Below are 144179 nucleotides of genomic sequence, written 5' to 3' on the forward strand. Positions count from 1 at the left end.
TAGCCTTATTAGGAACTTTGCATTCTACGGGCTCGTTGGCACTGTACGGCGACGCGAGCTGTGATAACTAAAAATTGTATTATAACTCGTCCACCGCCCGGCGTACTCTCACCACATGTGTATTGTTCATTCCCTCTTTATACCTTACTGTGCTGTAGAAGATATACACGTTGATAAAATTATGAATGAAAGAAGTTTGAGCTGAACATAATAATGTGCAATAATTGTGTTTTTGCCTTTTCCTGTTTTTCCAAGCAACTCCGAGGGTGGTCCAAAGGAAGGAGTGGGTGTTAAGTTTCCGTAGGCTGCGCGGTACTATGGGAAACTACTTTTGTAGTGGAGCTGATACTTCAGCGTGCAAGTGAGAGCGGGAATGTGGAGCTCGCCTTCCCCTCTGGCCCTGTGCTACAGGAGAGCACGAGTCTGCCTCGTCTTTGGGCCTTTGATTCCGAGAGCTGTTCCACGCACTTTCTCGCTCTTTCTAAATGTGTCACACTCCCAGGACCGCTTCATCGTGAAAAAACCCGAACCAGGGAAATCATGCTTGCGTGAAGCATGTCATTTATCCCACTGGATCTCGGAAGTCACACGATACCTCGAAAAGTGGCCTCCATTAATGCCGGAGTGCCCAGATTTGAAGCGGCGCACATCCTGTAAGTAAATGAGTTAATGCCTCAGTGTGTGGGTGTTTAAGTTTATACGTCTGGATGTGTGTGAACCGCACATGGACAGGATGCTACAGAAAGGAGTGTGTCTGTTTAAGGCTGTTGGAGAGTCACGCGGGTGTAAAAATACAAACAACCATTTTTTTAAGTGCCCTGGGATATACATCTGAGAAAAGGATTTCCTGCATTCCCTCTACTGGTTAATGGGAAACACACATTTTACACAATGATCAGAGGGACCAGAAGGGTGACTTTCCGTGGCATTAAATACATCCAAGAAACATGGACCTGTCAAAGCATCACCATGATCACCAGTATTTTCCAATAAACAATTTTTAATCTCCGCTTTTTGTGAGAACAGCAGAAAAGATCAGCGGCATCTCCCTACCCACCGTCGACACCTCATACAACAACCGCTGCATCCGCAAAGCCACCGGTATTGCGAACGACCCATCTCATGGACTCTTCGCCCTCTTGCCATCTGGCAGAAGGTACAGGAGCATCCGTGCAGCCACCAGCAGACTCCGCAACAGTTTCTTCCCTGAGGCAGTCAGATTACTCAACACCCTGCTTCCTCCCAACACTCACCTGGCAAAGTCAAACAGCTAATCCAGCACGACTCCATACGCTACAAACTGTCTACAGTTCGCAGCCCATGTCCTGTGTATTTATCGTCCTGTACTCCTGTTCTGTGTCGCACCGTGGTCTCTGAGAAATGACATTTCCTTCCACTATATACAAGCTATATAGAGGAATGACAATAAAAACAACCTTAACTTGAACTTGAACTTGAGCTTACTATGCTTTGCACTCATTGGATGACCTCTGCAATACTGCTACACGTAAAAAAAAACTATTTTGTTTAAAAACCAGAATTTGTTTGTTTCCCAGAGTTTTCCATTTTCATCAGCCGCTTGTCCTGTGCAGGCTTGCAGTGTTCCAGAGGTTATCCTGAGTCACATATTGACCTGAATCACACCTTTTTATTGTGGGAGGAAACCAGAGCACCCAGAGGAAAGCCAGAAGGGGAACATAAAACTACATATAGACTTGGCCATATTCAAACACACTGTGTCTTGGCCCATGAGTTCTGGTGCACGCAGGTCTGGAAGTGGAACAATGTGCGTGTGCTCATGCCTCTGGATGGATGTCATTCGATGGCCCTGTGCCAGGGGGGGTCAATCCCAAATGCAGCCAGGACACCTGGGACACACTGCTCTGCTGCTGGGCTTCCTTGTCATCTGCGTAGGCAGAGCTGTCATCTACCATTATCATCTTGTCCAGGGTTTTTCCTCCCTTCTGGAATGACTCAGGGGGGGGTTGGTGGCACGTCCTGCTCTCTGGCAGGTCTGGAGTTCGAGTCCCGCTTGGAGTGCATTGTGACAGACTGGCGTCCTGTCCTGGGTGTGTCCCCTCCCCCTCCAGCCTTACACCCTGTGTTGCCAGGTTAGGCTCAGGTTTGCCGTGACCCCACTTGGGACAAATGGTTTCAGACTGTGTGTGTGTGTATGTATTTGAGAAGAGTCCTGAGTTGTGAAGAGCACTGGTACCTCACTGCTTGGGCTCCAGATTCAAATATAGTTAATATACACCTGTGTATGGAACTTGGGTTTCCTCCTATAGTACAAACATGGTGAACTGGAGGTGAAGTGCCATCATATCTACAGTGGGTTCTGGACCACCATAACCCTTAGTTGGAAAAGTGCTTCATGAAAATTATTGAACAAGAAAAAAGAGAGAAATATAAACATAACCCAGACAGAATTAACATCTCACACACACACACACACTCACACACACATTGGCTGAAACCACTTGTCCCATGTGGGGTCGTGGCGAGTCGGAGCCTAACCCGGCAACACAGGGCGCAAGGCTGGAGGGGGAGGGGACACACCCAGGATGGGGCGCCAGTCCACCACAAGGCCAGACACATTAAGCATACTTCAAAACATAAACCAATGAAAGCTGCTGTTCTGCAGACCATTTCATCTTTACATTATTTACCAACAGACAGAGAGATGCAGATACAGACACACAGCTCTGGAAGTACAGTCAATTACTCCAGTGTCACCATTTTTGCCAGCATAAATTACATGAATATCTGTGCATTGTTAGGAAGTTGATATTATTATTTCTTTAAACAGGTAGTGTAGTGTAAGTTCATGAAGAAGAAAGGAGATCAGGGCAGAAGTTGAAATGTGCTTTGATGTTCTGTATTTAATGCAGAATTTCAATATCAATAAGACACTAAATGACATGCTATATGCAGCATATGTTATTTTCAGCGCTTACAACCAAGACAACACTACATTTATTTATTTATTATTTATTTATTTATGGGGGGGGGGGAACCGGAGCCTGAAAATGAAAAATATTTATTTATGTTTTGCTATTGCGTAAGGCAGCATGAAGCTGAATTGTCTAGTCTGTCTTTACGATTGCTCAGGTGCTGTGCTTCAGCCGTGGTGGTTTGACTTTGTGTCTGAATGTTTCGACACGTCAGTGTCCGACAGCCTGTTGCCAACTTAATTTGTATCTTGGTTTACTGAGTGTGTGCACGTTCTTACCGTATCACGCTAACAGGGATTTTGCTGCATTTTTAATACACTCTCCACTAAGAGCAGCGCTGCAGTTTGATACTTTGTCTTCCATTTACCCGATTGGCAGGGTGATCAATAGTTTGATCTGGAGAGTGAGTGACTGTCAGGTTGTAGATGGATGAGAGGTTAGGGAGGGTAGGGAGGAATGCAAGAAGATACTAGAGCGGCTAAAGTTTATTCCGGAGACCTTGATTTTCGTTTTACCGTGGTAGCAGGTGATTCAAGTTTACTTTCTACAAAGTCCATGAAATGGTACCTTGGACTGGAGGTGAATGCAGATGTGGGCAGAGAGGGTGACAGTCGCCACGAGCTGTTGTAAAGGTGCTGCATTCCGAGCAAAGCGCCTTTATTACGGAGCCGTTATTACCGGTGGCACTTTCCCATGTGGCCCACAGGGGGCACTGTTTGTTTAGCCCACATTCCCACTCTCTCACTCACCAGTCAGCTGTAAGGTTCACAGGTACCCTACCCCGTCCTGCCGTGGTACCCCTGACAGGACTCTTGCCCTGGGTACTTGCTCCAGCACAAATTCCTTTCTGCATATTTAGATAAATAATTCACAAAGGTGCCTTTTAAATACAAGTTAATCCTAGTGTATGATCCATCACAACTTTGAATTATTTCATTGTGTGATAAATATCCCAGCATGTGATTTACTGCAGAATGAAGCATGATGATTAATTCATTGAAGATCTGTCTTTGATCATACGATAAATTAAGAAATAATAATTAATTTTTGAGTGAAAACGCGACCGGTGGATTGGTTGTCATACCTACAGTGTATATCGGAGTTACTGTGGGTTGTATATGGCTTGTTTTCGAGTTAGCGGCCTTCAGCAAGCCTCACAAGGCGAGTGTATGGAAACAGAAACACACCTGTGTTTGCAGGGTTCCCCCTTGGCGAGCAGCAGCGGTCGACATCGGCCTTATCCTTTCTCACCAGCAACTGCGGTTCAGCTCTTCTTTCACACCCTTGCCAGCCTGCTGCAGCGAGGCCAAAGATGAGGGCCAACAAGAGAACAGAAGAGAGATTTTTGGGCACTTTAGGTACCAAGTCCCAGCACAATTACTTCATACATTTCTATGTATAGTATATTACTTTTTATACTTCAATAATTTACTGTCTCACGTTATCTTTTCATGCAATTAAATATCTGTTTTGGTAAATGAAAAGAAGGTGGCTTGACATAAAACAACTACTGACAAAGTAATACTATAGCATTTTGGTCACATTTTTTAACTATAAGGACATGGATTCCTGCAAAAATGACACATATTAGATCAACATTTCTTGTGCTTTCTGTAAACCCGAAGTACTGTTTTCTATTACATGTTGTTTGCTTGTGTTTTACCTAAATAAAATTTATTTGAAGCTTGATTTTTAACACTTGCTTAGTGATTGCTTAATATTTTTTAATTTTTTTAAACTTTTGAATCAGTCAAAGGTAAATTAATTTGCACAAAGTGTATTCCTCCGTGGGGGGTGCGGTGGTGCAGTGGGTTGGACAAGGTCCTGCTTTCTGGTGGGCCTGGGGTTCGAGTCCCACTTGGGGTACCTTGTGACAGACTGGCGTCCTGTCCTGGGTGTGTCCCCCTCCCCCTCCAGCCTTACGCCCTGACTTGCCGGGTTAGGCTCCGGTTCCCTGCGACCCCGTATGGGACAAGCGGTTCAGAAAGTGTGTGTGTGTGTGTGTGTGTGTATTCCTCCGTGACTGGCAAAAGTAATGCCCACAAAACAATCCCTCAGAGATGCCTGTGGTGTGTGCAGCCAAAGTTATTAGGTTTCATTTAACCTTCTAGAAAAGGCAGAATACACTCCTTTTTTGGGGGGATGCAAGAAGTTAAACTGACACACACACATCGTCTGACCCACTTGTCCCGTATGGGGTCGCGGGGAGCTGGAGCCTAACCCAGCAACTCAGGGTGTAAGGCTGGAGGGGGAGGGGACACACCCAGGATGGGACGCCAGTCCATTGCAAGGCACCCCAAGCGGGACTTGAACCCCAGACCCACCGGAGAGCAGGACAAGGTCCAACCCACTGCACCACCGCACCCCCCTCTGGTTAAACTGACACAAAACATTTATTTAAGTGACTTATATAGCTTTTTTTATTTTCATTCCTGATAGGATTAATGTCAAAACAATTTAAATAAAGTTGTCCCAAAGTTGTGCTGAAACACTGAGCCACGACTGGACTATTAAGTCACGCTGATTCTTCCATTCTGCAACCGTGACCTTAAACGTTGAACACTGAACATTCAGGCAACATTCAGGCAACATTAAGGGAACATTGTTCACGTATGAGCGCCCCTCTCTCTATCTATCTTCTTTGAGAAGATCCTCCCACGCAGGCCTTGACTAAGAGTCCAGACAGTGACTCACAAAAAGACAGACAAGAGGACAGACAGATACACAGTACATCATGGTTTACATTAAATTTTCCAGTGTGACCTGCCTCAGTGTGACATTTATTGGCACCAGGGGTGCAATGAAGTTGCAAGGTTTGTGTGCTTTTTTTCGGCCTACATTGTAGATGAATTCTTGCCATCTGTAGCGTAGCAGGGTCATGGGGTCAGGGCACATTGAGCAGCCCTACATATGAGCTGTCTGTGTGTGCTCTGGAGTCACTTCTCTTACTGTTTTAAGGGTCCTCTGTGAGCATAAATACTGTATATACAGCACATATTGCTAACATTTTTTTAAACCTTTCAGCTATTTACTAACAGCACATGAACACCGAAGAGCTGACTATGCAGTTGTGGAAAACAAAACATGACTCTACTGGGAACCTGTCACGTCAGACCGAGAGAACCGGGTCGGAAAGACCCAAGTGCAGAGTCGTTCGTCTGGAGTCAGAGGACCGGGCAAGTTCTCGGTATCGGGGAGAGGCGGAGGGTCGGTCGATCGGCGGTCGGGGTCAGAGCGGGAATCCATGGGTGAGGTCAGGAGACGAAGCGAAGAGTCGGTCGAACGGCGATCGGAGTTGAAACGAAGATCCGTGGACGTGGTCGAGAAACAAAGCTAGAGGTCAAAACGGGAGAACGTGAACTGAGAAGCGGAGATGCTTATGAGCGAGGAGTCACAAGGAAGGGCGGTTGTCCCTGGCAAGATTCTACAAAAGTATGGCTGCTGAGGAGGGTCTTTTAAAGGGTGAGCGGTTAATCAGGTGCTGGAGCAGAGTCAGGTGTTGTCGGCTGAGTTGTGGGCGTGGAAGTGACAGAACCAGAAGACAGCTCATATACTGTATACCTGAACTGTGTTAAGCATCTCCCACAACATCAATATGTTTTTTCTTTCTTTTTTCCTGGAAAAGTTAATACTTAGATGGAGTGATGAATATATAATTGAATGGTCTCCCCTCCCCTCCAGGGTGTACCCTGTTTCACACCCTGTGCCTCCACAATAGTGACCCAGGTACTGATAATTGATGGATGGGCAGAGGGGTCTTTCATGGGTCTAACAGCAGTCTTCTCCCTTGGGTAGCTTGTGTTTGAATCTGTGTAAAGCTGAATCTGAACTGAGTTCACCCAGGGGACATCTGAAAGGGGTTCTAGAGCTATGCCCCTGTAAGATGTGACTCCATCCACCATCTGCTCACAGGTTCAATTCCTTATCCATTCAGTAGTTGAGACAAACCGATGTACACAACTGAACATTAAGTTATCCCTTACTATAAATACATCATGTTAAAAGCTCAGCAACTTATGCGCTGCTATAGTACATAGCTGGATTTGAGCCCTTGACCTTAAGACATCCAGAGCTCCTGGCACACCTGGAGGTTCTGCCGTCTGCTGCCCTGAATTGTTACCTGAGTGGGGGAGCAGGGCGGGGAGGGAATGGGGGGGGGGGGTCCTGGGCGTGGGGACTGTACGTTGCGCTGGGGCGTGATGGACTTGTGGTGCGGTGTGTTGAGGGACACTCCCTCCCTGCACCTGCTTGTTCACGCGGAGGCAGATTACAGAGTGGAGCGAGAAGAAATAGGCGGCATCACTGACTCAGCGGGGACGCTAATTACAGTACGCTCCTCCAACACCAACACACCGACGAGGGGAGATTGTCAGTGACACACGATCACGACGCCGCCAGCACGGTAATTACAGCACGCCCTCCAACGCCAGCCCGGCTTCCATCCGAGCAGCCGGTAACAAGAGATAATCCCTGAATTAGCAGGTGCTTAGTATCATGTCGAGAGCGAAGGCACATCAACGGCCTTTTCGAAAGGGATCAATACACATCAGAGCGAGGGGAAACACCTATGCTGAAAGGCCGAGCCATTGAGCGAGACATTGAAAGAGCGTGTGTGTGTGTGTGTGCATGTGCATCTGTGAGTGTGTCTGAGAGAAAGAGCGAGAGAGCGAGAGCGAAAGGGGCCGGGGGGTTGCAGAAGCAGGAAGGCAAAACAAGAAATTCAGCCTAAAGAACTTTTTTTCCCCAACTTTGTTCCATCAAAAGAGAAAGCATAATTCGGAACGACAAACCGAGATTAAACGATCCTTTTTACTTTCCCCCCATCACCTTCAGTCTCAGTGCTGTTTTTAACAGACCCCCTTTCATTTTTCATGAAGTTCGGATTTGTTCAACAGATATATTAATCTAAGGTGAGAGCAGCGGGGAAGAAGGAGGTGAAGGCAAAGAGCCTGAAGAACGGAAGAAGATGAACATATTGAGAGGGAGGAAGGTGAAATCGGGCAGTTAGTGACCTGACCTCTTTTCTAGGGATTCCTCGGTTGTCTCACTAAAATCTTGAAATAAGTGTCATATTCTGAATAAGGTCACACATACCCCAAAACTACACAGTTTTCAAGACACACAAAATTTTCTGCAAAATGCCTCAAGACATTTAAACCAGGTTTTTATGTTTTTTTCATGCAATTCTAGAAACAGTGCTTTCTAAGCATTAAATCCGATCCTTCGAGCAGTATTTCAATGTTCAACAGATATAATTTTAAGCACTGAACGCCCCGGACATTAAATATCTAACTGGATCAGCGCATCAAACGGTTTCACAATGTAAAAGCTGTGAAATTAAAATATATCATTACTATATAGTCAACCCATAATGTGTCTGTCTTCTTTGAGGCCTAATTAATACTGCAGATGCTGAAACCAACATGGCGCTATGATTTTGGAGAGGAATCCAATGTTACTGTATGCTGTCAAAGCAGTGTTGGAATATCTCCTGTGCCTTAAACCCACTGATTATATCTTGTTTTGCTGGGTTTTATCATCCATTCCTTCATTACTGTTAACAGTCATTCTCATGCTTGGTCACAGTAGCCCAGAGCCTAACCCAGAAGTATAGGGTGTGGGGCAGGGTGCATCCTGGGGGCCCCACAATCCATTGCAGGGAAGTCCCACAATTGCAAATTAACACATTATGGGCATTTTAGAGTAACCAGTTCACCCGAACCACATGTCTGTGGACTACGGCAGGAAAACCCAGGTGAACATGGAGGAGAACAAAGTCCCCACAGACTGAGCCACATTTGAACCCACATCTAAATATCCAGTGAAAATGACATCACTGCTAAGTGTTTACTCCCTTTGCATTAAAACTTTAAACTGATCCACACATTTTTCCTTCTCTTGACATTTGACAGCACAGCACCAGCGAGATGAAACTGCATTCATTTGGAATCTACCTTTAGATAACAGAGGTATATGTACAGTATCTTTTGAGGTCTTGGGGGTGCAGTGGCACAGCGGGTTTGGCCTGTGCCTGCTCTCTGTTGGTCTGGGGTTCAAGTCCTGCTTGAGGTGCCATGTGGTGGACTGGTGTTCTGCCCTGGGTGTGTTACCTCCCCCCTCCAACCTTGCACCCTGTGCTGCATGTCCAAAGATCAAAACTTTCTTCAGCACAACCAGACCTGGTCTTTTTTGCCAAGTGGCCGTTGTGAGAACAACTAACATTAAGTCACACCTACACTTTGCCAGGTGGGAAAGTGACACTGCAGCACCAGGTACAATACAACCGTTTTTGGCTAAGGATGCCCCCCACCCCCCTGGGTGCATCTGGTTCTGCTGTTTCAGAAGCCTTGCTGTGCAGCTGGAAACCACTGACTTGATGAAGCTGTAGCTGTCTGCAAACTAACACAAATAGGAAGGCTATGTTTTTTCCTCATAAAAAATCTAACGTGCTTTTTTCTAAAAGCACTCATTTTTTCCCCTTTCTTCTTCTTCACTAATTCACTGCTGTCTTGTTACATCAGCATGGCCCTGACACATCTGAGAGGAGACAAAACGAAAAACAGAAGAGATTTAGAGAAAAGGACTGGTCAAAACAATTTTGCCTGTTAAATGTTGGGGTGCAGCAGCAGGGAGCATGGGACAAGGTAGGGACAGGCAATGGAATGCAAGGTCTCTTGGGAAGAGTTTACGAGAACAGTTTCAGCGTATCAAGTTCTTCATCCAGGAAGTGTATGACGTGCTTCCAAATTCTTCTATGACCTGATCAGCTGGGGAGAAGTTGACTGTGCTCATGCTCATTATGCCAAAAGAGAGGGACATTGGAACACATCCTGAGCAGCTGAAGAAGAGTGCTAAGCGAGGGCCGCTATCACTGGCACTATGACCGGGTGCTCAAGGCTGTGGCAGAATCTATCATTGTGGAGACAGCAGAAAGTAGGTCCTGCCAGCTGGCAAGGCAGGCTACGCTTCTTGTCAGAGAGGGTGGAAGAGTACAGCCACCACTCGGAACCAGTCCTGGGCTTCTGGTGCCTGCAGGAGATTGACAGCTGGTGGTCAATCTAGGAAGATAACTGAGATTTCCAGCCTCCGTCACAGAGACATTGTTAAGACCGGACATCGTTCTGCTGTCTGAAGCTTCCAGACAGGTTGTCTCGTTGGAGCTTAGAATCGCATGTGAAGAACAAGGTGTGTGTCAAAGTACATTTACATTTATTCATTTAGCAGATACTTTTCTCCAAAGCGACATACATCTCAAAGTAGGTTGCAAAAGCTTTGTAGAAAGGTTGATGTGCAGGGTTTCAAATACAGTATATGTATTCAAGCAATCTTTAAAGATGGATAAATCAATGCAACTGATAGAAAAATTTCTGTATGCTATATTACATTGAAGTGGGGGGGTGGGCTGGGGGGTGCAGTGGCATGGTGGGTTTGGCCGGTGCCTGCTGTGTGGCTGCTCTGGGGCTCGAGCCCTGCTTGGGGTGCCTTGTGACAGACTGGCGTCCCGTCCTGGGTGTGTCCCCTCCCCTCTTGGCCCTGCGTCCTGTGTTGCCAGGTTAGGCTCCAGCTTGCCGCGACCCCATGCGGGACAAGCACTTGTAGATGTTGGTTGGCTATATTACACTGAATGGCATCTTTAGCTGAAAATTGCTTACAACCCTTTATCACAGATCAGATTTTATCAAATTGTTTAATGGACCAACCATTGTAAACGTTCACAGATACATAAAGTACATGTATCACTTGATGTATGATGTTCTAAACTTGGAGCAGAAACAGACAAAAACACAGGAGCAGCTGGTAAGGATCAAACAGCCACTACAACATGACCGTGACTTCCTTGTTACCTTTGGGCAGCATCACTTTATTGTTGACACTGGATTTACTGTAATTTACAATAAACATTTAATATTAATTGTAATATTTTATAATCACTATTTAAATTTGAAACTATATGTCATATATAGTGTTAAATAAAGTTTATTCAATTATCTTAATTTCTATTATTTTAAATGAATCAGTAAATAGCCTAAAACTGGTTTTCTGTGAGACTTCAATATTTCAGTGAAATCCACACAATTTTTATACATCTGCAACTTGATTCTTTTTCCTTCTGTGTCTTTCCAGTTTTCCACGTGATCTTCAAGTGTCTTTTAGTATTGTGTGCGACTTTGAAAGACTATCGCTCAGATTATTTTGGTAGGATTACCCAGACACCAGACACATGCTCATACAGCATTGCATTACTGGGTACTTGATCAGTTAAAAGATGATGTGTTCAATCAGTGCACTTCACTCTGTGTGTGTGTGTGTGTGTGTGTGTGTGTGTGTGTGTGTGTGTGTGTGTGTGTGTGTGTGTGTGTGTGTGTGTGTGTGTGTGTGTGTGTGTGCGCGCGCAATACAATGAGTCATTAAGCAGATCTGCTTGGAGGCAGTGACAGGGGGCGGCATTGGCATGCCTTTGATGTGGGTTCTAATCCAGTGGTGCGGGACAACCGCTGTCTACAGGTGTATGTAAGGGTTATGTGTGAGGGTATATACATATATGAACACTTTCATTTTCTGAAAGTGTTTTTTTTTTTTGTCTCGGTGGGCTATTAAATGCAGAAAACAAGTTTTAATGTGGTAAATTAGAAAAGAAAAAACTGAATAATTATTCATATTCATGTTTAAATTAATACCAGTTCTGGGTGCCAGCTGAACTTTAGTCATGCTATTTAATTCTATCTAAAAATCTGTTTTATTTTAAATAGATTTATTTGATATTTGTTTGAAATAATAGCACTGAAAAAGCAAATTATTACTCAGCAGCCTTTTGACAATGCCTATAACTGTAGCAGTTTACCAAGAGGAAGGACTCCAGAAAATCGATGAGTTATTGCAAGTTATTGCACTAGCATGGCTGCATTTGCAGGGAAAATTTTGCTGTACATGTATTGCACATTGTGACCTCAGAAGTTATAGATGAACATATCCATAATGTTGGTGGAGTGTAACGGTGATGTACAAGACTCTCAGTATTTGCTGGTGCACCTGCCTCCTTTACCCTTCTAGCTATATTTGGAAAACTGTCCTTATAGTCAAAACAATATTGAATTTCTTGCCAGCCTGTCAAAAAAGTTGGCAAGAGAGCTGTCTTAATAAAAATTTATTTTTACATCCACGTACGGAATCAATACCCAATTTCTTTACTAACCTCATTGATTGCCCAGCACTGCTGTTGTCTGGTGCAGAACTGTTAAATATTCACATGCATGAAAATTTTTGACAGAATATAGTCAACAAACACTGAAAAGACGCACTGTCACACAGATGCAGCCTATTTGTTAACTGAAAAAAAACTGAAAACAAAAATGTACTTTGCCTCCACCACAGTCATTATGTTGCAAGCTTTTATTACTTGCTCAGTATTACTTTTACTTATTATGAAAAAAAAGCACTGTTTTCTATGGAATATTTTGTTTTAGAACAGACTTGGAAGACTTATGCTTGCACTACAGAGACAGAAGCAACCAGTTCTATTCTTTGGAATTCTTTCAATTCTATTCTCTGTGATACTTGCGTAAAACAGGAGTTCAAGTTATTTTGTAATATACCGGGAAAAAATTAGAGTTTACATTTATATTTTAAATAGATGTATTAGTCTGATGTGAAAAGCCTACAGATATAGTGAGTGCATAAAGGTTATTTTAGATTAGATAGATAGATAGATAGATAGATAGATAGATAGATAGATAGATAGATCCCATTCATTTTAAGAATGTGCAGTCAGCTTTAAAATGGCACACCTTGTATTCTTATATTTACACAACAAACTCACATCTTGACAGAATTAACTATTGATTTCATATTAGTTAAGTTATTTTCCATACTAGCTCTTACATTACAAGTGAAGTTCTCACGCCCTAAACACACTACTGCGAGGGAGGTCTCCGGAGAGCTCGTTGAGTGTATTGCTGCACGATGTGAGTTTTCAAGTCTTCTCTTGAATAATGGAAGAAATTCCAAAGCTGTGACTTGAATTGGGGGAACTGATAGACCAAGGTGCTTGTTATGTGGAAAAAGTAAACTGCCAGTGTAAAGTCTTAATATTGTCATTTGATATTCCAATCTCAGACATGTTATTGCTTTTTCATTGCTTTTTTTTTCAAGCTTTCTAAATCTATCCGAATGACCCTTTTCCCCAGCGAACAGGCCAGCAGTGAACGCATGTCTGTGTTGAATCCCTGCTGACGAATCACCATCAACAGCTGCTGGAAGTGTCGGCCACTGAATCATGGCGGTAAAGCTTTCTGTCAGCGCCGAGAGTGGGAAATCACCCATCCCCCAGGTCTTCAGCAGTATGCTTTGTGAACTGGAGAGGTTGACAGTAGACCAACGTGTGGTCTGAGTCACCACAAGAGCAGGGAAAGGAAAAAGCCCCAACATCAGCACTGACTTGGCAGGACAATTTCTCTCTTTGTGTAAATGCAGTTTCATGTTTTCTTTACTAAACATTTCTTCAAACTACTGCTAGCACAAATACTGACTTGTCAAAACTAGGAACTGCTGCTGCAAACACATCCGATTGGTTCACTTTTTCTCCAGTGCATATACCGTAGTATGAAATGTATACCTGTTGGGTTACCTAAGAACACCTACAGTGCTGTGCAAAAGTTTTAGGCACTTGGTTGGGGAAAAAAATCTGTAAAGTGAGAATGCTTCCAAAAAATAATGCTCCTAATTAGTAAACTTCCTGCAAAGCTTAGTAACCATCCATCGTCAACAACCGCTTGTCCGGGCTTGGCCGGGTCCTGCTCTCTGAAGGGTTTGGGGTTCGAGTCCTGCTTGGGGTGCCTTGCGATGGACTGGCGTCCCGTCCTGGGTGCATCCCTCCCCCTCTAGCCTTGTGCCCCGTGTTGCCAGGTTAGGCTCTGGTTCGCCTTGACCGTTCTTGGGATAAATGGTTTCAGACTCTGTGTGTGTGTGGTTCAGGGAGCACGAGACATCATTTTCACACATGGATTGGCCACCTCAGAGTCCAGACCTTAACCCCATCGCGAATCTTTGGGATGTGCTGGAGAAGACTTAACGCAGCGGTCCGACTCTCCCATCATCAATACAAGATCTTGGCGAGAAATTAATGCAACTCTGGACGGAAATAAATGCTGTGACATTGCATAAGCTTATCAAAACGATGCCACGGCAAATGCGTGCCGTAATGAAAGCAAAAGGCGGTCCAACAAAATATTAGAGTGTTTGACTTCTTTTTTTGGCCGGGCAGTGTAGATTTACAAGCCTTATGAGTTAAGACAAGTTTCTAATAAATCTGAACATGTAAAGTCAACTACATAGTCAACTTAGCAATCGATTTCAACTTAGCTGGGAAGTTGGAAGTACCAAGACCTGTTCAGTCTGACACCTCTAAAGGGCTTTTAGGGTCTGTTACAAATATGTCCTTAACCTAATTACTGTGATTGCCTTCGCTGTCTAATTCTTGTACCTGTACTAATGGCAGTCCTCAGCTAATTAAAGCAGCTCTGCTAATGATGTTGTCTGTATTTAAAGACCTCACTTCATCTACCCTACAGTGTTTTGGTGTGGTGTTATTAGCTGGTAGCTGGATGATGCTGGTGCCTCACAGCACCGGGACTGTGCAATTAATTGTATGTGGCTTCGAATTCTGCTCACTCACTGTGGACTTTACGTGTTCTCACTGTGTTTGTGTTTTCCTTCCAGTTTCTTTGTTTTCATCCCCCAGTGCAAAGAGTTTCAGGTGAGTTTGCGACTTTAGGTTGCCCACAGTGTGTGTGAATGCGTATGCGAGTGTTACACTGCTCTGATTTATAAATGGGCGAATGATTGTAGGGAGTTTATTGTCACCTTGTATAAAAGCAACAGCTGAAGACTAGTTAATAATCATAGTGTGTTGCTCTGTAGAAAAGCATCTGCTATATGAATAAATGTATATGTAAGATGATTAATGACAGACACAAAGTCCCTGACCTCCTGACCACCTTTCAGTCACAATGTGACAGCAGCGCTGGAGCAAAGACGGCAGGCGGGGACTGTGGTCCTCTTTGGAAGCCCATCATGTTTTGTTGCGTATTAGCAGCATCCTGATTATAGACACATCGTTGCATAAAATGGAAAGAAACAAACTAGGTTTCCTTAAGAATCACATGTCTGCAGCTATGTCTCTCCGTCTCATAATGTAATGCACAAATTGTATTTTCTCTGAGATGTACGTCGCCTTGGAGATAAGCATCTGCTAAATGAATAAATTAATAAATGTAAATGTATAGAGAACCTCATCAGGCAACGAATGTGTGTGTCTTTGAACGTGTGTTCATATGTACACCTTCTGTGTCTGTCTCATATTTGACAGTTAATCAGTAACATCAAACCTCTGATTTGAGAAACACATATTGATGACGTACGTCTGCATGCTTTTCTGCATGGCAGAGAGGAGACGTCTGCGGTGTTTCTGTCTTTGTGATCTATTTGTAGATAGGCAGGGTGGCATCAGTGTAGGTAATGATGTCTGATGGTATAGAATGCGGTATTACCAAACAATAACAGAATGACTACACAAGTCACATCTCATTGTGGTATGTCAGGTTCTGAAAGTAGATTATTCATGGTTATATAGGGGTGCTTGAAAATATGCAAACCCTAGAGGGATGGTCATTATTCTTGTACAAAGTATTAAAATAAACATGTAAAATCTAAATCTTAAATCTTAAAAATTCATGAAACAAATGAATTATTTTGATTTGCACACCTGATTCCACTTACCTACTTGGTTTAACCAATGCAACTTGAGTTTCACTTTCTGTCACCTGCACTACTTCTGTTTTTCTGCTACACACATGATTTCCTCTAAGGCAACGTATGGAATCGGTCATTACGTACCTATCGTGTCCGATGAGAAACTGCTTCTGATTTACAATTTTCTAGTGAAACTAAGGGACGCAAGGGGTTTGCATACTTCCAAGCAGCACCGTGGATGCTGAATTTAGACCACCACTGCTCGCCACATAAGTCGGACAAGCTGGCAATGATGAGCAATATTTTATACGCACTCAATCACACTCACACTCTCTCACACACACACCGCATACACTGGAGAACAGATCACTGAGACACCGCTTAATTCCTCAGAGTGCAGGCTGCCAGCCCTCCAGGCTCCTCTTCATCCCCTTGCAGGCCCACAGGGGCTCAATTATCCCTTTTTGCCACGCTTGGTAAATTCCCACCCCTCTGCACTTCTCCCATAGCCAAAAGGAAAGAGAGATAGAGAAGATAGGAAAGAGCTAGAAAGGGAGGGTCATCAGGCATCAGGGGATAAACACCCCCATATCCAGCATGAAACAAGTTTGCTAAAAGGATCTTTACCTTATTTGCATGCAGAGACCACAAAGGGCTAGCAGGAGTGTGTGTGTCCTCATGTACAAAATACAGAAAGTATTGCACAGTCATTTTTACACAATTGTTTGCACAAAGATAGGCTGAAAGCTCTAATGTGGCTGAAAACGTTTTTGATTCAAGAGCCAATGTGGTTTCCCAAAAGTGTCAACTCTCGCTTTCTGTGAGGTCCTTCTCTTCTATGTGGTATTCAGCCCTAATTTGTACTGTGGTTACCATGGTCATGTAACCTGTCTCGGGTTATAGGTCAAACCCCAGTCATTTGTGTCAAACAACTAAAGGGAATTCACTCGTCATTGTTATTTTTACTGTATTTCCTTTTTCTTTAATAAACATTTGGCTAATTTTTTATTATGTTTTTTTGTAACCTGTGCCCAGTTTTTCCTGTGGTATCATAAATCACTACGGAGTGTGACAGTAATGCCCGGATGCAGAAATTTCTGGCATCGTCTGAATGGAGGTTGAACATACACCCTGCAGCAGATATTCACCGTATTGCACTACATCACTCAAACAGGGCATGAATTTAGAGGAAACAATGTGGAATTATGAGTGAAATACAGTCTTAATAACCACATCCTTTAACAGCAAACTACACAAGAATGGATACACAATTCTTTTCAAGCTATTAACAGTTGATTCATTCAAATCTAGCAATAAGCTAATGTAGCATGCCAGTGAAAGGCCGTATAGCCTGTGCTATTTTTTGAGCCCTTTTCGAATACTTGTCTGCATCAGAAAGATACATTTGACATGGAAGCTTTTTTCCTTAAGGGTATATCCTCACTTGATACCAGTCTACCTTTTTTTGTTTCAGTTTCATTCTACAGAACTGAAGTTTTGTGCTTCAACCTTTGTTTATGCTCTATTTTTTGTCAATTGTCATAGAAATTACTTTTTTTTTTTCTTTTTTTGTTACCAGAAAATCTGGTTCTGATTGTTTCCCAAGCAACAAAGGATTTATGAGAATCATTTACTTCCTTCAGTTGATTTATGGCATTTTACAGAAAATTTTCACAGATGAGAAGCATGATTCAGAATTAGAAGTCATTTTCAATTAAACTAATGATATGTTTGTTGTAATTTCGGGGAAAAAGCAGCTATGCATTGAGTACAACTTAGTCATGCTGAGAGCTGTTCCAAGCAAATATTGTCCAAGTTCTGGTACAGGTCGCAGTGATGACATGGATATTAGTCAAAGGTGCTATGTACAGTTCTGGCATGTTTATTCTTTGCCTCTGCTTCTAATAACTGAGCACTTGTAACTATAAGAAGATAATGTGGATATATGCCCTCTCAACAAAACAATGCTGATATCAGAAAGTTGTGTAGCAGTTAGTGCAGATGCCTTGGGATCAAAAGACTGAGGTTCAGATCTCCTCACCTGCTACAATACCAACCCTGAACTTACAGACACACACACACACACACACACACACACACACACACATTGTCTGAAGCCACTTGTTCTGAACGGGGTCACAGTGAGCCAGAGCCCAACCCAGCAGTGCAGGGTGCAGGGACACACCCAGGACAGGACACCAGTTTGTCGCAGGGCACCCCAAGCGGAACTCTAACCCCAGATCCACCAGAGAGCAGGACCCGGCCAAACCCGCTGCGCCACCGCGCTCCCCTTTAACCCTGAACTTGTTCATTAAAAAATAGTGAGAAAAAAATGCAAGTACTGTAGTAGGTGGCACAGCAAGTAGTGCTGCTGTCTCACAGTGCCTGGGTGGTGTGAGAGGACATGGGTTTGATCCCCTCTTAGTCTGTGTGGAGTTTGCATGTTCTCCCTGTTTATTCTGGGTGCTCTGGTTTCCTCCCACAGTCCAAAGACATGCTCTTCAGGTTCACCCATAGTGTGTGAGTGACACAGAGAGAGTGTGTTTCACTGATGTATGGATGAATGACCCAGTGTAAGTAGTGTATCTAGCAGTGTAAGTCACCTTGGTGAATAAGGTGTGTGGGCTCATAACACTACACAGTATCCATTGTAAGCTGCCTTGGTAAAAAGAAGCTGCTAAGTAAATAAATGTAAGTCTGTAATCACCTTTGTCTCTCATGACAGAGCCCTGGGGAGCCAAAGAATGTCAGTTCTAAAGGTCCAGGGTGTTCTGTAATTAACCACTTTCACTGCTAATTGTTTAGCTCAGATCTTTGTATATTAATTAGAATCAGAATCAGAACGAGCTTTATTGCCAAGTATGTTCACACATACAAGGAATTTGTCTTGGTGACAGAAACTTCCACAGCACAGACAGAATGACAGTGACAAGACAGATGATAGATAAGAGTATGTGAATGAAGGATAAAAAAAATATAAAGAAATATAAAGTACCCAATTTACAAAAATAATCACTAGACATTGTATGTATGTACAGGTATGTTCTATACAAATGCAAGGGAGTGTGAGTAAGAGATATGATGTGATAAATAGTTCTAAATATAAATATAAATAGCGTTGTGTATTGCACTGCTTTACTCTCTAGGCGGGATTTTATATTAAGACACTATATCTGCTATACAGGCAAGAAGTTGGACCAGCAGTTCGCCTACTTGTAAAAACTGAGATGACTAAGCAATGTACCTGTACGTTTTGCTAATTAATTGCTTACCTGACACTTTTACCCAGAGTGATGACAAAGAGAAGTACTGCCATACCCTGAGTTATGGCCATGTGGGTTACAAGAACTCATCGTTTATGAATACTTTTGATTAATAACCATACTTTGGCTCACAAGGGTTTTCTTCACATTTACAAGGACCGGGTTTAAATTTTGACCATCTCCCAACAATCTGAGCTCTGCAAGACCAGAGCGGTCATGCTGTGCTCTTTACAGCTATAGTTCAACTCTTGCTGCATTAAGTTCCCAACCCCTATTACCCTTTATTTTTCAATTTCACCAGTTACAATCTTGGCAGTCATGGTTCCTGATAGGTAATCATGGCAATTTGTTTGGTGAGGTTCAAATCATATGCACTGATTTCATTAATTTTTCTGTCTCTTCTGTTCCGTTTTGATTTTGATTAAAGGTTTAATTAATACATAGACCCTGAGTAATGTATGAATTCTTGTTTGTTAAAAGTACAGTACGTAATAACTATGAAAGAGCTGAATGATTGCAGGTACACAGACATACAGTATTACAGAGTAATAAAAGGAAACTGCCGGGTTATGTGGCTGTTAGCCACCGTGTCCTGTGCAGAGCCACGGCACAACCGGGTCAGCCTTACATTTCAACCGTAATGAATGTCATGACCAGCACCTCATATAGCAAAACATGTAGACTATAGATTCATTTTACAATTTAATTTAGCTATTTTCACAAATCTCTTTTAGAGTGAAGACTTTATGTAAGCATATAAGATGATCTCACGAAAAGCAAAAAGTCATTCAATGAAATAATATGCACAGCAACATTAGTCTTCACATAGCACACGTCCGTGGTGCGATGAAACTATGAAAGTGCATTAAATTAATGCCAAAACTTTATTTAGAAATCAATTGTAAGAGTTTAATCAAACACCTAAACATAACAAATGAAGATGTATCAAAACAACAAATGTCTGATAGTCTGGTTATCTTACATCACTGTTTTAGGTCTTCATTGACAACAATGGACAAACAACTTTAACTATAATGAAAGACCAACTGCATTCTATGAGCCAAGACAAACAGATGATTGACTTTACATTACATTTATATTTACATTTATTCATTTACCAGACGCTTTTTTCCAAAGCAACGCACATCTTATAGAAAATACAATGCGTGCATTACGTAAGGAGAAAGAGACATAGCTGCAGACGTGTGATTCTTAAGTACAGTTAGTTTGTTTCCTTCACCCTATGCACCGACATTCACCACACAAGTAGCTGCATAAAACTTTACCAGAAATTACAGAGTGCAGAGTAAAAATAACTTGGTGAAAATTCCAAGACTGGTTACACTGATGATTTTTCTTGGTTAGGTTCTAATGAAAGGTTCTTCGCACTGAGCACCATTTGATCAAAGTGCATCTATGGCCATTGTTCCAACTTTCACCAGATCATTTTTTTCCATGACCTCATCTCGTTTCATGTTACATCTCTGACGGGCTAGGTCTTGAAAAGTGACAGTGATTAGCATTCATGCCTTCAACGTAGCTCAGATCACAACATTACCAAAAATGAAGGTCCCATCCACCTCCGCCCCATTACAGTTGTGTGTTACAAGTGTCATAAAGCCTTCCAGTAGGTCCTTTCACCCCCTGCATTTTAAAGACATTGAACTTTTACACAAAGGCCCCCCATGGCGTCTTTGAAGATGGTTCATACATCAAAGCAGCAGTGTGCAAATGTGGGTATAGGTGTGTGCATCCATGTGTCTATGTTTGCTTGCACATATACATTTCTGTGATCTCGGGCCACTTCATTTTAGTATTTAACGCAGTTGCTGGATTGTTGTTACTTTGTTGTTTATCCAAAGTAACTTACAATATTTCACTGAATGTGTTTTGGCCCTGCAATGCACCGGCGTTCTCTCCGGGGTGTACATCGCCTCATACCCTATTATTCTGCAATAGGATCCAGACCAAGATTACTGTGCTTTGATCCTGCATTGTACAGTCACTGATAGTGGGTGGATTGGTGTTTTAACTGGGGCAATTCATTTTAAATATCTTGCTCAAAAGGTGGCGAGGAGTGGGGTTTGAACTGGAAACCTTCATGATACCATTGTTAACTGCTATAGTGCTCGTTGCCCCCACGGATTACCTATGTGTGTTTCTGACCTTCAGCTCCACACACAAATGATTTCTTACAGATGCTGGAGTTGTAAGAAGAAGCAGCATAGATCATGGCATTTAGAGATAACTACACATGTGTTGTGAGGGGTGGAGTAAGATGCCAGTGCTAAGAGAAAGTTATATGTACCTCAGGGCAGTGCCAGCATTGACAGTGGCAAAATGTGCAGTCACGGGGGGGCGCTAGGAGGTCACTAGGGAGCAATGGGGAGAGTTGAGTCTGCTAGGAGAAAAAGACCATGTGAGAATGGTTGACACATGCAGCGGGGCAGGAGGAAATGACTCAATGAGAGCAGCTGTCTTTATCACTTTTGCTCATGTACAACTTCTTTCTCTCTCTGACTGAAGAAGGCTCCATCATGTCCCTGTCCTTTTGTTTCTGCATCTGTTAGGATTCCAGTAACGTCTTTGCAGAGCATCGCTGTAATATGGTGCTGCCAAGTTCATCAGAAAACATTACTGAGAACTGAGCTCCTCAGCTCCTCTGAAGAGGAAACTTTTGCCTAAGAAGTCAATCCTTGTTTTTAAAATTTGCATTTTTAAATCTAGCAAGACATGGTGCACATTGTTCTGTGGTGCGCAAATCACAAAACACTCCTGCACTTTAAAATGCGATGTCTGGTGTGCAGTGCTCTAACAATACTTTGCTTAAGGACATTTTTCTGGGCTTTCTCTTTTGTGTACCCTACTTCCTGAACTCATTTTGAGAAGGTTAAAGACCCAGTGTTATCTCACCTCTTTTTATTGAAAAAACTTGTAATTGCTAGAAGTGAGATGAACTAAAGGACAGAAAAAGATCTGAGAAATGAACTGTGGATTGACAAGGACAGAAAGGGTTTCAACTCATTGTTTTCTGCCTAATCTTTCTCCTGACTCATCCGCCTCCACATGGAGGAATCTCAGCAGGTGTCCCTTCCACTCCCTGCTTCCCTCACTGGCCACTGATCCTCAGGCTCTGACTAAGCTCATAGCTATGGGGGGTAGGCAAGGGGCACGGGGCTAGATGCCTAGCCACACCTGGAGGGGCACAAAACGGGTCTCAATAGGAAAGTCCCCAACACTTCCCTGCTGAGCTTGCCAATACTACAGGGCCGTGAAGGAATGTCCTTCATTACCCATTAACGAAGGCTCCAGACGTGTTCACAGCTCTCCCTTTCTTTTCAGTTACATAACAGACAAGTCTGGATTGCTTCATGGCGAGGTCTGAATTTTCAAGATTCCTTATCTCATGCATGACTGGTCGCAACAGTAATACGGTGATTATTACAGTGAACTTATGAAGAGCGCGAGTTCTATTTAACACTTTATCGCTCACGTTGAATCCCATCTCAAACCATATGGTTGAACATCTTGACCTGTTCTGTAGGTGCCACGGTGTAGGTTAAATCCACTTGGGGAGAAGCACAGTGGCACTTCTTGTAGATAATTGGTGCCACAGTGAGTCCTCCTTCAGTTTGTAGGGGGTCTCAGTGAATTTTTCCCCAGTAACATGTGTATGGAGGAGGAAGCAGAGCCACACAGCCGCAGAGATGACTCGTGTGACATTACACAGAAGGCAGCTTTATGATCTCAGTGGGGAGGGGATGTCATAGACAGCTGTGTTTGGTGCCTTCTGAAGCCGAACGCCTAAGAAATAGTCTTTCTTTTTCTGTATCCTTCCTTTGTTATAAGGCCTTATCCTATCCCATTCTACTTCTTCTTTGCAGCTCCTCTTTCGGGATGATGTTAACACCTGGTTCAAGAAAGCAGGCAACTTTCAATACATTCAAGTACCGAAAATTCCCCAACACAGCACACACACCAGCTGCACCCAAAAAAACTGGTGAAGCATGGACTGTGGATTGACAGGGACAGAAAGGGTTAAAATTAAAGTAACTGTTAATTATAAAAGGGGGAGCGGTGGTACAGCGGGTTTTGCTCCCTGGTGTGTCCTACGGTGCCTTGTGACGGACTGGCGTCCCGTCCTGGGTGTTTCCCCTCCCTCTCCAGCCCTGCACCCTGTGCTGCCGGGTTTGGCTCCGGTTCGCTACGACCCCGCTTGGGACATGCGGTTTGAGACAAAGTGTGCGCGTGTGTGTGTTAATCATAAAAGCAAATGTAGAGTTGTGCTTAATAAATACAATTTAGGCAATTGTGAACTGGAGGGCATGGGTGGAGACTGAAGTAGCTCAGTTTTTGTTGTATGTATGACTGTAAATTGTGTTCCACTCATAGATGGAAAGCCCACTTCCTGTGTGCTTCACAACCATGACAGGAGTACAATTATTTTGAACTCAGAAAAGTGAGCCCCCGGCAATAGCCCCCAGCTTCACTCTCACATCCCCCGGCTCGACGCAGACAGACGGCTGTTCTCTCTGACTCTGATCTCTCACCTCGTCTGACCACTGAGTCCCCTGTGCTTGAACTTGCAGCTGGGATCACACAGAATTTTGTTTTGTGGGGTTAAAGTGCAGTCTGGTCTAAACTGTATTCTCATATCTGTCTCCATTTCCTCATTCTTGAGCAAAAGTTACACTGATCATTATTCGGACATCGGAGTGCCGCCGTAGGAACGACGAAAACGCTTTACCCCATGAAAACAAGTAACTACCTAGATCATTCATATTAAATTTTTTATCGGGGATTTTTTTTTTTTTTTAGCTGCTTGCCAGTCATACTTTCCAAAATGAATCAATGCTATTTTTAGAGTCTGGAACTTACACACAGGAGTGACATAGAAGCGTTTGATGCGTTTGTTTGTGCGCACTTGTCTCATACACAGGTCTGACAGGTGTATCACTGATGCTTGAGGTCCAGGAAACCTGAGTCAGAGCGTTTGAGAGCAGCAGCTGCCCAGCGCCACGCGAACAGTTCCCGGAGGACGGAATACAGGTGCGAGGTGGGGCCGACTGGGAAAACGGTGGGGAGGAGTGGCCCTGTTTCGGGTTTAACAGCCACAGGGCCGCACTCTGTAATCACTGCATTAGTGTGATTTCTGCCGACATCTGAGCGCTTCCCCGGCAAACCGAACCCCATTATTTATTGTTGTCCCTGAGCAGCTGAGTTGCTGCCGAGGCCTGCAATTATCCTGGGCCTCAAAACACCACTTCTCACACATACACAGATACACACTCGCACACACACACACACACACACACACACACACACACACACACACTTTTGCTCTCGTTTTTGGGATTTCAAATTGACTTTCATTTTATATCAGAAGTTCATAAACCTGATCCAAAAATTGAAACCTTAATGGTTTATCACTTTTTTAAAAATTTTGCAGTTTGCATTTTGTTTCATATGGAAAGTGCATTAATCCTTTTGATGAAAAGGAAGGAAGAGTTTTTTATTTGCCAAAAAGAGGAACTTATTTTTTTTAAAACTTTATTTGGAGGGATGTTGTTACATCATGGGTAAACTATTTGTTTTTCTGATTGCCTTGACCTTTACTATGTCTTTGTGTTTTTTGGCACACTTTCTTGCAAGTGCACACACAAAAAACACGGGTGCACATAAACAGTTTCTCTTTAATGCATACATCTAGCACTATGTTTCAGTGAGGGTTTCTGTTCCCCCCATGTCATCTTGGCCTTCTCCTGATGGACCCTGGCTACCTGCACACACTCCAGTTACCTGAACAATGGGATGGCAGAGCTTATTCTTATCAAGCTGAAAGGGAGCGGCAAGTAGACACCACCACTGAAACAAAAGAAGGATAATGTAATTTCAGTGTTTTCAAGATTACGACCTCCAAAACCTTGCAAATACATACTCAAACATCTTGAAAAATTTCGAAATGCGTTTATGTATGTCTGAATGTATATAAGTGCCTCATCATGGAACAGCCAGTGAAGAGAGCACTAAAGGGTTAAACTGACCCGAGGATGCATTAACTCAGAAACCTGACTAGCGCTTAAGACTAGGGCTTCACTAGGGTTTTAGTAATTTATACATTTCCAAAAAATATTGCATCACAGTTTATAAACTGGGAATCACATAGCTTTGCTCAGAGTGATTCCATCATGTTAATAAAACAAGCGACTTCAACTCAACTGACATCCTGCCTCACATACAGAATGAAAACTGCAGTGGGAACCATGCTAAACAGTGCAGTTGCTGTCCTTTCTCAAACAACCTGGCTAGATATGTAAAGATGATATGTAAATTTTCCTTTGTTTGAACACCTAAACAGCCAGCAAGAAACACAGAGCTAACTGTCTGCTCCTGGAGAGAGATTTGCATAGTGATTTTTTTGGGTTGCGACTCTTCTCTGTCTCTGCTCTGACTCTCCATCTCCTTCCCGCTCCTGTTTTGCAAAACTCTAGCCACGACTATTTCCTCACTTATACCAAAAGGGAGGAGGGCAGGTGGGGTGGGAGAGACAAGCCACAATACTAGATTAAAAAAAAAAAAAATCTGCATCAGCATATCATGTGACCGGTGTTCATCCAATGGTGGTGAAGTTTTTAGGAAAGGAATAGTTAAATATGCAATTGGGGTTATGAGAAGCTTTCTGTGGGCCACCACACAACCACAAACCAAGGCAACAAGCACTTATGGCTCTGTTAGCATGGGAAAGGGAACTGCAGAAGGATAGATAGAAGAAGAGAAAAAGAGAAAGAAACAGAGAGAGGAAGGGGGGGGGGGGAGCGTGCGTGTCGATTTCAGTGTGAATCACCCGGATTGACGAAACCACAGTGACTCTTTTCAGCTGTTTCAGCCAGGGTAAGCACCAGTTAATCATAGTGTGCCCAGCTCCATCTGTGGCATCTTCTCTGCTTTCTTCTCATGTCCTTCGTCATGCCCCGAACCCAGGAACGGGACCGAAGTCAAATTCGCAGGGGAGCATCCCCACACTGTGCGTGCCTTTAGGTTTTCAGGTAGTGGTGGTGGAGATGGGGGAGAAAAGTGGCTCAACTGACAAATCGTGGATCAGAAGACCTTCTGAGCACCACCAATGTATGTATACGTCATTCAAGTAATGATTCACTGATACATATCTACTTTATTGCAGTGCGGGAGAAGCACAAGGAAGGTTTTAAAACCGAGGCTCCCCTTCCAAAAAGAAAGAGCGCTGCTTGCGAGAAGGACCCCATGGCTTCCAATAGCATTTTTGAGACCTTCTCTGCCTACCAGCCATGCTTTGCAAGAGGTAAGTTGTGGGATGCAGCACTGACTTGGGGGGTTTCATGTCTGGTGTAGAGGTCAGTGGGTATGGCCGGTAATACCTGGAAATGACTGTGTTTGAAAGCCCCATCAGTGGTTTGCATTTACTTGTCAGAAACAAATTTGCCACCACTGGGTCTTGCGGCTTTAGCGTTCTAGCATTCTGAAATCTTGTGGTTGAGTTTGTCCATGTGTACAACCACAGGGCTTTGACATAGGACTTCTAGCGAAGCACCTCTCACCGCTGGTTGCTCCGGGATCCCACAAAACTCCCACGCGGACCAACACAACCTCATGGGGTTGGCAGCCTCTCAGTGCAGAGTGCTTCTGTTGGTGGATAAAACTCATTTGCAGTGACCTATTGAAAATGCTGTATTGTATATGCTGGTTGGCAGAATATGTTTTTCCATGACTATATCGCTAAATTCTATGTTTTTTGGAAAGCATTGATGGCATACTGAAACAATTAACATTCTCTACATGAGCAGAGGATAAGCAGCTTTGGGCAGAGAATAGTGTTGAATAGTTCATATGCTACAAGTTTTGTTGCTTAACTATATATTCAGTGCGTGAAAGGAGGCGGCTCTCAACCGTATTTCGGATGAGCTTTGGTGCTTTATGTGAAAGGTAGAGATAGAGCTCAAAATGTCCTGGTCTTTTGAGGAAACAAGGATGTCCTGAACTTTGTGGCAAATTCATTTGCACTGCCTTTGGTTGGTTTTACAAATTTGTTTTTATTCCTTTTTTTTATTTCTATGAGGAGAGTGTGCTCAACAAGCTTTGTACTGCATGCTTCCGCTTCAGACTTCCTGAGCGGGGAATGCAAAACTGAAAGTTTTATTACTGTTCCACAGAAAGGTTTCACTGAACTTGTACAAGATAATGAGTTTAAAACGCATTAGAGCTGTTAGACTTGAAAGACATTATTTAATTGCTCTTTGCTTTGTGCCTTATTATTTGCTGTTTAAAGAAACATGTTGTACTCACAGCATGTAGTGTGATGCATCATATGAGCATTTTGCTTCTTCTTCGCAGCAGCACAACAACAGAGTTAGGGGCCCTTAAAAAGAAAAGCAACTTTAACTGTTTTGTGCAGATTTTGCAAATACGATAAATATACGTGAGAAACTGAAGGTGGCTGACAGCGAGTGTGCAGAAGAAAGTATGGGAGATGGTAGGCAGATAAAGTACCTTGCCTTGACTCTTTATTGTGGCTTTTCAGCTCTTGCTGTGGTTCCATTTAGTTGAGCGATGTACAAGTTTAATGCTTCCACTGCTAAGTGAACTCTGGACATTTATGCAAACCGTACAAACAGAGCAACACATGCCCTCTCATTATCATTAATTGTTTGTCCAAGTCAGGGTCGCATTCAAAGAGTATTTGTTAAAATTCTTCACTTTTTTCATTGTATTTTGTGAAGAATATTTCATGTAATTTTTTTTTTTTTTTAATCTTATAGTTACTGGCATGATTTTTTTCTTTTTTTTTTTTTAAGTGAGATGTGCAGACCAGCTTGTGATGTGTAAGTGGTTGCATGAGAAAAAGGCTCCTAACATCATTTGGCTCACTTTTTTGACTTCCTGTCGTGTTTGTGACTTCTACCGCGAGCGTTGACAGTTAGCACAGGAAGTTTATCAGCATTGCCTGATGCGTGTGTGTGAGAACAGCAGTAACGGCGTGACATTTATATCGCCTGTGTGGTTATGTTCCATGCATCTACCTACATTCCACATCACCTTATTTTTACTAATATCTAAAGTTCCTCATGACTCTGCTGTTACTACCAGTTCATTTGACCCATGATTCAGTCAACCTTCCAATACGCTGTTTTTTCTCATCGTATACAGAGTTTCTGAAGGGCATTTGATTAATATGGATATTGCAGATGTTGTTGGAAAGCCCCTTCCAAGTTCTTTATACTTCTTCCTTACAATGAAACTGATTCAAACTGAGCCAGGCACAATAAAATGGACATAGAAAGATGTAACAGTATATATGCCAATCAGGCTGTCCCCCATGCTCGTAACATGTTGAAAACATGATGCTTTCCCTGTGCTTTCTCATATTTATCTATGCTATGTGAAATTCATCGCATCAAAGCTAACCTTTAATAACGTTTTTTTTTTTTCCCCACTTTTTTTAATTGTTTTTAAATTTATGGGCTGCACCACGCAATCAGTAATTAATAAAAGGTAGTACAATTTTCACTATGGATGCCAAAATAGGCCAGGACTCCCAGAGTGCCAGTACCAGGGGGAAATATTTCCACTTTCACTATCTTTTCCCTTCCATTTTCATCCCAACATTATTTTACAATGATCCTTGTGCATCTGGAGTCTTTGTGCTCCTGATTTCAGTCAGTTGTGTTTTCACTTCTCATTGGGCTTATTCCGTATTCACCTCAAAGGTGGAAGTGTGTCAGAGTTGTGTTTCTGCTCCACTGCAGATAATGTCTGGGAGGATTTACGGTTGGCAATTTGCCTTCACAAAACTTTGCGAACGGGTTGGTCCTCAGGTCTGGTGGTCTTAGCTGATTCTGCTATCAGTGTTCACCAAATCTGGGGACACCCTCAACTTTTGCTTTTAGTTTCAGAGGGAATATTTTGTAAAATGTTACAATAAGCTTACATTTTGTCATCTCAGGGCACTCATATATTCATCTGTATGCCTACAATGGATTGTTTTGCTAAAACTTTAAGGGGGTTAATTCCATCAGATCCTGCCTCAGAAACCCTGCAGTGAGTAACCCCTATTGCAATCATACAAACTTTTCCTGACAACAAACCCGAGATCTGGTTTGCAAGCATTTGGTTTACTTCAGGGGGTGCGGTGGCACTGTGGCGTAATCCCCCTCTGTGGTGGGTCTGGGGTTCGAGTCTTGTTTGGGGTGTGTCTCCTCACACCTTGTGTTGCTGGGTTAGGCTCCGGCTCGCTGTGACCCCGCTTGGGACAAGTGCTTTACTCTGCTGATATACTGTAGATTCTTACCAATTTCATACCATGCCAGAAGGATAAAATGGACCCTCAGTCCTTACATTTAGCTGATGCTTTTTCTTCAAAGTGACTCACAGTGTTAAGCTACTTGCAATTATTCACCCATTTACACAGCTGGGCAATTTTACTGGAGCAATTTAGACTAGAACCTTTCCAAGGGTACCACAGTTGGGAATCAAACCATTGACCAATGGGTCCCACGGCAGCAGCTCTAACCATTTTGATACCAGCTATTCCTTGCATGTGTTTATATAACATCATATAATACATTTACCAGAATAACACTGAAAAAGACTGAAGAAGATTTCATGGAAGAAAGGCTTGACTTATTGGTTAGCCAGTTAACATTAATAATATGACGTGTAACATAAGTTCCACTGAATCAAAGTCAGTTCTTGGAGACCACTTGTGTGGTTTTCACAGTAAGGGAGGGTACGGAAGTGGTTTACCATTGCCCTCTACTACGCATGTCTTTAAACGTGAAAATGCGAAGAGTTTGATTCAAACTTGACTTCGAACCCGATTTAAACCCAAATCCAAAACTACAGGCTAGGAGCGTCCCACAGGATAGCAGCTACCAGAGTTACTATGCTACTATCCTGTGGGATGTGAAGTGTTGAGGTTTCTATACTATGGGACAAAAAGCATGTCTGTCAGTGATTTTGTGGGTTAAGAACTATTGTATGTGTACAAAACAACAGAAACACCTGAAATAAATGAAGGACCTAATAAGGAACAGGGCCACCCATTGCGTCCGCTTCAGTCTTTCTTGGAAAGCTGTAACAGAAGTCCTAAACTGTGTGAAGGAGATATTGGAACATTCCTCAAGAAGAAAACCTTCCAGTTCTGTGAAGGATGAAGGAGGTGTAAATCTACTTCTGACTGTGGGCTCCAGAATCTTCCATAACGGTTTAATGAAGGAAGGTGTTTCACGGTGCCCTGGTGTTTGTGAAAACACTCTTGAACTTGTTTAGCTGTGTGTATGGGGGTATTATTATCTTGAAAAATAGGAGCATCATGAGGGAATAGTGTTTGCACCATAGGGTGCACTAGGTCCTGTACAATAGTGTCATATTCCTCAACTGTTCAGCAACCATACGGAGCAATCATTGGACCTAATGACACCCATGAGATGGCTGCCCATACCATTACAGGTCTCCCGCCATGTTCAACAAGAAAAGACATTGCAGGTGGAAGGCATCTTTTGGCTTTATTTAAATGTAAACCTGACTGGGTGTAGGAATAGAAGTGAAAGATGTCTCATCAGAGCAAATTACTCTTTTTGATTGATCGCGGTCCAGGTTTCGTTCTCTTTACACCAGGCTATAGATCTTTGTGTGTTGGCCTAAAATACAAGCAATTTCTGAATGACAACCCTCCAATATATCTCTGCTTTGCGAAGCTCATGATTTACAGTTTTGTTGAGACCCGGTCACAGAGGTGCTCCTTTAATTCTGTGGTAATTTTTGCGGCTGTACTTTTGTGGCATTTTACAGTTATCCTGTGAGGTGTTCGTCTACTCTGGACAATGAGCTTTGATTTGGCACCGCTGTTACTCTTTGCATATGCAGTTTGTCCATAGTTAGCATATGCTGTCATTATTTTTTGAGACTGTTCAACTTGATACATTTAATAATATCATAGATTTTTGTGACCAATGCACCTGCAATTCATGCCCCTATTGTTTGGCTTTGAAACTGTTTTAGCTGACTCCTGTTGGTTTGAAAACTCGTGGATCAAAGCATTTATTGTCCGACGTCCTTTATAGCTAACAGACACTGCTAAATGGCAATAAACCTTATACGACTCCCATTTGCAACTGCATAATTGTGATTTAGTTACTTAAAAGCTAAACTCCTTTTTCTGTGGTGTTTCTGTTATTCGGTCCACCCGTATATGTGTGTTGGACTCTAAGATTATGGTAAACAGGCATCAGAGGCAACTTACGGTAAGCAGAAGTAGATCATTGGAATTGCTAGAGGCGTGAATCAGAGTGAAGGTGTTAAATGGCAGTGCACTCTGCACACAGCAACACACCCTGTGGGGTAGCATGACTGAGGTTGCACCTGTTTTGAAGAGACACTGCCAAACATCCTCCAAAAAAGGACTGGCGTATGGTAATATCCATCAAAGGACAAAAAACTGCCTTAGTGAACAACAGAGAAGGAATTCTGAGTTAATTTTAAAATGAACTATTTACACTGTCATTAGAATTTTTGTTTGCATTTGGAATAGTCACATAATGGATACAGTAAACATGCCTCTGTGGTAAGTGCAGCCTACAGATGCCAAGCATATAACAAATTTGGCAGCATGTCCCTTACTGTTCACACACATACACTGTCTATAACCGCATGTCCCAAGCAGGGTCAGGGCAAACCGGAACCTAATCCGGGAACACAGGGTGCAACGCTGGAATGGGAGGGAACACACTCAGGACAGGATGTCAGTCTGTCGCAAGGCACCTCAAGAGGGACTCGAACTTGAGACCCACCAGAGAGCAGAACCCAGACAAGACCGCTACGTTACCGTGCCACCGTGCCTCCCGTTCCCTACTGTAGCCTAGCAATAACCTACAAGCTTTGGGAGGCCCTGATTCAGCTGTGAGTTCATTCAGTAGTCAGCTGAGAAATCCCAGGCAATGTAATACCCCTTGAAAACTATGACACAGTCCTAAATCAACCCACATGGGAGTCCCATTTCAGGGAGATGATGGAAAAAAGTATTTATTTCCACTCATGCTTGATCAGCTATTTAGTCTCAAGACAGAGGGAGTCAAGCATGGCCCACAGAATTTCTGTGTTAGTTACAGGACGGCATGGGAAAAAAACAGATTACTGAATCCAGAAATTCTGTATGTTCAGCTCAGTTACGCTTTCTTCTTATCGTTCGATGTTTCATTGTCCTAGATGTTCCAATTTCCACGCTTAGTCGCTCTGACTGCGACCCATCTGAAGACAGAAGAGCACACCTTTCTCAGCTCAATACCCTGCTGTTATGCTGAACCATTTCCACATGTCATGGCTTCATGAATCAGCAGTCTGACTGGAAATGTGTCAGACACAAACATGATGATATTGCACAGTTCTGATACAGGCTGTCTGTGACACAAACATACTGAGGATACCTTATGCTTTTCTCACCATCAGCTACAATGGAGCCGGTTTCTGCCATTTCAACCTCAGCCAGACTATACATCATACATATTTGCTGAAATCCAGTGGCAAGGAATTTGATTTATTTCATTCTTTAATTACATTTTGTTTTACACACTGGAAATGGTAGGTAACTTTGTAGTGTTTCTGAAGTGCATCTGTACTGAGTGTATATATCCACACGTACACTTTCCTTTCGAAACACTTCTTAGTATATTTCAAATGAGAAGTAATAAGCCCCTCGCAAACCCCCATAAAGTAAAAAAAAAAAGCATATTAGATATGTTTTCTCAGCAAAATATTTTCACATGTTTTATTAATCATAAAAAATAACAAGGTAAGGACTGTGGCTGACAGGCTTTTTAAACTGCTGATTGACAATTATGTGCAATGTCTTCATACTATCAGATGGTGGTAAATATTAGAACTGTATTTATACTAATAGTCTATCTGTCTGTTACACAAGAAGTTTTGGGTGCTTGCTGTGTTTTGTACCTGACTCATTTCTCCAAAGAACCTCAGGAATTTGCCAGTTAATACAACAAGGTAATTTTTTACTGGATTAGTTTAGGGTAAGTCCATGCTTAAGCATACTATAACAGTTTTTAAGATTCAAGCCCAAGTCTGTTGAGCACAAAGCGGCAGCTCTAACCACAATACTACCTGCTCCATCTAGGTCATGGCCTATAAGTATGGGTATGACAGTGCAGATACGTTGTTTTCAAGAATTGTCTAACTTATTTGAGAACTTATAAACTTCTACCCCTTTATCATCATTGTCTTAGCCAGGTCAGCACACTATTATCACACCTTTATCAGCATTTATGCTGATAAAATGCATTAGCTTATTAGTTAATGTTATTAGATTCCATCTGCTTCGGAAAGTTTTATTTACCTGATGCTACAGCTGCTGGAAAGGACTTTATTAAGAATACCTGAATGGTTTCCCATATCCATAACAGTCTGACAGGTTTCAGCAAATAAAGTGTTTGTGGAGTTTTGTGTCTCAGTGAAGGGTCACTCCTTTCTTCAGGCTCTGGAGCATGGCAGGGAAACAACAAGATGGAGCGTTCTCCGAATACATGAAACCACAGACTACCCTTGCTGGTGCTGATAAGAGACTATGAACTCTGAGCCCCTCATCCCTTTCCTGTTGCCAGGCCTTCACCAGTATGACAACAGTCGTGTCCCAACGTTTGTTTCACACACGAGCACGTGCGCGCGCACGCACACACACACACACACACACACACACACAACTCTTAACAAAAATAACTAGTTAGACAGGCCTCAGGCTTGGTACTAAGACCAGGCCCCTCCTCTTTCCTTCCTCTCATGAGGGGTTGTATGAGTCAGATAAATTTAGGAGGGGGTGAAAGGCCCCACCGCTCAGCAAAGCTGTGAAATCGTAACGGACAACAAGTGAATGTTCTCCGTCTTGATCTTAGTGCAACTTCAGACGAACTTTCTCTGCAAACAGAAGTCGAAACATTAAAAATGTGAACAAAATTACTGCACATTCATTTGCTCGTGTACTGAGGCTGAAGAATCAGGCTCAGGCATGAGTTTATAAATGTATGTTTGCATAACTTTGTCTTGTGTTTTGTGCGTGTGAGTGTGTGCACTGTGTTGGGGAATGACTTGGCCAAGCTTACTTTGCATATGGGTCAGGAATTGTGGGTAGAGGGCAAGCCACAGTCACCACACTGCTACCACAGTCTGCCCACTGCTATAGATACAGACTTAGCGCTACCACAGTCTGCCCACTGCTACAGATACAGACTTATTGCTACCACAATCTCCTCGCTGCTATACGAACATTTCAGCGTTACCACAGTCGGCAACGGTTAGATACAGGCAGAGCGCAACCACAATGCGCTCGATGGTGCTGATGCGTTTTTAGTGCAACCACAGTTAGCTTTACTGCTGCAGATGCAAACATTGTGTTACCGTAGTCTTCGCACCGCCACAGGCTTCACTGTTCTGCAGACAAAAAAAAAGCACTACCAGCCTCCTTATTAATATCGATACCACCTCAGAGAACATCTACCACAATCTGCCCACTGTCACTGATACTAACAAGTGTCTGTCATGCAAATGCGCATCGCTAATGCAAAGATTACTCCAAACTGCAAATGCACACCTGCACACGCCCACTCACAGTCACACTTCATGTTAGTGTTTCAGCCACCATAATTCTTCAGAAACTTTTCACGCCATTGTTTCCTGACATGTTCTATCAACGGTGTATGTGTGAAGGACAACTTCCTTTCACCGAGCCATTTCTGCTCTGTTGATTCAGTTATTGGCTCAGCCGGTCGTTAAGGGAGATGTCACAATTTCTTCGGTTAAATATAAGTAGCACACTTCCAACGACTTTTGGCTGACAGCTGTTGCTTCCTTCCTCTCCTTCAACAGTCTGCACACCCAGAGTCAAGATCACTGTGTGACTCTATGTGAAGGAAAAACACTCTTTGCAATAGTACATTTTTAATGGAATAGCGCGCACATGTCCGGAAAATAAACATATGAATTTTGCCTACAAAGCACAAATGAGAGAATATGGCTCATTGATTGCATGCACCAGGCAAACCTTTGCTGGACAGAAGCTCTGTCCTACAGACCAGAAATCAACATTGCTCACAACGAAGAAGGGTTCACAGACTGCAAAGTTTTAAACACAGTCATTTAAATCTTCTCCAAAAAGTGCCGTTTCCGATTTCTAAACCCGGTGAAGTCTCAGCAGCGCAATGCTTTTATGTTGTGAGGGTGTATGCTGTGGAATATATGAGCACCTTATAAGTGAGAAAAGCACAGAACAAATAACAGGAATCAACCTGGTGAGCAATTCATTTCATCGGTCATTTGGCATGAGAGTGATGTGAACATTGCAGGACATGGCCTGATGAGGCACTAGAGCATGCGAACCAGGGAGCAAAACCCAGGGAACGCATCAAGGCTTACTGGGACTCATCTCAGGATGACCTCTGGTCATTTCCATAGAAGTGATAAGAGTGCTGTCTGTGACAAAGCAGGCCCTGTCTCTGTCACACAGCTGCTGTCTATAGGAGGTTGATTCACCTCCCTGGAAATCCATTTGTCAGACAAATGAATTACAGTGCGATGAAACCACATGTACAGAGACAGACACACAAAGATGCGTGCGCCACTATGAGCACACACACACACACACTTACAAACACCCAGAACTTTGCCTTGTTAAAATGTGTTTTTGTGTCATGAGAGCACCTATCACATTATATCGCTTCATTTAAATTTGTTCTGCAGTCTTTTAGGGCCACAAGTCACGATACCTCTCTTAACTGAGAAATTCTTGTCCACAGGTAAATATCACTGACATATACAAGTCTTTCTACACACACCTCTTTGACACCTGATTCAGCTCAAGCATGTCCACACAGACATACTTTCACCACGCACAGGAAACTCACTACGGTAAAAGGGGATTTCTCATTTGCAAATACGTTGCCCGGTTCAATGTGCGACATATAAAAGAAAAAAGATTTGAAACCTAAAAAAGTCAAACTAACATGACTTATCACCACCACTTGATCATGAGGTTTCTAAATTATTTGCATTCAAACAGTGCATGCAAGGTGAAATTAGAAAATTTAGACCACCTATTTTTGTAAAAGTGAGTCAACAATGGTTAACTGTGGCTGTTTTCCAGGAGCTTTAGAAGTTCACCCTGAAAGAGAATTCAGAGGTGTCTGTTGGAAGAAAAGTGGACAAAGTTATAATCTGTTCTCTGGGCAGATATATGACTAATACGCATCAAACATGAGAAATCAAGCACACAACATCACACATCACAGGTGATGTAGTCATAAAAAGCTTGCACCTGGACCAAACAACTTCTGGACATCACCAAGTATCCTGGATGAATCCCTTTGTCAAGATTCTTGCAATTTTATGTCCACTATAAAGCTAGGTGCCATGGAGAGAGTGACAGGGCACTCTCTGTGTGCATGTGTGTGTGTGTGTGTGTGTGTGTGTGTGTGTGTGTGTGCGTGCATCTGCTCGTGCCTGTGTATGTGTTTATAAGTCAATATGTGTTGGCAGTGTGAAACAGTAAATTCTTGGCTGCCTCTCAGTGTAGTTATGGCCACCTGTTGCAGTGCAGTCTGCCAGGCGCCCCCAAGGCACAGTAAGATGTTCTAACAGCCAACAGACCAGTGGGCTTCTGTCCACTGTCTCTATACAGTCTGCATGCCACAAGATCCCACACATCACACTGATCCCTCTATGTCTCTCAGAGCCATAACAGAATATTCTATATACTGCACTGAGCGTAGTGTGTGTGGCGTATGTGTGTGTGTCACCGTGTATCTGTGTGTGCTGGTCGTTACGAAGTGGATCTAAAAATGTTCTGCTGACTGTAAAGATTCTTCCATGCTTCCATCATGTCCACTTGGCCTTTCTGTTTTCTCTATTTACTTACCTTGTATGTCTCTGCAATTTCCCCAGTGAATTAATCTCATTGTCTTTAAGGTAAAAGAGCTGGAGTCAGTGCAGAGTCAGCCTGTTTGCAGCAGGACTGTCTATACCGACCTCAGACAAGAGGAAGGAATCGGTGCCTTCTGAGCCCTCAGAGATCCCATCACCAAACAAACAATTCATATACCTTGATTCAAAGACTAAAAACCAAGCACACACACACACACACACACAAATATCCCTTTATCCCTCTTTAAAGTGCTGCCATATCCAGGTGTCTGCACCATCAGTCTGCAAAATAAGACCCTTTTATTACTCTGTCACCACAACAAATTGGGATTTCACACACCAGGTTCTGCTCTCAGATGGCATCAGGCCTGTGCCTACATTTGTTTTTCTCGTCATGATTTCCCTAACTGGTACTACTACTATTTATAACCGTATGTTTATTTCTTGGTAAATATAGACACGTTAAATGGAAACAGAACACAAAGATTATATAGGCAAATGTATAAAGAGGGGAATAAGACAGACAATGAGAAAATTCTCAGTTTCTTGGTCACACTGCCTACTGCTCATTGATCTGTTTGCTAGCATCTTATTATAAACTGGCTCTAATATCAACCATTGCCAGACACAGACATATACCTCACCATAGCTGGCAACAGTTCATCAGTGAGTTTACGCTTCTGGGAAAATTACACGAGACCAGATGAAATCTAATTTGACCACAAGCAAAACTGCTGGCCGTCTGTTTGCCTTTAACACCACGCTAACATTGCTGCAGGAAATGTTGCCTTGCGAACACCAGTAAAAGCTGTTTTTTGGCTCATTGCTCTTTGAAGAGTCCTGGAATGGTTGCTATAATTTGGAATTATTCGTTTTTAAACATGTTGGTCAATGGCGAGTCTATGTGCACATTGCGAATGATAGCGAGTCAGGGTCTTACTGGTGTTAAAATATAGTGAAATCAATGGCTGATTTACACCAAAAAGACCAGATTTGTAAATCAAGCAGCCCTGCTACTGTGTGAATTATGCATCTCTGGTCTAGTTTAACATAATTCTGGTTTCCGATGTTTCCATTTTAACAACCGTGGTTGAATGCTCTGATTAAAAACTCACTAAATTCATGTCGAGAAGAAATGGTGAAATTTAAAGAACTATGGGAGAAAAATCACGGCAACATCATTTCAGTCATAGTAATGCTTGTGAACATCTTTCTAGAGGTGTTCTGATGGAAAGAAAAGACACAGCTTAAAGACAAAGCATATCATTTCATAAGCATTCAAAATTTAAATTAACACAATTTAGGTACTACTAGATGAGATATTTCAAATTTATCATCCTCCTCAGTTTACGGCCTACAGCCACTGTAATGTATATAATGTTAGATTGTTATCTGGGACCGGTTGGTTGATGAACACAGTGGTACAATGAATGTTGGCAGTAATGTTTCTGGTAACACATCAGTGCTGGGATTATTTCTACAGCTTTTGTGTATAGGCCCTGAAAGCCTGGGACTAGAGTCAGTCTTGGCTGCACAAGTGTGAAGTACTTCCTGGCTCCTCCGAGGCCTATGCCCCCTGGGGAACCTGTCATGTGGCGTTCTGGCTGGAGATCATAAGGATGGCTTGACTATTTGATCTGGTCTCTACATCAGAGGAAGAGGAATAGATCTCTAATAATTCTCCTTTCATTTCCTTTCTCCTTCCTCCTCTGACTATGCATCTCTTCTCTCCTTAACTCTATCTCGGACTTACCAGCTTCTATTCTGTGACTTCTACCTTGCCCGTTTAGATTTTAGTTCCCATACTTTTTCAAGTCGCACCGCTGCATCAGTGACAAGTTTGATGTGTCTGTGGACCAGTAAGACCAAGCATTATTAATTTCAGTCAATACGTTTCCTGTCACAAGAGCCTACAGATGACATGGAAACTGAAGGACAATGTCACTGAAACTGATTCCTTTCTATATGTGCCCCATGACATTTAAAAAATATTGGTTATGTTAGGAAACTCTGGTTAGCTTTAAATCTTCAGTATAAATGGTAATTATAGCTGACTGTTTCGGTGGCGCAGTGGGTTGGACCACAGTCCTGCTCTCCGGTGGGTCTGGGGTTCGAGTCCCGCTTGGGGTGCCTTGCGACGGACTGGCGTCCCGTCCTGGGTGTGTCCCCTCCCCCTCCAGCCTTACGCCCTGAGTTGCCGGGTTAGGCTCCGGTTCCCCGTGACCCCGTATGGGACAAGCGGTTCTGAAAATGTGTGTGTGTGTGTGTTTCAGAATCATATGGCTGATATGACTTCTTAACCCTGAGGAATGTGTGTATGAGTAGCATAGATATGCACAGAAGAAAGAGAATCGACATTCAGATGGGAATTTACATAGCGAATTTACAGTCAGGGTATCCAGTAAAGAAACTTCATTTTTCAAAATAGCTGATTTCCGTTTCTTGATACTCAGGATTCTGCTGTATGTCTATGAGAGAGTCTTTCTTTGATGTGTCAGTGCGTGAGATATGAAACAAGGGACATGGAGATATGTGTATGGTAGAATGGTAGAATGATGCAGCATTCCATTCTGGTTGCAGCTGCAGCTTAGTGACAGGCCACAGGCCCACTTTCCTTGTGTTCTGTAGCCTTGTTCAAATTTGTCTCTATGTATCTGGGAGCGAGGCCACACCTCAGTCTGGTTCAGGGTGTTGTTCCACTAGCCACTAGGTAACATGCAGGAATGGGTAGCTGATTATGGTATCTCCTGCCCTCTGAATCCCCAAGTCTCTGTTCTTTAGAAATCTAATAATCACCACACCTGTGGTCACTGGGTCAAATGTGACCTGCTACTTTTAATCCCTGTACTTAAACCTAGCATGGTTGCTGTGGTCTCACAGACCACAGTAACCATCCCTCAGACAAAATATGGCTTCCGGTAAAGGTCCATAAAACATCTACTTCACATCCAGAATCACTTACTAGCAACAAGTAATTCTGTTAGAAGACTTTGCCTTGGATCAAATGTGGCTTTTTTATATAAATATCCTACAAGCAATATGGTCCCATCTGCCATTTGAAAGCTGCTGCAATGTACTTTCTTGTACCTCAGAGTCTTGAGGTAAAACTCAGATAATCAAGTAAAAGATTCAAAATCAGGACAATCTCTCCAGAACCAAACAGATTCATACATTTTAAATCAACAAACAATATATCATCAAAACTTTACAACAATAAAAGTGTGTTGCTAGAAGAGTTGGATCACTGAGAAGAATGAGTTGACCTAAAAGTTGCAGCAAAGCTTCTAGTAACATTCCTATACTTTTGGCTTTTTCGGTACAAGTGTTTGCTGAGGGTGATGCCCATGGATGTTTCGGTACTCTGGGCAAATGGAAGTAGCATGCAGTTCCCGTCATGCCGTGCTTTGTGCCCATTACGGCCCACCATCCTGAGAAACCGCAACAAGAAACTGCCATATAGTGGTCGATAGGACCATGATTCGCCGCTGGCCATTGGCATCTTCACCTCACCACATCCTCACACTCAGATACCACTGGACCCACCTTGGACCCTAGTAATGGACTGGGCCACCAACCTCTGATGCCTGCTGGGAACAGTTTTTAATGTGAGACACCCCAGTTCCACTTTCCCTTCCTTATGTGGTTACCGAGCTGAGATGCAAAGCTCATCCTCATTGTCCCCCCCATGAGGTCCTGGTTGCCTTTAGTTCATTCGTAAGCTCCTAATTTATTCATTCTTCAGTGCTCCTCATGTCACTGTGATGTCCACTGGAAAATCCGCTCTTTGCATTTTACTCACAATTTAAAAAAAGTTAAAAAAAAGGTTTATTTCACAGGCTTTCATCCATATGCAAGTGAGGAATAAAAAAGGAAAATGGACTGAAGTGGAACTAGAGAAAGACTAGTGGCTATGAGAGAGCAGAGGGGGCAGAGTGGGTGTAGGCAATACACTAGACATGAAGGAAGCCGATGGGGGCTCAACCACGGCGATGCAATCAAAGGTCCCAGACCTGAGTATGTAATTGATTTTGTGGGCAACTAATGACTGTCTATTGAGCAGTGGCCCATCTCCATAAAAGGATAAGACTGGATCTCTTTCACAGAGGACAAAATTCTGCAACATTTGCATTGTAAACACTAACCTGGCTGATCACCTAGTGCCTCTGAAAGGATAAACACGTGCCAGGGTAGCCTAATTAGACATTGATTATCCAGATACGATTAAAAATGAAAAAAATGGTAATCTGTCTTTCTGTCTACAATGTTAACATTTCCAGTTTCAGTAAACAAGAACAACATTGCTATATGTAGATATACTGTTTTAAAGTAAAATCAGTATTGCTTATTGCTTTTACGCCATCTCTTTGAGCCAAAACAGACAGTAGAGGAAAATAAAGGTTTGGATTAACTGCAAACTTTCTCTAGCACTTGAATATTGTACAATGAAAATATCCTGACTAGAATCTGAAAACATTATATAACAGTGACTCTACCATTACTGCTAAGGTGAACTCACATCTGTGGTCCAGGAGATCTCTGTGGTGAACTGAAACCAATTCACCTTAGTACTCCTTTGCTCTATCGTAGTCCAAATTAGACATTCCAGAAAGCACAATATGCCAGTGACATACCCTACTTGTTGTTAAAGCTTCTTGCTCATCATCTTGTTTCATCTGAGTTTAATCTTTTTTTCATTTTTCAGCATTTCTACCTTACACCTTTGTGTTTAACTACAATCACTTGCAAAGCAAATAGTGCCATTAAGACCCTTAAATTCTGAAGGGTTGAATCTGCATTAAATCAGCAGAAAGGTAATACAGGGCTTAGACATAAACTCACTGACCTGAAATGATTTGCAAATGAACAGTGAAGCCAGCACTGGAAAGCGCTATCTACGGTTTAGTGGAGCAGAGCAGCTGCTGATTGAGGCACCTTTGCTATGGTGTTGCTTACCGCTATGGCGAGCATCAGGTCTATGGGAGCACAGTGGACACACTTTTAGAAACACCCAAAACCAAATGTTTGCAATGACTTCTTTCAGCATCACATTTCATGATCCACCTAGTAATTTTGATTCAGTGGCTGATTCTTAAACTCAGCCCAGTGGTCCCATGCTCTTTTATGTCCACGAGTAGGATAAATATACGGAATGCAGGGAGCAGGGCCAGAGCCACTTCTTTCTTCCTTTGGCTTCCACTGTCATCTGGTCTTTGTATCCTCTGAGATCTCCTGCTGTAATTCTTCTGTTATCCCTTTGTTCCTGCCCTAAGGACAGGCTCACCCAGTAGTTTCTCTTCCTTAACCTTAATATACACCCTTGCAAGACCCCAGTTTACAAGAATTCACTTTTATCAGCAATGCAAGGAAGATACAAAAATGGTATCATAGTCAGCACACCGCTCACCATCATGATGCACAGCGGTGCACAAAGAACATGCAAGCCACATCAGAGCCACCACACGTGTCACCTTCTAATGTTTCAGGTTTCCGTTTATTTTTTGTATATTCTTTATTTTATGTGTTACTTAATGCGTCTTGTATTTTAACCATTCCACAGCTTATTATCTGTATGATTTTTGTAAATTTTCCTAGTGATAATTGTTATTTTCTTGCAAAGCATACTTTGGGAAGCACTGCCTGCTAAAAAGGCTCAGGATTTACTTTAATAATTGCCTTCTAAGATGGTAATGACAACCAGCATAAAGCTTCAAAGTATAGATGTCTTTTTTTAAATATTCAGGCTGTAATTGCACATACTTGGTTGAAGAAATATGTAATATTTTTCCAGTTCAGCTCTCCTTTGCAATTTTTCTTATTTATAGATGTATAATTGTGTCTAATTATTTTAAGTATAATTATATATAAAATAATATAGGCCCCAGTTTACAAGAACGTGGTTTACAAGCAACACTCATGAATTCATTACACTGGTAAACTCAATAAGAAATTGGTTAAATCTAATGTATAATACATATTTTATACCTCTACGCAAATATATTGAAAGATTACATGAAATGGCTCAATAATACTTTGATATATGCATATATGACTACAGAATGGTGTGGTTGAAGGTTACAGAGATCTTTTAATACACCAGTTTTCGAATGCTTGTACAACATTTTTCAGAAATGAAATGAATTCTAAATACTTTTATGTAGTATTTATTGAACAATTCATTAATGGTTGTTTTTGCTCCTTTTACACCAGTCTGTGAACTGTGTCCCCGTGCATGTTTCTTCAAGCTACGCTGGCTTGCTGGTGTATGTGCATATGTGTCAGTCTGTGTTTATGTGTATTTATGCTCCATTGCTCCTGTTCAGCCATTCAGGGTGCACTAAGCAGTGCCTGCAGGCATATTCTGACCCTCCTCCCCCTCACTCGCCTTTTTCCTGAGCACCCAAGTCAGGGAAGGCAGTATGAACAGTTAGGAACGAATGTCCTCGCACATTTCTAATTGCCTCTAATGCTTCAGTGTTCCGCTGTTTTAAATGTAAGAAAAGGGAATACAGAAAATACAAAAAGAAAAATGTGCTCTTCAATGCAGAAAGAAATCATTCTGATTAAATTAGTATGACATATGTTCATTATGTTTATGGTTAATATCTTTTAATACACACACACTAACACTGGTATAAGGAAAACAGGGTACATACCTGTACATCTAGAGCAAACTGAGGTAAGGTCAAATTCAAACCAATGTATTTACACCTGTGAAGCAACAGTGCCACATACTATCGAAACTACTGAACACCTGCTGGTAAATTTTGAAATCTTAGAATTTTTGAAAAGTTACCAATAAACTGGCTTGAATAAATCATTGTGACTTGTACCAGTTCCATTTTTGTACTTGTCAGTCTCAAAAAAAGTGAATTATATTTCAGGGCCTAATGCTCTGTAAAAACAAATATGCCTCTTGTCCTATAGTCCCCACCAGTTTTAATGTACAAGTCTACTAAAAATGTGTTTGCATATAGTATTACCATTATTAAATAAGGTTTGTTGTTAAGATGCAAATTTGAAGAAAGAGCCCCATTTGGATTATTCTAAATTCTTCTAATTAAGTTCAGAAAAATTTAGCCAAATTACATGTAACTCTTAGAAACTGAGGACACGCACAGTTTCGGAATCACTTGTCCCATACGGGGTTGCGGGGAACCGGAGCCTACCCGGTAACACAGGGCGTAAGACCGGAGGGGGAGGGGACACGCCCAGGACGGGATGCCAGTCCGTCGCAAGGCACCCCAAGCGGGACTCGAACCCTAGACCCACCAGAGAGCAGGACCAGGTCCAACCCACTGCGCCACCGCATCCCTTGAACTGAGGACATTTTATCTAATATATAACTAATTATGTGTCTCTATCAGAGTAAAATTTGCTATTCTTCCACAAATGTTACACCACATATCATTTTATAAGAGATTTCGAAACACTCTATCACAGTAATAACCTCTTATCCAAGACAGGTTTCAAGAAATACTGCACGCTCAGGGCGGTCAGTTAGTGAAGGTACACACACCCTGGATAGGACTCCAGTACATAGCAGAGTAGCTAGACACACACATTTAGAGTCACCAATTGACCTGAAATGCATACCTTTGGACTTATGGAGGAGACCAACACAAACATGTAATCTCAACACAAATGAAATGAAAAACAGATAGATAGATAGATAGATAGATCCCATTCATTTTCTGCAGAATGTGGAATACTTTTTTTTTTTTTAAAAAAATCAGTAAAAAAAAAATATATCAGTATGTTATAAAAATCAGTATGTCTATATTTCGTTGCAGTCCTCATTATCAGTGACCACAGTCTCTTTCGATATCATGCAATACAAATTTGTTCCATTTCACAAACTATGACAAAACAGCATATGGAAAATACTACATAAGCACAAATGTATCTGCTGTATTTATGACTGGAGGTTTTGCTCTTCTGGATTATCAGAGGAAAGGACAAAAGGACAAAATCCAGAAGGACAAAACCTTCCATCAGTTGACTGTAATTGCGGAAGCCTATGGATTTTGATACATGTATTTATGTACTGAGGGGGTGCGGTGGCGCAGTGGGTTGGACCACAGCCCTGCTCTCCGGTGGGTTTGGGGTTCGAGTCCCACTTGGGGTGCCTTGCGACGGACTGGCGTCCCGTCCTGGGTGTGTCCCCTTCCCCCTCCGGCCTTACGCCCTGTGTTACCGGGTAGGCTCCGGTTCCCCGTGACCCCGTATGGGGCAAGCAGTTCTGAAAATGTGTGTGTGTGTGTGTGTGTGTGTGTGTGTGTGTGTATTTATGTACTGTACTACTATGTGCTACTATATGTACTAAACTTTATATATATATACAGTATATTTATAAAGTTTGTTTAAAGTAGCAATGCTTGGGAAAAAGGCTTTTCTGAAGATTTGCATTTTCAGGGGCCTATATACTGTATATAACCAGTTGCCCAGTTGCCTTACTAAAGAAAAGAACTTCCATAATAACATAATTTGTTGATGGAAACATTTGATACAGAATGCTCCTCCTCTATAATTCCCCTTTACCACTGTCATCACACAGTGCCTTAGTCTTTACAATCTAATAGCAGCTGCCAACCTTTGCCTCTATACGACTAGTGTCACAAAATCAATATGGAATTTCTCAGGAAATAATCATAATTCTTGTAGTTACTCATGCAACCAAAAGCTCCCTGAATTATTCACCAGCACAGTTGCCTTACTAAACAGAGTTTAGACACAGGTATTGACCCAGCTCTGTTAGGTCGTGCTTAATGAGATAATGTCTACACAATCCTAAAAAACTGAAACTGTCTTAGAAAACACACATAAATGACCATTTAATAGTAAGTGAGAATAAAACCCTTTGCTTTCAATATTGCTAAGTTCTTGCACGTTCAGCTACTTTTTTAAATGATCAAAGTATTCAGTATTTCCAATAGAATTACAATTGAACTTGCAATGGAATTACTGGCTGAGATTAGCAAACACATCAGCCCACTGACTGCCCACTTGTTTTGAGAAGGTCAAGTACACAAATTGGTTTCCTTTATCATCTTTTCTTAACCTCTTAACAGGTAGAAATTGAAATCCCCGTCAGGCCTCTGATAGTGTGTTGCTTTGTCCATAAAACCAGCTGCCAACACTGATATAATTATATCACAAACCATAAATTCTAGCGAAGGAGACATAATATTGATGTGATGTGATGATGTCCAGGCCTAAAGTGTGCATTAGTGGCTTTATCTGTCCTCAACGGGTCAAATTACTGTACAATTTAGGGAGGAAGATTGTACAAAAATTATTGTATCAAAATGGATACTCTCATTACAGTAAAGTTATGTTTATGTTCATTTTGATTTGACACATTATTTCGGATCGGTTTGGTTCGGCAAGTATTTTTCATTTTTAATATAATTTAAATTTCTTCCTTGTGCAGACTGGCAGGACATCTCACCATGTCAACCCATTTAGGGCTAATAAACAAGATGAATGGGACAGATGACAGGATAATAGGGACAAGAGCTATTATCTTCAGATCTGAAGTTCACAGGTTTGAAACCTGCCTACTGCTATAGTTCCCTGATTGAGATACTTACACTAAATTGCTCCAGGAAAAATGACCAACCTGTAGAAATGAGTAAATAATAGTAAGCTGCTTTGGAGAAAAGAGGCAGGTAAATGATACGGAAATTTCAAATGAAGTTTTTTTTATTATTTTATGCACATTTTCTTGCCACCAGTCACATTTCAAAGATAATGTTGGAGACAAAGTTACAAAATAGTTCTAAAAAATTTTTTACTACTATATGTGAACTGGGGTCTAAATTGCATCTGAATTTAATTTTCACAAACACCGTAAAAGAAATTTTTAATGAACTTCTATATTATGCTTGTTTAAAGTGGCAGTGCTTGGGAAAAAGGCTTTTCTGAAGGGTAGCATTTTCAGGGGGCTTCAGAAAATATATTCCTGCTGCAAGGCATACAAGGTTGTTTTTGACAAATCTAACTCAAAGTGGAAATGGGGATAAATGTTTTGGATCCTTTTAGACAGGAGCATCATCATCCTGATAAACAGCACGTCATTCGTCAAGCTGACTGTACCAGTCCTACTGTCATTTATCAAGGATTAACATCGCTAAGACTTTGGAGCTTTAAATAATCAGTGAACGTTAAAAAAGGATTTGGTTAGTAATTGTTTAATTTAATGGGTAATCACCATTGATTAATTTAATGATCAAATTTAGGACTTTTGCACTTCAAGCAATAAAATGCATTCATTTTTTTCATGGGATCAATACAGACAAAAGCAATATTCAGTTTTCTCATGTGTCTTACGCCCAACAGGATGTCTCAAATCAGAATTGCTGCCGCTGTTGTCATCTGGTGATTACACAGTGTAGAGCTGTTAGCCAGGTGGTGTCCTTATCTTCTAATGCGTTTCCTTGGAAGCTTGTGTAAGTATTACTCTGCCATTCTCAAGTCTTACGTTCAGCTTTCAGACCCACATGGCTTCGCATATTGCAAAATCTATTCTAATTTGTACTAGATTAGATTAGTGATCTGCCATCTGTTACCATGAGATGTTTTTGAAAAAAGAAAAAAAAAAAGACATTTGAACAACATTAATTAGGGATACATACGTCTCCAGCTGACACAATCATAAATAGAGTACCTGTCTTAAAGTTAATTTTGCTTTTGATTTCATAGAATACATGCGACAATAGATCTCACTCTCTGTATTAATGACCATGTTAAATATCTCAAGATTTGATCAGTATATGAGACCTGAGAGGAAAAACTGAGACACAAGAGGGCTTTTTGAGACTCCCAAGGGGCAACTGGTGATCTAGGTACTTCTTAGCAGAATTAGTGAAGACATATGGGGGAATCAAAAAGTTAAACACCTTTCTACACCCATACTCTTCTGCCATGGTCACCATGGACTGATGGCAGTGTGATCACTCAGGAACTAGGAGAAGGATACTCCACAGACCTGGGGCATCAACAAGGTCTGCCCATTACATTCCCCATGCAGAGTATCTGCGCTTCCATGTAAACAACAAGCACATGCTGTAAAACTCATTTATTCTTTTGTGACACTCTGCAGTGTGTGTGACAATTTGATTGTATATTAACATTCGACAGTATAGGACCATACACCTGATGCAGCTCCTACGGGTGACATGTAATTTCCGACACTCAGAATTCGACATGCACTCCCATCCAATGCTATCTTTAATTACAAACATCAAGATGTTAGGACTCACATATGAGCCACAGCACCAAAACCAGTTGCTGTCATCTTCAGGCTAAGGCCAGAACTTATGACTTTTAGTGGGTCTGGAGGGCAGCGCAGGGCAAAAAAGAGGTCTAAATGTTCCCTGGGAAAAGTGACTGCTGGAGCTCATTGACGTCAGAGTTTGTGTCACTGAAAGGAAGGCTTTCTCCTGCTACCAACAATGTCAATACAGCTGCAAAGAGTGAATGCCCTCCTTCCCTTTTAAAGAACATCAGCAACAACATCACACACAACCTGACTCAGATAGGCTAGAACAAGTTGTCCAAGACTCTCCCCTTTTTTGTGTCGGCTGTCAGACCACCCTGAAGCAACCAAAGCCGGCCACTTCAGTGAACAGTGATTATTTTGTGTGTGCGTGCATGCATGAGATCTTACAGTATTTGTGTTTGTTTCTGGTGTGTAGTCATCTTGTGTGTGTATGGGTGATGGTGTAGGTTAGGAACAGAGACTGCGTGCGTCGCTGTGTCGCTTGTGATAGCATGTGTGTGAGAAGGTGTGGTGGAGCACCACGCTGTTTCAGATGGCTGGGCTGCTAACTGATATGTCAGAAAATCAATTAATTACTTTTAAGTAGCAGTTAACGGAATCCACACAATACAGCCTCATGAATTATTGAGGGAGGCTAAGGAGTTATTTTTCCCTGCTCTCTTTACAAACAACAATTGCGGAATTAAAATAACTACAGAAAATGGGTGTGGGTGAACCAGAGAAAAGGGATCTTGCAAGCAATGTAGCACAAGTATGAAAGTGTATGCTATTGTTATCAGAAGATTAATAGTAGTTATTGATAAGAAGGGCCGCATTTACATAAATAGGACTCCATCAATTTTCTACTAGCAATTAAGGTTTCTGCGCAATTTAACTGTCTCGATGAGAATAGGTGGTGTGATCCATGTAATGTACTATATCTCCATGCAACATTCCCTCACTCCATTCAACACGAATAGAGTATTAAATCTAGCTCTCTCTTGAATTGCGTTTATGATCACTTGAGCTCCTGACATCACCACATCATACTCGAGGACTGAAACTACTTGAAGGTTATCTTAGCCACACAGAATTGTAGTTTTACGGAAGTGGCTAAGGCTTAGGCTGGCAGTGATGGTTTATAAGAGGGAAATGTAGAAGTGTGTGTTGTAGTGGATGTAAATGTGGACAATTGATCTCTGTCCCCAGGCAGTATTAGTCCCTTGGGTATCATCAATCTTGAATTTTGAATTGCCAAGAAGAGGTGGAAATATAATTGATTCTGAGTCCTAGAGTGACCGTATGAAGGGTCTCCATCATGGCCCAGAGAGACAAGGTGAGGGCAGACTAGCCTGAGGCAACAGCAGATACATCTATATCCAAGTAACTGGATTTGAGGGTTTATCTGGGCAGCATCAAGCTATAACTGCAAACTGAAATACAAGGTCATCCAAAAATGGAGAAAATAATTTTTCCATAGAAATTCCCCTCCTTAACCTTTTGTTTTGCTAAAATGGACAACTTTTCGGTACCTAGCAATTGGGGAGCTTTCTAACCCCTCCTGCTGTGTCTGTGGTGTACATACATGTAGTATATAAGCATCAGTCTCCAACAATTTAATCCCCCAATATTATTACCCACAATATATCAATCAGTCAGTTTGATCAACAACTTCTCTGCATGCATATTAAAACTGTGCAATAATTTCCTGGCCTAACTGTTTTTCTTCCGAAGTTCCTTTCATGACAACTTTTGTGCCACGATAGCTACTATGATGTCCAACATCATGGCAGGATCTAGAATTTAACATACACATTTTGTGTCTGGCTAATTGAGTTATGCCTTTGGTGGATTTTTAGTGTTTAACCACATGATTGACTTTCATTATGCTGATAGAATCACTGATGATTAAATGCTAGTATAAAATCTGAAGTTAAATGTTTGAGCATCATGAAGAAACAAAAAACATACACAATTTTTTTTTTTTTTTTGTTAATTTTGAAGAAAATTTGAGCTTAAATAACATGTGGAACCATGGTAAAGCTGTAGACTTATGTTGTATCATACTACAGCTCTGTTCTGTCACTTCAAACTGCAACACCTTAGTTTATGGCTTATTCACCAGTAGATCTCCAGCTAGGCCTCATGAATGAAACTCTTTCTTTTTTACAATTTTAGACTTTAAAAGTATAAGTGGGGGGGGGGGGGGGGGGGGGGGGGGGGTGGCATTTGAGCTGCTGGGCTAAACTACCATCTTAAAAGCGCCCCAGGCAAATTGATGCTCAGTCTCCTGTGGCCATGGTTAGTGTGAAGACTATATTAAGCATGGGTCTGTCTTTTTTTTTTTTTTTTCCTCAATTTGCCCACGTTAACTAATAATGGGAGTGTAGACGATATAAAAGGAGATGGCTGCTTGAGATTTGAATCTCTCCATTTTGATTCTTGGTTCCCTGTGGCGACCCTGATAGAGGCAAGCATGAACTCTGGCCACTTTAGTTCCTCCGGGCCCTTGTCCTGGGCTATGTACCTGATGAGGAAGGGTCGAACCAGCAACGCTCTCTTTGGTAATGTTGCAACTTTTCTTCTTCCTCTTCTTTCTCTTATTCTCCACAGGCACTTATCTTCTTTTCCTCAAGGTATGATGCCTTCCTCGTCTTCATTTTCCGATTCCTTTCTTGTGTTCTTTGTTGTTGTTAATGTCAGAGTAATGGCGTGTGAGAATATCTTTCCTGTGTTCAAATTATAACATGATATAGTACACAATAGAAAGGATTTTACATTTCATGCACAGAACAGAAGACAACCATGTAGAACACTCATGATGACAGAGAGGACACTTTGTAGTGACAGTTTCTTCTGTAGATTTCAAGGATACTCTTGCTTCTTCACTTTATTTTTCTGTGCATTATATAATGTATGTTAATTCTGTATAAAGTCACCATCATAGGAAACCAATATTTCTGATGTAAGATGCACCACACCACACATCACAGTAATAAAACATTATAGTCTCTACATTAATACCATGATATATCTGAGAAAACTGTAAAAAGCTTCAAGAACATCTTTTTATAATTCCAGAGAGTAACTGAGACATTTCAGTGCATCTATTCCCTGTCACAATTAAACTTTAACCTTTTAAAAAAGTGTGACAAATGATAAAACCATTTTAAAAAAATCAGACAAAGCATGACAAGCGTTCATATGTGGTTATATTTAAGCTGCTGAATTAATAAAATTTTAAGCAAGTATATACTCCCGTTGCTCTCCTATAATTGAATGCTATATTTTAATATTCTGCTCACCTTATCTTAAAATACAATATTTGCCTAAGACACCTTAACCAGATTTTTTAGACTTTTATACTGTTTATACGTGTGATGAGAGCACACCTTCTCTCAAAAAAAAAAAAAAAAAAACAAAATCAACTGAGGCCAGGTATTTTTTCTTGATAATGTTTTCCTGTTTAAATTAAATTTACTCAAATTCCAGAACATAAAAATGAGCAATGTTATTTTATTTCACTCCATTTAAATTATCGATAATTAAAATGTTGTTTTAACAGCACACTTTAAAATTAAATTTCAAAGAAAACTGGCCAAGCCTTTATACCAAATGCAACTGAAATTTTGTCATAGTCTGAAAAATTACATAGCCTTCATACCTTTTGTGTAAAATCATATTTTACAGAGCTAAACACATAAAACAGAATCAACGTAACTTGAAGATGACAAACACATAGTCTTTATAATTTCTCAGTAAATAACTGGAAAAATCTCAGTACAGTGCATTCCATTACATTTTTAAAGAATTGTTAAAGAACTATAAGTTGAGAATTTAGTCTTTGGATTTTTCTTTTTTTAATAAACCAATAGGCCACTAACCAGTATGCTGTAAATATTATTAAGCTTTATTTACCTCTCTCATTTGTTCAAGACCATTTACAGTGTTGTGTAAGCAACTTTTCTATGATTTATCCATGCATAGAACACAAGGCCTGTCCCTCGATCAAGGGCACTACAGCAGGAGCGGGAATTTAACGGGGGAAATGCAGAGCGAAAAGACCATAGCCTTAAACACTACGCCACTCACTAGCCTCCCGGCACTTGCAACACTGAATTGCGCGGTATTTCCCGCTTGAAGCGCAGCCCACAGCGAGGGGCTGAGGGGCTGAAGGCCGTTTACACAACGACTTGTCTTCAGCAGTCACTCAGCAGTGAAATCTGCCATAATGCTACGGATTTCCTGCATCTGTGCCCAGTAGGTCAACATGAGCCATCTATGTACTGCATGCATTCAGTTATCTCACTGTCAAATCCTGATTATCGCATTTATGGCTCGTGGATGAACAAGAGCTACGAAGCCTCATAGACAATAGGCCTACAGCTTTACCGGTTAGTTTAAAAGCAAGCTTTGTGAAACCCAGCGAATGAACCCATTGAACAAGCTATTCAGGATGTATTGATTTAATTTTGAGGAATCTGCAGCTCATGTGCTTAAAGCCATATCGAATCATATATGGTTTTAAGCGCGCAAAGTTTCTCTTAGAATCACTGCACATTTCAGATTTAAAAGGATCCAATTAATGGATAAAAATTTCATCACCTCCTCCATACAGCAGCTCTGCAGCCTCTGGCGATGGAAATAAAAAAGAGCACTCCTCCTCGGTTCCTTCTTCTCCTGTACTGTCAGACATGCACAACGTCGCTCCTGGCATAACCCGTGGTGCAGTCAGAGCGCACTGTAAATAATGGAACACAAATAAGGTACATGATAATTCAAAAGTGCGCTGTCTATGGAGCGGAGGGGCAGAGGGGGCTCGGTGTGTTAATTCACTTTCTATAAATTGACTGACAGTTGATTAATTTATTCTATAATAGCAGGGGGAAAAAAAAAAGGGAGATCTGTTTCCGGAAAGGTAAACACTGCACTCTGTGTGAGTTCACACTATGGAGGGATGGAGCAGTCAGTTCAAATCACGGACGCGGACAGGCCGCATGGAAGACGCGGATCCTTACATATTTCATGCGCGCCCCCGTGGCGAAACTCTTCAAACGAGACCGACTCTGGGTAAAGAAGCGGGTAACGGGCACCTCCGCTAAACTTTATAAGTTTATGACACATGGACGTCAGACCGACTTCTTTTTTCCATTAAAACCTGCCAAAAATGAATATGGCCTTGTGAAACGCGATTCTTCAAATATATAGGCCTAAGTGAATTTATTAATTTGGTGCTAAAAATCACCTTCTATTTTGTATATTTGTGATATTATTACAGTATTGTGGCATTTATCCGAAGCGACTTAGGATATTAGGGAATTACCCACAGCGGTTTACATACTGACTGAAGCAGCCAACTATTCTTACTGTAACAATTCGGGGTGAAAACCGTAATAAATGGTAATACATCAGAAATTGGATTCGAACCAACAACGTTCAGACAGAGTAAGAGATCGTCTCTAATCACTACCTCCTGCTGCCCGTATGTGAAGAAAAATTAATGTCGCTTCCGCATGTAAAGATTGCGAACAAATAAGGCAATGATTTCTTGCAGATACTTTGAAAACTGAATAATTTTTGTAAGTGTTTCCTAGAAATTCCGACTCCATCGGGAAACGAAATATGTGACGTCCACCAGGGAGTGTCCCACCCACGCTTCCAACTTAGCTTGCCAAAAAAAAAGGTCATAAAACACTTGATTCAGTTGCTTTCTTTTTTTAAAAAAAAACTTAACAACGCAAGGCACGTTGTCTTATCAACTTGTGGCGCATTATTACAACATTCCCGCAACTCTAATTTCTGAGACAAAAGTTTAACGCCGGGTATCGTGCAGTAGAAGTCAAACCCCGCACGTCGACATTGCATCCGAGCGCCTTCGATTCGCGCTAAGTCGCGTGCTGCCCCCTGTCGGTCAATGTTGCGAAACCGGGAGAGTCAATGTCAATGGGCGACGCTTTCTTTACGGGCTCCTTGCTCGACCAAAATGAATGATTAACTACAGCCTTCTCAACTTCAGCTCTTTGATTTGGAAACCTGTTTGTTCGCAGGAGGAAATGATATATTAAAACAACATTCTCATTGCTTTTGTGCACAATTCACCCCCTTCGGTCAGTGTTGTTCTTTTCTTCCCTTTTCTTTAAAATTACATACCCAGGCAGCGTATGACTAATAGTCTAAAATATGCTTAGACTCGGGACATATTTCCTGTTAGTGGAGTCTTCAGAAACAAAATAAGCCTTTATATTTTTTTTAAGGCGCGGACGTGAAAACTTGTTAGCTAGTGCAGGAAAGTAGACTACTGATAAGTTATGAACGAGCGTGCTGCCGTAATTCTATTGTTTTACTTAATTGTGAACATCACTGTACACGTATACAGCCATATAGCTGAGATTCCTTTTTAATTATTGGAAGGCACTCTAAGTAACGCGCACCAGTCAAATTAAAGATATTCGGAACATCTGACGTTGTGTCGTCACAGTTACTGTTAATCTCGCAGTGTGGCTTCTGTTTTTTTAGACGCAGTCCCTGATTGGCTGAAACTCGTCTTTCGCTCAGCTATTGGTTTCGAGTGCACTGTATGCAAATAAGACCACGAGGACAGCATTCCTGCACTGCCCATTGCCAGTAAAAGGCGCCTTGCTGCGGGAAATATCCATTCATTCATATAGCGCGTAGGTGACCAGCTGTGCGGTTCTGGACACCATTCAGCAGGGGTGTGTGTGCGCTTGTGTGTGCCCGGATCGCTGAGCAGGACTCCGCTTGCCTGACACCGAGCAGACTAAATGCTAATTGGAAGACCGCCAAGACAAAAAGTTACCCCCTTCATCTTCTTCCAAATGTGTCATTAACGTGGTGTCATCATACATGGAAGCACGCGTGGAGGATGGGGCATCATCTGTAGACGACCAGGCGAGGCGCATCGGCGTGCTGGGCACACACTTTGGATACCTTTCATTTACACAGGCAAATCGTTAGTTGCTGAATCATACAAAAGAGCGAAGCGTGTGCGAGCTGATCGCAGCGCGTCTTTTGTAAGTGTTGCGTTGTTTTAAAGTCTTTTAACTTCCATGGAAGCGGCTCTATTCCCGTATTCGCTCATCATCATCCCGCTGCTGGAAACGACGGCATGTGGAGACTTGCTTTTCGGGATTGTTTCTACAGTCTGCCTTTTTGCTGCTGATTGTTGTTCACTTGAGTTGGCAGTGAATTGAATAGTTCGCGTGTGTGTAAGTGGTGACTGTCTTACAGCAGCTCCAGGAAGTGTGTATAAATAATGACAGACACACGGCGAGTGTGACAAAGAAGGACAGTATCGGGACTTTTCTCCTCTCCTGACTTCACCTGGCTGACCAGCATCATCGCCTGGTAACGAAAGAATAATCAGCAGTGTGTGTGTGTGCGCGCGCGTGTGTGTGTGTGTGTGTGTGTGCGTGTATGTGTGCGCGCGCGTGCGCGCGCAGCGCAAACTTCTCGGCCACGCGGCTGTGTTAGTTTAAACGACGCGCTCGGACTTTCCCACATTGACACGGCGGGGCTGTCAGACGCACGATGTAAAAAGTTTCCTCCTGAACCACCTTCGACACCGAGCACGAGGAAATCCGTCGCTTTTGGCTCCGCGTGTGAATTGGATTCCAGTGGCATACAAATAAAAACAAACAAACAACAACAATCAAGTGGAATTTACAGCAGCACACAAATGGTTTTCCTTTGGGACGCCAAATACGGTAACAGTGTTCATATGTTCTTGTGAAATTGATTTAATTTCCAACGTGGCCTGGTAGCTCTGTTTTTACAGTACCAAAAAAAAAAAAGAAACTGTTTTAAACCTGCTGTCAGCTTCCTGCTTCGTTTCTGTTATGTGAACAGCGACTGGACGGATGTTTCTCTTCTCTTTTTCACTCAGTGATGACAAAAGTAAAGGCGCACTTACTTACCAACTGTTGATTCGCCGTCCTCTGAAAACACACACACACACACACACACACACACACACACACACACACACACACACACACACACACACACACACACACACCTACCTTTCCAGAGGTCTTTAAATAACCGCGAGGGTGGTGCATCGCGTTCTTTAAACGTTTTTTTTTTGCGCTATAATAACTGTATGCGCTCCTCCGTATATCAACACTTATTCTTTACCCTGTTTAATGGGCTGCATTATTACGGCACAACTTTTATGCCCCCAGAGTTAGCTTTCATTGACCTTCTACATTACCTTTTATACACTCAACTACTCTGGATGACTTTTTGAAAGTTTTGCCAAATCGATGTTACCTCCAAATGCTACATTCTGGGTGATGATTATGATCTGCATTATTTATTATATATATGTCGATCTCTCTCTCTCTCTCTCTCTCTCTCTCTCTCTCTCTCTCTGACTTTCGCATATCGCTCTCATCCACCATCCCATCTGTGTTCCAGACCCGGCCCCAGGGCGCCGCTTCACGCCCCCGTCCACCACCCTGAGCCCGGGCAAGATGAGCGAAGCCTTGCCCCTGGGGGCTCATGACGGCAGCGCCGCCGCCCTGGTGGGGAAGCTGCGCATGGCAGACAGGAGCATGGTGGAGGTGCTGTCCGACCACCCCGGGGAGCTGGTCCGCACCGACAGCCCCAACTTCCTGTGCTCCGTGCTGCCCACCCACTGGCGCTGCAACAAGACCCTGCCCATCGCCTTCAAGGTGAGACGGCGCGTCGCACCTTTCCTTTCGCGAGTCGCGACCGCAGACCGCGCCGGGCGGTGGGCCTGTTCCCCTGTCCTCCCCCTTCCCCCCCCCCCCCGACGCTCTGGTTCGAGTCCCAGTGCGCCTGCAGTCAGCACTGTGCCCTCGTGCGAGATAGTCGGCCTGCTTTGGGACAGCAAGAATACAGATCGTAGATCGGGGTGAAGTTTAACAAGACACACGTGTCGTGAAATAAATGTCAACAATTAAAACAAAAGCTATGTTATTTATTTTTTTCTCTATGAAGTCGCCCTTACACAGAAGGTTTGGCTGGGTCTCGCTGTGTGGCGGGTCTGGGGTTCGAGTCCTGCTTGGGGTGTCCTGCGATGGACTGGCGTCCCATCCTGGGTGCCTCCCCCCCCCCATCCGAGCCCTGCGCCCTGTGTTGCCGGGTTAGGCTCCGGCTCGCCGCGACCCCGCTCGGGACAAGCGCTTTAACTTTAAGTCGCTGCGTGTGTGTGTGACTGTGTGTGTGTGTGTGTGTGTTTTCGCTCTGACACTTTTGATGGTCTGCCGTTAGCCAAACCTATAGATCCGGTGTGTATTTAATTAACAGAAGAGTTCCGTTACCCATTAAATAAATCCATCCACAGGCACAGACATTGTGAGAGCGGTCGGTGTCCGTGTCCGTGTCCGTGTCAGTCCCTTCTTCTCCCGCCGTCTCCATGCAGCGAACTGCTGGCCTCGCTTTTCTCCGTCTCGGCAGCGCGGCGGCGGGTCTTTCACCGAGTCGAGTGTGTTCGACGTGAACGGAGGTGGACGAGCGTAACACGATTTAACTGCTGACAGTTAAGTTGTACAAAAAAGTGCTGAAGTTTTAGGCCCGCAAAACGTAGTAAATTGTCATCCACTACTACTACTATTATTATTATTATTATTATTATTATTATTATTATTATTATTATTGTAGTAATAATAAACTGTTAATGTATTAATAATCAATTAATTGATTGAAATAATAAATGATGATACCGTTGTTGTTAATTTTATTATTTCTGCTGTGATGATAGTGATAATTCTGTTATTATTATTGTTTTACCAATAACCTTTCTCCAGAAGTAGCTATTGGTTTTGACGGGTTTCTGCTGTGTTGTTGTTGTTGTTTTTATTATTCAGTTAACCAGAAATTATCATATGGGGGTCACCCTATTAAAATTTTCATATTCAAGTAGAATTTCAGTTTCGTTTTCTGGCCTACATTAGGGATTTTATCAAAAGTGTGTGGTTGTGTATAATTCTAGTGGGCCTCTTTTATATTTCATAGATTCCGCAACAGGATGAAAAAACCTTGTGACGGCTGTTTGTTTCTTTAAGAATTAGTGCCAGTTAATTAAAATACAGTAGAGTAGAGTAGAGTACAGCACAGCGACCCGCTAAGTGCGGCTGGCCAAGTGAGAGACGGGGGCGCCAATCTCTTATATCATTATTTTCTGATAAATGCTATGTCTCTGTCTTCGCAGAAAACATTTGCACTGTAAATGGTTTATTTAGAACAATATCCTCTGGCAGTCTTAACAAAAGCGACTGCAGTTTATGTGAAAACGATCCGCCTTGAGCACTTATTTGCTTTGGGTGTGGAACCATCCACAGACAGTTCCATTCCCTCCTGGACACACACACACACACGCACACACACACACACACAGACACACACACATCATAAGCAGCTAAAAATACAAGACTTGAAAGTCATATTACGAAATATTAAAAAAAAAATGCTGGCTGACGCACAGAAACATAAGTTCTCCTTTACATGGCAATAATGAACATTAAACAATAGAATATTTCTGCAGAGCTCCAGATGAGGTATCTGCTAAAATAATCATGTATCATTTGTTATATTGTTTCTCATAAAAAGTCCTATTGTTTCTGAAAAAAAAAAGTGATGTTTTCTGATGTGACAGGTTGAATGTTGTTTTAGCTCTTGCTCTCTTTTTATTGTTTGGGTCGATGTGCTCTGTAATTGGTGAGTCCCTGTGGTCTGTATTTAACCTCCATTCTGCTGGCAGGTGGTTGCCCTCGGCGATATCCCGGATGGCACCCTGGTGACCGTGATGGCGGGTAATGATGAGAACTACTCGGCCGAGCTTCGCAACGCCACCGCCGCCGTCAAGAACCAGGTGGCTCGTTTCAACGACCTGCGCTTTGTGGGCCGCAGCGGTCGAGGTGAGACGGCAGCCACCGATGCGCTTCCAGGCCTCGCTTACACACAACTGCAATAAAACACAGTATATCTGGGGTAATTGTGCCCAGAGTGGCAGAGTGGGCTGATTTTCAATGACAATAACCTCAGCTGCTGAAGTCTTTATTAGGAAGTGATGGCTTTCCATGGTGTTCCAGGGCAAGCAAATAGCAAACTGGATGTCGGCTCAGAAATCTCGGCACGGCTCGTATTCCACACTGGCATCCACGTTCCCCGAAACGCATAACCGGAAAACACAAATTTCGCCTATCCATGGATTTTCTCGCACCTCTTTATTTTTATGCTCTTTCTCATGCGCGTGTTTTGTCCCGTAGAGGGTCAATGTTAGTGAATAATAGCACCCTGGACAAAATTATCCAAGGATGAGGATCTGTGCTGGTGATTTATCAGCTGGTGATCAGGACCGGAGCCACACTGTTATCAGCTCTCTCCTCCATGGCTGTCTTCTCTGTGTGGATGTGAGCGAGTGCTGACTGTTCTGTATCCGCAGCTCCAGTTCCCTCTTCTCTTCCCAGGCAGCTACAGCTACTCCTCTCTGTTGGTTCGTTTTGTGGGTTTAGACCTGGGTGGATTATGGAGTCACTTAACCGAGGAAACGTTATTGCATTCATTTTTAATGGATGTCGTTCAGCCGCCACTGATTACAGCACAGCCTTGTTTTCTTTCTTTTAATGTGAGATGTAAGTGCTCTTCCTGTCTGCCGCCCCTTTCCCCTCCGCTGTCTCTCCGGCAAGGCGAAGAACCTCGCGCCGCCGCATCCGTCCCTATGCATGGCTTTCTCCCACTGAAAGCCGCCCTCTCCGTGGGCCACGTTCTCATTTTGCTCGTTGCTGGGGGCATCACTTCTCGGAGAACCCCGGGACCTTTGTGTTGAACATTCAAAAGGGATCCATTGAGAGTAAACAGCCTGTTTAGTCACAGCGTGTGAAGAAATGCTGGGGCAACATGGTTGCCCTGGTGCGATGCTCAGCACTCAGAGAGCGATGCTAATTAATAGCGCCTGGGTTCAGCGCTTGGCTTCGGATGACACATTAAAGCTTTCAAAGAAGCCTCGGGTGTGTAGATGATGCCATTAGTCGATGCTTTTCCAGCCATGACAGAAAAACCTCCAGGAAACTCATAATTCACAGGCCCTCAGCCAGCAGCATAGTGGGATACTAACAAAGGAGATGAAAGCGAGAGACACATTCGGCCCGGATCTCAGGAGAGCAGAAGGCCCTGTGTTATTGTACCCAGACAATAGGTATGCGACCCCAGACTTGTTGGTTCTGTTTGATTTTTGATCTGTCTCTAAACAAGAAAAAAATCTTGTCGGTACTATGAAAAGTTACAGATGAAAAGGGCCGGGTTGTCTCTTTTTTTTTTGGTTGGGCTAAAGAAAAAGTTTAAAGAACTGTGATTTAATTAATCTCACATGTAACACCCACCTGCTTCCACCTTCACATGCAAAAAAGCAGCTGGAAATGTGCAATATGTCCAAACTGTTAACCTTGTAGCGAGATGCTAAAGACTGCAGAGATGTGGGGACTTTGCGGTAAAAGCGCAAACAAATGCAGATTCGGTCTGGTTTAAGATTGCCGGCTGCTCCGGAGAAACAAGTGAGACCTAATCCACTGCGCGCTAGCGATAGCTGCTCGGGATCGTGATACAAGATGCCGGCGATACTAGGACGTGCAAGAAATCGTAGTGTTGCAAAAGTCATCAGATATCTGTACACGATGTCGAATTTGTCCGATCAGGCCGAGCCCTCGTTGCCGTGCATTTCGCCGTTGGAGATACGACGATTTACAGCAGCTCTCCGCACACCGCTGTGGGATGCGTCCAGTAGGTTCTCGCCTCAGCAGCAGATCGTTTTAGAATCAACTTATGTTTTATTATATGTGGCATTTTGGAAAGCAGGATAAAATGGTGTGTTGGAAGGAGTCATAAGACTGTGCACCAGCAGCCATAAACTCCACTAAATTGTGGGCTAACAATGGCACGTAAGCATCTATTGATAGAAGGCCCTTTCGGTAAACATGAGGAACGAGTAGAGTCTTGCAAGAACTTCAACTTTTCACAAACACACTATGTCAAACATATTTAGCATGTTGATCCCCCCCCCCCCCCACCCCTAGGGAATAGTAAGTATAAACTTAGTAACTTCAATAACTGTGTAACTTTAGACTAACTTGTAGTTTTTACTACATCTTTCAGTGGAAGGACCTGGCATGTTTACTCACAAAAGCCGGTGTGTTTTTTTTTTTCACTTTGTTCAATTAATATGGATATATTTATCTTTGCATTCATCAGAGAAAAAAAAAAAAAAAAAAAAACAGAGATGTGTTTAAACCATAGATCGACAAAGCTGATACAGCCGTGGGATCTAAAGCGTGCTCAAACCTGCAACACTAATGGGGTGAAGCAAGATGAGTGTAAAAGTAAGGCATTTCTTGTGTGTCTGTGTACAGTGTTTACAGGACAGCAGTGTCTGTTCAGGACCAGATACCAAACTACAGAGTCACAGCATTGATGGGAACGATTACAGTCCTTTCCGGAAAAGACTGCAGGCGGTTAAAAAAAAAAAAAAAAAAAAATCTAATACGAAGTAAAAGAAGAAAAAAAACTTAAAAAAATAACTGTTTCGGAGGGAGATCTTTGTGGGATGGAGAGCAGGCGCTGATACTGTCAGATGAGCAGGGTCAGACACATAAGTAATGGTTACACACGGCGTCTGTCTCTCTCTGCGGTTATTACGACACACACACACACGTAACGGGAATGTTTTTATTCAAGCCCCAGTTTGGAGCGTGCCGTAGTACCCTTACGAATGGTAAGTACCCTTAACTGGTCCAGTGAAACATCTGCCTCTGTTAGCATGTAAAATAGAAGTCACTTTGGAACAAATTGCCTGCAAAGGCACTAAATAATGATATTGCTGTATACAGACAGATTGAACAGTTCAAGTATTCGCAGATAATGTTGTTATAATTTCAAGAATGGAAAGGTGTCACAAAGATGTCTTTTCAAAGCCAACCTGTAATTGTAAACATTCAGTACAAAAGTACCTACAATCAGTAAGAGCGACCTGTAAAAGTGGAGGAATTTTCCTGTAGCTCTGTGTTATAGGGCTCGTCCATCTGTGTGTTTTTCCATCTTCCTTTTGAGAAGTTAAACGATTTCAGAGGCCGTTCGGTTTGTGCGACTGCAGCCCATGCTTGTGACTCACAGCTGAAAATAGCGTGCGGTTGGGTTCTGGCACCGCGCTGCGCTGTGCGGTCGGGTCCGCTCGGAGCTTCGGGGCTTTGGGGAACGGGCTGCCGGTTGATCCCCTGGGACGAGTTGCAGGGTTTGGGGCTGTAACAGTAACCTTGCGTTGGCACCGCCACCCGCCCCGCCCCGCCCCGCCCCGAGACTCCCGGGGAGTTTTCACCATCCGTGTTGAGTTACGGAGGCACCGTGCCGGAACCCCGCGGAACGGCACCGTGGGCGTCCCGTCGGGACCTTCGGAGCGAGCCCCCTTCGGCAGACGTCGCGTCGCAGTCGAGGGGCCTTGTTCTCTCAACACGTCCGCTGTCGCCGCTTCTCTCCGGCAGCTGCCGAAAGGAAGCACAGCATCCCTTAACTCCTTCCGTTTTTTTGTTCAAGCGTACTCTCAGCGTTATCGTCGGGCTGAACTTTTTTTAACGCCCTTCGTGGTGACGTTAACTTCGTTTTCGGGAAAGGTTCTCGCCGTTATTCTATGCACGTGTGCCGGCGGAAATTTCTTTCCGAAGCCAAAACGTCAAAGCCGCTCCCCCTTCTCCACTGTCCGTACGTGCGTGTGTGAATGTGTGTTTCTCCCTCGCCGACTTTACGAGGGGGTAAATGACCGTCGTGCTGAGGTCTGCCTCTGGTCGATTTTCACACTGTAATATTTATGTCTGATCTGGCCCGGGAGGATGGTTAATCCTGTCAGGGTGTATTTTGGGAGACTCAGCACACATGACTGCGGGACAGTGCCAGGAAGCTTGCGGACCGTGCCAGCGGTGTGAATGCATGGTGCGAGCGCTGCGTGGGTGTACCCCACACCCTCCGCCTTTGTGCACATGGGGCGCGGCGGGGTGGGGTGGGGTGGGGTGGGGTGGGGGCTGGGAGAGGACGGCGCATAGCGGCTCTGGAATAATCCACCTTGTCTCACCTCGGACGGCCTCGCATGTGCCTACGGGGCAGCCGGCGTGAGAGCGAGGCGAGAACAGGGGACACGGTCCAGACCCTCAGCTCTTTGTGGGAAGATTAGGTTACCGTGAGGAGGGCGGGATCTGGCTCTGTGCAAAGACGGGCTATCGGACTGTGGTTTCCACACCCGGCTTTCTCGTCATTTTACCCAATAGGGGGGAGAAAAAAAAAAAAAAAGAAGAAAGACAGAATGAATATTTGTAAAGGCTGTGATTTAGAAATCTGGCATTGTTTGGTTTCTGGTCAGTCTGTATTTATTAAATTATGAAACAGAATGGCTAGAAAGAAGTGTGTTGCAATTTCCTGTCAATATTACAGTTCTGCCTAACACATGTGTTATCGCGCTGTGGTCTCGGTGTGTTCTCACCAGACGGATGGGTGTTTGAGGAGCGGGTTTCACATCTCCCCTGGGGTCGCTCGCTCGGTATGGTCCTAGTTGCTGAGAGGTGGGAAGAAGGTGCTCTTCGATAGGCCTCCGCGCAGCTTCTCCGCTCTCACGCCGGCGTTTCGGTGGGGCGGTGCGGGAAATCGCAGGTGCCGGCAGACAGCTTTGCGCGACGTTGCGTTCTGATGAGCGTCTGTCTCTCTGCCCCACCCTCTTACACCACAGGGAAGAGCTTCACCCTGACCATCACCGTGTTCACCAACCCCCCCCAGGTGGCCACCTACCAGCGCGCCATCAAGATCACGGTGGACGGCCCGCGGGAACCACGTCGTGAGTGCACCTCCTCCTCCTCCTCCTCCTCCTCCTCCTCCTTCTACCATTTCAAAAGCATCTCGTAACATATGAGCAGAAAAAAAGTTAATGCACGCTCTATAATGTGTAGCCTGATCAATGCAAAATTAATTAGTTTGCAAAGTGGGAAAGAAAAAAAAAACGCCACGGCTGGATTGAACACTGTGAAGAACAGAGGAAAAGGCTCATTTTTATAATAAAAGAGGAGTTGTGTTGATCAGGCATTTTAAAATACATGTTTTGAAACAGGATCTTTATAATGAAAATGCATGTTTATTCATTCGTCAGACTTGAAAGGGTAACTTTTTTTTTTTTTTTAAATTGATGCCGAACGTATACAAAATAAATAGTGCAAGTGCAGACATTAGATATTGCGTTTGAGCATGTTGCGCCCGAAAAGAGCACATTTTGCACCGTTCACGTAGCCGAGACGGAAATATCGAAGAACGCGGGGCCGTGTGAGGGCCACGCACGTCTGCGTCCGTAGGTGAATCGCCCTCCTGCAGCTGACAGCCTCACTGTGGTTTTTACCTTGCTTTACCTGGGTGGTTGCAAACAATTCAGCGGTGTGGTTTTACAGTTTTCTCAGCCGGCGCGATGATAACAATGAGCTCTTGCGGTTTCTTCGGCGATATGAGTCGGCGATGAGGTAGAAGCAGCGTGGTTTCAAAGTCGTTGGACGTGCTGCAGTGCCAGAGTCACTGTGGTTTTTATTGTGGATTTTTACGAGGAGGGCTTGTTTATCGCTGTGGTGTCACACGGCCGCCGTACGACTATTCCCTCTTGGTCCGGCATTCCGATTGGAATCCGGGGAAGCGGCGCCGCCCAGCAATCCCGGGTCTAGCCGCTCTAGGCTCTTGGCCACGTCTTCAAAAGCGCAGACAGGAGCTCTGATTTCAGCAGGACTTCCTCCCTGTGGGACAGGCATGTAGGGGGGCTGCGGGGGGACGCGGCAGGGGGTCGGCCGGGGTAACGGTGGGTGCCTGATGGCTTCTCACAGCTGAAAGCTGCAACGTAGACGTCGGCTCCTTCGCCGCTCATAATCAGTAATCCCCCCATCCTTGGGTCTCTGTGTGAGGTCGATGTGATCCGCGCGTTTCGGTTTCTCGGCCACCTCCTCCTCAGCATCCCCGTTGCCCCCGCAGGGCCGAGGAGAGCGGGGAACTGGCCTGATCTGGCCGGAAGAGTAACTGCCGAAGTGACTTTACCGGATCGTTCAGAATTTGTGCAGCTCTAAGAAGGAGCTTGTGTGACAAAGGCTGTGATAAGCGCATAGAATTGTTGTTGGATCGGGCAAAGCGACTGTTTTTTTTCTTTATTTTAGTATTGCACGAGGTTTTCCGTGTTTCGCCGGGATGTTTTCGGTTGACGCGCGGTTGACTCTGCGTCTGCGCGTAGAGGCTTTTTTCACGTGAAGCGGCGCTCGAGAGCTCCGGTAACACTCGAGCGGGGGTTGAATGTGTACATTAAATCTGTGAAGTCGATAAGTGCTCAGTGTTTGAGAACTCCAGTGACGGTTGCGCGGGACTTCGTGTGACTGTGTGTGTGTGTGTGTGTGTGTGTGTGTGTGTGTGTGTACGTCTCGTAGGGCACAGGCAGAAGCCGGAGGAGTTGGTGAAGCCGGGCACGCTGGCATTCTCTGAGCGACTCAGTGAGCTGGAGCAGCTGCGACGTAGTGCCATGAGAGGCAGCCCGCACCACCCCCCGGCGCCCAGCTCCCGGCCCACCCTCAGCAGCGCCCCCTTCAGCAGCTCCACACACAGCCAAATCCCCGGTGAGTGCGTGCAGTAGGAGAAGCAGCCAGGAAAACGAGTGACGCACGGAGAACACGGCACGTTCGTCGTATCGCGCCATCTCGCCATGTTCCTATACTGTAGACCCCGGTGACGTCTACATCCGCGTCTGAGGTCTTACCCGTAAACTCTGGAAGGTAGCGAAACGCTTTCTTTGCTGGATCGGTCCGTGTTATAAATTAGTTTAAAAAACTGGACAAAATATGCCAAACTGTCCTGTTCCCCCGGTTTGTGTCGAGAGACTAACCACATCGAAATTCTATTGCGGCGACAAGCGAATGAAACGAAAAGTGAGTAATGGCGAGGTGAGCGCCTGGGGTTTGGCTATCCTACTGATCCCTACGGCTCTCTGCTCCGCGAGACTTTCGCGCACACGCGGAATACGCATACGCACGGCTCTCAGCTGGCTGCTGCAGAAATGTCTCTTAGTTACAGTACCGGGCAAAAGGTGAGCACGCTTGCTGGAAACCAGTTTTTTTCTTTTTTCCGTGAGGCATTTGGCTAGTGATCAGGAAATGAGTTGACTTGTTTTCCCAGCTCTCCTGCAGCGCTTCCCAGACACGTAGGACGCCCGAGTGTCGCTTTGCTTTCTCCCTCCTGTTCACTTAGTCCTGTGCGAGCGCTGCCCAGGTGTACTCAAACTTTTGACAGGCTCTGCGTATTCTGAACGCTACTAAGATGAGGCCCGTCGCGCTGGATTACGCGCTGCTCGGGTTAAGGTGGGAGGGAGACGCCACAGGGGCACCGCAAGGATTTACGGCGTTCTACTCGAACCCACGGTGCCGCTGGTACCGAGATGGGCGGGCGTGGCTTCGAGGCGGCGGCCGACAAAACTAAAGTTGAGAGAGACGAGGCGCACCGCAGCGTGAGCAAAAATGTGGTCGGCAGACAAACGGCGTTATTGTTGATGATTCACTCAGACGCGTTGGTGTGGGCAGGTAGGCTTCCGCACGGCTCGGGTAGTTGAGGTGTAATAGCACCATTGTGGGATTACGTAACCCAGACATGCTGGCGAGAAGAAGAGTCCGTGACAAAGGTGTGCGCACATCTGACTTTACCGGAGTGGAATCTGCATGATCATCAGATCAGCGCCGTGACTCAATCAGATTAAATAAATTGTTCTTTATTGAGCTTAGTCCCAGACAGACTAAAGACGTGAAGTTAATTGATTTACGTCTCCAGACTTGTCGTCTCCAAGTAAATGTTAAAATGTCCAACTTTCGTAGCTTGAGGGGGATTACAAATATTTTCGGTGAGGCAATTTACAGATTTAGTTTTCCGAGTATTTATTCTGGTTAATAAATCTGGAGAAAATGCCCTGGGTGCTCCGCGAACAAGCTGTACACAGGGCCTCTTTGAGGCGATGTACTCATCGCATCCCTGCGCTCTTCCAGTCATTTATTATGTTATTTGTAGCTCAATGTACGCATGTGTATTTGCGTGTGTGCATGTGATGACCAGTGTTGTGCTGTAAACTTGTCTTGGTGCCTCAGTTTATCATATTTTAACCTCAACCCAGAAATGGGAGGGAAAAAAAGATGACATGAATACTCATACATTATTATTATTATTATTATTATTATTATTATTATTATTATTATTATTAGGGGGCACAGTGGCGCGGTGGGTTGGCCCGGGTCCTGCTCTCCGGTGGGTCTGGGTTTCGAGTCCCGCTTGGGGTGCCTTGTGATGGACTGGCGTCCCGTCCCGGGTGCGTCCCCTCCCCCTCCATCCTTTCGCCCTGTGTCGCCCGGTTAGGTTTTGGCTCCCCGCGACCCCCGCATGGGACAAGTGGTTCAGACAATGTGTGTGTGTGATTATTATTATTTTATTTGATGTGTATCTTCAAAGCAACTTAAAATATTACGTTTATATACTTACTCTGCATTTATGCAGCTGGGTAAATCTTACTGGAGACATTCAGGGTATGTACCTTGATCACGGGCACTACAGCATGAGTGGGGGATTCAAACCCGAGGCCTCTAAGTGCAAGGTGATGGACGTAATCGCTTTGCAGTCTTCTGCTGAGCACCATAACAGCACGATTCTGTGCGATCCGCACAACGGTGTGAACCGCCCTTCGATAAAGGAACACGGAGCAGGGATGCCACGTTCCCTCTCCTTGTGGCAGCAGCACCGTAAATGCTCTGCACACTTTGCTGTCCCGTTCTTGAACCTCCATTTGGGTGGATTAACTTTGGAATGTAACAAAGACCCTACAGTCCCTGCCTGCTTCCACATATATATATATATATATATATTATATAATCGGTTTTGCTTCCTCTTTAGACGTGTGAGAGCGAGGAAAGGAGTCCGTGTGCGCAGAGCGGTGGTCCGGCACGGCCCTCTCGTGCTTCGGCAGAAGGGAAGCGGCCCGAGGAGAGGAGGAAGCGAGAGGCAGGAAGCGGCACTGTACAAAAATCCCCTCTCAAGAACCCAAGCAAGATGTGTACAAACATGTTATTACGCACCGCAGCTTTCGACACTAATTGCAGTCGTCTCATTAAGCGTGCTGCCGACAGAAGCCGAGCGCTTCGGCGGGCGCTTGCGAAGACCCAGACGATGACCGAGACGCGTGGGGAAACGCGAGTCGAGGAAGAAGGGCTTCCGGAGCGCCGTTTCGCCACCTGCTAAAAAGGCTCCCGGGTCACGAGCCACGTTTTCTGGGTGTCCGTGCCATTATTTCCCCGTGATTTAGTGTTCGGAAGGGACTTTGTTCTCCTATTTGCGTTTCGCTACGTGAATACCGGGGCTGCCCTTGCCCACGGAGGACCGGAGGGCCTTCTGCTGTTCCTCTTTCTCTGATTGCGCTTCCAGAAATAGCAGCGGGAGCCCTGCCAGCGGAAGCCGCTTTCAAGTCATTCAAGGCACTTTCTTCCCCCTCTTCCACTTTTCTTTTTATATTGGTCAAAATCAAGAGCAGCTGGGCCGGGGCACGGCTCCAGCCGCCCCCCCCCGCCCACGCCGCCACATGCGCCCTCTGCCGCGTCGGGCCTCGTCCGCCCCGCTCCGCACCTGCCCGCTTCACTCAGGGCTCCTGCCCGGGGCCCCCCGCCCCGCCGCGCGCCAGCACCTGCCCCGCTCTCTGTGTCTTTTGGCTCCCGTGTGCCCCAGAGTGCGCCCGCGCCCTTGCTGTTCCCGCCGCGTTCGGCTCCCGCTCGCTCCCCGAGGCAGGAGAGGAGGCGGCGCGGCAGAGAGAAAAACGCTGTAAATCATCTATTGTTCCCCGCGTTAATGGCAGTGGTCCCCCAGTGAATTACTCCGCCGGAGACCCTGCCGCTCGCAGCCCGTTTCAAACCTTTAGCGGCAGCATCCGCTCCGCACCGTGCGGGCCCCTAACCTCCCGCCGTGTTTTCCGCGGCCGCGAGCGCTGTGCCGGACGCCAGCACGAATCAAACAAGCGGCGCACGGTGTAAATCTCAGGCCCTCGTCGTTCCTCCTAAGCCGCCCGTGGGCGCGTGCGAAAGGGCCGCCCCTGAGAGCGGCGCTGCGGCCCCGGAGGCGCGCTAAGGAGGGCCCGCTGCACCGAAAGGGTTCGGTCGAGCCGCCGCTCACGTTCGCCTCCTTTCTAAGGGACGCGCTCACCGTACGCCGCTGTCCGAGGGAAGCGTCACTAATCCCGGCTTCACTTCTTTGGTTTAAGACTCCAGGCAAATGCAGACGTCACCCTCCTGGTCCTATGAGCAGTCGTACCCGTACTTGGGCCAAATATCCACGGCGTCCGTCCACTCCGCCACACCCATCTCGCCAGGCCGTGCGAGCGGAATGTCGGCCCTCACAGACTTCTCCAGCAGGCTCTCAGGTAACACAACCGACCCTGCAGCCATGCCGTACCACCTGTCCATCCAGTTCCGAGAACCGCTTGTTCTGAGCAGGGTCACCGTCGACCGGAGCCTATCCTGGCAGGATTGGGTGTAAAGCTGAGGGGGGGAGTACGCACCGGTCTATCACAGGGTAGGCGCGCACACACACCAAGGACAATTTAGAGTCGCCGCTTCGCCTGAACTGCAGGTTTTTGGACGGAGAGAGGAAACCAGAGCAGGCACGGGGAGAACGCGCGAACTGCCCCGAGACCGAGGAGCTCAAACCCACGCTCTTTCACACCACCCAGGCGCCGTGAAGCAGCGCCGCTTCTCACTGCACCACCGTGCCACCCTCCATGTCGTGCCACGAAATCATAAACGTTCTGTGACACTTAGACAACGGGATTATAGATAAATCAGTGCCACTGCTGCATTATCAGCAGCGCGGTAAGAAATGTGTCTTAATCATTTGCCAGCTAAACAATTTTTAGCATTAATCAGTAATTCCAAAATAACACTCTTTGGATCCCAATAAAAAAAAAAAAAAAACTTTGCATAGCTTTCGGAAAAGGCAAAACAAAATCTCTTTGTGTCACGTGGAATAAAATTATCGTAAGGAATATACGTAGGTTGACTTGAAGTTGAGACCGCACTTGTTATTGTGCATCTGAAGAGTCCTCGGGACTGGGGCCCTTTTCCTTCCATCAGGCTCCATGCGCTTCTTACAGCGTCCACGCCCAAAACCTCTGCGCTCATCTTCTGTGCTCGTTTTTTTTTTTTTTTTTTTCTTATTCCCGACGTCATCTTCCAGGCGGCGGCTGCGGCTCCTTTCGCGTCGTCATCGCGTGAAGATTTCTCTCCCTTCGCAATTCACCGTCTCCGTTCCACGCGCTCGATCGAACGTTCGAGAAATGCCCTGGGCCGACTTCCAGAGCTTTACACGGAATTCGTTCGCGCTCCTTCGTCGCTACATTTAAAGAGACTTGACGCGTGGCGGCTGTCACGAAACAGGGTTTAACCTGCTGGAGGGGGCAGCAGGAGGACGAAAGAGAGCGCGGCTTTACTACTGGGGGACACTGCGGCACAGTCACTCTCAAGCCTCCGCCTTCGCACCGTTGCGAACACTGTGCCTTGGAGCTTTTGTCACTTTCTAATCCCTCGCTTTCGACCTCATTTGTCCCCCCGCAGGTCCCGACCTCGCAGCGTTTGGCGACCCGCGCATGGCGGGTCTGGAGCGGTCCTTCGGCTCGCTGCCCTCCCTCCCAGACGGTCGCTTCTCTGACCCGCGCATGCACTACCCTGCGGGCGCTTTCACCTACACGCCTACCCCGGTCACCAACGCCATCGGTATCGGCATGTCAGCCATGACCGGACCCACTGGACGCTACACCTACCTGCCTCCCCCCTATCCGAGCGGCTCCGCCCAGGGCCAGGGCAGCCCCTTCCAGGCCAGCACTTCCCCGTACCACCTTTACTACAGCACCTCCGCCAGCTCCTACCAGTTCTCCATGATGTCCGGAGGGGAGCGGTCTCCGCCCCGCATCCTGCCGCCGTGCACGAACGCCTCGACCGGCTCTGCCCTGCTCAATCCCTCCTTGCCCAATCAGAGCGAAGTGGTGGAGGCTGAGGGAAGTCACAGCAGCTCCCCCACCAGCATGGGGGCCGGAGCGGGGCGCTTGGAGGAGGCCGTGTGGCGCCCATATTGACGTCTGCGCCGCACGTGCTCGTCGGCGATCGCCGACACGTGTACTTGGACGCTGAACTCCCTCCGGATAGAGCAGGGACTGGCAGGACGGTACGGGACGCAGTGCGGACACACCCTGCATCACTCTTTCAGTTCGAGTGCTGACATTTTGTCAGTGTTAATCACGGTCAGCATTACTGTGGTTTCTGTTTGCGTTGTGGATTATTAAAAACGGAAAAACGACAGCAAAAAAAAAAAAAAAAAAAAAAATCAGTCTGAAGAAAAGAGTAAAATGACATTAGCAGTAAATGCAACTGTAAAAATTGTAAAAAAAAAAAAAGAAAAAAAGAAAAATGGTTCTTTTGGTTTTAGGTTGAGTCCACGGTTCTCTTGTGCTTTTTATCGTTTGTATATCTTGTTCTTGTATAATGACGGGAGGACTTTTCGGGTGCGGGACGAGAGTGAGAATCCACTGCCGACTCGGGCTTTCGGCAGCCGGAGTCTTTGGCCGAAGCCCCAGCGGCTTCGCGCGCGAAAAGCACGGTACTTCCGCTCGTCTGGAGACAAGTACTTTCACGTGTGCTGTTTTAGCGCGGTCTTCGACTTCCGAGGTGTCTGACTTCCGTGTCGGCCCGAGGGCCCGGGGCTTAGCTGGGGCGTTCCGCTCCGACGTCCTGTGTTGCTAGAACCGGCGCCGGGATATTCAATATTCAATCTCCCTCTGGATATTGATGCCACGGGAGCGCAAGGCCTCGATCGGCTGTGAGCCAGGGCGGCCGGGACCTGGACCGGTGCGGCTACGTCACGGTAAATAGCGGTACGAGCGTAGCGCTAGCCGCCCCCCCCCACACCACCGTTGCGCTCGCACGGCACCGGGCCTCGTGTGCAACAGTCTTACTTACTCAGGTGGCCTGGAGCAACCAGCCAGAGCGAGAAACAAAGCAACAAGGGGCACGTTGCCTGCGGAATAGTGTTTGCTCACATTCTCCTGCTGCCATGCCACGCCACGCTGCACATTAGATGCAGGGAAGCTATTTATCAGTTATTTATGTTCCTAATTTATTTAATTAACTGTATTTAACCTTTTCGTACCCGTTCTCTTTTACGGTTTTTATAAGCGCGGCGATCCGCGCAACTCGTGCAAAGGCTTCGTTTTCGATTTCACGGAAAATTCGGGTTTTCCGCTTCGCCCGACACACATCCGTACGGACGCGCGCATATTACCGTCCAATCGAACTCGGGACAAATACGGGGCCCCGTCCCCTGCCCTCTGTCCCAGTACACGGCGCGCAAGGGCGTGCCGAACAGCATCCGCAATAATCTGCATTCACCTGAATTTGGATGCTCGGTGCGCCGCGGTAAAACGTGGGCGAAGAGGCCTTAGCGTGAGCTGAGACGGAGCGCGGAGTAGCGCGACACGTTCGAAAAGCGATGGACGTAGGAGAAGTGGCGGACCGTCCCTCCAGCCAACCCACCCGATACACACAGACGCCGACGCCCAAAACGTCTGGGCCCGTTTGCCCATGCGTGGTAAAATATTACACCCCTTCTCCAGTTTTTAAAGCAGACAAGAGCCAGCAAACAGTTGACCCTCCTGTCAGAGCCCTCTGTGTAAATAATTCCTGTTGTAAATGACTGCTTGATGATGATGCCCTGAAATTCTACACATCAGTGTGCATTCTCACTTTTGGAAAAAGAGCAAAAAAAAAAAAAAAAAAGTAATTTTTTTTTTTTAAATGTTCTGTTTTACGAATACAGTTTTTTTTTGTTGTGCCGCAGCTGAAATCCGTGTCTTTTATTTGAACGCGCAACAACGAGACGTGACGTGCGTGACGCATCATAAACGTCACATGTGAACGCAAACACGTACAAGTGGTTCATACACATACGCGTCGTACACACGCACGCACGCACGATTTTCGGCACGGGTTTGGGGACTCATTAGATGAACCCTGCTCGTGGACTGGAAGGGATTTTGAGAGGAGAATCACTACTGACAAGGCAGTTCAGTCTAAAAATATGGTTATAATATATGTCTTGGAAAACAGCCAACAGACATTCAAGTGCTATTTTATTTTTTTTTCTTCTGCAAATTCTAAATAGTGTTTACACTCAGCTTTCCGCGAAAAAAAAGGTTTTATCTGCTCTCCACCCCTTTTTTTTCCCCCTTTCTTCTATTTACCCTCCGTGTCTGTGCCAGCCTGTCAGTTGGTTCTGGAGGGAGTGCCAGGCACCCCCCCACCTCACCCCACCTCACCCCACCCCGCCACCAGCACATCCACCTGCTATTCCTGACGCGGGAGGAATTTTCAGAGCCTGCCAGTCAAGTCCTGGCCTGTCCTTGGGCATCCGACAAACACAGTCACAACGACTTAAGCAAACACACACACACACACACACAGGAGCCTACAGTCAGAAAAGAGGACAAAGATGAGTCGGAACACGGACGGAACCCTAACAGGCCGCCCTGACACTCGAGCGAACACTTGGGCCCTACGCACAAACCCCAAGTCGCCCAACGCTGACAGCAACCGGGTGGAGTCAAGGCTCATAAACTGTCACAACTGTGTAAAACAACCTTTTCAAGTACTATAAATGTTTAATCGCTTAAAGAGACGACTTATTCCCATTTCCTCCGTAAACCCTCTCCGTTTTTCCGACTGTCTTGCGTCTCTCGTCCGCTCACGCGCGGCAAGCGCGGCGTTGCGCATTTCGGGCGGCGGCCCAGGCGAGCACGAGCAGCGAGAGAGGCGCAAACACGACAGGTAATAAGGTGAGGTCGGCGGCGACCTGCTAATATTGTGTCTGCGGGCAAATGGAGGGGCTCCCGTCTGAAGTGCGTCTCTGCTTGTTTTTCGTTAGAGCTGTGACGGTGCGCGTCCGCGAGTGCGCGTCCGTGTGCGTGGAGACATGAGGCCAGAAGTAACGGTGATCGGTGCGCACTCAGAAACATATGCGCTCAAACAGCACCTTCAATCTTCATCAATTCTATCTCCATGCGTGCAGCAACATCACGTCATCAGGTCTTAGTGGTCGGAAACACAAGAGCATCACCACTCTGTTAATGACACTTTTTTTTTTTTTTTTTTTTTTTGCACACAACAAACATGTTTCCCGCTCATAACGTATCCGTAGGTGCGAAAATAGATGGAGCTAAAACTCTGAAAAACACCCAAACGGCACGTGTAGAAGTCGGTGTTTGTCACAGCGAAGTGGTGGGAAATGTCTCCACCTTGTGGTCATTTCGTGAAACACACCTTCAGCAGCCACACTGTACATAGAATAGAATAGAATAGAACTTTATTTGCCATTTGTACACGTACACATAGTCCAGGCACATAGGAATTCTTGAGCGATGCTGAGAGAGTCAAAGGTAAAAACAACATGTACACAATAAATACTCTAAAACTTCAATAAATAAAGCTAAAATAACACAATAAATACAATAACTACAGTAAAAGAGGGAGTAAATACTAAAAAAGGAGGAAATACTATTAAAAAAAGGAGGGGAGCAAATACTTTAAGGGGGGGGGGGGGGCAGGAATAAAAAAACACAACAGACACAAAGCACACACAAAGTACACAGTAAAATATCCCATACACGGTGAAATACACAGTAAAGACTACAATAATACTGTTAATAGTAATATTAAATAAACAGCTTTTACTCCTCGTAGCCTGAGGACCGGGGATCCCGGGAGAGGCTCCGGACCACCGCGACCCTAACAAGGACAAGCAGTTAATAAAAGCGAGTGAGTGAGCAAGTGAGTGAATCAACTGCAGCAATAAAGAGATGCTCAACAACACATCTATAAGCATTGTCAGCAATCCAATATTCACACAAAGTTGTGTGTGCTGTTGACAGCAATGTAAGACCTCATGGTGCAGAACTACGTGTATTTTACTACCTAAAGCGAGGAATGAAATATGAGCAGTTCCCTTTTTTCTTGTTTTTGCTGTCTGCTACATAATCATTTTACTGTTTACTGTCAAAACAAAAGTTTAGTGCTTATATTTTAAACAGTGGGTCTTCTAAAAGTTCTCCGTAGAAACATTTATGCTTCGGAATGCATGTATTTATTCATTACTTCCAAATATTTGGTGTGTGCGTGCACACGCACACGGCGTACGCTTTCTGAGCGCTGTTTACCAGTCGCTGATCGGCTGGGGACTTTCGGCACAGGGAAAAAGACGTTAAGGTATACCGCGAGAAAAAAGTAACAGCAGTCACAGAACAGTTTCCACACCGGTGTGGTTCCTCTACATAGTTCTCTTTCTTGTAGTTCCTTGCATGTGTGGGGGGGATCAAACACCTAAGAGAAAAGAAAGGAACGGCCTGTTCTTCACCCACAATCCCTCTGCTGCCACTTTTTCCTGCCCAAAGCTCAGGATTTTAAGCTGAACCCCTCTGGCCACCAAATGGGGTGCGGCGAGGGCCCGCAATCCCTCGGCTGTCTGTTACCTCCCTGCTTTCCACTTTTGTGCAAATGTAGTCACTTTATTGTAACCCAAACTACATGTTGCGATGGGGAAGAAAAACACTTGAGCGTCAGAGGAAAGCGTCTCCATGCCGCCCACAGAGACCCGCTTAGATGTTAATAAGCATCCGGTTCATTTCCAAATTAAGTTCTACTGCTAAATTGTTAAAGTTTGAAATAATGCTGTGAATTCTCAAACTGTATTTGCAGAACATCCGTAACGGCATCTTTCTCTAGGTGCTGTAACGATAAAGTGATCTTTTTTTTTTCTTCTTTCTCAAAATTGAAGAACAATTAGGTCAGAAAAGCTCATCTTGTATTTCATTTCTTATAAATTAGACATCCAACAGTTCACTTCAGTTAACATTTGTTTGAATATTTATAGAACAATATCCTGGGGGAGAGGGGGGTGCGGTGGCGCAGTGGGTTGGACCACAGTCCTGCTGTCCGGTGGGTCTGGGGTTCGAGTCCCGCTTGGGGTACCTTGCGACGGACTGGCGTCCCGTCCTGGGTGTGTCCCCTCCCCCTCCGGCCTTACGCCCCGTGTTGCCGGGTAGGCTCCGGTTCCCCGTGACCCCATATGGGACAAGCGGCTCTGAAGATGTGTGTGTGTGTGTATCCTGGGGGACTCTTCACATTTTAATCCCGGATTTTGAGGCTAGTAAGGAACCACACTTTGCTCCTAAAATCTAAAGCAGCAAACGGTCTTATACTGAATACCTCTCTCTCGCTATATATATATATATATATATATATATATATATATACACATACACACACACACACACACACAATATTAATAATATATGTATAATATATTATGGAGACACAGACACGTTGCACAGCTTTATGGGGGTGTGGGGGGATTCCACAGACCGGCCAAATTCTCACTTCAAACCTTAGATTCCTGAGCATACAGAGAAGACAAAGAAGAAAATTGTCTTACTTCAGTACGTATGAAAGGCACTCTATCGACGAGTTAGATGCTCACACAAAAGCACACTTGTACCGTTTTCATGTGACTGCGCAAAAATAGAAAAAAAAAACCACAAAAGGTTCATTTGTTCTATATCTTTATTAATAAACCACACTGCGTTATGTACAAAGCAAATGAAATGTACTCCAAAAAAGAAAAAATAAAATGACACTGAAGAGTATATAAAAAAGCATCAAATGTGTTTACATCTGAAAGGTGGGACTATACTGGAAGGTGGGAATCACACTACATCACAGTTGCACAAGTGTTGCACCAAAAGTAAAGAGCACAGTGGAATGACCAAGAAATGCCAAACGATACTGAGATGTGTCGTATTGTTACCAGTTTTTCCATCTATAGCCTCAACCCGAACAAAAGATGGCATCAGCTGCTTCAGCCCATGCGTTCACTTTTCTGTGCACAAAAAATCTGACAAGCGCCCGAAATTGACAAACGACTTCAGGGTGCACGTGGAGGTGCCATGCCTGCACAAGCACTAAGCAGTGTCAGTCCATGCCAAAGCACTTTGAAGACACAGAAATGACTGCTGAGCTCAGCAATGGTTGCTCACACACTGCCTCTACTGGGAGCAACAAAGAAAAATCTGTAAATCTCAAAAGACAACACATCAACACGGCACGAGAGAATGGGCAGCAGATATTTCCTTCAGAAGAAACTCGCTGCATGATGTCAAAACGACTTGTCCTCTTCAGCCTTTACGGTGCCTGGTGCACTGTCCAGCATTTGGTCATTACAATATTCCAATTACTTTTGGTGTGACGCTCACAAAACAACTAGACATCACAATGGACACTGATGTGAAGAACCTCTAATCAGGATCTCCAGTTAACACAAAGCAGGTTTTCATCAGATATTTAGCTGTTTCCCCTTACTAAGCTAGCATACATTCAGACTTTTCTTCATAACAGACATGGTTGATTTAGTAATTTAACACTTGTTTACCACGTGATGAGAACAAAGCAGTTCCCAGTACTGGGCACAATCGAGCTGTGATCAGCAGCAGAATTGCCCAAAGCACAGCCATAAAATCAGCAATATCAAGTTATTCATCTCATTTTTAACCTAACACGTAAAACCACTTAAAATTACATTTATTTTAGTCAAGTGATATTTCAAGATCAATACTGAATGTACAACCCTGATGTAGAAAATTATACCACCTGAGCTACATGTAAGGATGTGTTCATGTACATTTCTTTGTGTGTGTGTGTGTGTGTGTGTGTGTGGGCGCGCGCACAAGGAAGGTGACAAACATGGTGATAACATGTCAATTCCAAGGATTACAATGAACCAACTTTAGTGCAGAAAGCATTTACTATCATTTTGAAGCCAGAAGAACATGAGATCGACTGCCAGTACCTGCTGGTTTTGAAAACCATGGTTTTATCTTCACTGGATCACTTCCTTTAGCTATAAGTCCTACCAAGGAGCTGAAGCCCTGAAGGCTGTACAGCCGTAAAACCCTGTGTTCTTCACCCTTTCTAATAAACGTGTCACTTTGACTTAACCACTGAGTAAAGATCCAGAAGAAAATAGAGCAAGTGAAAAAAACAATGCATGTGAAGATACACAGAATTTACACAGATGAGCACCTACACTTAATAAAATACAGTATTTTACCATTTGTTGTCTTCCTGCATCTTTTACAGATGTGGAAGTATGAAGTCATTTCTTCTTTACAAATTACTTTTGAAACACCTGAAGCTTTCAAACAGAGTTAAAACTTCCAGTGTAACACGTACTTAAACAAAACTTTTAATACTTAAAAGGTTTCATGAACCAAGGATGTTACAATAAGTCACCCAAGCCACATTACCAGCAGTTAATTGTTAAAAAATGGTTCAAAAGTTCACAGCAAAATGAAAGCAGAAATAGAAAAAAACAAAGAGAAAGGGCCATAGTTTCACATCTTCACATAAACATGATTTCTTTTCCCTTTTCCTTTACTTCCTTTTATTGTAAGTCATCTTGGACTGTACAAACTCAGGGTTCTCAAATCCATATAGCTTATTAACTGATGACAATCAATAGCCAACACAGTTGAAACTGGAAGAAATCATGTGCCCCATAAGCTTTTGCTCTGACATACACAACACACTATTCTACAGCTCCAAATGTGAGACCTGTCTTTCCATTTGCCATTTTTCTCTTGGAATATCAGGGCAAGAGGAGAAGCCTAAGAATGCACATAACTTTTTTTAGTGTGTAACCAGATAGTTGTGTAATATGAAAATTTACCAGGGCACAAAACAATCTGCACCAGCAGGGGTCTGTCAGATAAAATGCTGTCTACGTCCTATCTGTCTTCAGAGAAACTATTTGTCTCAGTCACTGCAACTGCTATTTTACTCTTCAGATTTTGTGCATTGTCACCTGCTCCAAATAGTCACAGGCTGCCTCCTTGTGGTGAAATGATCTTATGACACCCAATAGGAACGCTGTCTTAAAAGTGCAGCCTATGCAAAAATGTTGGCTGGAGGATCAGGTGCAGTTATCAAAGGAGGGGGTCAGTGGTAAGTGGTGAGGGCTTACTGCAAAAAATAAACACAAGCACAAATATGTTTAAAAATCGTGACACACAAAAGATAATTGTAAAAGAACTTACTCAGTTAACAACTAAACAGTCTAAATTATTACTCAGAACAATATTAAATAAACTATATTGAGCTGTGATCTTCATGAAAACTTACATCAAAGCTGAAAGATGTGCCCTTGCTCTACTTGAGCACCCTTCCTCCAAAAGTCCTCTTGTCATCTTCATCGTCAGAGACATGGGGCTGAGCAATGGCCATCTCCTCCTTGCTCTCAGCAATCTGCTTACACTTCTACAAAGACAGAACATACAACATTGCATAAACCTATTCAAACTTACTACTGAAAATAAAACAACCTAACCTCACATTCAACATTTGAAGGTTATCTCACACTCTTGCGTAGTAAAATAAATATTCAGTACAGAGCTAAGTATACATAAAATCTGCTGAAGTGCAATTTTTTTAAAAAAAGAATTTTAAAAAAAAAAAAAAAAAACCATTTCCTTCTGAACAGTTCACATAGGTCGCCTAACCTCTGTAAGCTCCTTTATGGTTATACTGTTGGCTTTCTGGGCCACCTTCCTCTTGACCTCCTCAATACTAGCAGTATTGGGCACAACCACTGGTGGGGGCTTGTTGGTGATGGTTGGCAAAGCAGGCATTGTTGCCAGGGCACCCATGTTGCTTAGGGCAGCTGTCATGGTAGCAGCGGTCATAGTTGCCATAGCTGCATTCATGCTGATGTTGGGCATTGCCATAGGCAGGTTCACAGGCAGAGGCAGAGGCAAGTTAAGGGGTGATGGGACAGGGGTCGGCAAGGGCAGCTGCTGGATCGCCTTGGGTTTCAGGCTTTCAGGAATCGGCATCCCGGCCTTGGCGCACATGGCAGCAGCATTTGCTTTAGCAATCTCCAGTAGCTGGTCCTTGTCTGCAACACAAGGCAGGACATGAGAAAAGCAGTTGTGTACAGTGACCTGTGATATTATTTCAATAATTTGTTTTACTAATGCATTTACCAATGAGATTCATGCACATATATGTAGTACTGTACTATAGAGTATTGAGGTTCAATATGAGGATGTGGATAAAAATATTGCATGACTCAAAAACACAGATATGTAATGTATTTAATATCTTCAGACTTAAAAAGGGTTTAACCAGCCTTCCTTTTAGTCAACATCTTTCACTTTTCACATACTCCAGTGTGAAATGTCATTGGCATTTAGTGAGAATACTATAAGTCTCTTTTTTAAAATATAGAGAATGCCCAAGAGAGGTGGGCAGTCACTTGCAATGGGAGGTTTTTTCCTGCAGTTAGGTGATCTTTTGTTGCTTTCCTCTGTGGCTTGTTGGCTTACCTTTAATATAGCTTTAATATATGTAATAATATTTTTATGAATAATGGAAAAAATAAAAGCAATCAAACAAGCTTGTCATTAGCAATATAAGTGTGTAGCCTGATAATTTAGGAGAGGAGTAGAAAATATTAAAAATTAAAAAACTCTTCAGATTATTTGACAATTATTAATAGAATGCTATAAAGAATTTTTCATTGTAATGTTTCATCTACTGTGTACCTGGAATTGAAAAATACAAAAAGGCAGTTTGTTCCTTGCTTTAGTTGCTGAAAGCCTGTGCACTGAATAGGCTACGGTAGAAATGAACCCTTCAAGACACAAATTTGAAGAGCTTTAAATCACCTGGGAGAAAAGCATCTGCCAAATTAATAAATGTAAATATAAATTTGCTCCTAAATTTTAATTTGAATTCACTTTCATAGTGTTTAGAGATTGAATATTTTGTTTTGTGTTGGAGGATTCTAATACCACCCGTTAGAAGAGCCTCACACTTATGATGAAGCAGGGGGAGATTATGATAAAGATCATTCAGAGTGGTGGGTAGTTGAATATTACACTTGCTTATGGCAAGAACTGTGAATAATCAAGACATATTTGTGTAGAGAATGCATTTTTACCTTGTACAACTTTAATACAGCTCAAGATGACTAAAACTAAAGTTAATTAAGTCTTACAGAATATACGTTTAAAACCTTTACAAGTTACATGTTATAACTGTCTTGAGGTTTTTGGAGAGTTTTGACATTGGAGCTTAGAACAAAAGAAGTCGCAAACAGCTGTTTGCAGGAGCTAGTGTAATCAGTGATATTGTTAACTCAAGCTACACATTCCTTTTATATGTTCACTGCTCAGTTACGGTATGATTATATTACACTGGTTCCACATATCATTCACATTCCAGTTGTAAATTTTATAAAACTAAGGTTTCTTCACATTATCTGCCTTCTGAAATTTGTTGTGGGTGAAAACAGCCTGTGTTTCCACATCAAACTTATCTGGCAGTAAAAAAACACTGAAACAGAAATCGCCTTGATTCAACTCACACAGAAGTTTACAGCTTGTGCTGTTTTGCATATTTAAGGGAAAAAAACTTACAATATTCTGCATTTAACAGCATGTGGAGACAAAATGTTGTATTTTCAAAAAGTTGACATCACCTTTAACTTTAATGTAGCTTTACTAATAGTTTTTCAAACTATAAATTTTTTAACATTAGAGCCAGACTTACTATACCTATACTTTACTACTTATTACTATACCTAAACTTTAAATAAGCTGAGGGAAATCTGAATTACTGACCTTAGGTGTAGACGATACAAATTTGAAAGTGGCCTGAAGATAAGACTGCATCATTGTGGAATGATTTGGAAATTAGTCTTAAAGATTAATTTTATACATATTAGATATAATAGCTCTGAGGCTAGTACAGAACTAATCAGCAACTAAATTGTGGTATGTCTGTTGATCCTTAGCTTTTAATTATTGTGACTTAGCGGTGAGAGTGACTTTGTATTTACAGACAGTTAGAAACAAGACTTCTATTCCCAGTTGTGTTAGTTAGTTGAGGAGCAAGAGCATTTCACTTCATGTGTGGTTTTGTCCATGACATTTCATTCATTGTTTTCAAGCTTTCTAAAGCCCAATCATTTATAAACGTTTAAACCCTTTAGGAACTTAAAAGAAGCTGGCAGAGCACAAAACAAATGGGCTACAGTCCATTATAAGACAGCAAAATAAAACTTGACAAAAGAGGTGCTGTGTAACAAGCTGAACACTCTTACCCAACTCTGTCAACCGTGGAGGGGTTTTGCTGGAACTACAACGAGAACGGGAGGTGGACCTTTTCTTGCGGAGGATAAGGATAGGGGAGTGGCTTGGCTCGCGTTTCCAGCGGTCTCGTCTATCAAAGGAGCGACTGCGAAAGCGGCGTCTTCGTCGACGAGAGATAGACGGTGATCTCCTTGACCTTGAACCACGATTCCGTTTCACTGAATGTGATCTTGACCTTCTCCTACCACCAGGGGATCGGGATTTGGAATGCTTGCTTTTTTCTATAGACTTTGATTTCTTCTTCCTTGTTGCTGATCGTGATTTTGAACGCCTTGTTCTTCTTGTTGAACGTGACTTGGAACGATTCCTTCTGACTGGTGACCTGGACTTTGTATGTCTTCTTTTTGTAGTTTTTGTTCTAGAATCTGATCTTGATTTTCTCTTTTTGGTTAAAGATCTTGATCGCCTCCTCCTTGTGGGAGACTTCCGATTGTGAGATGGAGATCTGGACTTTCTTTTCCTTACAGGTGATTTAGACTTTGACTTTCTCCTCCGTGTACTTGAACATCTTATAGAAGATGAGCTAGACCTTGAATGCTTTCGACAAATGGGCGATCTTGACTTTGACTTTTTAATTTCTGAATTTGATCTAGACTTTGAGTCTCCCTTCCTTTTAGGAAATGGCGATTCTTTCTTGCTCTTTATAGGTGATTTGATTTGTAGCTCTTTTTCTGTAGAAGACTCAGGCAATGGTGATTCTGAAGAATTCAGTTCCGTTTTAATTTCTGTACTGCAGTCAGGCAGGGACCTAGGACATGAACTTCTGTCCTCAAGTGGAGATTCTGTACCGCTTTCAGGCTTACCGTTTGCAGATACAGGAATATTTAATTGTTCCGTCACAGAGCTGTTAGGTAACAATGTTAAAGGTTCAGACAACTGATCAGAATTAGGTGAAATAGATCTGGATCTAGAGGTGGTAATTTGATTTCCATCTTGAAAACCACATGTCTGTGTGTCAGAGATGATAGAGTTATGCATCTCAGATGACTGTTCTAACAAATTGTCAGGGCATGATGACCTAAACTCAGCCTGCTCAGTTGAAAGCATCTCATTTGTAATATCAGTTTTATCTAGTGACGCTACACAATCAGATGGGACCCCGATGAAAGCTTTTTTATTGAAAGGAGTGCAGCTTATGATTTTTGTGAAAGGAGCAGGATCAAGAGTTGGACTACTGTTTTCTATGAAAGGCACTGGTTTCCAATGTCCAACTGTCACCTCAGTCACCTCTGGACGGTCTACACTATCTTGCACAGATACAACAGGATTATGTGCCTCAGGGTTATCAGAAATAAAAGCAGTTTCTCTTTCCTTCACCTCTCCTACTGTTTTCAGAAAAGGAGAACTTTGTATACTACTGGTATCATGAACAATTTCTTTTGCTTGATTTTCTATCTTAGGTAGCTCCTCAGAATGCTGGGTTTCTACTAGAGACAATGTTTCTTTACTGGGCTGCCCTTCAGCTACAGATGGGCCCATTTTAGACAACTCTTTGTTCCTGGAAATGGACCTAGACTTTGATCTGTTTTTGACTGGAGAAAACTTTCTTTTTATGGGTGATTTTGACCTCCTATCACCTCCAGGAAATTTAGACTTAGATTTAGATCTTGACTTTGACTGTTTGTTGCGCAGAATTGATCTAGAGTTTGACCTTTTCTGTCTTGACTGTGTTCTAGACCTAGAATGCCTGGATTGCTGCGGTGATCGAGATTTTGACAAGTGCCGTCTCGGGGACCTTGATCTTGACCGTTTGTATCTCCGAATAAGAGACCTTGATCTTCTCAGGATCACTATGGACCTTGAACGAGTTCTCCTGATCCGTCTGTTAGACCTAGAACGTGATCTTCTGGAACGAGACACAGATCGCTTATAATGTGAGTTTGAGTGTGATCTGGAACCTCTTCCCCTCTTTGTGGACCGTGACCTTCGACTGGCTCGATAAGATTGAGATCTCTTGGATCTGGACCGTGACTGCTTCCGCCTATACCGAGATCGTGATCGGCGAACCCGTACAACTGACGGAGTCCTTGTACGGTAACTGTGTCGAGGAGATCTTGACTTTGTCCTTCTACTTCTTCTGGGTAAATGGGACTCTGACCCTCGCAACCTCTTGGGAGTATAGGACCTGGATTTTTGGTGGGACCTCCTTAAGGATCGTGATCTGGACTTATGTCTCCTTGAATGAGACCTGGAGTGCTTTCTTGGGCTGTTCTTTCTCTGTGAGGCAGATCTAGACCTTCTCTTAGACCTAGACCTTCTCCTGGACCTAGACCTTCTCCTGGATGATGAGCCATCTTTTTGTAAACTGGACTTACCAGAAATTCGTTTTGGGCTCCTGGAGACACTGCGGTTTTTTTCAAAGGGTGTTTGCTGTGGTAATGCTTTGCCTAATCCAGAAACAGACTGTGACCTAGACCGTGATTTGGAGCTACTTCCCCGATTTTTTTTACCATTCTCTCTTTTGTCCTCAATCTTTTCCTTTGAGATACTAGAGTCTGTTTTAGTAGGTTCTTGTGTAGTCTCACTCTGTGCATCCTCGACCTTAGGAATTATATCAGGCAAATCCTGAGTCTTACAAAAACTAACTTGATTATCACTGTTCTCTAAACCTACAACATCCTCAATGGTGGGAGAGTCCTCTTTCTTGTCACTGGTGTGCAAAGAATTCTCAGGATGAGATTGGCCAGACTGAAAATTAGGTTTTCCAGTCTGGTCTTGGTTTTCCACACACATAGGATCACACACTGTGTCAAGGCTGATGCTTTCACTTCTCTGTTTGTCTTTAATCAAACCTTCAGTCGATGTCCCCTCTTGGCACTTGTCAGGTGTAGCAAAGGGCATATTAGCTTCCTTATGGTTGTCTAATGTCGTGCTGAAGGACTGCTTCTGCTGATGTATCTGCAGGCTTGTGGTGGAAAACATTATAGGAAACTCTGCCCTGTCAATCTTATTCAAGTTTGTCATGACAGAGTTCCTTTCCTCAGGTTTGTCCAAAGTTGTACTGGGAAGTTCCACTTCATCACAGTTGTCTAATGTTGTTATGGAAGATTCCCCATTAGCAGGCCTGTCCAAAGATGTCATGGGTGATTTCCTCTCATCAGAAACAGTCATGATTGTCATGGGAGTTTCACAGATCTCAGCCTTGTCTATGGTATTTATGACAGAATGCTCAAACTTGTCCGAAGAAATCAAATGTAACGTTTCATCCTGATGCTTGTCTAAGGTTGCAAGAGTAGTCACAGGAGAGGCCAGCTCTTTATTAATATTAAAGGGCAGTGATGTGGACAGAATTTTTGGAGGAGGTCTTGACTCAGATTCAGATTCTGTCCCAGAAACAGAAGTAGTCCCTGATCTGGAATAGGTGGGAGACTTCTTTTCTCCTTTCCTCCTCTTCTTCTTCTTCTTCTTGGATAAGTTTCGTTTGTGCTTTTTGGTTTTTCCTTCTTCCTCTTCTGCAGGAGCAGCTAAAAAAAAAAAAAGCAATAAAACTAATTGTCTAAATTACTATGCGTAGACTAAACTACACAAGTTTTGTACTTGTAAAAATCAATAAAAGATAACAATTCAGTTTTTGGTAATTACTTTTAAACTCAAAGATGGTTACCACCACTTTCTAAAGTGTCCATCTCAGCAGTAGGGTTTTCCTTTTCTTGAGCACATACAAAATGAATGATTAAGGAAACTGGAATCCTGGTGCTTAAAAATCATAGCAATATATATTTTATGTTATGAAGAATTGTGTACCTTTTATTGTACTGGATGATCAGTACTTTTGCTTTAGCTCATAATGAGGTACAATTAAAGAACCATATTTTTTTAAAAAAAGAAAAAAAAAAAACTAGCTGTCTCAAACTTGTTTACTAAAACAGAGGCATATTCTGAAGTAAGGGGGGAATTACTGAACACAAAAATGGTATGCAACTGAAAATTTATTTAAAAAACAAATTAATTATTCCTGAAAAGGCTATTTTTGTTTTCCGCTGGAGACAAACTGATTAGTAGTTGGGGTGGCAAGTAGCTGAAGGCATCTGAAGGTTTCAGGTTGCAATCCCCACTCCTGCTATAGTACTACAACTGGAAAATGGGCTAGTGACTGTAAGTAGCTTTCCATTAAAACCTAATATTTGCCCAGCACCTCAGCTAAATGAATGATCAAACTATTTCTTTAAATAAATAAATAAGAAATATCAGATTATGACAAATTCTTGAGAAACTGGGTCCACTAGACCACATTACATATTATACTGGTCAGCTCTGCACCCTTTTACTGTGTCAAGATTCTTTGTTTGTTAAAACATCAGTTAAAAAATACTAATAAAACTAATTCTATTTTATTCTTACTGATGTAGAATAGCTACTTTTTAAATGACATTGCACATGCAAAGATGCTCCCTCTCACCTGTGAGCAGTCTTCTTGTATGATCAAAGACATTATCAACTTCTGCTTGTCTTTCAGCCTCTCTGGTGAGGAGAACCATTGTTCTTCAAATTACAGTTAAGAACAGTAAGCAAGTTCATACATGAATGCCATTACTCTACAATAAACATGTCACGTAAATCTTGGACAGGTGAAATGAAAGACCACTTAAAATGAGACTTATGTTAGATCACTTAAATCTTAAATTAAGTAGGTCATATAAAATATTTAACCAGAAAACACACCTGTGACCTTACTAAATATGCATGGTTATGTATTTACTGGCTGCACGTAATTGTAGCAAAGGTATTTTTCAAGTGTCACTCCCAAGAATGAGTAAGAAAGATTCTTACCTTATCTGACTTTGTGTTTCTTGATCAGACTCTACACCTGATTCTGAGCTGCTTTCTTTCTCCTCCTTGCGTTTCTTCTTTTTCTTTTTGCCTTTATGTTTCTTATGCTTTTTGCTTTTCTTGCGAGGTGCCTCACTACCTTCAGTGACAACCAACTCAGCATTAGCAGTGGCTGAGCCTCCTTCCTCATCTGGAAAAGCAAAAAGGAATTAATTTCTGTTCTCTGAACTACACTAAAATATAGCACTTAAGTTTTTCAGTTTATACATTAATACTATATATGAAAATTTATACATATTTAATGTACTAAAGTGTTCCTTACATAATTATTCCATTGTTGCTGGCTTTCTACCACACACTAAATCCTTTAGACATCCCCACACGTAAATGTGTAGAAGGGTTAAATCAATTTTATTCATGCAATGTACTCAGTATGTCCTCTCCATCCTATCCAATGGTATGGAAAAGTTGTGGTAACTTAACTCTTTTCACAATGTGGTATATGCTTGCCCTGCTAATTCCTGTCTCATGAACACATCATCTTACAATTTTTGATGATCAAGTGAACTGTTGCAAAGCCGCAGCAGAAGAAAGAGGATTCACTGATGTTTGGAGCCTCCCAGATTCTTGCTAGGGCACATTTTGTTCCCTACCGCCTGCTTCAAATGTGTCACGAATGCATCTTATTGTTACTACTTGGCGAGGGGGCGCGGTGGCGCAGTGGGTTGGACCACAGTCCTGCTCTCCGGTGGGTCTGGGGTTCGAGTCCTGCTTGGGGTGCCTTGCAATGGACTGGCGTCCCATCCTGGGTGTGTCCCCTCCCCCTCCAGCCTTACGCCCTGTGTTGCCGGGTAGGCTCCGGTTCCCCCGCGACCCCTTATGGGACGAGCGGTTCTGAAAATGTGTGTGTGTTACTACTTGGAGTCGCAAATTCATGCTGTCACTGACACTGGACTTCGAATACATTCTCAAATTTCCAGCACTACTTCAAAACAATTTTGCATTGTTTGATTAAAAAATAAAAATTATCGTTGGTAAATATTGAGGTAGATAAAAGTGCTAATGTGTTTTTTGGACAAATGTTTTCATGAGCTTTATTAAAAAGTGTTATTAACTGTATAGCCATCATTCCAGGTGCTCTTTTTTTTTAAATAAAAAAGTTGCATGGTTGAGACAAGGTCTTCAGATTCCTTTAAATCTGGATGATAAATTCAGCACTTATTAAATACTGAGAAAGCTGAGCTGCATCCTTATTTGTTATATAAGTGCATATAAGTCCAAGAAACTGTTCTTTAGATGACCAACAACATAAAGGACAATATCCCAGTTTTTTCTAGGAGATAAAAGAATTACATAAATATCTAAAAATAACAACGAATAATCTAAAAAGGCCCACAAGAAGAATTAAAAAGCATGTCAAACCCTTAAACCTGAACTTGGCACACCTGGCTGTGTTTTCCCACTACATTCCATGGCTCCAACCGTCTGGTGGTGTCCGTGTGTTTGTTCGTGGGTTTCCATTACATCAGCAACTTGGTTCACAGGCACCGTATTTCCCAAAGACTGAGAAACACCTCCATTTTGTTGTTTGTCACTCATCATTCTACAACAAAAACAGTTCGCTTAGAGTCAATCATTCATTCATAGCAAAGCACCAAAAATACAAATATCCCTCAACAGGTATATATCTGAAGCCTTTTTGCTGTGGGTGCCTTAATACTGTAATGCACCAAAGTATATTCAGAAAAAGCTCTTTCATAACTAATTTGAATGTTTTACTCACATTACTGTCAACATTAAGTATCCAAAGTAGACAATCAGGTAATGTTCAATAATCATTCATTGACCCAAACTGAAAAAATCACAACTGTTAAAACTCATTGAAATTTAGATATGGAAATCAATATGCTATTAAGCACTAAACAAAACAAATTACTGCAGTACTACACACAAGATGTGTGATGAAATCAGAAACGTTACAGAAGTTAATTTAAGGAACAATACAGTTGACAACATAAATAAAAAGGTATTTTTTTTCTCAATTTATAATACAACATATTAATTACTGTAGCCTGCAAATACAATGTGTCAATGAAAATTAATTATGATAGCATTAAAGAAAAAAAGGGGGGCTTGCTCAGTGCCACACAGGTGAATTTAACAGAGCCCCATGGTAGGGATCGGGTTGAGTCAAACCACTTGTGCGTAGAGAGGAGGCCAAAGACTACAATGTGAATGATATTCTCTAGAGTGGACAAAATGTCTGGGGTTCTGCACATCTCATTGCTCATGACACCTATGTACCATGGGGAACTGACTGCACTGCAGGTTGAATCAAGTGGATAACACTCGATTCTAAGCGTGACAGGTCATCCAATGAAGCCTGCAGCCCTTAGAGCGATGAGAAGCTAGCGTCTCACAGCATTCTCAACGGAAAATGTTTGGACCTGTCTGCCCCGATACAGGTTACTATAACAATGGTGTAAACAACGAGGTGGAAAGATGTCAAAATGTACAGCAAGTAAACAGGTATGTAGGACTATGCTATACTGTACTAACAACATCTTGTCATAGAGCTGAAAGTCTCTGCAATTAACTTTTTGCTGTAAGTTCAACATACATTACAGTCAGGAACTGCTGAGCTTGGGGAACCATGGGCTTCAAAACCATTTATCTCAAGTTTTAAATCAATCATTTCTGGGTGTGCTTTTTTCACTGATAACACTTTATGTTTAAGATTGCATCCTTTCATTAATTTAATCAATGTATGCAATTTAACCCCCTACTTGACTTTTAGAAAATATATATGGCACTATTCAATGTTATTTTATGAATAATAGTTTTCTTTCTTTAAAGAAAACTATACATCCATGCTGTATACGTAGCTACAATTTGTCGAGATGAAGAACAATTGGTTTTAACTTCGCCTACTAAAGATGATAAATTATTTTCCTGATAATGCTGCTTCTGTGCTACACACCAAAAAAAAAATGTAACGGTTTTATTTTTAAAAAGCAAAGAGTGATTCTAAAACCTTCATTTTGCACATCATTCTGTACTTGTCCGATCCTCAGCGCCATTACGCAGCTACGGTGATCGACCCATCGGCCATCCCGTCGACGGCCGTTTAAAGAGTCACAGGATCAAGTACAAACACCGAAATGTGGACAAATGCTATTGGACCGTTCGCGTGACAGAAAGTTCGAGTCTTTTTAGCCCGCGAAAGCAACAGACGGCACTGAAGTTCCGCTAAAGTTCAACTGCCCGGGCTCGACTCCCCCGGCGTACGCGTCCGTCCGTTGAGGCGGGAAACTGCCGTTGCTCGGAAAGCTCGGCGAATTCACGTGAAATGTGACTAAATACAATAATGTAACGGAAGGCGGTGAATCATAATCATTTACCGACTTCAGCTTTTCATTTTGATGCTGTGCTGCACAACAACGGGACACAATCAGTCAGCTAAGAGCGTAAGCGTCACAAGACGAAGACACATTTCGTGTCATTCGCCGCCGCTGGCTAACGTATTGAAGACTTTTCTTATTATTGAAAACATACTTAGTGACTAAACATGGTCCCGATACTCCTGGTATTGGAGTCTGATTCCGCAGTCAAAGTACACCAAGTCTTACTGAGACTTTCTGAATTTGGCAAAATGGATATGTTAGAGCACTAAATTTGAGGACAGTCAGTCAGACCATTGCCCGGCCTCTGCCTAACAACAGCAAACAATACACTGGGCTGCACCGACACAGCTTAGCTTGCCGCGGCATAGCTAATGGGCTATTCATTCATTGTGGTTTAATTTAAAAAGTACGGAGAAATAACGTGCCAAACTGTATGGCTACGCTGCAGCTCACAAAAAACAAAAAAAACAAAAGACAAACCGCGTCCGCTGTGCCACCCGGCCTAACTTTGATTTTAATGTTGTTAGTGACAAAATCTCAAGGTTACTCCCATGTTTTGATGGTAACAACCGGGTTTTTTATACTATCTTTATACACTTTTAGGCGGTGTACTAACCTTCGTCTTCAAATTCTTTTGTTTTATTTATGTTTTCAATCTGCAAAATTTGGCCGACGTTGGTCGCCATGACACTGAACAGCGAAGGCGGTCCTCCACAATCCCAGCATGCCTTGTGTCAGCCACCGAAGTCCCTTTGTCATTCATTACACAGTTGAACTGACTCTGAATCAGTCTGGTAACTGAGCTCATTGGAGTTAACGTTCGATTTGGGAAGAGCAAACTGATTCTGAGTCAGTTGTTAAAGAACATTGTTTAACGTTCCAGCCGTTACAAAGTATCCTTAGATAGGAAAGCAGAAGGCTGTGCAGCACGGACTTCTGTTTAGCTAGCTGGCAGTCGGTGCTGCTTTGGCTAGTTGCGTCGTGACAAACGTGGGATGTAACTGAATAAAACTAAAAATGGAGTGGTACTTACATTTAGCAGCAAATAAACAGTCTGAATACAGAACGCCAAATTATTACATTTATGAGGATTAATATTTATGATTGTTAATTTAGTAGGGGAGCGTGGTGGTGTGGCAGGTTTAGCCAGGTCCTACTCTCTGGTGGGTCTGGGGTTTGAGTCCTGCTTGGGGTGCCTTGCAATGGAATGGCGTCCTGTCCAGGGTGTGTCCCCTCGCCCTCCAGCCTTGCGCCCTGTGTTGCCGGGTTAGGCTCCAGTTTGCCGCGACCCCTCCTGGGACAAGTGGTTTCAGACAATGTGTGTGTGTGTGATTTAGTTTACAATTTTCTCTAAAGTGACTTATGAAGTTACTTGATTATACACTGTTGGGGACAGCTGGTAGTGTAGCGGTTAGAGCTCCTGCCTTTGAACACAAAGGTTTAAGTCCCACCTACTGCTGTTGTACCCTTTAGCAAGGTACTAATGTCAAATCGTCCAGCTTTGCTTTGGACCCGCCTAACTGGTCACCCTGAAATTAGCAAACACACAAGAAAAATTATAGAAGATAATTTAAGACAATAATAAATAATTTATAATAATTGTAAGTAGGTTAACATTCTAAGTTGCTTTGGGGAAAACAAGTTAAATTAGTAAGTAAATGTACTCGTATAAAGCTGGGTCATTTTTACTGGACCTGCTTTGGGTTTAGAACCTTGCTCATAGATTCTAAAACAGAGGTGTGCCTGATTTCATGCCACATACTGCACAATTTGTAGACCTTTGCATATATCATAGGTCATGATACTAACTTCATGGACATGTGAAGTTTTGCTGAAAGTATTGCTTTCAGGAAATTTGTTTCAGATTTTTTTCAGAACTTTGGTGATTTTCCCATGAAATTCCAGGCCACTTAAGTACTATGAAGACACATAGAGTATTTATCTATTGTAGACAATTAATGTGATATTGCTGTAGTAATATACCTACAATCCTTCAGTCTTGTAGTAGATTGTCAGGGGTTAAAAGTCTCTCTCTCTCTCTCTCTCACACACACACACACACACACACACACACACACACACACTCACACACACATTGTCTGAAACCACTTGTCCCAGGAGGGGTCGTGGCGAGTCAGAGCCTAACCCGGCAACACAGGGCGCAAGGCTGGAGGGGGAGGGGACACACCCAGGATGGGACGCCAGTCCATCTCAAGGCACCCCAGGCAGGACTCAAACCCCAGACCCACCAGAGAGTAGGACTCAGCCAAACCCACTGCACCACCGTGCCCCCTTGGGATTAAAACTTCCTTTATAAGGAATGTTGCCGAAATATACGCCTGCAGTTCTGAGCTTTGATTTTGCACATTTTCAGCTGTTTTTAAGACACTTTCAGCACTTTTTTGGAAATGCTTTAGGAACCCCGATAAACCAATGAGACACGCGCACACATACAAGCTGTTCATAGCAAAGAATAAAGTGGGTCTGTCTCCCTTATGCTGATCAGTCATGTATTTGAATGAGTACAAATAAATTGTTTTTGCAGTGTATTTAATGAGTTGTTGCTGAAGAATAATTGTGTTTAAAATGCAATTCAGATTATCTAAATGATCATTAAACACTCTTAATTACTGTTTAACACACTTAGACACTTTAAAAGAGACCGACAGCTGATACAGATGGAAATCTGCCGCTCATGCTGTGATCGAGTAGGAACAGATGAAGGCTCTCTTGGATTCACAGTCAGCTATGCTCCACCATCTCTTGCCTGTGTGAAGAAAAATAATTCATTTGAAACTTAATTTTACACTTGCTAGAATATTGCATCCCTCCAGAATGCAAAGATCCTTTAATATTAGAGGAAATGTCAAAATTGACAATAAATTATATTTACATTTATTTATTTAGCAGACACTTTTTTACAAAGAGACTTCCAATGGATACTGTGTAGTGTTATGAGCCCACACACCTTATTCACCAAGGTGACTTACACTACTAGATACACTACTTGCAATGGGTCACTCACACATTCAGGCCAAGGGTCATACCTGAACCTGTGCTACCTTTATAAATACCTGGGATGAAAGATATTTCATTTTTTATTAAGAGTTTAAGATATTTCTTTTTTTAAATTTTAAAATCTTTTAAGTTGTCATACACACATACAAAGAGATACTGTCCATAACTACTGTAATAGTTTAGCTGATTAAAGCTATGATAATAAATGACAAGCTGTAATTTGAAAACTCATCCATACTGTAGTGCAATAAAAGAAACTAAGTTAAATTGTCCAGCATACATACTACATTATAATTGTTAGTTATGTTATCAACTTGCTTAGTATAGCTAATAATAAAAAAAAAAATCTCACCATTCTCAAACATCTCCAGGCATTTCTCTTTTTCTGCATCTGTCCTGGGTTCACCTGGCATCCAGTCGCTGTAGGTCCAAGAGGACCCATCGGACCAGCGTAGCTGGTCACCCTGAAATTAGCAAACACACACAAGAAAATAATGATGTTGGATTTTATCAGGAATTAACTGTAATGCATTATGTAATGAAATCACATTTTTCCATCACAGAACTAAGTGTACTTAATTCATAGCATTCATGGCTAAATTGCCCTATGATTTTCTTCCAAGATGCCTTAATAACACTCTTTCAAAGCATGATTTTAATCTATAATTTTCAGATGTCTCAGAAATCACAGCTTTTTCACCTGAGTGTGAATATGGCTGATGTGCAGGAAACATTGCTGTGGGGCAGCTGTGATTTACAGTGGGGGAAGGGGGAAGATAGACAACTGACCTGTAGGACTCCTCCTATCCAAGTAAGAACAGGACCATTGTTAGCCTCTGTCACCATGAAGACAAGTCTGGAATGCAGGTCAGGGCTGGTCACCGAGGCCAGATGTCCATTTGGTGACAGCTGTCCACAGGTGGACTGGACACATATCAACACCCAATGTTACAATGGACGCATTTAGAAATGTTTCCCCAAGAGACACACGTAGCCCTTCATTTAATATTTTTGAAAGTTTCATGTAATGTATTAGATGCGTTGATGTAATTTTATGATTTTGAAAACTGAAGGCGTTGACAGCGCAGTGGGGCTGGGGGCTCAGAGCTCCTGGTCTGTGCACTTGGATGCCCTGTGGAGAGTTTACACATTCTCCTCATGCTTGCGTGGGTTTCTCAAGGTGCTCCCTCCTCCCGCAGCCCAAAGACATATGTTTCAGATTCATTGGGGCCTGTAAATTGCACTTTGTGTGTATGTGTAAATGTGTGTGAAACTGTCTTCTCCTGTGTTGGTGCGCTATACAGGGTGCACCCTGCCTCTCACCGTATTTTTCTGGGATAGGCTCCAGATTTCTGTGGCCCTGCCCTAGGATAAGTGATTGCTGCTAGTAAATAAGAAAGAAATCTGAATCCTTCATTAATACTGGCTTCAACAACTTCAGGTAACTTGTTTTGTAATACAACATCTCCATCAAGTGGCTGGAATGAAAAAGGTTGTCTACAATATTTATATATTTACAGTATGTAGCTTTAAATATGAGAATTTTCTTAAATATTCTGAAGTGTACATAGCAAAATTATGTAAACTGGGATAAGTGCCAGTATGTGCAGCATATAAAAGACTGGGTAACTTTACCTCTGCCTCATCGAAAGTCTGGGGATTTGAGAAGAAGTGGTAACACTTGCTGTTGATTACTTCACCATCACACTTGAGCTCAGCCACTGCAGCACGTAGCTCAGCTTTGACTGCATCTACAGTGGACAATATCATACCATTTGGTCATAATAGAAGCTTTTTCAAGCATAATGAAATGTATGTTTTTAAAATAATATTTTGTAAATGAAATCACATATGCATATCACTGGATGGACGTGGAAATACATCTTTCTCTGCTCCTTCAGAAATGTGTTTTTTTTTAAAATTTTTTTTGAGTCTGGAAATACAGATTCACACACAGCAAAATGTGTAGTCATGGCTCCCTCACCACTCAGCGTGCTGCTCCTCTGCATCTCTCCAACAGGTTTCAGCACCTCGCCGGTTCTATGATCTATTAGAGTGGCTTGTGAGTTCTGGGTGCCCTGTCTGAACTCATTCGGACTCGGGGGAACATACACTAAACAAAGAGATGTAACACGTCAGTAAAAATTTAAAGGCTTTAGCTGAGCCATAAATAAAGTATAGAGGGAGAAAGACAATGGTTCAGCCTTTAATGTTTTAAACATTCATCATCAGTTACTGTTTGTCCATTGTAGAGTGGCAGTGGTCTGGAATCTATCTGAGAAACAGAGGGTGTGAGCCAAGGGACACCCCCCGGATGGGATGCCAGTCAGTCACAAAGCATTTTTTAAATACATATTGTGTATATGCTATTTCACTCATCAGTGTTCGGTAAGTCTAATCACTAATCTAAATAAAATAGCAATAAAAGTACATAGTGGAACGTTGTTTAGTACTGACCTCCTCAAATTGTCTTTACATTTATAAAAACTATCAAACTTTTAATTGTTTTGATACATTTATCAATGCAGAATCAGAATTTTACACCATCCATGCTAGCAAGCCTTTTACTTACCGTGTCCATAAGTTCTTTGCATCTCTCCGACAGGAGTTATGACTAGGCCTGTTTTCAGGTCCACCAAAGTAGTTTGAGAATTTTGGGTGCCTTGCCTGAACTGGTCAGTGGAAGGAGGGACGTAGTCTGTGCAGAAGGAGAAAATAAAAATATCACTGCAAATAAATCTTATATCATAAATAAGCAAATAAACAGTGTTTCTAACAGTGTGCAAAACTTAAACATACGTATTTCCAAATCATTTTAAAAATGTGTAAGGGAATGACACAAACCAATGCCAACCCAAAAAAAAAAAAAAAAAAAAAATCTGCCTTTTGCATGCACGTACAGTTCCCAATGTGCCTGTCCATCTCACTGACGTAATCTATGAGCAATCCAGTGTTCAGGTTGATCAGGTGACGCCGGGAGGGTTGGGTGCCTTGTCTGCGTGACTCGACTGGAACATTATTCTTGGATTGGACCGGGCCAATTACATTGTCTCTCAGGGGTACAGCATGGAGGCCTGGCCAGACAACAGAAAGACACATTCACAACCCATTTTCACCTCTATACATAAATGCAACTACCTCATATTCAGAAGACACTGAATATCTTCAGATATTAACAATTCAGGGAGCTTTTGGCTTTGAATTCTGGTTTTACGTTTTGCATACAAAATGACATCCGTTTATTAAACAGTCAAACAGATTCTGAAAGCGGAAAAAAAAAAAAAAATCGGTAAAGTCTATTCCACATAACCTAAGCACCATAAATATATTTTAGAAGTTTTAAGAAAGAAAGTGAAGGTAAACAGTATGTAGTATTCAGTCCCAAACCAATCAGTATGAGAAAACATTTACCGCTGATGACAGAAAAAAATGGTCTGTGCGCTTAAGTAAAAAGCATGAAACCCTTGTCGGTGAAATTGCCCATCATTTACACAGTGCAGAGGTGAAAGGTTTTGAAGTGTACATTTTGCAAAGCACACATATTGATCTATATAATGTGACGCACTAATAATTACATAAACTCCTAATCAGTGCAACCATAATTAGAATTTGCTCTTAAGTACAAAGAGCAGACACGATAGTTCTTTTTTCTGTACATGAGTTTTATTGACTGATAATAAAGATAAACACCCAACGGTACTAGTGAATAAAATTAAACAGACACATCTGATTCAATCATGAAGAGCAAGAAAGAACAATGAAGTCAGCCTAAAAAGACTAATTCCTGAACTGAATATGACTGCAGGAGATGCTATGCAGGGCATCTCAACCAAATACCCAAGAGGTCTGGTAGAATGAGCTGCAAACATCACCCAGCTGTGAGCAGTAATTATGCTCCTGAATACTGATTGTTACCAGCTGTTATTTAAGGGAAACATACCTGGAAAACACTACACATATTTCACTCATATGTAAGTTACATGGTCTGATACTAACTATAACTAATAACTGTTGTGTAATGAAACTGTTCTGTATACTTATATAATACAAATTAATTAATTACAGAATTATTAGTTGTGACTCCTTACGATTTGCATAATTAAGTTTCAGTTAAATAGGTTTAAAAAATATTTAAAAGGTAGGAAAAAACAATAAACAATGATAACTGAAATAGATGTATTATTGTTAAATATATCCCACTTAAAGCTGTTCAGTGGAAACCTAACATGACTTGGAATTTTAGTTTATATTATATTTAATTTTTATATTACCACTTATGTTTATATTAAAAGTTTTCTGCCCTTTTTTGCAGACCTATAGTGGCATTTTTGTATGGTTCTTGCAGGATTTCTGCATTTCAACAATTAAATGGATAAATCCCATGTTTTACCTGGAGAATGAACCCGGAGAACAGGGGAGTGAATGCTTTTCAGGCAAGAAAAACAAATTTAGTGTCACTGGTATTTTTTTTTAAAGAATTTCATTATTCCTGAAAGGTCATCAACAGTGAATAAATTAACATTGAACCATTTGGACTGGTACAGCTGTAAATTATTCATTATTTCTAAAAAAAATTAGGCTGCTGTAGAAACTCACATTTTTGTAAGAAGTTGCCTGTTTTATTGAAATAATGAGAACAATTCAGAAGCATCACTATAACAGATATTGATAAAAAAAAATTAGGATTTTCTCATAAACCACTTATCGAAACAATGGTGTGCCAGAGGTAAATTTTATAAAGCCTGGATACAAGGCAGAATACATCCTGGATAGTATACCAGTTCTTCACAAGATTTATATATACAAACACAGAGGGTGATTTAGTCATCACTTCATCTGAACTGGACGTCATTCGACAATGATAGAAAGCTGGCGAACACGGAGGACCCAACACAGGAAAAACACAACTTCCGCTACCATGCTGCCTCATAACAAGAGTTGGTATTATAAAAATTTAAAAATCTAAATTACTTAACATTATAGCTGCTCTTGAAGAAAATTTAACATAAAGAGGTCTGCTAAAGATTAGCACAAAAAGGTAAGATAAACCAACAATTAAACTGATGACACGAGAAAAAAGTGTGCTCAATCATTAGGGAGTAGAACGAAATGATCGCCAAACCAAATCTATTCACTTAACGGGTTTAGTGAAAGTTAAAGGAATGTCGTGTGATCAAAGTACACTCCAACAGTCTTATCTAAATCAGTTGTGAAAATTACACTATAACTACATTCACATGTAGTGGAAAAGGGAGCAATGCGAAAATGTGGACTGTTAATTTTGCTTAAAATGATTTAATTTAGCTTTTTAAATTAACATGTTCATCTTGGCAGCTACTTAAAGTGTCAACCTATAAAAACATTTTATGAGGCAGTGAAACCTTACCAGTCACGGCCAGAAAGAGAAGAATAGTCTTCCACATCCTAGCAATATAAGCACACACAAAAAAAAAAAAAAAAAACACAAAAATCAGATTCTGACAGCTATAGTGTGTCTGCTGAGTATCTCAGTGATTTGCACAACATGTCTATATAACCATGATGCCTATGGATTGATTTGGGTTTAGTGAGTTTTTTTTTTTTTTGTTTTGTGTTGAGCAGCTATATGTTTGCAATATATTCGTGATCAGTCTACACGGAGTTCACCTGTACGGAGTGTCTGGGGACTGAACTTACCTGCACCGCGAGCTCTCTGGGGACTGCAGGTGAATGACTGCTGAACGCACCAAACTGGGTGGGTGTGACTGATAAGCAGGTGTATTGAGTATGAAGCCTTGTTACGTTGGATATGTGAGGGTAGAGGCTGCATGACATAATCAGTTTGTCTGATAAAGAGAGCTTTTGAAACTCTTGGTTAAAAGTAGCCTAGAGCTTGGTCAACATACTACAGAATACATTCTGGATTGCTTCAGCCCTGCTTGTTTGGTTTCATACACTTATCATGGGAGTTTTACTATTACTATTTACTGTTTCATACTTCTTACGTCCTTGTACAGATTTTCAGTGTGTCTTGTTATTCTATTCTACCTTTGTGTACGTGTGGTTTTGTTGACCCCTTTGCTACCACTCATCACCACTCACCTGATGTTGCACCCTAGTCACCCCTAGACGCCTGGGGTCACAACAATACTTTACCCTGAGCAAAGTCATTTCCATGTGCTGCTATTACAGAACAATGCACTGCCTAGTCATACAATTCACCGTAGTATTTTAATTGTAGTGATGATGTAGTGGACAGATTGAGAACATTGTACTCAATGTACTCATTGTACTCAACTCCCCAGATATAGCCTTTATTTCCCCAGATACAGCCTTTATTCAGCCACTGCTCCGACATCGTATTTTCTTGTTTGTGTATCTTATACACACACACACATTTTCAGAACCGCTAGTCCCATACAGGGTCACGGGGAACCGGAGCCTACCCGGTAACACAGGGCGTAAGGCCGGAGGGGGAGGAGACATACCCAGGACGGGACGCCAGTCCGTCGCAAGGCACCCCAAGCGGGACTCGAACCCCAGACCCACCGGAGAGCAGGACTGCGGTCCAACCCACTGCGCCACCGCACCCCCTGTGTATCTTATAATATTTAAAAAAAAAAAAAAAAAAAATGTTGGGAGGGTATCGGGATTTGTCTATCCTGTGTTTTATGCACCTACTTGAACGATGAACCTCAGTGCAGCAAGTGGTTGGCAACAAACTAGGTTTGCTTGAGACTTTCATGTCTGCAGCTATGTCTCCTTCTCTGAATGTAATGCATAAATTGTACTTTTGCTGAGATGTACGTCGCTTTGGACAAAAGCGTCTGTTAAATGAATAAATGTAAATGTAACTGTAAATGCACTCGGTCATCCCTGTAATCTAGTTGTAGCTAGGTTTCTGCGTAACTCCAGGTTGTTATGTGTAATGCTGACCCAGAAAATCGCTTTTTTGCTAAGATTTTCTAAAACTGAACATATTTTTGTACCTGTGCCACGGGTTTAATTTTGGTTTTTCATTCCACCTAATGCATAAAGATACGTATGCCAGAGATATCATCAGCACACTAACATCAGCATAGTATTGAAGTACATGTGAGAATATTTCACCATGGCAGTACATTAAGTGAAATGAGCAAAGGGAACTCTGCATTTCAGACTGCCCTGAAATAAAGCTGTCTGAACAGAGGCACCCATCTACCCATCTTCATTAACGGCTTGTCCTGATCAGGGTCATGGGGGTCCAGAGCCTAACCTAGAATCACTGGGTGTAGGGCAGAGAGGGAGTTCACCATGGGCAAGACACCAGTCCATCGCAAAGTAGCCACATGCAAACACACACACATTCACACACTGAGAACATCACCAGTTCACCTGAACAGCATGTCTTTGGACTTTGGGAGGAAACCCACACAGACACAGAGAGAACATGCAAACTCCTTACAGGCTGAGCCTAATTCAAACCTCTGCTGCACCACTGTGCCGCCCCCAAAGACAGGCAGCCAGAAAGCATCTCAGGCCTCACCTTTGTTAACGAATGAGCTTAATTCTGAACTGAGTGAGTTAAGAATGACATATTTTTATATACAACTCACACACTGTCCAAAACTGTTTGTCCCAAGTGGGGTTGCGGCGAACCAGAGCCTAACCCAGCAACACAGGGCGCATGGCTGGAGGGGGAGATGACATAACCAGGACGAGACACCAGTCTGCCGCAAGGCATCCCAAGCAGGACTCGAACCCCAGACCCACCAGAGAGCAGGACCCAGCCAAACCCACTGTTCCACTGCACCCCCTGATATACAGTACAACTGAAAATTTAAAAATATAGTTTGTTTCAAATATATTTGCAGAATGTTTTCCGATCACAATTCTATATCAGAATAGTAACAACCAACAGTTTATATTGCCTTATCAACAGATCTTAACAGATGTGTGTCTGCAGGCAATTTCTCCTGGAAAGTCTACCTAGTGAAATATTACCCTGTCATAACCTTATGAAACACTTTGATCAGTAATGTTCCATTGGCCGAAGCAAATAATAATCTGATAAATACTTGAGAACATATTTTTCAGAAGACTGTCTTTATCATCCAGTTAACTAAGACAGTCTGCAGACATAAACATTTAGATATTTGAGCTCCAGTGTAGGTATCAAAACTTAAATTCTAAACAGATTCCATGTTCACAAAATAAGCAGTTTTGTGAAACATATATTAACTTAAACACACAATTTAAATCCGGTGTCTCACAGTGCCTGGGTGGTGTGAGACGACATGGCTTCGATCCCCGCTCAGTCTCTGTGGAGTTTGCATGTTCTCCCCGTGTCTGTGTGTGTTTCTTTCAGGTGCTCTGGTTTCCTCCCACACTCCAAAGAGATGCTGTTCAGGTTCCCCATAGTGTGTGAGTGACAGATAGAGTGTGTTCCACTGATGTATGAATGAGTTACCTGGTGTTATCTAGCAGTGTAAGTCACCACGATGAATAAGGTGTGTGGGCTGATAACACTACATAGAGTTCATTGGAAGTCGTTTTGGAGAAAAGCATCTGCTAAATAAATAAATGTAAATGTAGGTTAATGGTTGCTTTTAAAGTGTCGGTAAGAAATTGTGATTGACGAGGAGGTTGGAGTCATGAACTCATGGACTTTGATCTGGGCAGTGGTTTGTCTTTTCTCTCTTAGATTAGATGAAGAAGCACAATCACATTCTGCTGGAAAGAGATATTATTGTGTCAGTATTACAGTATGTTGTAAATGTAATTGAATGTACTTTTAACTAGTATCAGCTCTAATAAGCTCACATGTGTTGTGTGTCTAATACACGATTTTACCACCTTCTCAAGCATTTGGAAGGTAGGTTAGGATACGTTCAGGTATATACGGTAGTCTGAAAAAAAAAAAAAAATCATGCATTACTGACTTTACCTAAATTGCTAGTGCTCAATTACAACTTTTTCTGCTCATCTTCCTTCATTCCTGTTGAACATTCTCATAATTATAAAAATTGCACAGAATGCAAATTAGATGCAGGAATTCTACCAGAACATTTTTGATTGGTTAATTTAGACAGCCAGTCTAGTAGTGATTTTGCATGTTGACAGTAACAGATTAACTTAAAAAGGAAAATAAATTGTTTTCCTGAACCAAGGCTGAATACTTCCTTTGCTGCATGAAACAGCAACTCCCAGTGATTTATTACAATGTCACTTTTTCATGGATTTTATTTAGTTGCAAGCCCTGTCGTGCTCTTCATACTCATAAAAATGCATTCTTTTATCCAAAAGACAAGCGAAAACATTTGCCTTTGTGTTTTGAATGTGCCTCATATATGACAGAACACATTGTTTTCTAGTGTTTTGTGTATTTATTTTTCCCCAATGCCATAAATGAATGCCAGGCTGTGCAGAAGCTAAGAGACAGAGCACAAGTGAGATGATAATAGAATACAGATGATGAGGATGCTTGATTTATTAGATGCGACTGATATAATTTAGGTCTCAGGTTTTACACGTGTAAGAAACACCTACCTTACAAAACACTTATTGTAGGTGTAAAATTTATTGAAGCATAAAAATGGAAGAAATCATCTTTTATTACACGTGATGTTTTTCCCATAATAGGTTTAGAAGTCAGGCATTTCTACGAACCCGCCATAGTTCTGCCTACAAGAAAAAAAAAAAATACAAATGTCGTAGCACAAAATGTTCTTCATAATGCCGTTTGATGCTATATTCATCCTCTGTTTCCTTAACCCACCAGATCACTGAGATGTTTTCTCATGAGGCACAAGGATGTGGCCACACAGAAGAACAAATCTGCTGAAAAGTAAGAATCTACTTAAAGGTGGCTCCGTATCTAAGGTACATGTTCTTCTTTTCTGGTCTGTTTGCTGTGTTAAATGTACTCCAAATAATCATGTTGTTTGCACTGCGGGATGTCTTCTCAGCAGCTTTCTTCAGCCTCAGCTGCTCACGCTCCCCTATAGAGGGTAGTCTTGGTCTATCGATGCTCAGCCGGTCTACTTAGAACTCAGCCAGCGATCAGTACCTTTTCGACCTTTGGCCATTTGCACCTTTGTGTCATTTTAAGAGGGGTCATCTTTTAGCGCTGAAGCAATGGAGCATTTTTTCACTGTCTTCTCTCCTTTCTTGGGAGTGTCAAACTACCGCTCAATATTTAAAATGTTTAAACAGAATGCCTAATAAGATATTACGTTTAATTAGAGGAAAGCAGAGCTCTGTCAACTTTCAGTTTCCATCTGGAACACCCACATAAGCTGGAACCACCTCATGACTAAACCTGTTAAGGGAAAACATGTTCCAGTTTTTCAACAACTTCAAATGCTGAACAATTCAGCGTTCCCCCTGAATATTAATTCTTAGCTGACCTGGATTTCAAATTACCTCAATAATGTTTCGCACCACGTTTCTGTGGCAATTTGAAATTACTGGACATGTTCCATCAGTGTAACTGTATGTATTCTAATGCTTACTGGATATTCAAGGAACATTCCTAAAAATTTCACGGCTCCGTTTTTGTGCTTGCAGTGTCTCACCTAGATCAACTCTGTGGTTAAAATCACTGTCACTGTACCTGTGTCCTTCACTGTTGACTCCAATTTGCAACACTTTACCTGCAGCCAGACGAGACAGGGAATTCAGTAGTTATGAAACAAGAATCATGGAGTTTAAAACCTTTTCGGCGCACTGACATTTCTTGTTGTGTTTCAGAGTTTTAGCTCTATAATGCGAGTTACAAATTGCTAACTTATTTTTCCACATAGCTTCTACCCTAAGGGGGTGTGGTGGTGTGGTGATGCAGAGGGTTTGGCCTGTGCCTCCTCCCTGGTCGTTCTGGGGTTCAAGTCCCATCCTGGTTGTGTTCCCACGCCCTCCAGCCTTGCACCCTGTGTTGCTGGGTTAGGCTCCGGTTTGCTGCAACCCTGCTTGGGACAAGCGGTTTCAGAGAATGTGTGTGCTTCTGCCCTGTGGTTAGTCCTTTAACTCTGTTTCGTCATATATATGAACCATTTATTTTTTTAAGGAATACGTAATACAAAAAAAAAAAAAAACACACACACACATACACACTATTACACCACTCCATAATGTCCATTTGTTTTTATTGGGGCTTTCTGTGAATAAAATAGTGTGTGTCTTACTAGGAAAAGAATTATCATGAACCCCACAATCTGAACCCAATTATCAAGTGGCTACTAATTAGACCATAGTATAGAAGCAGCAAGGAATACACAGAATAATAATCACCTACAGAATAATAATAATAAATAAAAGCCTGAAACAATGGATGCTGCTCCCAGGGGCAACAGTGCTGCAATAGTGCCGTTTTGTGCTTGGAAATATAACATCGATGCTGGGGGGGAGGTGTTTACACTTGACAGGAAGCTTGTATATTGCATGGCTGTCACACTTCCACACACTAAGGGGAATTTAAGGTCGACAACCTAAAAAATGTCTTTGGAACATGGGAGGAAACTTTAACACAGGGACTCCAGAAATGTAGCGAGAATGTGGGAACTTCACACAGAAAGAGTTGGAGACCAGATCCAGAGCCACAACCCTGAAGCTATGCATCACAATGCTGCCTGATTTAAAATTACTGGATAGTGTTTTTAAGTACACTCCGTAGGCTAGATCAATAAATAAACATCAGTTATTAGCTTTACATTTGTAATAATTTAACCTTTCTTTGATCAAAACACAGCTATTGCAACTATTTTTTTAAAGATTTTTTTTTTTTTTTTTAAACTACACATAACAGGGCATGACTTTCAAAATCTTTCCAGCTCAGCTTCGTTGTCTCCCAGCAATTTAGGGATTTAAATCCTATGACTTCTATGTTTTTGATAAATGACATCCTGTCCTAAAATGTATGGCTTTGGTCTGGGTGGTTTTTTCCTTAGGGAAGTGATGTGTTTTTAATGTACAGCGTTTAGGATGTGTAATGTGTTTTTAAAGTGTACTTGGGAGCTGAGCTTGTAGAAATAAATCAGAGGTGGAGGAGGCTCTGATTACTCTGGGCTCAGGAAGAGACTTCATAAAAACTGACTTACTAAACTGGTTGTTGGGTTTGTGCTGAAATGTAGTCATCTAGTGCTTTAAAAATTCAAGGTCTATAGGCAAGGAGTACTCAGCTCATAATCCAGATGCACAATATATTATAGTTCAGGTATGAAATAGATAGAAAAATCACAGAAATTAAGTTTTTTTGTTCTGGTTTGGAGGAGTAAGACCGTGTTGGTAGGCATCACAACACTAACCAGTTTATTGCAACAATTCTTCCAGATTGTTTATACAAATAGCTTCAAGCAGGTTTTTTTTTCCCCCTTTTTAAATTAATATTTTTACTGTTTCATTTGTTTAAATTTATTTAGCCCCCAAGGAATGTGAAATTTCAATATTTTGTTACTAATCAGTGGCATACATATTAGTTGGCCATCGCAAGCTGGAGGGGGGAAAAAGCCCTTAATTATAATTTTATTGTTCATTTACAGTGGACAATGTAAGCTTTAATATCACTGTAATTAGGTGTCTATTGTATTTTCAGTCCTGAGCTATGTTATAATGTGTTAAATGACATACGAAATGTAAATAACAGTGAAGTTATTTCACACTGTTGGTAGAATTAAGAGCCAGCCAGGAAATGGATTTTCAGAATCGGTGTTAAATAGCAACAGCAAAAACCTTGCAGCTGAGTCAGTATCAAATGCAGAATTATGTGCTGAAACCTTCTTTACAGTTAGTCAGAACTCACATACACCTGACTACTCAAGGGATTCAGTATCCAAACATAACAAAAGAGAATAAATAAATAAATAATAATAAAAAAATTGAAGCACCGGAGAGGTGTAAACATGGCAAACCTCTTCATATTACGGTTCACTACATTAAGGAACTTACTCTAATTTCTCCAGTAAAATTGTCAAGTTGTATAAATGGGTAAATAATTGTAGTTATCTTAACATTGTAAATCGCATTGGAAAAAAGCATTGATTAAATAAATAAAGTCAATGTAATAAAGCTGCACTTAATTACTTGAACTGGTGTGTGTTTGTGTGAATATGTACCTGTGGTTGTGAAAATGTATTAATAGATGCGAGCTCACACGTATGTCTATGTGTCTCCTGCTGCAGAGGAACAGGATGGTAGCATCCATTCCTCCTTAAAAGGAAGAGAAGGGGACGGAATGTGATATTGACCATGCGGAGGAACATGCTGTAAGCTGGCTGGGTGAGTGATGAGACTCCCAAGGAGAAGCTGAATAACAGGCCCAGTCTCCATGACACTGAGCCTGAAATACACCATCCAGCAACACACCCCAGTTACCAAACCAGCTATTCTAAGACATGTTACCGGAGACATCAGATCTCAAAGTGCATCTTGTTGCACTTTACACGTCAGATTTTCTATTCAAAAAACTGCAGCTGGTTGCACTGACTCCGCATCAGATAGACGGCAGGGGTGCCGTCTCCTGGGACGACTCATGACACTAATTGCACTACTCTTTTGGATGTCCCTTTGTCAAGCAAAAATGCAATTAAACGAAAAGGAAAATATTTTGACATGGGTTTCCAATAAATAAGGTGTGAAGCAGTGGAGGTTCACACTTTTCTCAGCTCCTGACCTATAGATCACCCCTCTTCTTTACAGAGGAACACATTAGGCAGTGCTTGAGGGAATGCTGATAAAAATGATAATTAAGCAATCAGAGGAGGGTTATTTAGAGCAGATTAATTTGCTGCAGGGCTTTTCATCATCTGGAAGCTCTGTGGGTTGCTAACAAGTCACTGAAAGGAAATGGTGACATGAAGCCACTGTCTTAGTGGTGGCGGCCCTAAATGAACTCCATTAAGAGGACACTTGGGACTGGGCCATAGTTCGGACTGCAGTAAAAGCTGATCACAATAACGTGAGGGACTCAAGCTGGCTCTCCAAGCTTTCTTTCTCTCGAAGGTAAGGAGTTGCATACAAATGTAGTCTCTTTAGATTATGGGGAGTGGAAAGGCATTGATGCTATAAATTTGGATGCAAAGTTTATTGTCCTGGTTTTTAATATATACATGCTGGTAACTGTTAAGTGCTTTTGATGATGGAAAAATACAGATGTCTGATCCAAGATTCTAATTTGTGTAATCCAATATGAATTTTTCACTGTCGCCTCACCTAGGACGGATTACATTAATACGGCACAGCTGCTACAAACATATATACTATGTCATTTGTCTGTACTCTGAATAAGATATGAGGCAAAAACATGCATAATCTTTGTATTTTGACTTCATGTGTTGAGACACAGAGAGCCAAAAGCCTAAGACATTACCTCACTTGCAGGTTGTTCTAAGGAACTCGTTTGCACATAACTCGCACCCATTTTGCAATATCACCAGCTGATACTTTGGTTGTTTGGTCAGGTAAAGATTATGTGTCTCTACTGTGTCATTGTCCTTCCTATGGAGGACGGACGTGACGCTTGTCATCTCTGTGGGTTGCAATCATACTCACATGGCACACAATCGCCTGTCCAGTTGCCCAGATTGGTTTGTACCTTCAGCGCACAGCAGAGGCTCCGTGATGTGCTGCCACTACTCTTCGGCAGAAGAAGCTATGCCCCCATCTGGAATAACTGCTTGGGGGAAATGTCTGAGGCCTAATCTGGCTCTTGGCTCAAGCTCTGGGCTGAAGTGCTTGGAAGACGTCAATGGTTTCATACCCCTCCTTTTAAAAGATGTTGATGTGATCATACTAAAGCTCAGTAAGTGGTACTCTACCCCGGAACGACTTTCTGCCAGGCCTACAGTCTCTCTGCCATCTGCTACACAGTATGATGGTTCATCTGAAGCATGTTCTGATGTTGTGGTCTCTTATGCACATTTTCAGAGGGAGGTTTTCATAACAAGGACCAGTAAGGGAGAAAATGTATAAGAGGAACTTTCTTTAACAAACACATAGTCCATGGTGAGCAAAAAAAAAAAAAAAAAAAGTCTTGCTGGGAAATTTAATTCAGTTATTCACACCCTCTGTGAGTTTTCCACACCACCTAGTTCTGTGTTAAACCAGTATGCCACTGACAGTGAGCCTACTGCTCTATAGCCACAATAGAATTGTGCTCTTAGATCAGAGATGTTGCAAGCCCTCTTTTATCGTTTGACAGTGGCTCTCAACGTGCCTCATCGTACAGTTGCCATGGTGACACTTTTAGTTTTTATTGGCATTGTCCAGCAATACCACTTAATCATACCTGTATGGCCCCTCCTCCTCCATTTCTCTGACTTTTAAAATTAGGTGTCAGCTTATTAGGCTCGGGAGGACAAGCCCCTTGGTCTATGAAGCGAGGGTAATTTTTTCTAAGTATGCAGGTTTTTGAGAAATTTCGCTGTGGTTTTCTGCTCATGGATGAGCCTTTTGTATCATTGGATTTTACTTCAAAGTTGCTGTCTGGGAGCTCAGGAGACATCTACCCTAACAAACAGTACCTCTGAGGCTCCATGCAGCACTCTGATGGCAGGAAAATAAGAACAGCATGTTCACATAGTGGCTGGTTTGAGCAGTCCTCCATCACCAAATGGTGACAACAGATTCATCCCTGTCGGGGTAGATGCAGTTCACAAAGCCAGTTACTGCTTGGATGCTTTTCTTACAACAGCATCACGTGCTCGTCTGTCTGCTTGAGCAGTACAGCAGTCGCAGCAGGGATTGAGAGCTCATCTCCCGTCCGAGATAGACCACAATTTGATACTATTTTCACACCCATGACTGACTTCATTGAGAATGTCCTATTTGCCGTACTTTAAAAATACAGCAGCGAGCTTGCTATCGACATGCTAACCTCCTGCGTATGGAGTGGAGGATACAGTCAGTTTTAATGCAGTTCATCTGGGATCATTTTGGGGTAACAAGTATGTTTTTGCCTCCAGGGAGTCAGGCAAATATCTATGTTCTTCTGAGAACACTAAGGCCCACAATAAGCCTTCTGTTCTGTTGTATGGTTCTCCCCGCTCTTGCTTCCCACCAGCAATGCTTCAAAGGATTTAGGTAAGAGCTATAGATCATTCTAGTGGCTGTCGGTGTTTCTCCCAACTGACATGTTTCTGAGACCTACACAAGCTGTATAACGGGCCCTTTTTTAACATCTGAATGGATGCAAGCTAACATCACAGATGAGAGAGATGTTGCTTTACCACTCTAAATTTCAAATGTGATTATGAGAAGCACTTCAGATACATTCTAGGCAGGAGGACAGACAATACGGATTGCCCACATCTGTTTTCGAAAGGAGGCATATACCTGCAAGTGTGAGATCACCTAATTTATGAATGTGCATAACAGAAAGGACTCGTGAGTGCTCCATCTCGGCAATGCTCTTGTTCTTCCATGAGCTGTTTTGATTAAGGTAAATTGCCCGTGAATCTGAGGGTTTTTTTTTTTTTGCTACTGTTGCTGCTGGCCACAGTACAACTTTCATCCTGTTTTCTTTGTAACTTTGGTTAGTTAGTTCCTTAGAGATTGCTTCACCTTCATAAACACCAAAACATTCCTACATGGAGCCTGAAAAAAAACATCTCTTAAAACCTTAGTGAGTTGCAGGCTCATTCTGCTAACCAGGATTATTATAGATGTCATCCTGGAGGGAATATATGATTTTTGACTCATACCTGTGTTTTTTCTTAAATGCTGTCCATTTTTCAGTTCTCAAACATTCTACTGGTCTCATCAGCTGCAGTTCAACACAGGAAAGATTGGACTTTCAGGAGGAAGTGCTACAGAGGAGAACTCTCAACAAACTCCTCGCCACCATGGACAACGGCTGTCACACCCTGCATTACACTCTGGTTAAACAGAGCAACACATTCAGCGTAATGGGCAAATTGTGCTGTTCCAAGAAGCTTGAGGTCATTCCTGCCAACAGCCACGAGGCTCTATAATAACACCTCACTCTCAGGGTGGTACCGACTTGTTAATGTTTCAGTTGTGTTGAGGTTTCAGAATTTTTTTTTTCTCTTACTTCCATCAGCTGTCTATTTTTGCACTATTTATTATTTATTTATTTTTTAATGTGCTATTCCAGTGTCTTCTCTTACTACTTTTGTATGTACGCTGCAGCAGCCTTGTGCAATTTCCTTCAGGATCAATAAAGATTTTATCTTTCTATTTACGTGCCTCACACATGCCTCCTACGGGAGTTGAGGAAGGAGTGTAGTCTTTCTTTGTTCTGCCTGCTTTGGGCTGAGGATATTTAAATAGTACAGTTGAGACCAAGTTTTGCATGCTATGCACATAATCTGTTGCCCAGCCCCTTTCAGTGTCCAGGTTATTACTCTGCATTGCAGACCCCATTAAATTGGTTTGTCATCAAACAGACTTGCATGTCCCACTCTGTTTGGCACAGTCCACTTGGGGTATGGACACCTTTAATTTGATCTGAGACTTTCTGGTTATTCAGGTTGCTCACTTAATTGTGTACTGCAGGATGGTCCAGCAGTATTCTTCTCTGATGGAGAAGTTAAGATATGTATACTTTTCTCAGAGAATACTTTGGTGCAAGGCTTTTCCACTGCTTTGTGTTGCTTAAACATGTTTGGTCAATTTAAGCACGCACATATAAGTGTACAAAAGCCAGAAAAAGAGAGGTATACAGTTAATTGAACATAATTTTGAAAAATGTACTAAATCGATGTCAGCAGAAAAAAAAATAGGTGGGCTCTGTAGCACACTGCACTTAACATTATAGTGAATGAATTTTAAATAACAAAGAGTAAAGGTACTTTTTCCCCTCAGAAACAGCTTTAATATGTATTGCCTGTGTGCAGTGACATATCAGTATTGTTCCAGAAGGAAAACCTCTATTTTCTAAAGGATGAAGGAGGTGGAAATGTACATCACCCTCTGCAGTCCAAAACTAAGCAAAAAGATTTATTGTTTTATAAATGTGGGATGGTCATGGAAGACACTGTCCATGAAACCACTTTTGAATCTATTGAGTTTACTACTTTGGTATATGCAACCTGTGAATGTAAAAGCACATCAGTTTGGGGGAGATGTAAGTCAAAAAGTGGATGAATCATGACATTTCCCACACACAGTTTTAGAAAAATGTGGAAATGACTTTAATCAAGCACCTTTTCTCTTCCACTGGGTCGAACCTGAGAAAATAATGTTTTCAGTTGTACAGAAAAAAATTAATATAAAACCATGCAATTTTCCACTTAAACTAATGGATAAAAACTGGAAGGATATCTGATCTCTCTCCAATTCTCAGCTCAAGTTTATGTGCAGAATTTGAGATTTTTATCTAAAGTTAATTTAATAAAGTTTGAGAAAATATTGATTGCCAGAATCATCTAAAACAAAATACTTTTAGGGGAGGGGCAGGGGCGAAAGGAACATGGTCGGGTTTTGCTCTGACGTTCGAACACAGACGTAACGATTTCAACCGTAGAGCATATATACAAGCGCACAGTGCAAATCCATAGATGAAGTGCATGGATGACACAGAATAAGACACATACAGTATACTTACAGCAAGTGTGACTGTATGTATTTTCTACGAGATGTACATCACTTTGGAGAAAAGCATCTGCTAAATGAATAAATGTAAATGCAATGTAAATGTCTTCCAAGAAAAGAGTTAAGGTAACATGAACAATACAAGAAGGACTGGCATAGAAAAGACTGAAGCTTGGAACTAGAATAGAAGCAGACTGGAAGAATAACATTTCAGTGAACAAAAATCACTGGGTAACCACAGTAAAGACCTGATCAAGCATCTGCACATTAGTGATCTAGCTTTATTCTGTTTTATAGGGATGGGGACTGGTAATGAGGTTAACTGAAAACAGGTGCATTGGGTTAGTTCCATGGATAACAGGTGGTGCCTCTGGTGAATACTGGGGATTTCACTCCATGGGCTCATGACAAAGGGTGACTGTGTGGGCAACAGAAAAGCTAAGAGCAGCAGGTTTTCCACCCAAAAAAGTATATATTTTTTTCCTTTGTTTTTTTTTTTGGAGAAGAGTAAACCACTAAAATGGCTACATTGCATTGTGAAGTAAAAATTAAAGAACAAATTCAGGCACAAAATTCAGGAGCGGAAAGTCATCGTCTCAAAGCAAAAGCCTCGGTGACCTGCAGAGAACCTTTCTGCTCCCTTTCCCAAGATTCTCAGACCAGCTGCTTTGCTTGTTTGTCAGTTTACATTGGTTAATGTGAGTTGACGACATCCGTCTGTTCAGATATCAACCTGCTTGTAGAAGAAGGCATGAGATGTAGAAAGATAATCTCATCATGTTGTATTTCTTTTTTCAATGCTCCAGGCATCTGGTCCTATATAAATTATTTAAGTATAACAGACAAAAGTAGCAGCTGGGTGAAGTAGACTACATACAGTCAGAAAGAACCACACACACACACACGCAGGCTGAAACCGCTTGTCCCGAGCGGGGTTGTTGTGAACCGGAGCCTAACCCAGCAACAGAGGGCGTGGAGCTGGATGGGGGAGGGGACACACCCAGGACGGGACTCCAGTGCATTGCAAGGCACCCCAAGCAGGACTCAAAACCCAGAGCCACCAGAGAGCAGGACTTGGCCAAGTACACTGTGCCCACTCTGCCACTGCACCACCATGCCCCCAGAAAGAATTATTTCATATTTATTTATAAAAATGAGGCTCTAGCTGCCAGGGGGTGCGGTGGTGCAGTGGGTTTACCTATGTTCTACTCTCCGGTGGGTCTGGGGTTCGAGTCTCGCTTGGGGTGCCTTGCGATGGACTGGCGTCCCGTCCTGGGTGTGTCCCTTATGCCCTGTGTTGCCAGGTTAGGCTCTGACTACCTGCAACCCCATATGGGACAAGCGGTTCAGACAATGTGTGTGGGCTCTAGCTGCCTTTCCTTTCAACATGTGACCACTTCTTTTTATTATGTATAATGTGTCCAAGGGGGGCGCGGTGGCACGGCAGGTTTGGCCGGGTTCTGCTCTCTGGCAGGTCTGGGGTTCAAACTCCGCTTGCTGTGCCTTGTGGCAGACTGGCATCCCGTCCTGGGTGTGTCCTCTCCACCCTACAGCCCCATGCCCTGTGCTGCTGGGTTAGGCTCTGTGAGCCCACTTGGGCAAAGCAGTTTTAGACGGTGTGTGTATAATGTGTCCATGTGCTGTTATTATCTACAGCAGTGTTGCCTTTACTGCATTAAAAAAGCACTGTTATGACTAATGTGATTCCATTTTCAGCACATAGCCGTTAGCACTTAGCATGTTTTGTTAATCGTCATGTTTCTTTTGAATTTCTGCAGCTACCTTTATGTTATTTCCCAGATCCCCTCAAATCTTTGCAGTTTTTTTTTTTTTTTTTTTTTTTTTAATCATACAGGTGGTGGTTTTGAATAGAAATACTTTATAGCTTGTTTGGAGCAAACAAATTCACTTTATATCAATTTACACAGAACAAGAGCTAAAATTGGATTTCGCTGAAAAAGAAAATGGAACCTGTGTACCCCCTAGTGCTCTGTGAATTGGTCTCCTAAGGCTAAAGCACTATGAAAAGCCCAAGCAATACAAAAGAATTACAAAACATAACAGGTTTCATATATATATATATATATATATATATATCAGTTGATATGAACTTCTCTAAGTGCTACAATGCTGCAACACGACTTTCAAAACCTTTATATACACTTTCACCGTCACCGACTTTCTCAGAAAACAAATTTAAGCAGTGCTGGGAGCAGTAAAACACTTGTTTATTGACAATGTGACTACCAGACACTTTCTTTTTTTTCTGTAGACTTTTGGTTTAACTCAATGAACACAGAATTATGTGTATGAGCATTAACATTAAGAAATATTATTACTAAAATGTACCAGCTGTGTTTGCACTTGGGAATCCTCAGCATTGCTAGCTGTATGTCCCTGCTTAGCCTCCTTGTTTTATATAGAGCCAAACTGTTTGTTGTGTCCCATACATTCAAAAATTTTTTCTAAGTATTGACAATTATGGATTGATTGACAATGACAAAGAAAATATTATTTAAAAAAAACAATACAAATAAATAATAACTAGTATTTAAAATCAAATATTCTTATTAATATTACATATTTTTGTTCACAGAATATCAAACAAAAATAATAAAAAAAATATTAATTTAAGAAAAAAACATTGCAGGATAAAAACCACCCTTACAAAAATTAAATTTTCAAATCAAGCAAATGGAAATTTACAACAAAGAAATCAAATTGCCATATTGATGTAACATTTTATTTACGAAAGCACAATATTACAGAATATCTTATCTGTCACAGAGTTCAAGCAAAAAACAGATTCTAATGAAATATTACATAAACTCAGAGTTTACAGAACTACTCAGTTATGAACTGCTCAACATATAGAATATACAGGATATACAGCACTTTTTTCCCCATGATAGCAACGCATATGGTAAAAATTTCTTTTCAAGGAATGTAGCAAAATTTTTCATCATACTCTTGTTAACCTCACTAATGCTGAGCACCCCTTTGGCTTGGACCCCAAAGCTTTATTTCTCTTTTAGCAGCCTTAAGAGTGCCTTCCCTTTCCCGTGTTGTCTTCTGAATTTTCTAGTGCCTGCTTGTTTTTGACCCAGCAACACTGTTATAACACTACAACACTTGCAACTTATGCCATCTGTTGCAAGTCTTACAGCTGTTTTTGCTTTATTTTTTAAAATAGACAGTTAATTGTATTAAACTAAAGAATGGCTATATCTATACAGTTTAAACTGAACAGTAAACTGATTGCTTGTTTCCTCATTATTAACATAGACAGAGGCAATTTTGTAATTTATATTTGCGTTTATTTTAAAATAAAATTAAAATACAATTAAAATGAAGTAACTTTAAAACACTGGGGGGTGCGGTGGCGCAGTGGGTTGGACCGCAGTCCTACTCTCCGGTGGGTCTGGGGTTCGAGTCCCGCTTGGGGTGCCTTGTGACGGACTGGCGTCCCGTCCTGGGTGCGTCCCCTTCCCCCTCCGGCCTTACGCCCTGTGTTGCCGGGTAGGCTCCGGTTCCCCGTGACCCCGTAAGGGACGAGCGGTTCTGAAAATGTGTGTGTGTGTGTAATAACCACCATATTTTATATTTTAAAGAAGAGAGAATTAAACACACACACACACATACACACACACAAACATATACATTTTTTTATAACGTATATTCAAGTATATATAGGGTGTGACAATGCAATGACGCTGCAATAGTACTGACACCTGAATGTATCCAAGGATAAGCAAGACCATTCCAAAGTATAAAAAGTAGACAAAACATAGTGTCCTGGACAGCCAGTAGACATTCCCTCCATGGAGTTGGTCAGGATCCACTTCATTTTTCAAACTGATGTCTTTATTAGGACGGCTGAGATACAGAGAAATCAAAGTGGACAGTGGGACACACTTCTGTCAGTCCACAGAGGAATCAAAGAAGACGATGGAAGAGTGAGTGGCATTAAACATTAAATTGCAGATATATTTGCGATGGAATTGGTCATGTTACATTTAGAAGGGTAATGAAATGAATTGGACAGTGATTAACTGGCGAAGAAACACCCCCACTCAACGTGAAAAGCCAATTTCATGCCTCCATTAGCTGAAAATTCCCATGGTTCCATTTTCTCACTCTTAAAACTTGAGAAAACTCTGCTGCCCTTACTCACCTTCCGTTTCTTAGTTCTTATTACCCTGGAGTGGACACTCCTTATCTAATGAAGCTTATATCTGAAGCAGTCACAGATTGAAAGTAATGTACCATTATAATGCTTTCTGACTTCTTACAGTAAAAGTTGGAAAGCTTTGAAAATTGACGAAGAAAGTATATCACTCTCATTTTTTTCAGCAAAAAACTCTGAAGTTCTCAGATGAAATATAAGAAAGGAATGCAAGAAAAAAAATTGATTTGTCATTCCATTTCTTGTTTTGGCAACTTAACTCTTATCATAACACAATTTTTTTGTTTTACACAGGCTTGTGTAGAGCTTTTCATTCCTGTACCATAAACATCTGCAAAGTATTTCTTCAGCTATGTGAAAATGAATTTGTGTTGATTTTAAAAAAAAAAAAAAAGAAACTGCTGGAAATAATTTGCTCTCATTTATAACCCTGGGTTACTTAATTGTTCAACAATAATTATAATTTAGGCCTATTTATCTTATAAACTGACTGTGTGATCAAAATAATAATAAAGTAATAACCACCATATTTTACATTTTAAAGAAGAGAGAATTAAAGAACAAAAGCAAATGAATTTCACTATACCTGTACCCAGAATAACAAATTTAAAAAAAGACTTGCAATTATTAAAGTAATTGCCATCACATTGGATCCAACAATTCAACCAGTGAACAGAAAAAACATAGTAAATAGCTTAATTGGATCACAAACTAGTATACAAAGCAGTATGCCAGGACAGGAGTGAAAATGTTGCTTTAGAAATTTATGGAAAGACATTTTGAGGAAATAACATACAGTGCCCGGTGGCATATACTGTATACATCTGTGAAATATGCGGCCTCCAAGCGTTTCAACATCTTTTTGTGCGAAACACTGCTTTTCAAACAGAGCAATCACATTTAATTTTTGCATCTCAACATAATCACACTAACAGGCCATTCATGCAGTATATTAAATGTTGCAGAGTGCAAATAAAGGACATTGCTGAGTGCTGAAGAATATGAAGGCATAACACATTGCAAATGTTAAAGCTGTGAGTTACTACAATCCTTGCCCTGGTGGGAATGCTGTCTACTCCATCTCTGAAAGCCAGATAACCTGCCGGTAACCACTGCATCATTCCAGGAAACTAAAGTCCCAGGATACCACAATGCAATCCACATCATTTTTGGTATAAAACAGAGACACAGACTTCTATTTATTGACAAAGTTCATTAGCATGTTGACCAACCACCTCTGTTTGACAGCTTGCTGGTTTAACAGACACCCCTTTCAAGTTCTTTTTATTAATAGAATTTTATGGGAAAAAAAAAAAAACTTGTACCACCTGTAATTTTTACTTAATATTTCCCCCCCTGAAGAAATAACTATTTGGAGTTAAAAATGCATTCTTATTTTGCCCACAAGAAGTCATCAAAACCTTTAAAAACACATCAAAAGTTAAGTCTTTACATGCTAATAGAATGATTAATTTTATTTAGACAATTCAAGCTTTTTATTCCTTAGCTCTAATGTAAATTTTGTGTTTTTTTTAAAGAACTTTATAGATTTTCTTTAGTTCAGAGACTGACAATACATTGATTGATGATTATTTAATGGAAAACATTCATAACAGCAATAAGAAACAATTACTGCTACATCTTTGAGTGATGTTAAAGTAAAATGATTTTGCTTTCAGAGTATCAAGAAAAAACATTAATTATATTGAAGGTGTGATAAAAGTTAACCGTTTTAGTTCCGGATATGCAGTTTTCCACAATGCCAGAATGTAATATAAAATTTAAAATAAAAAATATACACACACACACACACACACACACACACACACACACACACACACACACACACACACACACATTTTCGGAAGCGCTTGTCCCATACGGGGTCACAGGGAACCGGAGCCTACCCGGCAACACAGGGCGTAAGGCCTGAGGGGGAGGGGACACACCCAGGACGGGACGCCAGTCCGTCGCAAGGCACCCCAAGCGGGACTCGAACCACAGACCTACTGAAGAGCAGGACCCGGTCCAACCCACTGCACCACCGCGCCCCCATATAAAAAATATATAGAAATAAATATAAAATCTACTTTTTAGAAGGCAACTAACACTTGCTTTTAACCAAAATACTAAATCGGAGAGATGTGTAAACAGCTTACATGTACATTCTTTTACATCTTCCTGGCCTATTGAATTTACAAATTTTCACTAACTCATTTTTGTTAACCCATTTTTCTTGTCAGGATACATTTGGAATGTGGAGGGAAACCAGAGCACCCTTTAGAAACCCACATGGGACATGGGTGGAAGATACAAATTCCACACAGACTGTATGAGATTGAACCTACATCCGACAATTAAGACATCGTGAGGCAGAACTGGTTCCCTCTGCATCATTCTGTTGCCCTGTTCTTCATTCTTCTCTATAGTGATTAAAATTTCAGTTTAATTCAAAAAGCTAATTAAACAACAAATGGCTTGCATTGGAGGTGCACAATAATCAAAACTGCAGTTCATTTATTATGTACTGCTATTCCATTAGTATTTTTCATAAATAAAAGAATTAAATAAATAAATAAAGCAGCCAGAGCAATTTAATAGTGACAATGGGAGATCGAGGCTGAAATGCAATGGAAACAGGTGGCTGCAGAGACCCTTCTGAAAACTGAGGAATGCTCAGGTCAGTAGGCAGAGGGAGAATTCATTCCCCAGGCTGATGCTAGTGCCGAAGCCAATATCCAGTGCCTCGGGTGGAAAACCATGGCTGTGACCACGGCCACTGGGCACCATGGTAACCTAACACCTGTGTCTTCAGGGAACACAGCCCAACCCCGCGACATCATCTCCCTGTCCTGTTATTCTCCTGACAAGCCTCGGGAGATGTGAAAGGCTCAGCGGGAACTCAACACTCTCCATAACAGCTGTAACAAGGAAATGACGGCTTTGTTCCACTGTCTAGCTCTGGAAGGAAAAGTGCTCACTGTCCCACAGAAGGTCAGCCCAGAGAAGCAGTGTGACCTTTTGAAACACTGAAATGTTTTCTGATGATTTCTTCTAAAAATGCCTACTCCAATATGTTATCAATGCTCGAAACAAAATGCAATTTCATTACTGTCACTTATATACTTAAAAATTACAGTGAACCAGTAAACATTTTGTAAAAGTTTCAAAATAAGCAACCTATGAAACTAAGAAATAATAAAATTCGAAAAATTTTGAATGAAATGCAATTAAACAGTGTGTTTTTGACTATTAAATATCATTGCAAACCTTATATTTTTGTCATATGTATTCACTGTAAGCACTAATTAATTAAAGTCATTAGAATTTTCCTGTTAATGTTTTGCAAGGCTTTTATAGACATTATTTAAACTATGTACACTTCTTAGAAATATAAGGAATTCCCAACGCTTGCATTCATTTCTAATATGGTTTTAACTGGGAAATTCATTTGGCACATAACACATCAACATTTATCATACCAGTCAAAGCTAATTAACTGCAAGTTCATCTGGAATAAAGAACTGTGGTAATTCCATCTCTTGTTCTTATTACAGACCACAGAACCGCAAATCATAACTGGTTTAAATTTTGCACTGGAGAACTGAAACATCTAAAACTCATTAAGTCTGTTGGATTATGTCATATTTTTAACGTTTTTTCCTACCATCTGCTGTGTGCACTTGACCTCCAGCCAGTTTTAGACAGGTCCTCACTTTTCATAATTCTCAAAATTCTGTCTTGCTTATACTAAAACAAAGAACACATGTAAACATAAATTTGACACATATAACATAATTAACAGACATCAAAATTTAACATTTGAAAACATTTCAAAGTATAATTGCTAAGACATCGGCACTAAAAAGCCAGGTCTAACCCATTGCTTCTGTTTGCTAGTGAGGATTCAGTAGGTAATACGTCAACCCAACATCTACAAAGAGGAAGACAGAAAACAAAAATTTGGTTGAGACTGCAGAACCAAAAAATAAGCGCTGCATTTGTGCTTGTATGTTGTACGAAGAGCAGTAAGCAGCATTTTACTTGAAGTGTGAATAACTATAACTCTTAGTTGCAGCAACACACCCTGGCACCGTGCCTGTGTGTGCACCCCTACACACCACTGTGATGACGCCCTGACAGTGTTCTGAGTTTTCCTGGTTGCCATCATTGCGGAAGCAGCTGTGTTTTTATGAATACATCAATGTTCTTATACACATAACACAAAAGTGCTACATACTTAAACAAAAATTTGAAAACAGTACGATAAGCGAAAATTTATACAGTAGGAAAGTTAAAAAATATAAAAAAACAATTAGGCTGACAATCAAGACAAATATAGGTAACAAGATAACGCAGTAAGGTCATAATTGCCAATTAGTGGCATTATCTGGGACAATGATTATGTATGAGTTATCTATCCAGCAGGTTCAGATAAATAAGACACTGTATAATTGGTGGATTATCATATCTTTAGAAATGGCAATGAGTAATTATGTGGATGTGTTTTTTGCAACAAAATGTGCTGTCTATGTCGACTTTTTGCAAACTATTGATCCCAAGATAACTGTGGCACCCTCCCAAATTGTATTTAGCTTGTGAACATATTTATCTAATCATATTGCATTTTCTTCCATAACTCTCTTCTAATAATTAAACTCCTACTGGAAAACTTGCTGGCTGGAGATCATTAATTGGATACCGCTGCTGAAATAAGTGGAAAAGCCATAATGGAAAATAAGACTTGTATTGATTTTTAAAAATCACCCCTGAACTATAGGTACAACACAGACATTCCTCAGCTTTTATGGTGCTTGAGCTTTTAAGATATAGTGCTTTACTAATATCAAAGCATTTTAGAAACCTGCATTGAAGTCTTGGTAGCCTGCCTGAATCTGTCAAAATGCCCCTTAAATTACCAAATTATGCAAATACAACGGGAAAAAAATTCAGTTTAAAAAGAAACAATATGAGTCGAAATTCTCTTTTCAAACAGGACTGAGTATGACGGTGGGCTGATGAAAACTTGAACTTGGACAGCATGAGCATGGCAAGCAATGAGGCAATGTGTCCTGACAGACTGTAGAACAATCAAGTCATCCTCACTTTGGATTAGCTTTTTCCAGTCCAAGGTTATCATAGTTTCTAGTATGGTTTTTTTGCATGTGTGCTTTAGCCCGTTTTCTACCAATTTACTCACAGCAAATCAGAAGAAACAATCCCATTCTATTTCCCTAATACAACCTGCTGTGAGTAACAATGGGAGGGGGAGGTCTTTGGCCATCTACAGAAACTGACTTAGAAAACATCTTACAAAACAGACTTGTACTTACAGAATTTTACCGTTGCTGTTCTCTGGATGCTATCACCACAAAAAGAATGGCATGGGCAAACATGGATTCATGCCACAAGGGTACGAGGAAATTTTTTGATGGATTCTCAACACTCAAGTGTTGTCTGGTGCTGACATTCTTCTAATATCTTTCATAAATACTGAGGTTGATTTAAGAGCCACTATAACTAAAAGCAGTCAACAGTTGTCATTTTAAAGCATTATCCCCATATGTGTGGGTGGAGGCTGTCAAGATTTATTAAGTGGAACACATCTAACAAAGATAATAAAAACTAATGCCCACAACCTAATTAAGACATCTGCAATCTTACTGCTATTTAAAAGTTATTATAACATTTCCCACGTACAAGTTGCACATGAATGATTACCTAGAAATTCTGTTTTCAGTGATAACCTATGATTTTTTAATCTTTATTTTTAGCGGGGGGACGGTGGCGCGGTGGGTTGGACCACGGTCCTGCTCTCTAGGGGGTCTGGGGTTTGAGTCTCGCTTGGGGTGCCTTGCGACGGACTGGCGTTCTGTCCTGGGTGTGTCCCCTCCCCCTCCGGCCTTACGCCCTGTGTTATCGGGTAGGCTCCGGTTCCCTGCGACCCTGTATGGGACAAGCAGTTCAGACAGTGTGTGTGTGTATATATATATATATATTTTTAGTGGACACAAAATAACACAAATGATGAGATATCTCATTCTTTGCTTTTCACTCTTCCTGACTAACACGAGTGGTGAATACAATCTGTCAGGCTGTTATAATGTTAGAAGATGTCCTCAGTGTTTGAAAAATATGTTAACTGACTTATTTACTTAACCCCTTTGAGCCCCATAAGGTACTTTATCTTCCCTCCTCAAACTCCTTTGTGACTTCATCTTGAGACTCATTTTTTTCTCCTCCTTCTTACATTTATTTATTTTGAAATCTAGATACAGTATGACAGATTCTCATAATGCTTCTGAAATACATAAAAACAGCTGCGAGGCTTCCCCAGTATTACTTCAATGATATTAAAATGTTTCGTAGGCTGAGATGTTCACAAAATCTTTAAAGCATTTTAGAATGGACTAAGATATCTTTTTTTTTTTTTTCTTCTGTAAATCTGGCAGAAGTACAGGACTGTAATTTGAGTAAAGATATAGCTTTTGACTCCACTCAAAGGAATACTCTTTTCATCCTGCAGTCACATGACTGCTTTTAATTCAAATTTAAATTAACATTTCATTATGCATTTCACTCAAAATGTAACATCTTGAGCCAATGAAACTGAAGACAGCCATTGGGAAAATAAAATCATTTTGGATTATGTTTGAGTGTTTTGAGTGTTTGGCAGGCCTTGCTGTTATTGCAAATGCAAATGAAATAAATAGTGTAATTTGAATTGAATTAGCCCAACAATAGGGTAAAGGTGAGAGTCACAGGAGAAATATCATATACTGAAGGTAATCCAAGGGGGTGGGGTGGTGCAGTAGCGCAGTGGGTTAGACCACAGTCCTGCTCTTCGGTGGGTCTGGGGTTTGAGTCCCGCTTGGGGTACCTTGTGACGGACTGGCGTCCTGTCCTGGGTGTGTCCCCTCCCCCTCCGGCCTTACACCCTGTGTTACCGGGTAGGCTCTGGTTCCCTGCGACCCCACATGGGACAAGCAGTTCTGAAAGTGTGTGTGTGTGTGTGTGTGTGTGTGTGTGTGTGTGTGTGTGTGTGTGTGTGTGTGTGTGTGTGTGTGAAGGTAATCCTACATGATAATTGTCATAGCAGAGGACATCCTTTATTTTTATAGACTTTCCTTTGAAGATTTTTATGTATGCAATAATTTATTTAGTCAGAATTAATGTCTCATGGTGTAGTGGTAGAGGCTCATCCTGTAGTGTTAACTGAAGTATGAAACAATTATTAATTAGGATAGAGCAGAAATTAATGGGAAAGGTTGCTAAACCAATCAGGGTGTAATTAGTACCAACTGGGTGGATATATTTAGAGGGTAGGGTTTCAGTTTTGTTTAAGCAGACAACAGTAGCAGAGGAAGGAGAGCAGGACTAGGAAGGAAACAAACCTGAGCTCAATAGAAGCAAGAGGAAAGGAAGAGGTTTCCATTAATCTCATAAACCTGTGAATTCATATGTTAGCAAGAAAATATTTTTTATTTTTTATAAAACCTGCTAGATAATGGGCAAAGCAGTTGGTAAACATGCAAACATATCAGCAGAATGGACCCAAATCACTGCAAGAACATTGGAGGTTTCCCAGACCAGAGATCTGGCAGAACGTCTTTTGTGAAGCCTTTACTGTGTTTGCTTGCTGACTGTTGAACTGGAGCAGTGTAGAAGTCCTCGTGTGTTTTCACCTGTTGTGATCCTCATCCTATCTCTTGTTGACTGTGTGCTTGAAGATTTGTTTGCACTCAAAGATCTGTGCCATTGATACTCTAAATGAACTCTGCACCTGGACTCCCTTCTAAATCACCTGTCTGTGATGTTCTAGCAATCCTGTGTGTAAAACAAATTTCACTGATGACAGCAGGGACCAGGGCTTGTGTAAACTACACAACATCTACGCAAATAACAGTTCAGTACAACAGTGATGTGCAGAATTGTATTCCTGAACATAAAACATTTTAAGCCATGAAGCAGTTGGGCTATAGCAGCAGAGGATCATGGAGGATTCATCTGAGGTGTATTCAGAAAAAGATGAGGTTTCAGTGGACATGTAAACACCTAAACTGCTGGTTCGAAGAGCAGAAAAATTGGTCACACACATTAGGTTTTTGTTTTCCACCTGAGTATTGTTTTAATGCCACAAAATACGAAAAGATTGTTGCTGACCATCTCTTCATAGCTGGTGCAACCTTTGTCAAATTGAAAGATACAGCAGGATAACGTGCCATGTCACAAAACACACCCTCCCGATGTCACAATGCTTTTAAAAGCATGACAGTACCTTTATTTTATTCCCATGGCCGGCACAGTCCCTACCCCTTAAGCCAACCGAGCATCTCTGAGATGAGATAGAACATGACAGCAGAATGAATGTGCCGCCAAAAAATCAGTAGAAGCTGTTGAGCTGTGTGAAGCTGTCAAGCCAGCATGGACAAGGAACCTCGTGGAATGTGTCCAGCACGTTCTTGTTAAATTCATGCTGCTCTGGAGGCGAATGAGTAATGCTGCCATCTGAGGTCTGTTTGCAGAAATACACGTGGTGTTCGCTTTACAACAAATTTTTGAAAACACTTAAGTGTTACAGTAACAATAATAGTATAATATTAAAATGAACAGAAGGTATTTGTTTCTTGAAAAATTTGTAACCGGAATGCACATTACAAGTTGTCATTGATATTGTAACATAACTGGGATGTTCACAGTCACTTTCTCTTAATTAATAGGTTTAAGCAATTAAACAGACTACACACCTCTCAACTTCCGGTGGCGCTGCCCTGCTGGCGACTCGGACTCGTGTATTTCTTATTTATCATGTTATGTTATATGTTATGGTATGTATTGTTTTATATGAGTCCAATGTTGTGTACTGGCCGTGTCATGGTTGTCCAAGACAAATTTCCCAGAAATGGGACAATAATAATAATAATAATAATAATAATAATAATAATAATAAGAAGAAGAAGAAGAAGAAGAATGATTTTTAAGCTTTTGGCCATTACACATCCACTAGGTTTCTTAAGTTCTGTGCTTGTTTTTTTGCGTCTCCCACCACACACATTATTATCATGTAGTTGATAATTTGATTCAAATGTCTGTGCGCAAAATCAGTTAAGATAAAATACAAATGTGATTGGCTGTGGGCTTGAAAACACAGGCAATAGGCAGTGGAGACTGGAAGAGGGCTGCATAATTGCACGTAATGGGAGATGGTGATCATTTGTAGTCAGGCTTGAAGCAGCTATTGTTTGCTGGGTATAGCCATGGTCAAATTAAGGTGGAGCGATGCAGGGAAAAGTGAGAGTGATGGGTGGTGATTGCTGCTCACGGAAAGTTACAACAGAAGAGTAATATTGCCAACAGAATCACACACCAGTTAATTTCCTCCCTACCATTAAAACCCTACCAGAACAAGTTCTGAAACTGGCACCCAATAAATCATTCTGTCTGACAGCTTTTTAAGAGGAGTTGCACTGTTGGTGTAAGGTGTTGTAAATATACATGGACTGGTGTTGCATAAGCACGTCAGTCGATTTGCTGTATACACACAGTCGTAGCTTTCAAAGGAGTGAGTTTCTGCAGTACTAAAAGGCCTTTCCTTTTTATGAGCAGTTGTAAACCTTTGATCCTTTACCACTCCTGACCTCAGTTAATGGTAGAATAACATATGCTGTTCCACTGGTAATGTGTCATATTGTGTACAAGCCTGCTGAACCATTCCATTTTTATCAATGAATAACATGTCACCTTATGAAGTCTCATTAAACACATGGTCTGTATAGTCCAACTTCAGAATGAATGTTTCTTCTATGGATCTAGTCTGGCATAAGGTTTCATATCCCTAGATATTCTGAAAGACAAACAAGACTGCCCATTGTTAAACCTTTTAAAAAGGCATTGATTTGCATTGTGTGAATACGTTCTACTTTGAAAAATAAAACAATTTGCAAATTGAAAATTTGTTGCATTTAATTCTGAATATAACTACATAATCACTATTATTTGCAGAATTCATCTGTATAACAATATTATCACCAGTTTCAGTTTTCGGAATTGCTATACCTGTACTTGAGATGCTTCTGTGATTCTTTTGGAAAAAGGCTATAAGACAGCTGATAGCATACTGGATAGAAGTGTTGTGTCTAGATGCAAGGGTTACAGGTTTGAAGCCCACTCACTGCTCTAATTTACCCCTAAACACGGAACTTACCACAAATTACTCAGATGGAAAATTAGTTAAATAATTGTAGATTGGTAAACACTGTTTCTTGGGAGGGGGGTGCGTTGGCGTGTTGGCGTAGTGGGTTGGACTGGGTCCTACTCTCCGGTGGGTCTGGGGTTTGAGTCCTGCTTGGGGTGCCTTGCAGTGGACTGGCGTCCTGTCCTGGGTGTGTCCCCTCCCCCTCCGGCCTTAAGCCCTGTGTTACTGGGTAGGCCCCGGTTCCCTGCAACCCCGTATGGGACTAGCGGTTCCGAAAATGTGTGTGTGTTTCTTGGGAGAGAGGAACCACCTTAATGAAATATTAAACACTGTAGTATTAGATGTATTTATGCCATAAACTTAAATGATTTTTCTTTTTTTTTTGTCAATACACTTTTTGAAGAAAATATGTAAAAGAAATTTGCTTAAGGTAAAATTACTCCCCAAAGATATTTAACTGGAATAAAGAAAAAGTAGCAAAGTCAATATAGACTTAAAAATGCAATGTTTCTTTGGTGTTATAAAGACTAGGCTACACAGAGACGATTGGAGTCACACACAAGCGTGTCAGAGAACCAAAGATGTTACAATCTTGCTGTGACTAGGAGCAATAGAAGAGAGAGTTCTAAAGCACTGTAAGGCTTTACGTTCAGAGCAAATACTGGAGTAATGGCAGCTCTCATACAGGTCCCTGAGGATCTATGCCGATTTATAACAAACATTTCACCAAGAAGAAGCCTGTCCTTAAGTCTGTCCTTCACTCAGACCATAAAAGCATAGGGACTGTTGTGCTTTAGTTTGTCTCAAGTGAAAGCAAAATATGCTCCATATATGTTTTAACATTAGTATTATGATATGTTACTAATTAAAAAAATTGGAATATGTTGGAAGTGTATTAATGATTTGTCGGAATCAAAAAAAAAAAAATTAAACTACACATAATTTGTTGTGAAAGTATTCAGAATTTTCACAGTGACAGTTTTTCTGTTAATGTTTATTTTAAGAACACATAAGGAGTGACCCTATACCCCCATCCAGAACCTATTATAGTCATTGTTGATTTTAGGAATAAGATTATTGTCTGACTTTGTATCTTGTAACAAGGTCTGAAATTATCATTTCTCTGTAGTTAACTAAGACATTTTGTGTTGGTTTTGAGGAGTATTTGGGGTCTGTGTTGTGCAAGAACATCTATGGGTAAGTCGTAACCTCATGCACTCAATATAAAAGGAATTAAAGTAAGAAATCCAGGGAATGTTACTGTCAAATTTATAGCAGTGTTAAGGGAGGTCCCAGTGCCACTCCTGGGCAACAATGCAGTCCAGGCAAAGAACTTGGAAAAAATACTATTTTAAACATTTTGACTATCAGTAATTTTGTTTGAGAAGCATTTAAGAAACTTGGACTACTAGACAAGAAACACATTAAACATGAATGTGAAGATCTGTAGTGCCAACCTCAAAGCCTCAAGGGAACCTAAGAATTTCTATTGACTTGCGACCTCTGAAGAGAGTACTAATGTGACACCACTGCTGGCTATAGATGGTATTCAGCCTGACTTGCCAAAAGTAAGAATTTCCTGTGTTTGAGGCATAAAGGACTGATTCTGGCATGTTAAGATGATGGAGCACTCAAGCTAAGTGACAAGATCCTCAACTGTTTTGAACACATACAGATGGATATGCATACCAACGGGTTTCAGCTCAGCTCCAGAGAAGAACAAATCAAGCTCAAGATAACTTTTCGGGAGCATGTATTTCTGTAGATTATGCCCTCATCATTGGAGATTGAACCAGAAATCAGTAAGAGATTATAATGGCAAACAAACAATTCTTGAGAGAAGTTCCATATTTTGGACACCAGTTTAATTCAGAAGTCCAAAAAACTGAAAGTCAATGTCCATTAGTAGCTATTTATAAGATGATTAGATAATAATACTTTAAAAACCCAACAAACATCAATGGATTTAGACCACTATATATGGCTATATATGGCCAGTTATTTGTTAAAATCTTTAGACGCTTGTCAGGCAGGTGTGATCTTCACTGTAATCAGACAGCTAAATTGTGAAAATTCAATCCATGTTAATAGAGTGATGTAGAGGAGCAGACCTTTGCAAGATTAAGATATTTGATTGTGACAGCATATGGGTTTATGTACTGGACACCACAAGACAGGCTTGTGTTGCAGTATGACATTCAGTTTATTTTGTTTTATTTATCAGAAGCATGACTGCAAGCAACAGTCTTCCCAGTCCTGGGGCGCTGTGCAGCAGCGGGCTTGGCCAGGTCCTGCTCTCTGGTGGGTGTGGGGTTCGAGTTCGGCTTGGGGTGCCTTGTGAGGGACTGGCGTCCCGTCCTGGGTGTATCCCCTCCTCCTCCAGCCTTATGCCCTCTGTTGCCAGGTTAGGCTCTGGCTTGCCGCGACCCCGCTCGGGAGAAGCGATTTCAGCCAATGTGTATGTGTATATGTGTTTCCCAGTCAGGTCAGCCAACATCCTCACACAGAGATGGAATGTTTAGCCATTTCACATGGTATGGGTGACGTCTATCAGTTGTGAGCTGATGGATGGCGATTCCTAGGCATAGGTGGGGGGGATTGGTGGACAGCTCCCCGCTGCCTGCCCCTGCCTTAGCAGGTTAATGATGAACTGAAGTCTCATCAGTAACGACTTAAGGCAGCAGGGCAGCGGTGAACAAGAAGACCTTTTGGGGAGTTTTGGCAGGGAGAAAGACAGCTCTCTGCAAGGATCCCTGATTTGTACTGTGAGAGCCATTTTTTTCTGTTGCTTTTCTATTTAGCTAATTTGATTCCTGCTTAGATTTACCTGTTTTATTCTCCCTCAAGGGGCAGTATTCCCTTTTGGTTTGATTTGTAAATAAAGCTGTCACATCTGGACATGAGATTCACATGGACCCATAGTGCTGTAATGTTTGGACACGGACGTTACAACAATATATGTCCGTGTCAGTCTCATGAATAATCAGTTTCACCCTAAAGTACAATGACTGTATGTGCAAAATATTTTTAAAAGTGCACAGTGCAAAATGGGAAGTACAGTGTAAAGGTGAAACGTGTTCAAGAACAGGGAACAGGGGCCAAAGAGTGTATTTTCACAACGGTGAGTTGAACAAAATACCGGACTGGCTCTGGACCTGGACAGGAGCACAAAAGGCATGAGTAGACAGGACAGGTACTCGCGACTGGAATATAAACACCTGTGGTACAAGACTTCGGAAACAGGTGAGTAACTACGGTTCACAAGGGAAATCACGGTAGAACGTTGATTAAGAATCCACAACCTTGCCTCGGCTATTTGCTCCTTCTATATGTGATTGATTACCAAATTGTGAACAGGTGTGCGCGTCTGGACTAGTGGTCACCAGGAGCAGTGTCCCTGTGAGTCATGACAAAGCCCCCTTTTTTGTAAGTCCTGCTAAGCCGTTCCTTTTTCCTTCCCTTGAGACCAGGGAAAGTCCATCACAGGGTAAACACACACACACTCACTCATCCATTCACACACTACAGGCAATTTACAATTGCCAGTTCATCTGACCAGCATGTTTTTGGACTGTGGGAGTAAACCAAATCACCCAGAGAAAATGCACACAGACACGGGGACTGCAAACCGTACACAGACTGGGGTTTCAGCTGGGGTTTCAAATTTACGCTTGAACAGCCCAAGTACAATGAATCGGCAGTGCTACCCACTGTGCCACTGTGCCACCACACTCTTAAACAATTAGAGCTTATTTGTCTGATCATTGCAAGAAAGGATCAGTTAAGGAAGAACTGGACAGAATTCTGTACTTACCAACATGATAAGAATGCATGAGACAAGAAGGAGACAAAATGTTCCACTGAAACAGAGCACCCTACTGGGATGGCACAATAAGGGAACACATGTAGCTGATGAGATCAGACCATTTTTAACCATGCACGATTAGACTGGTATAGTACAATGTGATTTTTAAGAGTAAAAAATGAGCCATACCCTATATTTTTCACTTTAAAAAGTAATGTCTCATGCTTACGGACTGTAAGATGTTTACAGTACAAAGAGTTCATGTATTTACCTGCTATAAAAAATACATTAATAGTAAAATAGGAAGTCTGCATTTGTGAGTACACATTATTAGAAAAGTTATCTCACATTACATTCCAGAAAAATCATAGGAGAAAACAAACACATGTTTATTGCCATTCACTGGTAATTAATTCAGTATGGTGCATAATTTTTCAAATTTATGGAAAGCTGATTACCTACAAGACAGCAAGTCTGTCACTGTTATACATAAGTTAAAGGCACATTTTGTTCATACTGTTCATGATTTAGTCATGTTAGTTAACAGACTACAATAGTTAATACAAATTTGTCTAAGTAAGCACTGAAACTTTGGATGAAGAACTTTAGGACTAAAACAATAAGTAGTCACAAGGTAGAAAGTGCAGGAAAAACAGATCACTGACAAAGGGAAAAACCAAATAAGCTGACACATCCTTTGCTGTTACAGACTATAATTAAACAACATCATAAAGCTTTGTTTAGTGAATCTGTCACAGGCAGCAGTTGTACAAACACGCATTGCAATATGAGACAATCAGTTGAGACAAAACTTCTACTTCAACAATAATGCAGAGAAATTCATAAAAAAGACACAGTTGGGCAATACAGTACGAGTATATTCTTTTGACACCACATACTCACCTAAACAGCTATAGAAATGCACCCTGTGCATGACAGATCCTACAGAGTTAAACTGGAAGACTGAATCAATACAAGACATGCTTCACATTATGTTTAGAAAGCTTCAGATGCCAGAAGTTTTCCTGTGAGTCCTCTATTTATACAAACTCTCTTTCAGTATGTTGAGAACATGACCACCCACCATCCTGAATTTATGTATCAGGTAAATCGATAACTACTGATTTACTTCATGTGGCATTTGGGGTTTGGGGAGTGACCAGGTGTGAGGTGGAATAGGGTGGATTTACAAAGTTTTAAAACAATAGCAAATTAAACAGTGCACATTTTAAAATTAACAACAGCACTCACAATTTTTCTCACACAACCCTGCAGCGCAATGACCTGCTGTGATCCAAGTGTCCGAATAAATACTGTGGCTGCACCTAACCCTTCTCATTTAATTAGGTGAGGATGGCAATCCAGGAGATGGATATCACTGTGCTCCTTTATGCCACGCTAAATTTGAGTATTATTTGTTCAGTATTTAAGACAACATGCTTTCCTAATAGTGCTTTTTGCTTCTAGGTTGATACATCCTCATTAAATAGTTGAAGTTTGAAGATGTTTTGGATAGCCATATTAAAATACAATAATGAATAAAATTACCATTATTTTAAAATTCATATTTTTGTAACTGATGTTATTTTGATCCAGGGCTTTCTATTTAGTCTGACTTTAACGCTATCAAAGAGATGTATGTCGCTTTGGAGAAAAAAGCCTGCAAAAAGAAGAAATGCAAAATGTAATGTCAATGTGCAGAACAATGGAATGGGGAAAAAATTGGCATTGTCATTTATAAGTGAGAATATTAGAATGAACAAGAAAATTCATTAAACTGGCCATGAAGTTTGAATATGTCAGCCCAGATTCCTGGCAAAAAAGAAATACATGCTGGGATTTGGGGATCAGACATAAGGGATTCTCAGGCCAGGAAAGGGATTTCAACAGGATCTCTCTGACATGTCCACCTCTTTCAGGCCAGATCAATTTCAGATGGTTCATACGTGACAGGAAATAATAAAATATCCATAAAAAACAGAAAACTATCCAGACAGTTTTAAAAACAAAATGGAAAATGGGATTAGAAAAATATCAATTGACAGGACAATTTTAACAAAAGCTGCATGTGGCTTATTGTAAATTGTTAGGTAGAGAAATTTTTTTTTTTTTTTTTTTGGTTATATAACTGGAACAGTGAAAAATGCAGTATTATTAGCAAAAATAAAATTTCATATTCATATATATTCATTTTTATTTTCTTTTTGAAGTTCTTTCATTCCGCTTTGGTCCTTTAGGTGATCCATAAGTACCTTCAAAAAATTAAATACAAAGAAAAAAATGGTACAGTACTTTTCTTTAAATTCAGATTACTATACATTGCACAGTAATTACCACTTTTTTCTGGTGTGTCAACACAGGAGATGCTAAAAACATGAGGTTATGCTAGGGCCTAAGGGGAAGGAAAAAAGTAATTACTAGTATTGTGTATACTGTATAGCCTTTTCACAGAAAAGAATGTTTGTGAGCATATAGAAATATGGGGAATGAAACAGGCATATTTTAGATTTGGACATACTGATTATTTTCTCATTATACAGTATAACACATCGCTCAGTAATTTGGTCTTAATGCTCTATGTATTGGTATTACTGAAGTTCGTTATTCTAGTCTTATGCTTATTTTGTGAGATTTACATTTCTCATTAAATAAAGCAATAAAATATTTGTTTACTTACCATACACAAATAATAACCATTACAGCCTACTCACTCTTGAAACTGATTGAGTCATCTGACATCTCTGAATAAGACTAAAGAAGTAAATTAGCTTGGAAAAGAACATTTAATGGAACCAAGTGCATGAATATGAATGATTATGTGATACATTTCTCTCCCTCTCTATTTTCTAAACTCTTCACCTGTTAGTGGGATCATGTAAACGTGGGGATTTTTAAGCAGCTGTGACAGTAGAACACATTCTGTCACTCTGAGGATGTTGCAAATGTCTATTAAATCAGACTGAAATATTGAAAGTGCAGAAACCAATATCATTTCAGTGAAAATGTTTCACCTTAGATAACCTTCTGGGTTCAGCACTACAAGTTGCAGGGGCTGAGGATTTACAGTGCATAAAGAAATGGGATCCCCATATTTTTTCATTTGGTTTGAGAAAGCATTTGATGCGTAGACTTATTATTTCATTCAGTGAATCAATAAAAGTACAAACTAAAACTAATCACAGTTGTGCTGATAAATATATGCATCGCTTATCCTGCTTGAAAGTGTTGGATTAACTGAATTTGTTAAAGTGCTAAGAAAAGCCAAAATAAAAGGTTAGGAAGAGACTCCTAATATATATGGAACCAGGCTATACAAAATTGCTAGTGACATTCAGGGCGAATGCTTTTTTGTTTGATTCCTACAGAAATGCAGAGACACTGCTTGAGTCTTAAGACTACAAGACATTTGTTCTGTGCTATTCTACATAATCCTTTCAGTTTTTTCTTTAAACAAATCAGTTTCATAAACATGGTTAACAAGAAGGAGTCATTAAGACCTGAAACCGTCAAAAGAAAAAAAAAAAAATCCATTTGTTAAATAACAGCATAGTGCAAATGCACATTGTACCTTATATTTACTAAAATCAGTTCTCAGCACACTCATGTCTAGAATCCCACAATTTATTTTGGCTTAGAATGGGAAGAGTTGACTTTTAAAATAGTCAATTCTAATTACTTTGTGTTTATGTTTTTGTGTGTATGAGTGTGTGTGTGTGTGTGTGTGTGCGCCAGAAATGGCTGAGGTAGTTGAGATTTTTACTGTTTGTGAATTTTCTGGCTCGATTCAAGAGTTGTTCAATTATCGTTGTATTAGGGTATAATTTTGTAGTGGAAGGTAGATTAGTGAAACCTTTTGATTTCCACTCGGAGCATTTAAAAAAAAGTTTTGACTCTTCCGAGGCATTTGCTAAAGCCTTGGCACACATCAAGATAGTTTTCTTGGTCTAGCTAGCAGCAAACATCAAAAAAAAAAAAAAAAGAAAAATTCTCTGGAAACATTATAACACTAGAAAAGTTATGTCAAAGGGGGCTGTGACAACACATATAATATAATATAATATAATATAATCTAATATAGCAGGGTACGATGGTGCAGCAGGTTTGGCCAGGTCCTGCTCTCTGGTAGGTCAGGGGTTAGAATCCTACTTGGGGTGCCTTGTGATGGACTGGCATCCTGTCCTGGGTGTGTCCCCTCCCCCTTCAGCCCTGCACCCTGTGTTGGCGGGTTAGGCTCTGGTTCACTGCAGCCCTGCTTGGGACAAGCACACACACACACACACACACACACACACACACACACACACACACACACACACACAGACACAGAGTCTGAAACCACTTGTCCCCTACAGGGTTGCGGGGAGCCGGAACCTAACCCGGCAACACAGGGTGCAAGGCTGGAGGGGGAGGGGACACACCCAGGACAGGACGCCAGTCCATCACAAGGCACCCCAAGCAGGACCTGAACTCTAGACCCACTGGAGAGCAGGACCCAGTCCAACCCACTGCACCACCATGGCCCCTTGGGACAAGCAGTTTCAGCCAATGTGTGTATATGATAATATAATATAATAGAATTACCCAGTTTTCAGTCTCTTTGCACATCCAAAGTTGTTTTTTTGCAGAAGCAACACATTGTAAAAAATGGGTAGGCAACACAAGCATTATTTAGCCTGGTAGATACCTGCAAGTTTTCAAAGTCATAACGGAGTTACAACAAATAGCCATGTTTACAGTCATGCATTCAGCTGATACTTGTCTCCAAAGCAGATTATAATTATTAACCCATTTAGTAAGGTAATTTTACTACTTTTTTCTCACCGCTCAGGGGTTTTACAGCAAGATCTGAGATTTGAATTTGTGTCCCCTGAGTCTGAGAGCACTAGCTATAACTACTTTGTTATATACTACTTTGTTACCTGCTGATATTAATATTCATAGTTTGTAGATCGCTATTCAGAGTTGACTGGGAACTAACAGGCTGTATTGATGGGTCTGCCTGCTTTGCAATATGGTCCAAGGGCCTTGGCAAGGTGCTTCTCAGAAACCTCAGCTGCAAACAAAAACAGGATGGGACACTGAGCCACGGTGAATCTGAAAGCATTTGAACACATAGCAGTGAAGCTGATATACCTGCCGGAAAGGTTAATCTTGCCACAGCTGAGGAAGGGCTTCTGTTGGATTTAAAACGAAAAGCCCAAATCAACAGGACAGCCACTGCTTCTTTCATACAGACTGCAAGAATCTGTTTCAGAAGACTCAATGTTTTTCATTAAGCTTATTAATTCTTGTGTGACTTTATTTCCTTGAGAATAACACACATGCAATTGCATTTAAACTTGATTTTGCCTGGGTACTTTGTGTGTTGAACATAATAAATGATGTTTGCATTGTGAAGTAGCCTAATAGCTGGTTTGTGCTTTTTTTGTAGAAAATGATAAAAGGTTGTTTGTTTAATTTACTATTATGATTTGACCGCAATGGCTAATTATAACTGAGAATTATTGGTCTTTTTTTGTGAGTTTTTTTGTGTTGCATTCTACTGTTTGTGTATCCCAAAGCATGGCTCAGGCCTCGTGTTATTAATTCAGAAAGTTATCAAAAAGCATTGCCTTTTCCACATTAGAGCAAGAAAGGTGCAAATACAACATGTAATGGGGAATTAAACAGTACTCTTGCAATTGTGTTACATATTAGCTGAATTTTTTTACCTCAACGAACATCTGTGTTGAATAGTCACTGTTTCTGGCTTATGCTCAGGATTCGTAGAGTGAAAAGGACTAACATACAGAGCTGTAAGTGAATATGTTATTAACATTCCACTGGCAGACTCCAGGTTTTGTGAATTTTGTCATATTTCTTGAGTGTTCATGAAAACCTGGTGTTAAAAGGGACACTTTCATTGCACAGCTGATGTGCTGAAAAGCTATATAGACTGTATTATAGGCAAAGGTTATCAGGGACCACTGGGCGGAAGACAGCAGAAAATACCTGTTTCTGTTGAAAGCCTCATTATATAGCCTATACCCCTGAAAATACCGTATTGCTCATTTACACCAAACTAACAGATCTTTGACATCAGATGCCTTAGTCTGTACTAAATATTCGTTAACACGCTTTGGGTTGTAAAGAAAGTTAATGATAATTAACCAATATTATCCCAAAGGGAATTTGTTTCAATTTGGACAAATGGTGATGGAAAAGCAAATATTGACTGACTTCCAAAGAACAAGGTTGAGAGTGAAGCCAGAAGCAACTTCCACTTTGAACAATTTGATTAGTATATTAATTGTCAAATAAAGTGGTGGTGCCTGGTTCCATAGTAAAATGCTAAACATATTATTTTAATGCTACAATAGGTTAGAGGGTCAAATGAAATATGAGTTAAATTTTTTCTTTACTTTGCATATTAAATATTTATGCTGGCTTTTAAAAAAAGTGACAAGCTATTAGAACAAGAAAGCAGTAAATCAGGACATACAGAACAATTTATACAAGTCCAATTTACGATGTTGTTTTAAATTCATCAATACTAATCTTTTTACTCTCTATTTTAATTTACAGTCTCCCTTATTTGAAGCACTCTTGGCAGATGCACTCAAACAAAGTTGTGCTGTCACCTAACATTTTAGCAAATTGCATGTGTACGCTGGTCACAGCTTTTAAAGGGAAAAATACAACCGCCCATTTGCCCAGGCAAGCTCAGTTACTTGGCAAGTCCAAAACTAATTTCATTTCTTAGAATTATTACACCATGGCTGTACCTGTAAGGAAGTGCTCATTATACTTCCATATTGCTTTTGAATTGGCCAAAGGGTTTGCGCAAGACTGTCGACCCATCGCAGCTAAGACACCAGGCTGACAAACAATAGGTGGTGGTGAGGTGCCATGAGCTGCCTGTGCAGCATTGTGGGGGCTTATAGTTATTTAAATGCTTTAATGATGACAAGCTATTGCTCGAGGGAGAGTAATACTTCTCTCCTAATTTTTTCCTTCAACATTTCATAAATCCATTGCACTCAGAATTTTAGTCGCTAGCACCTCTAATGTTGATATGTTTAAGAATTAACATATTTGAAGAGAATATGAAACTACTTAAATGCTCTTTGACATTTTGAAACTAAACCTTTAAAAGCAGAGCCTTCCAAATGCAGGAAAAAGCTAAGTACATACACTTTGTTATGAGACGATGCATATCTGCTCTGCCAAGATCAATTCTCCTTTTGTAAGACATGGTGCTGGCTGCTGCTTGGCAGGCAGTCAGGAGCAGTAATAATATAGTTGGCATCAAGATCATTACTCTGCTGAGGAAGTCCTACTGGGCTTGGTCAGAGTGTTTTCTCTTCCATCCATTCATATAACTACCTCCCAGTAAAATTGTCTGACCTCTAATTTCTGGCTTTGATCCTCTTACTGTAATATGGCGTAATGTTGCTTTGAATAAATGACAAGCGTTGCAGTAGATCTGTCCTGAAACTCTCAGTGTGGCTGTCTGGGTCACAGCATGCACTGTCGAATGTGGAAATGTTGGAAGGGGCCTGAGGTCCCTTGATATATCTTAGGAAGTAGTGGTGCAGAACAGAACAGAGGAAGACCAGCCCAGACCATCCCACTGGCCCTTAGGCAAGTGCACCCTGGATCATCTGTTTTATTCTTCTGTCTCTAGTGTTCCTTACATCTATCTGTCTTCTTTTAGAAGTATGGAAGCTCAGCAGTGCCAGCAGAATAGTAAATGAAGAATAAACTTCTCTTGGCTTTATGTGAGATTTTTGTAATTCTGTTTGTTTGTACCAGCAGAAGCATAAAAAGTGAAACTAGTAGGGATAAGAGACAACAGCATAATGGTTCCATTAAAGTGAAATAAAATTCACGAAAAGAAAGTTTGAATTTGTGAAAATAATTTTTATCCGGCTCAGCTTTTCATTCCGCACACAAATGAAGCATATTTCTTTGATGATTATATTATGCACTGTTTGATCTGCAATTAATGTGTGGCATTGTTCATTATGAGTGCATTTGGCATGTGGTTCAGTTAATTATGGCCATGTTCAACGAACAGTGGGCATAAGTACAGCTATGTTTGATGAACAATTTGGTTGCTTTCAGCTTTGCTTTGAACAGCTGTTGTTTAAACAACATTTTGGTAATGGCAGTATCGACAAGTCTAAGAATGGGAAAATGTTTCTTTTTTTTTACCGCCAAACAGATTTTTATTCATTTTTTACTTCTTAGACATAGGCTGAAACAATGGTCAATTATTTTCAGTGGAGTAACACGTGGGATCAATGTGGCTGCTCTAGGATTATTAAAAATTGTATGACATTATCCATGTTACCCCCAAAATACTATGTCTCTAGTGCTCCAGGATTTTTCCAGGTTCCAGCTATCCTAAGTCTTCGCAGGACCCAGTGTACGTTCGGATAACAGGGCATTTTTTCCACTTCCCTAGTATGTGCAGATTTTTTTGTTATTCCTGGGAAAAAAAGAGAAAAAACTACACCAATTTTGCTAAACTCCTGTTTAGATGAACTGTTCCGAACTTGTATCTCTCTGTTACCAAGTCTAGAGTGCCAGTTGAAGTCACACAGTGCCACCACTACCTATAGCTGTGCATCAAAACTTGGTGACTGCGAGCTGTGCCTTTTTAGCTAAATTACACACAAAACACAGAAAGAGGGAGCAAGGGGAGAAGTGGGGACACATTCCTTGTATTCTTCTTTTTTTAGGTACTTCCAGGGCTGTGGCAAGCTGTAATTTTGGGGGAGCACCAGGCAGGGTAATAAATCATGGCATCTGCTGATGACAGTTCTAAATGAGCATTCTCATTGGGCCAGACAAGTACATCACTTTGTGTGTGTTATTTACTCCAGGCTCCACCGTGCCATCTGTAGACACGAGACTGGATGATTGTGCCTCTCGACATCAATAGCATTTTAAAGAGAGAACTCTCTTTCTCTCGCTCCTTTCTCTTTCTGAATTTTGACTATACTGTCACTTAAAGCTCATAGCCAATCCTGCCCTTTCTAACTGCAGTTTGAAAATAACCCCATATTTCATGCCTGCTGCACCTGTCTGTTTTTATTTTGAATGTGGGCTTTGATCTGGAAACGGCCTTGCTAACACTCTTTTGAAAATGTGATAGCATGTTAAAAAATAAGGTTTAAAGGAGTATTTGCTTAATTAAAAATGTCAAATAAATAGTATGCTGTATATAGAAAATGGCATTCTAGGCTTGTTCATCCTGTAACGCTTGATGTATGTGCCACTTCCTTGTTTAAATCTACTGGAATGTTTACATTAATGCAAAATATGAGTTAAGCAGATCGTTGAACAATAACTAAGCAGGCCTGAGTATATTTTTAGTACTTGAATTCAGTTCCTTTAGATTTGACATTCTTAGAGGAAACAGGAGTGGGAGATACTTCATTCTCTAATTCTAATGGTGTTGAAAGACTTTACTGACTACAGTCACCCCTTCACTGTAACTGTTCCCTTTGCTCTCCCGTTGTTCTCTCTCTGTGCCCATTAGAACTGAGAGTGATGCCCACTTTCTCCTCTAGAACAGCAAGATGATAGAGAGAGGGCAAAAGGGTCCATGTGTGGCCCAGTCAGTCACACTTCTACCATTCCCAAACACACATTTCATACCTTAACCTTGAAGAAGTCAATCCATTGCTTGGGGGGGGGGTATTCACAAAACATTGTTCCTGTGAAAAACACACATATACACTTAAAACAGATACATACATTGATGTAGAGTGTTTGTCTCATGACCACACTCCAGTGTAGAGAATGAGAAGGTTGAGGCACAGATGTGGAGGGATATCAATAGAGGGCAGTGCTGATATGTTACACCAGGAAAACAGACAACAATAGAGCTCTAGAGAAAAGATTTAGACGTTACGCCATGAAGTGCACATTACCAAGCATTATTATTATTTCTTGATTTTTAGTATACATATTGTTAGGATTTCAGGACTGCTCTTGCTGTTTGAAATGTGTTGTAGAAATGGTCCATTTTTTCTTTTCCGGGTTTTGATCTTCTTCACGTGGTTGTAGTTGTTACTGGGGCAGTGTGGTAGCAGAGGGGGTAGCACAGTGAGGCCACAGCTCCTAGGCTACGCATTCAGTGAATCTGGCTCGGTCTTTGTGGGGTTTACATGTTTTTCCAGAGTTCATTTTGCGTTCCACTGGTTTATTCCCTAAAATGGTGACTTTAAATTGCTCATATACTATTCATCTGTGAGTGAATGAGCATGCGTGTCTGTGTGTGGTTGCCCTGCAGTGAACCGAGGTCTTCTCCAGGGTCTACCTTGCTACATTTTCCTGTGCTTCAAGGATAGGCTCCACTACTCTGCATCAGGATAAATGCTTACTGATGATAATAATAATAATAATAATAATAATAATAATAATAATCGCTTTTTGTAAAAAGATCTTTCCTTAATCCTCCCTCTCAGTTCCTTGATCAAAATTTAAGCCATCTCCAGAAATGCTAATGTAAAACCTTCTTCGCTTCAGGGAAGAAATATTTATCTTTTTATCACTGCCAGTGAAAGCGCTCAACATTTGCATTTGAAGATACAGAAAGACTGTGACATAATATCTTCAATGAAAGGAAATACAAGTGTAATACAAGAGGTTTGGTTTACAAGGCTCCAAACATGTAACAGATTACTTGATTTAAAAATGTACTTTAATTTTCAGCATGAACTATTGTTTTTCCATATAACAGTTTTCTTCTGCTGGCTCACCTGTCTCCTGTAAAAATGTTACTGTAGAGGAGCTTTTCTCTGGCTTTTAGCCTTACCTTCTGAATGGAATAGGATAAATCATGGATGAATCAAGTGATAAAAATGAGCAGCACAGTATATAGCTCTGATTTGGTTCACAATTGTTAATGGGGTTAAAGGGGAACATTAAATTGTCCAAATCAGAATAGTGACGCTGCCCTGACACAAGAATTGAACATTTCAAGATGCAATAGAAAATACAATACATTCACAAAGTCCCAAACCAGACTGTAATTTTTCTAAATTAATTTTTAGGACAGTATGTTTTTCTTCTGCAGTGCTCAATGGAGGCTTAGAATCCTGATCCTCTGAGTGGACTAGGAAACTAATTATGTGGGATGTTAATATGACAATAGGTAGTGTTCCTATGCTCTAAAACCAGTTTTTTGAAGGGAAATCCTGGTGCAGTGTGGGAGAACAAAAGCAGCCTGCCATTTTTTTTTAACAAAGTTAACCATTATTAGAACTAAGAAAGAAAATAATACACTTAGTATAACTGCAAATGCATGTGCTACCAGAGGGACTGAACATACTTCTGCATTAATATTTTAGGGGGTATCTTGGTGTATTTCAGTTTGTAGTGGCAAACTGTCCGAGTGTTTGCATGCAACTATTTTAACCACCATCTTTCAGGCAGGCATTTTTTAAATTAAATGGGCAAATGGTAAAGACTATGTGGACTTTGTAGTCACAGATTTCAAAATTAAGCAATTATATAAAGCTTTTACTTTTTAATACATACTTTTTTAGTTTGTTGGGTTTCAGTCAGATGGATGTTGTAATCATTATTACCTTTAAATGAAAGTTAATGGAAAACCTCCAAACTGACAGGAAACAAATGTTTTATTGTATGTTTTAGATATCTTTGTATGTGTTTTTGTATTTTGTTGTGGGATGTAGTGCTGTGCTGGATGGTATCATTTTTTTTTCCATTTCCACTTGAAGAAAAGTCATTTTATTTGCATACATTTCTCTTCCTTCTCAATTTTACAGTTTTGTTTCATTTATATCATACATCTTGCAATGCCCCTGGACACATCATCAGCGATATGACATAGGGTCACTTGCTTTCCAAGGGTCACTTGGTCTTTCACCATCAGACACCCTCGTCCATATGGCCCAACTAGATCCCCATCATTCATGCTCTAGCACTGCCTTGAACCCATGGCTCACCTCTCCTGATCCACAGTCATACAGATGCCTTCTCTACAGCCTCAGTAATTTTTATATAGTTCTTTCTCCGACTGTTTATGTCACTGAACATACTACAGGTTCTGTACAAAGACTTCCCTGCGTAGACCCTGCAGCACGTTTCAATGGGCACACACCTTCCTTTCTAGAGCCACTGTTCAATGAATTTCTCACACTTCACCATCTTTCATTCATTAGTCTCTTCCATCCCTTCTCCCCAAGGAACTGTAAACTTCAGCAAGATGACTTGCTCAGAACTTTCTCATAGCAGCACAATTTTTGGTCTCAGAAATGTCAACTGGAAATCTGAGTAACCTTCCAAAGTGAACCATCAGCTGACATCATTGTGTGGTCACCAGGAGCCCTGACTTGACACTGGGCGCTGATGCTGTTCTTTCACCTTCCTTCACAGATGTTATGGCCTTGCTGCCTAGTGGGTCCTGTTTTGTGCTCTCACCATACTGATTGATTCTGCCACAGCCTTGAGCACCTGATCATAGTGGCGGTAATAGCAGCCTTCACCTAGCACTCTTATTTAGCTGCTGAAGATGTGCTCCGGTGTTGTTCATTTCAGAAATAATGTGCATGATGGAGAATGAACTTTTCCTCAGCTGAACAGGTTAGATAGCCTTGGCAGCACATCATAAACAGCCTGAGGAAAGAAGTTAATACACTGGGGCTCTGCTCTCCTAAGCTCTTCCTGAAAGAACTTAGCTTCGAGCATCTGTTCCTACACAGTCCAAGCCCCCTGTTCCTGCATCCCTGCCATTCTAGTCATCTGTGCTTTCTCCATTGGTGTGGGTACCTGCTCTTGTATCAGCTTGTTCTGGAATAATCTAGTTCATTATAATAATCAGCAATTAGTTCTGAGTATATTCCTCCAGTATTTTTTTTTTTTTTTCATTACACAGGATCCATTTACATCTCCATTTACATTTATTCATTTAGCTGGCGCCTTTCTCCAACCGTCAACTAAACGAATATGAAGGATCCGAAACAGTTCACGTGATTCTCACTGTGCAGGTAATTGCTTGGCGGAGGACAAATAGATAAGTCAATTTGTGATTGCTATATAAATCAAAATTAAGCTTAGATTGAAAACATTCATAAATACCATTGAAACACTACTGCAACGTGAAATTTTAGAAAATATGCTGCTTGAAATGTATTTTTAGTTCTTGTTTTATTTGACTTATTGGTAGGCTTTAAAGACTACTTGAGAAAAAGCCAAGACTTGAAATTTAACCCCGGTCTGTAGTGCCAGTCATTATCTTATCTGCATAAATTAAATAGAAATTGATTGGTCAATGGAAGGGGGGCGCGGTGGCGCAGTGGGTTGGACCAGGTCCTGCTCTCCGGTGGGTCAGGGGTTCGAGTCCTTCTTGGGGTGCCTTGCAATGGACTGGTGCCCCATCCTGGGTGTGTCCCCTCCCCCTCCGGCCTTACGCCCTGTGTTGCCAGGTAGGCTCCGGTTCCCTGCTACCCTGTATGGGACAAGCGGTTCCGAAAATGTGTGTGTGTGTGTGATTGGTCAATGATTTCAAGTAAAGTTTTCCATTAGAAATATTCACTCAGTTTTTTGTTTCTAAATCACATAATTGTATATTCAAAGCTACTGGGTTGACAACTTGCATACCCTTTTAATATTCACCCCAGATTTTTCTTTCTTTGACATTTAAGTTGGTCCTGAAGGATCAGATTACCATAGGTATAAACACTTTTACACTTGAGGGCTTTGAAGGAGAAGATAAAATGTGTTAACTGTCTTATCCACCGCCAAATAGTCTGCATG

General features: G+C 41.8%; 3 protein-coding genes across 14 annotated transcripts; 1 reads left to right on the plus strand and 2 right to left on the minus strand.

Annotated features, from left to right (window-relative positions):
* The first annotated feature begins 23984 nt into the window (after positions 1-23984).
* LOC108938311 (RUNX family transcription factor 1) lies at positions 23985-71594 on the plus strand. 11 transcript variants are annotated; one of them, XM_018758809.2, is made up of 8 exons: positions 23985-24013; positions 26145-26282; positions 56610-56866; positions 58918-59074; positions 63919-64023; positions 65633-65818; positions 69481-69639; positions 70829-71594. In XM_018758809.2, exons 2-8 carry the CDS (start codon positions 26225-26227, stop codon positions 71344-71346), a joined length of 1440 nt encoding a protein of 479 aa, XP_018614325.1. In that variant the 5' UTR covers positions 23985-24013; positions 26145-26224; the 3' UTR covers positions 71347-71594. The 11 variants fall into 11 exon arrangements, with proteins under 11 accessions (XP_018614325.1, XP_018614317.1, XP_018614385.1 ...); XM_018758801.2 differs by lacking the exon at positions 23985-24013 and adding an exon at positions 25744-25855; XM_018758869.2 differs by lacking the exon at positions 23985-24013 and adding an exon at positions 25876-26010.
* A 5274-nt stretch (positions 71595-76868) lies between these two features.
* sona (SON DNA and RNA binding protein a) lies at positions 76869-91402 on the minus strand. Of its 2 annotated transcripts, none has more exons than XM_029256855.1 (8): positions 91312-91402; positions 88737-88894; positions 87292-87481; positions 86921-86982; positions 82473-85985; positions 79867-80261; positions 79490-79624; positions 76869-79330 (listed from the first exon to the last, which is right to left on the minus strand). In XM_029256855.1, exons 2-7 carry the CDS (start codon positions 88891-88893, stop codon positions 79517-79519), a joined length of 4425 nt encoding a protein of 1474 aa, XP_029112688.1. In that variant the 5' UTR covers position 88894; positions 91312-91402; the 3' UTR covers positions 76869-79330; positions 79490-79516. The 2 variants fall into 2 exon arrangements, with proteins under 2 accessions (XP_029112688.1, XP_029112687.1); XM_029256854.1 differs by having other exon boundaries at positions 86921-87003.
* A 1986-nt stretch (positions 91403-93388) lies between these two features.
* On the minus strand, positions 93389-99136 carry LOC108937808 (snaclec coagulation factor IX/factor X-binding protein subunit A-like). Its single transcript, XM_018757970.1, has 7 exons — positions 99100-99136; positions 96614-96787; positions 95698-95826; positions 95349-95464; positions 94503-94637; positions 94066-94177; positions 93389-93462 (listed from the first exon to the last, which is right to left on the minus strand). Exons 1-7 carry the CDS (start codon positions 99134-99136, stop codon positions 93389-93391), a joined length of 777 nt encoding a protein of 258 aa, XP_018613486.1.
* Positions 99137-144179: the final 45043 nt, after the last annotated feature.

The sequence above is a fragment of the Scleropages formosus genome, chromosome 12 (assembly GCF_900964775.1).
Source record: "Scleropages formosus chromosome 12, fSclFor1.1, whole genome shotgun sequence".
Classification (NCBI taxonomy): domain Eukaryota; kingdom Metazoa; phylum Chordata; class Actinopteri; order Osteoglossiformes; family Osteoglossidae; genus Scleropages; species Scleropages formosus.

Coding starts and splice junctions, on each gene's coding strand:
- LOC108938311 (XM_018758793.2), top strand. CDS start 25,919: ATGTCCTTCGTCATGCCCCGAACCCAGGAACGGGACCGAAGTCAAATT. Junction 25,989..26,144: donor CAGGGGAGCATCCCCACACT/GTGCGTGCCTTT, acceptor ACTTTATTGCAG/TGCGGGAGAAGCACAAGGAA. Junction 26,283..56,609: donor CCAGCCATGCTTTGCAAGAG/GTAAGTTGTGGG, acceptor TCTGTGTTCCAG/ACCCGGCCCCAGGGCGCCGC.
- sona (XM_029256854.1), bottom strand. CDS start 88,893: ATGATGAGTGACAAACAACAAAATGGAGGTGTTTCTCAGTCTTTGGGA. Junction 87,004..87,291: donor GAAACACAAAGTCAGATAAG/GTAAGAATCTTT, acceptor TGTAATTTGAAG/AACAATGGTTCTCCTCACCA. Junction 85,986..86,920: donor TACAAGAAGACTGCTCACAG/GTGAGAGGGAGC, acceptor TTTTTTTTTTAG/CTGCTCCTGCAGAAGAGGAA.
- LOC108937808 (XM_018757970.1), bottom strand. CDS start 99,136: ATGTGGAAGACTATTCTTCTCTTTCTGGCCGTGACTG. Junction 94,638..95,348: donor AGACTTTCGATGAGGCAGAG/GTAAAGTTACCC, acceptor ATATGTGTCCAG/TCCACCTGTGGACAGCTGTC. Junction 93,463..94,065: donor CCTGGAGATGTTTGAGAATG/GTGAGATTTTTT, acceptor TTCTTCACACAG/GCAAGAGATGGTGGAGCATA.